This window comes from Cannabis sativa, chromosome 2 (genome assembly GCF_029168945.1).
Source record: "Cannabis sativa cultivar Pink pepper isolate KNU-18-1 chromosome 2, ASM2916894v1, whole genome shotgun sequence".
NCBI classification, from domain to species: Eukaryota; Viridiplantae; Streptophyta; class Magnoliopsida; order Rosales; family Cannabaceae; genus Cannabis; species Cannabis sativa.
Window position 1 is genome coordinate 89,815,815 of NC_083602.1, and position 137,891 is coordinate 89,953,705.

The 137,891-nt window shown below is 30.5% G+C and overlaps 15 protein-coding genes, 1 long non-coding RNA gene and 2 pseudogenes across 29 annotated transcripts; 11 read left to right on the forward strand and 7 right to left on the reverse strand.

The window, feature by feature from the left end:
* Positions 1-6,129: 6,129 nt before the first annotated feature.
* On the forward strand, positions 6,130-12,365 carry LOC115720893 (4-hydroxy-3-methylbut-2-en-1-yl diphosphate synthase (ferredoxin), chloroplastic). 3 transcript variants are annotated; one of them, XM_061108902.1, is made up of 21 exons: positions 6,130-6,289; positions 6,402-6,486; positions 6,860-7,089; positions 7,325-7,482; positions 7,790-7,896; positions 7,997-8,097; positions 8,181-8,257; positions 8,457-8,576; positions 8,663-8,893; positions 9,121-9,237; positions 9,336-9,410; positions 9,498-9,575; positions 9,695-9,754; positions 9,846-9,908; positions 10,012-10,156; positions 10,247-10,388; positions 11,240-11,317; positions 11,409-11,568; positions 11,654-11,752; positions 11,830-11,934; positions 12,034-12,365. In XM_061108902.1, the coding sequence occupies exons 3-21, from the start codon at positions 6,882-6,884 to the stop codon at positions 12,136-12,138; spliced, it is 2,229 nt and encodes a 742-aa protein (XP_060964885.1). In that variant the 5' UTR covers positions 6,130-6,289; positions 6,402-6,486; positions 6,860-6,881; the 3' UTR covers positions 12,139-12,365. The 3 variants fall into 3 exon arrangements, with proteins under 3 accessions (XP_060964885.1, XP_060964884.1, XP_060964886.1); XM_061108901.1 differs by having other exon boundaries at positions 6,130-6,217; XM_061108903.1 differs by having other exon boundaries at positions 6,252-6,289; positions 6,402-6,561.
* Positions 12,366-16,011: 3,646 nt separating this feature from the next.
* LOC115721129 (classical arabinogalactan protein 3) lies at positions 16,012-17,254 on the reverse strand. Its single transcript, XM_030650377.2, has one exon. The coding sequence runs from the start codon at positions 16,827-16,829 to the stop codon at positions 16,290-16,292; it is 540 nt and encodes a 179-aa protein (XP_030506237.2). The 5' UTR covers positions 16,830-17,254; the 3' UTR covers positions 16,012-16,289.
* An 891-nt stretch (positions 17,255-18,145) lies between these two features.
* Positions 18,146-22,302, reverse strand: LOC115718937 (protein disulfide isomerase-like 1-4). The gene is made up of 12 exons (XM_030647765.2): positions 21,603-22,302; positions 21,376-21,505; positions 20,440-20,605; positions 20,213-20,331; positions 20,026-20,106; positions 19,662-19,748; positions 19,469-19,543; positions 19,276-19,344; positions 19,104-19,184; positions 18,890-19,024; positions 18,702-18,758; positions 18,146-18,597 (listed from the first exon to the last, which is right to left on the reverse strand). The coding sequence occupies exons 1-12, from the start codon at positions 22,175-22,177 to the stop codon at positions 18,409-18,411; spliced, it is 1,764 nt and encodes a 587-aa protein (XP_030503625.2). The 5' UTR covers positions 22,178-22,302; the 3' UTR covers positions 18,146-18,408.
* An 8,426-nt stretch (positions 22,303-30,728) lies between these two features.
* LOC115719580 (ATPase 8, plasma membrane-type-like) lies at positions 30,729-36,196 on the forward strand. 2 transcript variants are annotated; one of them, XM_061108906.1, is made up of 14 exons: positions 30,732-30,920; positions 31,729-31,947; positions 32,048-32,185; positions 32,436-32,750; positions 32,834-33,157; positions 33,249-33,365; positions 33,448-33,570; positions 33,658-33,762; positions 33,851-34,160; positions 34,245-34,759; positions 34,837-35,007; positions 35,100-35,282; positions 35,378-35,547; positions 35,814-36,196. In XM_061108906.1, the coding sequence occupies exons 1-14, from the start codon at positions 30,876-30,878 to the stop codon at positions 35,908-35,910; spliced, it is 2,832 nt and encodes a 943-aa protein (XP_060964889.1). In that variant the 5' UTR covers positions 30,732-30,875; the 3' UTR covers positions 35,911-36,196. The 2 variants fall into 2 exon arrangements, with proteins under 2 accessions (XP_060964888.1, XP_060964889.1); XM_061108905.1 differs by having other exon boundaries at positions 30,729-30,920; positions 33,851-34,759.
* A 561-nt stretch (positions 36,197-36,757) lies between these two features.
* Positions 36,758-38,501, reverse strand: LOC115719581 (bromodomain-containing factor 2-like). 2 transcript variants are annotated; one of them, XM_061108908.1, is made up of 4 exons: positions 38,402-38,501; positions 37,556-37,633; positions 37,230-37,469; positions 36,758-37,092 (listed from the first exon to the last, which is right to left on the reverse strand). In XM_061108908.1, the coding sequence occupies exons 2-4, from the start codon at positions 37,616-37,618 to the stop codon at positions 36,949-36,951; spliced, it is 447 nt and encodes a 148-aa protein (XP_060964891.1). In that variant the 5' UTR covers positions 37,619-37,633; positions 38,402-38,501; the 3' UTR covers positions 36,758-36,948. The 2 variants fall into 2 exon arrangements, with proteins under 2 accessions (XP_060964891.1, XP_060964890.1); XM_061108907.1 differs by lacking the exon at positions 38,402-38,501 and adding an exon at positions 37,718-38,395.
* A 190-nt stretch (positions 38,502-38,691) lies between these two features.
* LOC133034057 (uncharacterized) lies at positions 38,692-41,346 on the reverse strand. 6 transcript variants are annotated; one of them, XR_009686017.1, is made up of 6 exons: positions 40,776-41,346; positions 40,631-40,671; positions 39,671-40,227; positions 39,231-39,390; positions 38,932-39,070; positions 38,733-38,826 (listed from the first exon to the last, which is right to left on the reverse strand). XR_009686017.1 is itself a non-coding variant. In XM_061109071.1 (3 exons), the coding sequence occupies exons 1-3, from the start codon at positions 39,455-39,457 to the stop codon at positions 38,707-38,709; spliced, it is 486 nt and encodes a 161-aa protein (XP_060965054.1). In that variant the 5' UTR covers positions 39,458-39,664; the 3' UTR covers positions 38,692-38,706. The 6 variants fall into 6 exon arrangements, 1 of the variants encoding a protein (XP_060965054.1); XR_009686019.1 differs by having other exon boundaries at positions 39,671-39,759; positions 40,776-41,257; XR_009686015.1 differs by having other exon boundaries at positions 40,631-41,343.
* Positions 41,347-42,264: 918 nt separating this feature from the next.
* LOC115719584 (uncharacterized) lies at positions 42,265-42,699 on the forward strand. Its single transcript, XM_030648682.2, has 2 exons — positions 42,265-42,408; positions 42,514-42,699. Exons 1-2 carry the CDS (start codon positions 42,265-42,267, stop codon positions 42,682-42,684), a joined length of 315 nt encoding a protein of 104 aa, XP_030504542.2. The 3' UTR covers positions 42,685-42,699.
* Positions 42,700-43,066: 367 nt separating this feature from the next.
* Positions 43,067-47,677, forward strand: LOC115719594 (ATPase 8, plasma membrane-type-like). Its single transcript, XM_061108909.1, has 13 exons — positions 43,067-43,482; positions 43,583-43,720; positions 43,990-44,304; positions 44,388-44,711; positions 44,803-44,919; positions 45,002-45,124; positions 45,212-45,316; positions 45,405-45,714; positions 45,799-46,313; positions 46,391-46,561; positions 46,654-46,836; positions 46,930-47,099; positions 47,296-47,677. Exons 1-13 carry the CDS (start codon positions 43,414-43,416, stop codon positions 47,390-47,392), a joined length of 2,637 nt encoding a protein of 878 aa, XP_060964892.1. The 5' UTR covers positions 43,067-43,413; the 3' UTR covers positions 47,393-47,677.
* A 1,065-nt stretch (positions 47,678-48,742) lies between these two features.
* Positions 48,743-51,474, forward strand: LOC115719583 (uncharacterized). Of its 2 annotated transcripts, none has more exons than XM_061108913.1 (4): positions 48,743-48,901; positions 49,007-49,126; positions 50,930-51,083; positions 51,234-51,474. In XM_061108913.1, the coding sequence occupies exons 1-3, from the start codon at positions 48,758-48,760 to the stop codon at positions 51,047-51,049; spliced, it is 384 nt and encodes a 127-aa protein (XP_060964896.1). In that variant the 5' UTR covers positions 48,743-48,757; the 3' UTR covers positions 51,050-51,083; positions 51,234-51,474. The 2 variants fall into 2 exon arrangements, with proteins under 2 accessions (XP_060964896.1, XP_060964897.1); XM_061108914.1 differs by having other exon boundaries at positions 50,933-51,083.
* LOC133033862 (uncharacterized) lies at positions 49,133-50,827 on the forward strand. Its single transcript, XR_009685919.1, has 2 exons — positions 49,133-49,925; positions 49,961-50,827. It is a non-coding gene; the product is annotated as an uncharacterized LOC133033862 (long non-coding RNA).
* On the forward strand, positions 51,243-58,212 carry LOC115719593 (ATPase 8, plasma membrane-type-like; annotated as a pseudogene).
* A 3,158-nt stretch (positions 58,213-61,370) lies between these two features.
* On the forward strand, positions 61,371-63,616 carry LOC115718417 (uncharacterized). Of its 3 annotated transcripts, none has more exons than XM_061108911.1 (4): positions 61,371-61,529; positions 61,635-61,754; positions 63,035-63,188; positions 63,344-63,616. In XM_061108911.1, exons 1-3 carry the CDS (start codon positions 61,386-61,388, stop codon positions 63,152-63,154), a joined length of 384 nt encoding a protein of 127 aa, XP_060964894.1. In that variant the 5' UTR covers positions 61,371-61,385; the 3' UTR covers positions 63,155-63,188; positions 63,344-63,616. The 3 variants fall into 3 exon arrangements, with proteins under 3 accessions (XP_060964894.1, XP_060964895.1, XP_060964893.1); XM_061108912.1 differs by having other exon boundaries at positions 63,038-63,188; XM_061108910.1 differs by lacking the exon at positions 63,344-63,616 and having other exon boundaries at positions 63,035-63,323.
* Positions 63,617-64,355: 739 nt separating this feature from the next.
* Positions 64,356-69,874, forward strand: LOC115719576 (ATPase 8, plasma membrane-type-like; annotated as a pseudogene).
* Positions 69,875-71,158: 1,284 nt separating this feature from the next.
* On the forward strand, positions 71,159-75,486 carry LOC115719591 (uncharacterized). Of its 2 annotated transcripts, none has more exons than XM_061108915.1 (3): positions 71,159-71,282; positions 71,388-71,507; positions 72,815-75,486. In XM_061108915.1, the coding sequence occupies exons 1-3, from the start codon at positions 71,262-71,264 to the stop codon at positions 72,932-72,934; spliced, it is 261 nt and encodes an 86-aa protein (XP_060964898.1). In that variant the 5' UTR covers positions 71,159-71,261; the 3' UTR covers positions 72,935-75,486. The 2 variants fall into 2 exon arrangements, with proteins under 2 accessions (XP_060964898.1, XP_060964899.1); XM_061108916.1 differs by having other exon boundaries at positions 72,818-75,486.
* On the reverse strand, positions 74,785-75,404 carry LOC115718787 (uncharacterized). Its single transcript, XM_030647613.2, has one exon. The coding sequence runs from the start codon at positions 75,402-75,404 to the stop codon at positions 74,955-74,957; it is 450 nt and encodes a 149-aa protein (XP_030503473.2). The 3' UTR covers positions 74,785-74,954.
* Positions 75,487-83,392: 7,906 nt separating the features above from the next.
* On the reverse strand, positions 83,393-85,594 carry LOC115718860 (aquaporin PIP2-2). Its single transcript, XM_030647669.2, has 4 exons — positions 84,994-85,594; positions 84,608-84,903; positions 84,376-84,516; positions 83,393-83,776 (listed from the first exon to the last, which is right to left on the reverse strand). The coding sequence occupies exons 1-4, from the start codon at positions 85,301-85,303 to the stop codon at positions 83,663-83,665; spliced, it is 861 nt and encodes a 286-aa protein (XP_030503529.1). The 5' UTR covers positions 85,304-85,594; the 3' UTR covers positions 83,393-83,662.
* Positions 85,595-111,994: 26,400 nt separating this feature from the next.
* On the reverse strand, positions 111,995-112,963 carry LOC115719339 (large ribosomal subunit protein uL11x). Its single transcript, XM_030648329.2, has one exon. The coding sequence runs from the start codon at positions 112,753-112,755 to the stop codon at positions 112,255-112,257; it is 501 nt and encodes a 166-aa protein (XP_030504189.1). The 5' UTR covers positions 112,756-112,963; the 3' UTR covers positions 111,995-112,254.
* A 21,491-nt stretch (positions 112,964-134,454) lies between these two features.
* On the forward strand, positions 134,455-135,425 carry LOC115719685 (protein S40-4). The gene has a single exon (XM_030648825.2). The coding sequence runs from the start codon at positions 134,575-134,577 to the stop codon at positions 135,103-135,105; it is 531 nt and encodes a 176-aa protein (XP_030504685.1). The 5' UTR covers positions 134,455-134,574; the 3' UTR covers positions 135,106-135,425.
* Positions 135,426-137,891: the final 2,466 nt, after the last annotated feature.

Here is a 137,891-nt window from a genome sequence, read left to right on the forward strand (position 1 = left end):
AAATTGTTTTATTTGTTGTTATGTGAATTTTCATAAAAATGCAAAAAAATAAAAATAAAATTTGATTTAAAATGTAAAAATGAAAGGAAAAAACCCTTATTATTACTTGAGTTTTTTTGGAAGAGGGAATATAGGGAATGATCTTCAGTTAGATTCCATTTTTGTTTGGCTTCATGTATTGTCTTGTGGTCTCTGTGTGCCTATGAGTTAGGCTTGTTTTGCAGTTTGGTCCTTCTTAAATCCATATATTGTTTGCGAACCCAAGATATTTACATTTTGGCCAAATTAAAGTACAAAATTAGAGTGGTTGTTGAGGTTAAACATTAAAATAATACCAAACTCTAATAATAGTTCTGAGTGAAATATAGGGTTAGTTGCACTTTTATCAACATTTTTTTAAAGCATTGCTATAAAGTACACTATGGGCTCGTTTGGAACGCCGTATTAGGTCGTATTGTATTGTATTGTATTATATTGAATTGTATTTTATGCAATATTTTTATGTAAAACTATATGTGGTATTAACTTTTATGGACACCTAAATATATAATATTTTAGTATAAATTAAAGTTTAATATAGTATTATATAAAAATATGATATATAATCCAATTCAATATAATACAATACAATACAATACGATCTAATACGGCGTTCCAAACGAGCCCTATATTGTTTATGTTTAACTAATTTAAATATAAATAAGATTTGATATTTAATTACAATAATAATAATATAGATATTAAATACTCTAATGCTCTTTTGCATTTCTTTTAATGTATCATTTCTTTAAAAGAAAATAATAATGGGTATTTGTAAAATCATAACAAAATTACTCTACTTTTTTTTTGGGGTAAAATCAGGGGTCAATATGCAAAACAAATTTAAGAAAGGCTATTAAACTATTTTTTTTAAATAAAATAAAATAAATTTATAAAATTTTCATTATAAAAAATTGTAAAAGAAAATATTTGGGGGCAAGGCCCCATAAACTACAATGTAGCTCCGTCTTTGCTTGGAATATTTTTTCTTTTAAAAACATGTCAAAATATTAAATTTAATACACGTTTCTTAAATATGATGATGTGAATTTTATCATATGTCACCAATAATGTAATGAAAAAATAAAATAAAAATTTGTATATTATGTAAAGATAGAAAAAACAATAGAAAATAATTACAAGTTCTATATAATAATTATTAAATTAAATTATATAAAATTTAATACTTAGTTACAATAATAATAATAATAATAATAATAATAATAATAATAATATATGTTCGGTAGTGATACTTTTAGCATTTTTTTCAAGAAAAAAAAAAGTTCTTTCAGGTGCATTGTCTAAAACTTAATTACACCAATAACTGTATAATATTTTAAGAATAATTTTAAGGGGATTTTTCAGTTATATACGGAAATAGTAAAATAATTATACAAATATTACCAGTCAAAATAATACATAATTATGAAGGTATCTATACCGAAATTTTGAAAAATAAAGTTCACTGAAATAAAATCAAAACATACTGTGTCTTTGTTTAAAGGTTTTTTTGCTGAATTCTTTTTTGCTTCAAGTTGACTTCTTTTTTTGTCATTTAGTTTCTTTTTTTTTTTCATGAAAATATATATATATTTATATATAAAAATATATATTCTCTTTCCTATTATTTTTTAAACAAAAGAAATATTAGTTACATTGCCAGTTATTTTAGCTAAAAAAATACTATTATAATTTATTTTTTGAGATCATCATTTTAATATATAGAAAATATTATCTTTGAAATCATTATTAGGTACTATTAGTACCAATACCATCATGAGGTAATTTTTTTGTAATACATACCGATATTTTATAAAAATTATTAAATTAAATATTTTAAGATCTAATATTTAATTATAATAACCTTATGATATCTCGTACGTAGTGGTTAGACATCACTAGTATTTCTTTTTTATATTAGGTTAACCGAATAGTAAATAGACTGTAAATTTAAATAAAAATTAATTTATTATACCAACCAACCAACTTCACAAGTTATTATAATTTTTTTATTATTATTTTCATATTTAAAAGTTACCATATATTGTTATTTAAAATACCTTCACTTTTTTTAGTAACTTTCGTTACTTTTAAATATGTGTGATAAAATTATAGAGTTATAATAAAGTATACTTAATATGAAAGTTAGTGGAGTTAGTTTTTTTAGTATAAGTGATTCTAATATTGATTAAAATATTATTTGATTTCTTTATAAGTTCTTTTAGTAATTTATTAAAATTATTTCAATAAGATAAAGTTATGTAGAATACTATTAGGTAGCTTTAAATATGAAATAACAAAATAATTTATAATTTATTAACATTTGGTTAATTTCATACTTTAATTACTTTATTGTTAACAAAATATAAAAGAAACTAAATGGTTGTTTTTTATTTTGATCAGTTTTTTTTGATTGAGCGAAAAAATATATGATTCTCATATATTAAAATGATCATCTTGAAAAGTAAGTCATGATGACGTCACTTTTGAGCTCAATTGAGTAACGATGTGCTATAAAAAAAAAGGAAGAGTGACGATTGGGTATACTTTTTTAGAAATTTATCAATTGCTCTTGAAAAAAAACTTATGTTGAATACAATTTAGTTACCTTTTTTCTAGACATTTACTGAGGTTGCTCTATAAAATAAATTTATGTAGAATATTATCTAGTAAATAATAAAATGCTTTTTAGTAACTCATAGAATTAGATGGTACATTAAATTTTATTTATGTGTAAAATTTGGTATGTTGAATTCACTATAAATTATTTTAAAAACTTTTGAAAATTATTTTATAATATTAAAATATGATTTAGTAACATTTAAATATAAAATAAATATTAACTTATTAAATTAGTTAGTATATTAAACTTTCTTTAGAAGAAAAAAAAAAAAAAGGATTTTTCAATATTAAAGAAAACTATGAATAATTGTATGTTTCATATTTAAAAAATAAAAAAGGAGAAAAAAAAAAACACAAAAAAAAAAAAAAAAAAGAAAAGAAAAGAAAGACCAAACAATCAGCCCATTTTGCATTGATGCGCTGCTTACTTTGGCACGTATACACGCGTTTTAAAAAAAATTAAAATACAACGGCATTATAGTTTAAATAAAAAAGGTAGTGGTATTTATGAGATTGATTTTAAAATTTCGTTCCCCCACGTAAATTTCTCTAATTTTAAGTATTACTGTAAGAGCATCTCTATTCATCTCTAATAGAGATGCTTTAAAGAATGTTTGATGATAGATATACTTTTAGCATTTTTTAATAATTACTTACAATTAGAGTGAAAAAGAATACCAAAAAAGAATATCTTTATATGATATCTTTTATATTTTCTCTTTCTTATTAGGAAATATACTCATTTAGTACTTTATTTTTTTTCTTAAAACACATTTGGTACCTCATGTTATCAATAATACTTATTTTGTACCTTATATTTTAAAATAATACATATTTGGTACCCCAAAGTAAAATTTAATCAATATAATTTTATTACTTTGACCAAACGGTTCTCAGTTATATGTAATTAAATAATTAAATTTGAATCGAAAATTTGTAAAATTGAAGACAGTTTAATTGTATTGATAAAATTTTATCAAAAAATTTTGAGTTTAAGGTACTAAATGTGTATGTTTTTAAAATATAGGATATTAAATAACTATTATTAAAAATACAGGGTATCAAACTTGTATTTAAATTAAACATAGGATACCAAATGTGTATACACCCTTCTTATTATTTTGTGAAAGAAAATATAATTATGCAATATATATTAAATAAATTTAATTATTTAATATATATGAAATAATAATAGAGAAATTTTACAATATACCCCTTAAAAGGATTCAAGCGATGCACTCTCTATTTGTTTCGGTATTTAGAATAATTTTTGTAACATCCCCGCTTCAAGCCTCCATTGGGTCCTTACACCCACGGAAATAATGGCTCTTATACACGAGTATGTCACTCTGGCTGCATCATGGACTGATGACTGACCCTACAGACCAACACGAGTGTTTCCAGCGTGCTTTGTCCTCACTCGCACGTTTCTGGAGAAAACTTCCCGGGGAGGTCACCCATCCTAAAATTACTTCAGGCCAAGCACGCTTAATCGTCGAGTTCTTTCGTGATGGGCTACCGAAAATCAAGATGCACCTTGTTGATATAGGTAGTACCAATCAATCTATTTAAGCTCTCTTCAACTGTGTAGTCCCATACCTACACACGGTCTCGAATCATCTCACTCGACCTTCCCTGTGCGATGTGGGATTGCACAACTTACCGGTATTTCCCCTTACGGATCACGAGACTGCGGCGTCACAATCACCCCCCCTTACGGGGTCCGACGTCCTCGTCGACCACACTTCCGGCTGGGTCAAGGCTCTGATACCATTTGTAACATCCCCGCTTCAAGCCTCCATTGGGTCCTTACACCCACGGAAATAATGGCTCTTATACACGAGTACGCCACTCTGGCTGCATCATGGACTGATGACTGACCCTACAGACCAACACGAGTGTTTCCAGCGTGCTTTGTCCTCACTCGCACGCTTCCTAGGAAAACTTCCCAGGAGGTCACCCATCCTAAAATTGCTCCAAGCCAAGCACGCTTAACTGTGGAGTTCTTTCGAGATGGGCTACCGAAAAACAAGATGCACCTTGTTGATATAGGTAGTACCAATCAATCTATTTAAGCCCTCTTCAACTGTGTAGTCCCATACCTACACAGTCTCAGAATCATCTCACTTGACCTTCCCCAGGCGATGTGGGATTGCACAGCTTACCCGGTATTTCCCCTTACGGATCACGAGACTAATTATTCTTACATACAATACAACATCATATCACAGTGTAATCTTAACGCATGCTATACTCACACACATAACACATAGTATCTTATCGCACATTGTCCTCACATACGATAATCTACTCCCACTCATGTTGATCAGACATGAAGTGTAACTTGCCCTGCCTTGTGCTGTTCTCACACTCGGCATCCAATAGGGCAATCCCTTATCACAAGTTGTACTCACCCATGATAGGATAACCTGCAAGTAAACCCATACAAGCCTAAAAATATATCCTCTTGCTATGCTCACACCAGCAGCAGAAAACCTATCCTATAAGTGCTATTCTCACACAAACAGTCAAAAGCCTTATCACTATCACACACTAATAACATTAGCATAAAACAACAATCTACCATAGAATAAAACATGTAAATACAAACCCATAATACAGTTGTATGTTTCAACATACACCCTGTGCACAGATGTCCACTCTTCTTACCTCAGTTGTTAAGAACACCTTCTTGCTACTCCAAGCACCTCAATAAATTTTCTTGTTGAGGACAAGATCCTCAAATCCCACTGTGTATTTCCAAACAGCTTTGAATCTTTTTAATTAATGCATCAAAATTAGTATTTTGTAAAATAAGGAAAAATATTGGGGCGTTACAATTTTTTAGTCTAATTTTTTATGGTCGTAGTTATTTTAAGATATCCTACAAAATTTTGAGAAATTCTAAAAAATTTAACACGCTGAAAATATAGTTCAAGTTCAAATAGTCTACTTCGTACGCGTATAAAATAAAAGAGTCTCGCATGCAACAGAATGTTTGAACTCTATTTTTGGTGTGTTATATTTTTTTAAATCTCTCAATATTTTGCAGGATAATTTAAATAAATACAATGTAAGAAAAAAATTAGGCTAAAAAATTCTCTCAGATGCGGAAATAGGTAAAGAGTGCATTGATGAACCCCTTTTAAAGGATGCATTGTATTTTGAGAGGAGCTTACCGTTGAAATATTTTAAATGTGATGTGGATGAGATTTAAAATAAAATATTGTAATTTTAAATGATGGGAAGTTTTTAATATCTTAAAAAATACTACCATTAGAGATGAAAAGAAAATTGTCAACAGCTTTCATTTAAGGGACTGAAAACAGAAATACTTGGAAATGTTTGGTTAAAAATATAAAATTGAAAAAAGAGAAGGACCAAATGAGAAAATAAAAAAAAACTGCCAACGAACAACGGCAGCATCAATTATTTAATTTTTTGGGTTTTTTTTGCATAAACTGAGTGTAAATAAAGGATAATAAATAATAATTAAAAAAAAGGATAATAAATAATAATAATAAAGATGCCAAATAAAATGTTTTTGTCCTTTTAAGTAAGTCTCACCCAAATCCCAATCCTAAAATATATTTCTTAAAATTATCAAATTTATTATTAATTTTTTTTGGTAAGGAATTATCAAATTTATTTATGAACACATGAAAATCCTTTCAAAATCATTTTTTTTTTAATCCATTCTCAAAAACTCTTTCTTTCTTTCTTTCTCTTTCTCTCTCTAGGATCATCACCACCAGTTTCCCTCTCCTCCAGAGGCTTCTGGGTCGCTTTTAAAGGGCTTTTTCAATCTGAATATTTGATTTTCAGGTAAACCCTTTTGTAAAAATTCCACCTTTCTACTGTTAATCCTTCAATTTTAGTGTCTCTTGGGTTGAATTTCAGGTATTTCTTGTTTTTACTATAATTAGCTCTGAAGGTGTATTTAGTTAATGGATTGAGGCTCTACTACTGTTTGGTTGCTGGGAAAATTGAGAAGAAAAAGTGGGAGGGGAAATGAAAATGATGATTGGTTTTGTATAATTTAACATAAAGTTAGCTTCTTTATATGATTTGTCATTACTGTTATGTAGTGTTATTAGTTACTAAAAACAATAACATGGATTTTCAATTTCAGCTTTTTAGTTTAATTTGCTAGATTTTCTTAGCTATCATATTGAGCTTGTGTTATGGAATTTTGAAGGTGAGCTTTTGAGTTTGTGGAAATGGCTTCTGGAGCTGTACCAGCATCAATTTCATATCTGAAAAGCAGAGACTCTGGCTTGAGCTTTGCTAAAAGTTCTGATTTTGTGAGGCTTTCTGATTTAAAGAGGGTTGGTTCATCTAGAACAAGAGTTTCAATTATCCGAAATTCGAATCCTGGTTCAGATATTGCTGAACTTCAGCCTGCATCAAAAGGAAGCCCTCTATTAGGTACTGATTTCTTTGATCTTTCAGTCTTTGTTGATTATTTAAACTCATGAGGCCTTAGAAGAACAACAGAACATTTGTGAGAAGAGGATATATCTGCATAAATCTAAGCTTAATAACTGACTTTTAAGTGTTTGTTATGTTGAAAATGGAAGTAATAAACAACTTCGAAATAAATTCGGTAGGTCTGTGTTTGTTGCTTCTTTTGTTTTTCTGATGAAAAATCGTTTGGATGTAGTTCCTAGACAGAAGTACTGTGAGTCCTTACACAAAACTGTTAGGAGGAAAACACGAACTGTGATGGTGGGAAATGTGGCTCTTGGCAGTGAGCATCCCATAAGAATTCAAACGATGACGACAAATGATACCAAGGATGTTGCTGGAACAGTTGAAGAGGTTTTATAATTTCTCTAATCGAAAAATATTACAATTATTCATTGGCTCAACTGCACAAGCATAAGTTTCATACTAATTAGAATTTATTAGTATGACATTTAGCTCACTTTTGAAGGGATAGTTAGTTCTTGTTAATCCATTTTTTTTTTTGGTTGTGGTGGTGAATTCTTCTGGAATTTCGGGTTAGTAGAAACATGAGTATAACGAATTTTAGAAGAGTTTAGCCTTCTTGTCAATAGTTCAAAGGTGGAAGTAATCACTTTTTATATAGAGGCGGTTTACATTACTGTATCTATTCAATTTATAGGTGATGAGAATAGCTGATAAGGGAGCTGATATTGTTCGGATAACAGTTCAGGGAAGAAAAGAAGCAGATGCTTGTTTCGAAATAAAAAATTCACTTGTGCAGAAGAAGTAAGTTATGTTTATTCTTTGCTTATTGGTTTTCGAAACTTTAAGGTACATATAATCTGAAGGATTGATTATGTTACCATCTCATTTGTTGTATGTGCAGTTATAATATACCTCTTGTGGCAGATATTCATTTTGCTCCCCCAGTTGCATTAAGAGTTGCTGAATGCTTCGATAAAATTCGTGTCAATCCTGGAAATTTCGGTAAAGGCTTTGTGATTCAGTTGATTTATTTGTGTAGTAAATAAAGGCATTTCTTCTGGATTCGTCTAAGCAGTTTGTTACAGCTGACAGACGGGCTCAGTTTGAGACGCTTGAGTACACAGACGACGACTATCAGAAAGAACTTGAGCATATTGAGCAGGTTAAATCCATTCATTATCGATTTGTGATCATTGTTTATGTAAATAAATCATTTTTCCATAAATTCATTGAAGCTTTCTTTTAGCATACATGTGATTGCCCCGATTGAACTTGTGATGTTCATTTCTCGGTTGTATGAGACATGGATATGTGTTGTTTCTATTTCTGAACAAAATCGGTTCTTTCTCACTTCACACCAGGTTTTTTCTCCATTGGTTGAGAAATGTAAGAAATATGGTAGAGCAATGCGTATCGGGACAAACCATGGGAGTCTTTCAGATCGTATCATGAGCTACTATGGAGATTCTCCAAGGGGAATGGTGAATATTTTTTTTTTCTTATTCTTGTTTTTCTTGTAGAATAAAATTTAATGGTGATACTTGGCTTGGCATTCACCATTGAACAGGTTGAATCTGCATTTGAGTTTGCAAGGATTTGCCGGAAGTTGGATTTCCATAATTTTGTGTTTTCGATGAAAGCAAGCAACCCAGTTGTCATGGTTCAGGCGTATCGTCTACTTGTTGCTGAAATGTATGTCCAGGGCTGGGACTATCCACTTCACTTGGGAGTTACTGAAGCGGGAGAAGGTGAGGATGGACGAATGAAATCTGCAATTGGCATCGGGACCCTTCTTCAGGTACCTTTCTATTTCTGATTCACGATCAACGGAGTTAGTACACAGATATTTCTGCACTTCAATATGTCATGAACTTTAAAGCCATCAGAATTCTTTGATTTCGGTCTGTTGTTTTCCTAAAAGCCATCACTATGTTTCGAACGCTTTTTACAATTTATAATTAAGCAAGATGCATGTCATGCATATCACCATAGCTGGTGTAATTGAATGTTGAAATGAATTTGCAGGATGGTTTGGGTGATACTATCAGGGTTTCACTCACTGAACCGCCCGAGGAGGAGATTGATCCCTGCAGAAGGTTGGCCAATTTGGGTACAAAAGCAGCTGATCTTCAGCAAGGAGTGGTAAGATCTTCAAATCCCTTCATTCAATTATAGACTTAACTTCAAAATAATATTTATTACACTAACTCAACTTACTCGATAATATCATTTCGCTTCAGGCTCCATTTGAAGAGAAACACAGGCATTATTTTGATTTTCAACGACGAACTGGTCAACTGCCTCTACAGAAGGAGGTCAGCCTTTAATATCGAGAGATTCGCATGGCATATTGCTCAAAGTTTAAAACTTTTTTAACAGAAATTGATGCTTCGGTTTTACAGGGCGATGAGGTTGACTATAGAGGTGCTCTGCACCGTGATGGTTCGGTTCTCATGTCAGTGTCTCTCAATAACTTAAAGGTAGCACACAAAAGCACAACATCCTTCCATTTCGATTTTCTTTCTTTTGTCCTCTTTTCCGGCACGGGAGAGACGATTCTAGAAACCCGAAAATATAACTGTTTCTGTCCCTTTTCCAGATGCCCGAGCTCCTATACAGATCACTAGCAGCAAAGCTTGTCGTCGGGATGCCATTTAAGGTCTATATATTTTCCATTTTATAACCGTGTGAAATCGTTATTTCGCAAAGCTGAATATCCATTTGATAAGTTTTCGTTTAATTGATTTTAGGATCTGGCAACAGTAGACTCCATCTTATTGAGACAACTTCCACCTATTGACGATGACAACGCTGTAAGAAATCTACCGAACTGTATTTTTTCGTATTAGACAAAGTCATATGATCTGTGTTCTAATTTTCTTCGCGTCTTAATATGTTTTTGTTTTAATCGATCAGCGATTAGCTCTCAAAAGATTGATAGACATAAGTATGGGGGTCATAACTCCTTTGTCGGAGCAGCTAACAAAGCCATTGCCAAATGCTATGGTTTTGGTAAATCTTAAGGAGTTATCATCTGGTGCACACAAGCTTTTGCCAGAAGGTAAAACTTTCGGATTATTTAGCTAGAGAAGAAAGATGTATATATATCCTAATTCTGACTAATAATACATATATACCGATTTTGTTCCAGGCACGCGTTTGGTTGTATCCTTGCGCGGTGATGAACCTTACGAAGAACTGGAGATTCTCAAAGGGGTTGATGATGTTGTTATGATTCTTCATGATCTTCCGTTCGATGAACATAAAATTAGCAGAGTCCACTCAGCAAGAAGGTAAGTAATTATAAGTTAGTGTGGCTTGTGAGTTTGAAACCACTGCTTTTCAAGGAAATTGGACTGTGTTATCATACAATTATTAACTTATTAGTACTTTTAGTTATGAAAAAAAAACTTAGGTTGCGTTCGGTCGGAAGAAATGAATACATCAGAATAGAATTAGTAATAAGAATGAGAATGAGAATAAAAGTAGGAATTTGAATCTAGTCCGGGTTTGGGCTATGGTAGTCCGCGGTTAGGGTCTACCTAATCCAGGTGTCTCAAAAAAATATATATTTTTTAAAAAGTATACCATGATTTTTATTGGTTTTCAAAAATACTACATTTCATTAATACAAGGCATAATAATTTTTCTTTTGAAAATATTTTACAAATACACAAAAACAACAAAAAATTATAAACATGCGGTTGTATAGATTGATTTTATTTACAGAAAATACAGTCTTTTGATGTATTTTCATGTTGTACTCTTGTTAATCTGTTATTGAGTTTTTGTTATTTGTATGTTATTTTTTGTTGTTGTTCTGATGTTATTTTTCTGTTACTTTTATATAGTTTTCTTATTGTTTTAGTGTTGTCTTTATAAAACACTGTAAAAATGTAAAAAAAAAAAATCTTTGAACGTAAAAATGTAAAAAAATTTACAAAAAATATATATTATGTAATTATCCATTTTTTTTCTCAAGGCCCATTCAATCTCAGGACCGACCGTAGAATGAAATTTAATATGCATAATAAAAATTTATAATTCTTTTTTCGTCTTGCATTAGAATGATCTTACTGGCACGAGATTATTTTATTTAATTTCTTATATTAACACACAATATGTTACTTTATATTGGCTGCAGATTATTTGAGTATCTATCAGATAATTCTCTTAACTTTCCTGTAATACACCACATTCAATTTCCAAATGGAATCCACAGGTATGAATTGAATTCTCTTAATTTGACTATGAAAGATTATGAGATATTCTATTCAGTCATGAAATTTGACATAAAAACCGTTTTCACGCAGGGATGACTTAGTCATCGGTGCAGGTAGCAACGCTGGTGCCCTTTTAGTAGATGGACTCGGGGACGGTATCCTCTTAGAAGCCCCAGATCAGGATTTCGATTTTCTCAGAAATACTTCTTTCAACCTACTTCAAGGTTGTAGAATGCGAAATACAAAGACGGTAAGAAGCTTTTTTATCATTTGAAAGGATTCGAAATATATTTCGGAAGAAAAAAAGGTCCAACTTTTCTAAAATGTCGTCGCAGGAGTATGTCTCGTGCCCATCCTGCGGTAGAACTTTGTTTGACCTTCAAGAAATTAGCGCAGAGATTCGAGAGAAGACATCACACCTGCCCGGTGTCTCAGTAAGTACTCGAGTCCTTCGTTTTTTTGAAATATTATTCCTTTGTATTTAACTCTTTTCGATCTTTTCGTATGATAGATTGCAATCATGGGTTGCATTGTTAATGGACCCGGAGAGATGGCTGATGCAGACTTCGGTTATGTCGGTGGTGCTCCCGGAAAGATTGACCTTTACGTTGGAAAGGTAAATATTTCTATCAGTTAAATTATGTTTTCGGTTATTTATATTTCGAAAGAATGTATGGTTGAAATCGATATGGAAATTTGGATTATGTTTTTTCAGACGGTAGTGCAGCGTGGAATCGCAATGGAACAAGCGACCGATGCATTGATTCAGCTAATAAAAGATCATGGCCGATGGGTTGAACCACCCTCGGACGAAGAATGAAGAGTGTATATGCATCGTCGTCGTCGGTAGATAGAAAATAAAAGGGCAGCAGACAAAGAAAGAACACAGTTGTCTGTTTTTTTTTTTAAGTATTGAAATGATGAAAAATGAGAGCACACTATGATTTTTACCAACCCAAAAATAAAAATTTGAAACACATAGTTTAATTAGTTTGTAAGATCTTCAAGAGCTTAATCAATAGAGTTTGACATTTTTATTTAATCAAATATGACATTCTTTGATCAGCTCTCTAAAACTCTCTTAGATCATACAAGTTGTTAATTTGGCATTTAGCATAATAAGATAATATTAATTCATACAATATTAATTTAATGCTATTTTTGAGGCTCTTAGCAACTCACAAAACAAGTCTTAAATCTAGGAAGAAAAAAACAAAGCATTACTCAAATTGGGTGGCTCAAAACAAATATAAGTTTGGTGAAAAACAAAATTGTATCTTTATTATTATTTTTTTCTTGAACAAATATCTTTATTATTATTATTATAAAATTGGTACTTCACATTCACAACAACATATTATTATTAAAATATGATTCTTGACACGAATTTTACCACAATTTGATTGTGTTTCTGAATTATTAAATTATGTTCATCTCTTTAAATGAGATAAGATAGCATGTTGACAAACTAAAACATAAAATTTTACACTACCTATCCCCATAATTATTATTAAATTATCGAGTTGTGGCCCAATTATTACTATTATCAAATGGTGTCTCTAAATATTAATAAATTTTTTAGAGCATTGTTATTGGGCACTAGCGGTGTCTAGCACCCTTAAGACGTATCGCCTTACGATTGGCTAGAGATACTCTTTAAAAGCTATTATATTAAACTATATGAGATCAGATACTAAATTACACCAATAACGATATTTTTGACACTATTGTGAGCATTTCTCATTTTCTTATTCACTTTGTACATGATAGAACAAACGGGTTTAAAACTTTGGGGATTTTTTAATTATATACGTAACATTATAATTATTAACATATATACCATTGCTAAATTAAATTATACCATTTTCGTTAGTGTTGCCCAATATATCAAACAAAATATCTAATTTTTTCTTTGTCACGTGCATCTTTAGTTTTGTTTTCTTTTTTTTTTTTTTAATATTTTCTCTGTGTGAGTGACCACTAACATTTGTTTTTATTTCCATTCAAAAAAAAAAAAACATTTGTTTCTATTATTAATTTTTTTAATATTTTTTTTCTACAATCTTTAAAAAAAATAACAACTACAGTATTATTTTAATTAAAAAAAATAATATTATTGTGACATATTCTTCAAGTTAATCATTTAAACATGTGGGAACCACACTTTATACACTATTACCAACTAAGATATTTGAAATTATAATTAACACTTTAATTTCTTTTATAAATTGTTTAAAAAATAAATAAACTAAGATACTAAAATTATTTTTTATTGTATTTATTTATCAAAAAAATTTAAGCTTTACATTTAAGATTTATTAGATGTTATTAAAATATAAATAAACTAGTTTATTTATCAACTTATATTTTAATATGATTATTTTAATATATGAAAAGCATATATGTTTTTTTTTTACTGTTATTAGATAAGTTATCGGAAATTAAAAACAATCTTTTAGTTTATTTTATATTTAGTTAATAAAAATTATGTAACTTTTTTACCTATTTGGGTTGGCTAACTTTCAAACTATAGTTTCATTTTTAAGTTATATAATGTTGTTGATCAAGATACATTTATGTTACTTCTTTTTTATAGCAACTTTTATGATACTTTCAAATATAATTAAGCTACAATAAAATATATAAAAAAAAATTACCAAATAGTTTAGTATTAAAAATATAAGTATAGTTTTGTCTTTTTCTTTTCGTAGTATAATCATTGCATGATATTTAAGATATCACTTGGTGTTTCAAAAAAAAAAAAAAGATACCACTTGGTTTTTCTTATAAGTTGTTTTTAAAAATTTATTAAAAATAACTCTATAAAATAAACTTATATAAAGTACATGCCATATAGTAACTTTTAGATATGAATTAACAAATAATTTTTAGTAATTTGTAAAATTAGTTGACTTTTATATTTTGTTTAATTTATATTCGTTATTTTCTTTTTCATTAACAAACTATAAAATAAACTATAAAGTTACTTTTGTTTCCGAATATTTTATGTTAAAGTTATTATATTAAATTTTGTTTACGTTAAAATTTGATTACTTTTTTCTTAAAAAAAAAAATAATAGAAAGAAACTAAAATGTTATTTTTTATTGCAATGAAGTACTTCAATTATTTAGAATACTATATAAACTTTTTTCAATATGAATAACATAATATAATTTAGTAACCTAGTAAAATTGATTGACACAATTAGTTTTATTGATTTTAAAATTTGAGTAATTAAAAAGAAAAAGAAACTAATAAATTATTTTTTATTTCAGTTATTTTTATTGGTGATGATGAGAAATATGTGTCTCGAATGTCAAAATGATTATCTTTAAAAGTATATTACAATAGTATAATTTTTAAGCTCAAATAATTATTGATGAAACCAAAAAACTTTATAAAGTTTGAAAAAATAAAATAAAATTAAAATTATAAGAAAGTGAGAGAGATATGTAAATGGTATTTCTGAAAGAAAAAAACAAAAAGCATATAAATGAAAAAGCAAGTTGTATTAGCAAAGAATTGAGTAAGAGATTTAAAGAAAAAATAAAATAGAAAAAGGGAGTCAGTGACTCTCGGTGGTTAGAAAAAAAAAAACAAAAAAGGAAAAGAATCTCAGTATACGCATACTAGATTATTAATTGAAAATTCGTTATATTGTGAGCATTTAAATATTAGAGCGTATTTTTATAAATAATTTAAAAAAAGTGTATGTTGGGGTAATTTTCTCTAAAACTTTTATATGATACTATTTGATGTATTTGGGAGTAATTGTTAATAATTAGAGTAAATAAAGTGTATTTTAAAATACATTATTGTGTTATTGTATATGATTTCTTGGTTTTATGTTTGGCAAATTACATAATTTTAATTATCTAAAAATACCATGAGGCCAATAGCCGCCCTTTAACCACCACTGATCGGCCACATAAAAGAATTCAACAATGGAAAATCCCTCCTCACGGCACCTTCGAATTCAAACTCGCAGGGTCATGTGGTGGTGGCTGCCATTTCCAAATCAGTTATTTCTTCATGTTTGAATTCCTATTCATTTTATTGAAACTAACTCGCTGATTGTAGCTAATAATGTGAACTTAATTCAAGATCAGCATAACAGATTCAATCATTTGATTCCTAATATGTCATGTTTCTCGGTATTATAATGCTGCGGCTCATGCTCTTGCTAGATTTGAACACTGATTTGGTTTGGATGGCTGGTCCTATACATGCTATTAATCTACAATAGCTGTTTTTCTTTAAAAAAAAATATTATCTAAAAATAGTAATATATTGTAAATTTATAATTACATTTTTCAATTCTTAAGACCCTTTAATTACCTCCAATAATTAATGTGCAATTACCTTGTTAAAAATGGCCTGAGTAAATCAAACCATTATAGTTTTATTTTTGTTGTATTATTATTATTATTATTATTATTAGAAGTCCAGGGAAAGAATTTAAATAACAATCAACATGAGAATTGCAGCATAGAAAATAAAAACGCATTAAATTCCAAAATTAATTTTTAAATAAAATAATATTCAATTGCTTTTTAACAATATGGTCAACCCAATTAAGAAAAAAAAATTGACTTCATTTAATTTCCACCTATAAATATATAATAATAAAAATAAATTCAAGTATAAACGACCTAAATTTTTTATAAAAAAAATACAAAGAAGATCCAAAAAAAAAAAAACAAATTTATTATTTAATAATACTAAAAATATTCTAGTATGAACAAGAATACATGGATCGATTACTAACTAGTATCTCAAGAATCATATGATGATTTAAGAATCTTAAAAGAAACTAAAAAAAAATATCAAGAATAATCGAGAATTGAATCAATCAATTCCAAAATATGATCAAATCAAAGAAAACATACAGAAGAAATAAGAGACGATAATGGCTGTAAATTTGAAAAAAAAAAAAAAAATATCAAGTAACCTCGAAAGAATGAATCTGTTCAGAGCATTTCTCTTCTCGCTGCGTAACCGTATTGAGATCGGCGAATGTTATCCTGACGTCTTTTGTAAACGAATCCTCCCAATCCAACCAAACAAACGGCTGCGATTACTCCAAACGCAACACCGACTTTCTTTCCACCGCTCATTCCATCTCCTGATGAATCGTTCGATTCGCCTGATTCTTCGTTCATGTCCTTATGGTTAATGTCGCTGACATCCGCTGCCGGAGACGGAGAAGGAGAAGGAGTTTGATCCGAAACCGGCGAAGATGGAGCAGGAACAGGAGACTGAGAGGGAGAATCTGCGGTGTCCGGTGAAGGAGCCGGTGGTGATGAAAAGTTAGGAGAATCGGCCGATGGAGCAGGAACAGGAGAAGGAGGAGAAGAAGAAGGCGATGTAGGCGAATCAGCGCCGCTTTCCGGAGGAGGAGTTGGTGAGATATCTGAGGCGGTGGAGAGAGTGAATCCGATGAAGAATGTGAGTAGAAGAAGATGAAGTATGATGGAGTTGAAGCTGCGGAATCTGTTGAGGTTCGCCATTGGAGTTGAAACTCGAGAATGTAGGGTTAGATCTGAAGAAGAAGAAGAAGAAGTTTGTTTGAATTGTGAGAAATGTTGTTTTTTTTTTTTTTGGATGAAAGATCTGAATCTGAGAATAGAGTTGAAAAAGGAGAGGATCTTGGGATTAGTGAAATGAACGGCCTAGATTGACGGCAAAGGAAAGTAAGGCGCGTGATTGTCACGCTACACAAAAAAAAGGGTGGAAAAGGAAGATTCCAGAAGTGGTATTTGTATCGGAAGCAAAATGGGAAATTGATAATTAATATTTAATTGAAAATTGACAGTTATTTTATATAGGAAATTTTTTAATTTGTTACTTAGTACTTACGTTAATTTTAATTTTATAATGTAACGTTTCCCTTATTTTTACATACAAAAATAGTAATGAAATAGAGTAAAAAATTCAAGTTATTGGTATCTTAAAAAAAAGTCAAGTTATTTGTTGTTTTTATTTTTGTTTTTAACATATAATAGTTGTTTTTATGTTTTTTTTTTTTGGTAAAAATGTTTTATGTTTGTTTTTTTTTTATAAATTTGAAGTGTCAGTAGAATATTGTTAAATATCAATTAAATTATTACTGTATTGATTTCGAAGTTTTACTTTTACGCATACGCAAGTATATACAATGATCATTTAGTTGGTATTTAACTGTTAATATTTAACTGGTATCTCAAATTTACAAAGAAAATTAAATTTAAAGAATTATTCTATTATATATAAAAATATTTAAATTTTTAGACTAAACTCGGTAAAATAAGAATTTCATTTAGAAGATTTTAGTTAAGAGAAATTGAGATTAGAAGGAATTTAAACCCAAATATTTAAAGAGTTTGAAATTATCTTAAAATAAACTTAAAAGTAAAAACTCACTTAATCATAAACTCACTTAAACACCGTATAGAATGAAAAGAGTGACAATAAATATTATTGATTAAATAATGTCAACCTAAATTAAGTCAGTCAATGATACAATTAGGATCACCCACCCCATTGCTGCTAGTGTAACATCCCCACTTTAAGCAGACCCTTACACGTACTACAAATCAACACGAGAGTGTTTACAGCGTACTTTATCTTCACATACGCTTCCTAAAAAAACTTAATTGTAGAGTTTTTTCATGAACTACCGAAATTGCACAACTTATCTGATATTTCTCCTTACAGATCACGATCCAAATCTCGAAACCCACCCAATTTTTTTAAAGTACATAATATAATATAATTTACATTAATCCTTAGCTTAATAGAATATATTAATTGACCATATATATAAAAACCTCAAAAGCAACCAAGAGGAAGAAAAAGAAGACTTTATTAAATCTTAAGAAGAAATCTCTCACATGATATAGAACTTGAAAGTTAGATGCGTTAATATACTTTTCTCTTCTCTGCTTCATTTTTTACTTTCTCAAAACCTGGATGAGGAAGGAGTGGTTTTTTTTTCTTTCCCCTTTTTCTTAATCAGTCTCTCTCTGCCAGTTATCTTCACCTATCAATAACTTACTTTTCTACCATAGAGTACAAGAAACTCAAATAAAAAACAAAAATTTAAACTTCTCACAACTCATCCTTGAGTTCCCCAGCTGCTGCTTCGGATTTTGGAGCCGCGGTTGTGCTGCTCTCTGGAATCTCAGTGCTCTCGGATTTTGTAGGTGTAGTTGGTTTCTGAAGCTTGAATGGGATCGATGCGTTTTTCTTTAGAAATTTATAGAATGCCACAACGGTGCGATCGGCGTCCACGGTGATCTGTCAATATCAAAATCAACAAGATAATAAGCATTATAGATCTTGTAAAGAGAATATGGATGCTGCGGAACTACATAATAAATGAATTATCGTTGGTTACTTACGGGATCAAAGCTCTTGTTTCCGGCAGGGAAGAAAAGAAGCGTTGGGAAACCATCAGCCTGAAAAAAATAAGGAAAAATACTCCATACAAAGTCAAAATTTTCGTTGATGTTTAGCTATACAAAATACAATCCATGAAGTACAAGGTCCATGCAAATTCAGTATTTGCCATGTCTTATTTCGGGATTACCTTTGCTCTAGGGTGCTCGTTTGTTGTTCCATCCATCTTCGCTATAACGATGGAGTCAATACTGCGTAGATGTTTTGCGAGCTTGTTGTATGTAGGCTCCAGAGATTGGCAATGGCCACACCAAGGTGCATAGATCTGAATTTTCAACCTAACATTAGCTGACCCTCTTACAAAGAGAAGAACATAACTTAATCAATTTTTTAATGTTTCTTACCTCAAGAAGGACATCCTTTGACTCGTCCAAAACAATCTCATCAAAATTATTTCCAACTACTATTTTCACATCACCGTCATTCTGTATCAATTAAGTCATAAAAGACAAAGGTTAAAGTATAAGAAACTTAGGAGGAAAAAAATGGACAGTAATGTGAGAATGAATAACTCACGGTTTCAGGAATTGGGTCTGACTTGTAGAAAGGTTTTAGCTTGTCTTCCAAGAAATCCTCGCCAAAAGCCTGAATTTTTTTTAACATTCAGTTCAGTTATTGTGCATCAACTAAGGTTATGAAGAGGACCGAGAAACACAGTATTTTTCCAGGAAATAAAACGAAATGAGAGAGACGGAGAAAGAGTTTCAACCTTAATATTTTCCAAGGTCACTTCTTTATCAAACACAAATTTTTTGGCATCATCATTTCCAGTATATGCAAGAACCTGCAAGGAAAAAGATGTAAATTGCAATGCATAGTTGAAATCACTAGAAGTTAACATTAAAAAGTGAAAATACATAAAATAGAGCAAAAAGTGGTGAATACAAAGGACAAAAGCTTACCGTCGGAGCATCCCCACTAACACCAAAATAGTCTGAAACTGGCTTTCCAACATCTTCATTATCCGTTTCAACGTAAACAAAGATAAGCTACAAGCAATGATAACAGAGAATTGGAATAAATAACTCACCGAAAGACATAAAATTTAAAAAATTTCTTTTTATCTGCATTTGACTGTTTGAAGTGACTCTCAGCTGCCAAAGCTTATTTGTATGCATTATGCCATAAATTTAGTTTGCCACATTTTTTCGAGGCAATATCATTACAAGCAACCAATTTTATTGAGCTCGCAAAATGAAGCTTTTGTTTTAAAAAAATTCAATATATAAAACAATGTTCATAGCTCTGAAAAGTAATGGGGCATACCTTTCCCTTGAAAGATTTTGATGCCTCTTGGAATATTGGGAGAACCTTCTCAGAATCCTTTGAAGAAGCGAACAGGAGCAGCTGAGGACACACAATTTCACACGTGAGTAAAGGCCAATGGAATAGCTTTTTCCATTAAAATACCAATATATTCATTTGTACAATTACATGTATACGACTCATTTACCTGTTTCTTGATTGTACTTTCAAAAATTGCAGGAGCATTTTCTCTAGTGAAAAGAGTAACCAAAGGAAGCTTATTGGCAAATACAAATTCAGCAATGGCAGACTTTTCAAACTTACCATCTGCAGAAATAAAAAGCAAAAATAAGAAACAGACAAGTAGTTGAAATTCACTTTCAAATTCCATTTGAAATAGAGCGGGATATAGAGAGAGAATATTTAGAAACTAACCGAAGTGACTCAATTTTTCAGCCTCCTTCTTAAGAAGGACCAAGGCAGGGCGTTTAGCTTCAGCATCAATGTGGAATAGCTTTGCGACATCAGCATTCACTGTTTGGTAAAAGCTCACATCATCTTCGAGTCTTGAAGCAGCAGCAAGCTCATCACTCTCTGATCCCTATTTAAAAAGTACAGTAAAACTCGTAATGAACAAATAAAAAATATACCCTTTAGCAATATTTCATAAGAAACGCAGAACAGTCTCCCTATTCCTAAATGAAAGATACTACTGGCACCAAGTTGTTCATCAAATTTTAGATACCAAATGACATGACAATTGACTTATTGGAATGTAATTGGTAACATACATTGAATTCTCCTATGTATATTTTACAATAAACCAATTAAAAACATGACAAACCAACTATCACATCATTTGGTATCCAAAATTCGATAAAAAAATTTGTGCATGTAGAATCACTAGTTTTACATTTTTACTAGCACTCTTTCTTCATTTTAACACATATATCTAGGAGAAACAAATTAATTAATGAATTGATCACTAAGTTAGCACAAATATTAGAAGAACATTGCTCCACAAAAGAGAATTCCCACCTATCCTATACAATAATAGGACTCCTAAAAGAAACAAAAAAAGAGTAATTATGTATGCACATAATTTACACACAAACTTGACACACACTCATATGGTAATTTCAACCAATCATCTTTATTTAAAAGAGGTCATACACTTGCCACATTAGCTAGCTGTGTATCATGTTTGAGTGTAATTTATGTGTATACATATTATTACTCAACAAAAAACAAATAATCTTACAGAGAAAACGATCTTAAGGTTGCGAATTTTGTTATAAAGTTAACAATTTCTACAATGTACATTGTGTAGATCTAAATAAACATAAATAGAAATTAAGAGCAAATGCATACCACCAAAGAGTTCAAATAACCCAAAACGACTTTCCCTTCAGAAGCCAATATGCGTTCGGCGTCTTCAGTCGTGGTGATGTTGTTAATACCAGGTCCAATCTTCTTCTTAATCCAAGTCACAATAGCCTCTCTGAATTTTCAAACAAAATCAAATTAAATAAAACGTCCTCTAAAACATGCAAATTCTCATTCAATTAAAAAGGAAAATGAGAAAAAATGAAACTTACTTAGTCCTTTGACCGGGATAAGGCTTGCGAACACCATCAACGAAGAAGAAAATCGTTGGAAAACCTTGAACATCATACTCCTGAGACAACTCATTCTCTTCAGTCGCATCAACTTTAGCCAAAACCACATCTTCTCCCTTAAGCTCAGTAGCAGCAGCAGCGTACTCAGGAGCTAAAGCCTGACAGTGACCACACCAAGGAGCGTAGAATTCAACCATAACAAACTTGTTATTCTCAATAACAGTAGTAAAGTTCCTCTCCTTCAAAACAACAACATCTTTCTCATCAACTTCAGGCTCCTTGTACGAATTCTCCTGATCGTGCTCCGACTCATCGAAATCGGAGAAATTCTCGAAGTCATCGTCTCCTTCACCTTCGAAATCTTCCTGATCTGGAAAGCTTCCGTGATCGTGATGTGCGGTGGCGTCGGTTTTTTCGTCGGATTCTTCAAGGAAGCTCAGATCTTCGTCGTCATCGTCGGAGATGTCTTTGGTGGTGGAATCTTTGCAGAGAACGGAGTTGGAGAAGAGGAAGAGAGCTGTGAATGCGAGAAGGATGAAGATTCGATTCGCCATTTTTGATTGTGGAGAGAGCTCGAAATTTGGATCGGAGAAGAATAAGATCCGTGGGAGTAGGGTTTATATATAGTCAAAGGAAGAAGAAAGCTGAGTCAATAATTTAAATTAATAAAAAAATCTAACATGTAAAGAAGTGCATATACTAACGCGCCTTTTTGGCCAATCACAAATCTTGTAACATGTAATAATTCCTTTTTTTTTAGTATTATTTATTTTTTGCAAAAATAAATGGATTTTTTTTAAAAAAAAAAATTCTTTCTCATGACAAAAAATCTCATGAGATTTTATACTAAATTCATTACAATTATATTTAAATTATTCTATTATTATTAGTATGACATTAGGGCATTTTTAATGTAAATGTTAAATTTAGTGTTAAATCAACACAAAAATAATAGAATTTTAATATTAAAGTTTTTTCTATTCTAATCACAATACTAAAAATTACACTAAAAATATATTTTTTATAATTATTTTATTATATTATAAATAAACACAAATAATATATCTAAAAAGTTTACTTATAAATATATTATTAAAATATTAAAATCTAATAAAAATATATTGTGTGTAGTCTATAGCGTCACACTAATATTAGTGAGACACTATAGACAATGGTATATACAATATAGGTTTTAGAGTGTGGTAGAATGAATTTGGTATGAAATCTTAACAAATTTAATATTTTAGTGATTCTATTGGAGTTGGCCTTATAAACTACACTAAACATTTTTCTATTAGTTTTTAATATTTGAAAAATATATTTATACTTAAACTTTTTGTATATTTATTATTTGTGTAACTTTTAGTGTTGTGATTAGAATGAAAAAAAATTTAGTGCCAAAATTTTATCATTTTCGTATTAAATATGTTAATGTTGATCTCATCTGTCTTTTTTTGTAATATCGAGTATGAGACAATATTTCATGTGTTGCTTGGTTGTGGTTTCTCTTGATCTTGTTGGAATTTCTTTGTGGCCAGTTCAAATTTTGGTATGAATGCAAGATTATGGCAGCTGGTTTTTTGGCTTATTAATTGGGAATCAACATGATGTTATCTTAGAAGTTGCTATGATAAGTTGGAGAATTTAGAAAGCCCGAAACGAGGTGTTTTGACAGAAAAAATCTTGTTAAGCCTCGGATGTGATTAAGTCGACTCATCTAGCTCTTGGCCAATGGAGGGTTGCTCATTCTCAATCGATGGGATCCTTTTTTTGCTACGAAAACACAACTGTTTATTCAATAAGAGAAAGTAACGTGGTGAGTACAAAGGGACTCACCTCCCAGAAGCTTATAAAGCCATTACAGTTGTGATCAAGACCCCATTTAGCAAGAAGGTAGGCCGATTGGTTAGCAGTGTGAGGCACCCAAAAGGGAGACACAGAAACAGAGTGAATGAGATTACATAGTTTTCCAAACAAGTAGGATAAGTTCCAGTGTGGAGGATTCCCAGCATCAATGGCTGCTACTAAAGATTGACAATCAGAAAGCAGAGTCGCCATCGTGAGTCCGAGTTGCTGCAGTACCATAACTCCCCAGTAAGCCGCCAAAAGCTCCCCATGGATAATGGAGGAGAACGAAACCTTTCGAGCGAACAAGGCCAGAATACCCCCATCTTCACTCCGAACCACCACTCCAATAGCACCACATTCAGGTTTGTTGGCAAAATCAACGTTCACTCGAATTCTGCCTGGTCTGGGGAGCATCCATCGAGGCGTCTGAGCGACATTGTCACCACCATCCTCCCTCTTCTTGGCTTCAACTGCGCACCAGTGACTTGTGAAATCCTTATTTGCTACTATTGTTACTAATGGCAGCAACCAATGGCGTAAACCAGTTAATTTTAAGGTTAAGGTGAATGTCGATGGCGCTATCTTTAAAGCTCACCAAAGGTTTGGGTTTGGGTGTGTGGCTCGTGATGCAAATGGGAGATTACTTAAGTTTAACTCTTAGATGCAAATATAAGTTTAATTGAGTGTTATATGTGTCACACATTTTTTTCTATCACCTACTAATTGTACCACTCTCCAAAAAGAGTAATCATTTTATGTCTTGTCTATTGACATGTTGGTAAAGTTCTCTAAAGTTTTTTAAGGTTGTCTTCAAGATCTTGTCTGTTGGTCATCATGGCATCGAGCAGTCACGTGGATTTCGATTTGAATGAGCAGTACGCTCAGATTAGTTTGGAGGATGAGGAAGCGGGTGTTCTGATTGGGGGAGATGATGAGGGTGATGAGACGACTTTTGACGATCGGTGGTGTTTGGTGGGGAAGTTTCTGACGGGTCGACCGGTGGACTTTGATGCAATGCGCCACTTAATGGCTTCTCTTTGGCAGCCAGGTAAGGGTGTTTTTATCAAGGAGTTGGGTACGAATCGTTATCTTTTTCAGTTTTTCCATGAGTTGGATGTCCAAACCGTTATAGATGGTAGCCCTTGGACGTTCAATCGAAGCCCTCTTGTTTTTCATCGTCTGAATAAGGGAGAAGACCCTAAGGAAGTGGCGCTTCACAAGCTTGATTTCTGGGTTCAGATTCATGACTTGAAATCTGGATACATGTTGGAAAAGGTGGTTCGGAGTGCGGGAGTTTACATAGGTACGTATGTTAAATCGGATCCTAAGAATTTTAATGGTCTTTGGAGAGAATACTTGCGTGTTCGTACTACGGTGGATATCGAAAAGCCATTAAAGAGGAGGATGAAGCTTTGCAAGGAGAATGGGGATTGGATTTGGGCGAATTTTAAATATGAACATCTTCCTACCTTTTGCTTTGTTTGTGGAATCATTGGGCATGCAGATCGATTTTGTCCTAAACGCTTTGATCAACCTATGGATCAATTGGTCAAACCGTATGGTGCGGCGCTACGGGCGGATCTGAAGAAGAAAAACTACCTCGTTGGTGCTAAGTGGCTTCGGAGTGGGGCCGAGGAGGGTGGTGCGGCGGCTGGCCGTGGTGGTGGGGGGCGTGTGACTGAAGATCTTCATGGAGTTAAGGCTATCCCAAAGATCATGGATGTTGATTGTATTGACCATATTGGTGATCATGATCCCATGACTTTAGGGAAGAGTAAAAAGAAAGAAATAATTAAGGAAAGTGGGAGGGAGATTATGCAATCGGCTATAGATGGAAATTCTGAATTTATGGAAAGTGATGATGATGCAAATATTGAGGAAGATTTGGTTGTGTTAATGGAAAGTAAGAGGAGGCGTACTGGCCGTGTGGGCCTTGAAGCTCACGTGGGGGGGGGGGGGTCGACTAAAGCTATTGGTGGGGATGTTGGTGTTAATGGGTCAAAAAACGATTCACAGGTGGGCCATGGTGTACAGGCCCACCCATCATCATGAGTATTATTTCCTGGAATTGCCATGGGCTTGGGAACCCGTGGGCTCAACAATTCTTGAAGGATCTTGTGGTCCAAAAGAAGCCCAGTTACTTGTTTTTGTGTGAAACTCTTGCTAAAAAAGATATTGTTGAAAGAATTCGTGTGGCGATTGGTTTTGAAGGAGCCTTGGCGGTGGATTGTCAAGGGAGAAGTGGGGGTGTTGCGTTGTTGTGGAGAGAAGAGGAGGATGTTCAGGTGCTAGAGTATGGGTTGTCCTATATTGATGTAGTTGTTTGTGGTAGTGACCAAGGGCATTGGCGGTTGACGGGAATATATGGTGAGCCGAATAGATCATTACGAAAAAGAACATGGGACCTTATAAGGGAGCTAAAAAACAAGTCAAGTTTGCCTTGGTGTATCATAGGCGACCTTAATAATGTTACTTCTCAAGAGGACAAAAAAGGTTGTCATCCTTATCCACGGTGGTTAGTTGATGGGTTCAATGATACATTGATGGATTGTGGTTTACATGATCTTGAGCTTTATGGTTATCCATACACTTGGGAGCGAAGTAGAGGTACTCTGGATTGGGTGGAGGTGCGCATTGATCGGGCGATGGTGACTCAATCATGGTTAGATTTTTTCCCTTTGGCTAAGCTTTTTAATTTAGAGGTGTCTACTTCGGATCACACTCCTTTACACTTAGTTTTGATTAATGAAGTGGTGGTTGCTAAGAGACATGTTTTTCGATTTGAAAATTCATGGTTGAAAGAACCTTTGTTTTTTGAGATTGTTAAAAGTTGTTGGGATAATGGTGAGCCGAGGGGTGTTATGGAGAAGATCAAGTGTTGTGGTGATGTTTTATGGCATTGGGGAAAAGATTATTCGGGGAATTTTCCTAAGAGGATAAAAGATTGTAAGCTTGAGGTTCAAAAGTGGAAGCGGGGCCGTGATGGGGTGTCGGTTGAGAACTACAAGAATGCTTCAGCTAACTTGAATAGTGTGTTGTTGCAACGTGAGATTTTTTGGAAGCAGCGAAGCAAGCAACTTTGGTTGCGTGAAGGGGATAGTAACTATAAGTATTTCCATGCCTCAGCTACTTCTAGAAGACGTCGAAACTCCATTCAAAAGCTTAAAGACTCAGATGGTGTTTGGGTGGATTGGAAAGGGCGTCTCCCTTCGGTCATGGTGGACTACTTCTCCACGTTGTTTACTGCCTCAACTGTCTCGGGCCACGAGGTGCTTCAGTGTGTACCTTCGGCGGTTACTAATGACCATAACAACCGGTTGTTAGAACCGATTTCTGATGAGGAGATTCGTCGAGCTCTCTTTCAAATGCATCCAGATAAATCTTCGGGTCCTGATGGCATGACGCCGGGTTTTTACCAAAAATGTTGGAGCACTGTAAGTAATGATATTATTACTCTTGTTAAGAATTTCTTTGTTGTTGGTTCTTTTCCAAGAGACTTAAATCATACTAATATTGTGCTTATTCCTAAGAAAAAACATCCGGAGTCTATGACTGATTTGCGCCCTATATCTCTTTGTAATGTGCTTTATAAAATTATTTCAAAAGTGTTAGCCAACCGATTTAAGGAAGTTTTGCCTGTGGTGATCTCAAGTCATCAAAGTGCTTTTCTTCCGGGTCGCTTGATTTCTGATAATATTATGGTTGCTTTTGAGATTATGCACTATTTGAAGAGGAAGAGAGTAGGAAAGGAGGGATTCATGGCTATTAAACTTGATATGAGTAAGGCATACGATCGAGTTGAGTGGAGTTTTATTGAGAACATGTTGCTTCGTATGGGTTTTGCTCAACATTGGGTTCAGTTGATCATGTTTTGTGTGACTACGGTTTCGTATAATGTTACTCATGGTGGCCATTCTATGGGGCCGATTATTCCGTCAAGAGGGTTGCGTCAGGGTGATCCATTGTCTCCTTACTTGTTTTTGATCTGTGCCGAGGGTCTTTCTTTGTTGTTGAAGCACTATGAGAGGCATCATTGGTTAACTGGTTGTCGTGTTGCTCGGGGTGCTCCTATGGTTTCTCACATGCTTTTTGCAGATGACAGCTATGTTTTTTGCAAGGCCAATGATAACGAAGCTCAAAGTGTGTTGCGACTTTTACACAGCTATGAGCTTGCTTCAGGTCAACAGGTAAATTTTGCTAAATCCTCTGTTTTCTTTAGCAAGAATGTTACCTCACCTGTGCGTGATCACTTGTGTGGTTTGATGCGTTTAAATGCCGCCTCTGATGATAGCTTCTATTTGGGTCTTCCTTGTATTATGGGGAGAAACAAAAATGCTATTCTTGGCTTCTTGAAGGAAAAAATGAAAAAGAAGATATTTGGTTGGGAGACTAAGTTTTTGTCTAAAGCTGGTAAAGAAGTGTTGATAAAGTCTGTGGCTCAAGCGCTTCCTAATTATGCAATGAGTGTTTTTCTCCTAACTCAAGAAATTTGCACAAGCCTTGAGGGGATGATGGCGAAGTTTTGGTGGAAATCCCAATCTAATTCAACTAGTAGAGGCGTGAGTTGGGCTAGTTGGAAGAAGCTTTCTCAACATAAACACTATGGTGGTCTTGGTTTTCGTGACCTTCGGGACTACAATCTCTCTTTTTTGGGAAAGCAAGGTTGGCGCCTGCTTACTATGGAGGACACTCTCGTGGCGAGAATCTATAAGGCTAGATATTACCCACAAGGTTCATTTCTTAATGCTGAATTGGGTTCTAATCCAAGCTTTATTTGGAGAAGTATTTGGGCCGCTCAAGAGCTTGTAAGGGCTGGTGCAAGAAGGGCTATTGCAAGTGGTTCTTCGGTTAGTATCTTACTTGATCCTTGGCTTCCAAATGATTCTAATCCTTATGTCTTGACAAGTAATCCTGGTTTAGTTGATCAAAATGTTTCGAGTCTGATGGTTGTTGGGGAAAGAACTTGGGATATTGATCTTCTTAATGATATGTTTGAGGAGAGAGATATTCAGTTGATTCGAAGCATCCAATTATCTACTTCTCGGACTATAGATGGGTGGTTTTGGAGCATGGAGTCCTCGAGCTTCTATTCAGTTAAAAGTGCTTACAAGTTCCTTCAATCTTCAAGTGGGAATTGGTTATTTTTGCAAGATGAGAATTGTTGGAAGCATCTATGGCAGCTGCCCATTCCTCCCAAAGTTCATCACTTTCTTTGGCGTGCTTGCTCTGGTTGTCTCCCAACTAAGGTACAACTTCACTCTAAACATGTAAATGTAGATCTCTTGTGTCCTTTTTGCAATATACATATGGAGACTATTGTACATGTGTTGTTGGATTGCCCATTCTCTCAATCTTATTGGGCTCTTTCGGCGGTGAACCAGTCGACTCCGGGTTCTAGCGCCGAATTTAGTAGCTGGTTTTTTGAGCTGCTAGCTGATGGCCGTGAGGAGGTTAGTGTAGAGGCTGCAATGGTGTGTTGGAGTATTTGGCATGCTCGCAACGAAGTGCAATGGAACCATAAGTCTCGATCTGCTTTGGAAGTAGTGAAGTCGGCAAAACATGTCCTTGGCCAATGGAAAATTACTAAATTTGAATCACTTAATGCTTTATTTGCTACGGGGGATATCTCACAAAGTAATTGTTGGCGTAAACCTGATGAGTATACGGTCAAGGTGAATGTCGATGGTGCGACTTTTGAAGCTCACCAAAAGTTTGGTTTTGGTTGTGTTGCTCGTGATCACCATGGTAAGCTTATTGAAGCTATTTCTGAGAGTCGTTGGGGTTGTGTTTCTGCAAAAATAGCTGAGGTCATTGGCATCAAGGAGGCGCTTAGTTGGATAAAGCGCAAGGGCTGGGATAGGGTGGTTGTTGAGTCTGACGCTTTAGTTGTTGTTCAAGCAATTAATAGCTCAGTGCATATGCCATCCCAGTTTGGTTTGTTGGTTGAGGACTGTCGTACTATTGTTGCTAGTTTGAATAATGTCCTTATTTCTTATGTTAATCGATCTGCAAATAGGACTGCCCATTGTGTTGCTAGGGGGTCTTATTTATTGTCAGGTTGTATTTTTAATGAGCTAAATGCTCCGCTTTCTTTGTGTGACATTGTTAAGGCTGATGCCTGTTAATTTTTAATGAAACTCCTTTATTCAAAAAAAAAAAAATTGTACCACTCTCCAAATCTATTTATGTTCTCTCTCTCTCTCTATTTCTTTAGAATACTTTTACGAAGAAATAAAAATTACATTAAAAATTAATAATGTTATCTTAGAAAAATATAATATATTATTCAAATAATTCATTAAAAATATAATCTATTTTTTTTCATTCAAAAAAAAAATAATGATTAATTTTTTATCAGTATGATTGAATAATTGTTTTAATTATTTATTACATCAAGTAAAGTACTATGACAATAACAGTTCTCGATATAGAGATATCACAACAAATGTTGGCTTATTTCATCATACGAGAATCACAACAGAGTTTTGAATAAATAACAGCATAAATACTTAATATTTTGAATTTGTAAGTATCATAAATTCAATAATATTTTTAGTGGTATAAGTACTAAATGTTTGTAAAACTATACTTTTCCTTTAGTTTTGTTAGTATATAGACTCTGTTATTGTTTTAAACATGACACATATAGCACTCAAATTCTAAATCGTTTGGTCGGGTTAGCTTGAATTTACATCTAACTTCTCAAATTTTTTAGAAATTTATATGGAAAATTAATAAATTTAAAATTTGATGCAATTTTTTTATTTAGTTATTATCAAATAAAATACATGATTAATTTCATACATATAATTTAAAAAAAATTTAAGAGCGAGTTGTTTACTAGTTTCACAAAATAAAAAGATGACAAAAGGTGAAAAAAAATATTTGATATTTAATATAATCTTTCAAAAGGATAAATACATTAATCAGTTTAAATTTTAATTTATATTATTTAAAATTTAATTATTTTAATTTATTAATTTATATTTATATTAGTTTTTTTAATTTATTAACTTTTAATAAGAAAATACTTTTGTAAATTTTTTTAACTATAATGTGACAATGGCACATATTTGACCGAAATCCGAAATTTAGCAAATTAATAATTTTTTCAAAATTCATTTATACTGATATTTATTTAAAATAAAGATTCGATTAAATCATAAAAGATATTTTGTATTGTTGTAAATGACTTAGAAAAACAAAAAGATACACAAAAAAAGATATTATAAGAAATTAATTAAAAATTTAAAACAATTAATAACCTATACATAAAGCAATTATATTTAAAAAATGATAGTGTCCTCCCATGATATAAATACAGATCAATTAAACCTAAATAGTAAATACAGAAATTAAATTAAACTTAAAGTGAGAATTTACGTGTGTTGAGTCCGTGCAATCATGGGTGCTTCGTTAGAAGAATTAAAAAACGAAAATATTGATCTGGTAAGACTTCATAAAATTCTTTATTATTCAATTTCATGACTCTTAAAATTATAATATATATTTGTGCTAATAATCATTGTTTATCACTGTTGTTACAATGATCAACTTTAATATTCTCTAATAATCATGAATTTGGTGGATAATATTACTTTTTGCCTCTCTCTTAACTAATAAAATTATTGTAAATGTTTCTTTTCTTTCGGTTGCATTGGGTTATTCTTTTTAAACAATTTGATGATGATTCACCAATGTCACTCTAATTTCTAATTTAGTGTAATTCAATTTGGAGAGAGAGAACACTTTGGGCTTAATTTTGCCATTTTTCTGATATTGTTCTTGGGTTTGTATTCTTGGTTTCGGGTTGAGTTTTGGTGTAGTGGTTAAAGCCGTGAGTTGAGTGAGTAAAACCAATATAGGAGAGATCTATATAAAAGTGGGTATCTATAAAAATTAATTGTTATAAAGAGGAGCGAATAGGGGTTTTGATTAGGGTTTTCTTGGGTTTGTTGGGCTGATATCTCTTTCTTAGTGGGCTGAATTTGCATGATTGAGAGTCTTGTTGGGCCGAACCATATTGACACTTGGTTGTTCGGCTCTTTATTGTTGGGCCTGTAAGAAAATTGCATGTGAGTTTATAAAAATACACGCAGAATAATAGAAAATTGAAAAATACCACTTTTTGCATTTTGTACTGATTTGAGTTGTGTTAGAAAACTGCAGATTTCTAACATAAGCATCTCTGTAAGTATTAATAATGGTGACAAATTTTATATATTTAATGTATTAATTTTGTGTGACTAAATTATAGGAACGACTTCCTATTGAGGAAGTGTTTGAGGTGCTGAAATCAACAAGAGAAGGTTTGAGCAGTGATGATGCAGAGAGGAGGGTCTCAATATTTGGGCCAAACAAGTTGGAAGAGAAAAAAGAAAGTAAATTGCTTAAGTTCTTGGGATTTATGTGGAATCCTCTCTCATGGGTTATGGAATCTGCTGCTATCATGGCCATTGTTTTGGCTAATGGAGGGGTAATACTTAGAAACAAACAAAAAACCTTCTCTTTTTTGTATCTTTCTCTCTTTCACTTTCTTAAATACATAACAAAGATTATTCTTTAACCATGCACAGGGCAAACCACCAGATTGGCAAGACTTTGTTGGTATAGTTGTTTTGCTTATCATCAACTCAACAATTAGTTTCATTGAAGAAAACAATGCAGGCAATGCTGCAGCTGCTCTCATGGCTGGTCTAGCCCCCAAGACAAAGGTATATATTATGCCCTCTTTGGCTTAGCTTATAACAACTCTTCTTTTTTAGCTTTTAGAATTAGAAAAGTCTTTAAAAAGTAGATATTTTTTTATGATATGCAAACACTTTTCATTAAAAAAGATAGTTATTATACTTTAGCTATAAGTGAAAGTAGAAACTTAGCCAAACAGAACTAATGTGGATTGAATATGGTATTGTTTCTCACAAAAAAGTTAATACTAATCTTTTTTTTTCATGAAAAATGAAGGTTTTGAGAGATGGAAGGTGGAGTGAGCAAGATGCTGCAATATTGGTGCCAGGAGATGTTATCAGTATCAAGTTGGGAGACATTGTCCCTGCTGATGCTCGTCTCTTACAAGGCGATCCCTTAAAGATTGATCAATCTGCGCTTACTGGCGAGTCTCTCCCTGTTACCAAGCATCCGGGCAGCCAGGTCTACTCTGGCTCCACCTGCAAGCAGGGTGAGATTGAAGCAGTTGTTATCGCTACTGGTGTACGCACATTCTTTGGGAAAGCTGCTCATTTAGTGGATAGTACTAATCAAGTTGGTCACTTTCAAAAGGTAAGAGTGTCTTTCTTTTCTCATGTCAAGTTAGTTTAAATCATTACTCACAAATTTTCACCATTGTTGAAATGTTTGATCAGGTTTTGACAGCTATTGGTAACTTCTGCATTTGCTCGATAGTAATAGGAAGTGTGATCGAGGCCATTGGGATGGCAATTCAACACAGATCATACAGAGATGGTGTTGACAATATTTTGGTTCTCCTCATTGGTGGTATCCCAATTGCTATGCCAACAGTATTGTCTGTAACCATGGCTATTGGATCTCACCGTCTTTCGCAGCAAGGCGCTATAACCAAGAGGATGACAGCAATTGAAGAGATGGCGGGAATGGATGTTCTTTGTAGTGATAAAACTGGAACTCTTACTCTCAACAAACTTACAGTTGATAAGTCTTTGATTGAGGTGAGTAACTATGCTCAAATTAAGTATTTATAGAAGAAAATAATTTGATAATTTGAGCCTTTATTATAATGAATGCATTGCATAATTCTAGGTGTTCAAGGACATAGATAAGGACACTGTTGTCTTGCTTGCGGCTAGAGCTTCTAGAGTTGAAAACCAAGATGCCATTGATGCTTCAATCGTTGGGATGTTAGGTGACCCCAAAGAGGTAAAATACTAAAGGCTTTTCCCTAAAACATAAAGAATTGAAGCAATGAACTCTTGTTTATTCTTGTTGGTGTGTGTTATAGGCAAGAGAAGGAATCACTGAGGTACATTTTCTACCTTTCAATCCTGTGGATAAGCGCACTGCAATCACTTACATTGACAACAATGGAAACTGGCATAGATGCAGCAAGGGTGCTCCCGAGCAAGTAAGCTAAAATCCTCCTCTTGTTCAACCATTTTATTATCTCTAAGCTTTGATGGAAACTAACTATGTCAATTCTGTTCTATGCAAGATTATTGATCTTTGTAATCTCACTGGCCAAGTAAAAGTAAAAGCACATGCAATCATTGACAAGTACGCTGAACGCGGTCTTCGTTCCTTGGCAGTTGCACGACAGGTAAATCAAGAACAAGTTACTTTATTGATTGACTCTTTTATCTCAATTGAAACATAATGATTGGATTGTTTATTATGTCAAATTATAGACTGTTCTAGAGAAAACAAAGGAGAGTGCTGGAGAACCATGGGAGTTTGTAGGTTTGATGCCTCTCTTTGACCCTCCAAGGCATGATAGCGCTGAGACTATTCGCCGAGCTCTTGAGCTTGGTGTCAATGTGAAGATGATCACTGGTGACCAACTTGCAATTGGAAAGGAGACTGGTCGTAGACTTGGTATGGGAACTAATATGTATCCTTCATCCTTTCTCCTTGGCCAGAATAGAGATGAATCCACTGCTGGCATTCCCATTGATGAGCTTATTGAGAATGCAGATGGATTTGCTGGTGTCTTCCCTGGTAATAATGATATTGTATTATTGATAATGAGGATTCATGGCATTTTCTATTCCCTAGTATTGACTTATTTGATATATTTTTCAGAACACAAGTATGAGATTGTTAAAAGGCTACAAGAAAGGAAACATATATGTGGTATGACTGGAGATGGTGTCAATGATGCTCCGGCACTTAAGAAGGCAGACATTGGTATAGCTGTTGCTGATGCAACTGATGCAGCTAGAAGTGCATCTGACATTGTTTTGACAGAGCCAGGATTGAGTGTCATCATCAGCGCCGTGTTGACAAGCCGAGCCATCTTCCAGAGGATGAAGAATTACACAATTTACGCGGTTTCTATTACAATTCGTATTGTGTTGGGATTCATGTTGGTAGCTCTCATTTGGAAGTTTGATTTCTCACCATTCATGGTTTTGATCATTGCCATCTTGAATGATGGGACAATCATGACCATTTCAAAGGACAGAGTCAAACCATCTCCTATGCCTGACTCATGGAAACTAAAGGAGATTTTCACTACTGGAATTGTTCTTGGAACCTACATGGCTCTCATGACTGTACTCTTCTTCTGGATTGCACATAGCACAGAATTTTTCTCTGTACGTAATACCCTATTAGTTCAATATTTTCACTAACAATTCAATTAGAATAAACTCTAAAATCCAACTATTTGCAGGAAAAGTTCCATTTAACTCCTCTTAAGACCTTGCCTGAACTTAACTCAGCTCTCTACCTTCAAGTAAGCATCATTAGTCAAGCACTCATCTTTGTGACCCGTTCAAGGAGTTGGTCTTTTGTTGAACGCCCCGGTTTCTTGCTTCTTGGAGCCTTCATGGCCGCGCAACTGGTTTGTAGTTTCTTTCTCTTCTTTTTTTCCCTTCTAGTTTACATAACAAGCCACCCACATCCTTTAATGAATTTTTTTACTTATACAAACAGGTGGCCACTCTAATTGCTGTGTATGCAAACTGGGGTTTTGCTAAAATCCAAGGAATTGGTTGGGGATGGGCTGGTGTGATCTGGCTTTTCAGCATTGTCACTTACTTCCCTCTTGATGTTCTCAAGTTCATGACTCGATATGCATTGAGTGGCAAAGCCTGGAATACCATGCTTCACAGCAAGGTTTTCTTTCTTTAACTCTCTCTATTGAAAAAATATGTATGTATCCACCAATATAATCACTTACTTTTTTTTTTTTTTTATGAAAACCAATTAAGATTGCTTTCACAACAAGGAGGGATTATGGAAGAGGCCAAAGGGAAGCTCAATGGGCATCGGCTCAACGAACAGTTGATGGTCTTCAACCTCCATTACCTCATTACAACAACGATAACCATGAACTGTCTGAGATTGCTGAACAAGCCAGAATACGTGCTGAAATTGCTAGGTAAAATCTCAAAAACATACACATATATCTGTTATTAGACACCAGTACTTCCCAATACTTTCTATAAATAGTGTCTCACGATTAATTAACAATATTCCCTAACCGTTATTTTCTTAAGTTTATGAGACTCAAAACTTAATTACATCAATAGATGTATGACACTGAGAAAGGTGTTAGGTACCAGTAGTACATTTTAACAATACTCGATTTTAGTTATTACCAAATTGTTCATAATGTTATATTAATATGGATTCTGATTTTTTTAGGTTGACGGAGAACCGTACGTTGAAGGATCGCGTTGAATCTGTAGTGATGCGCAAGGGGCTTGAGCTTGATGATATTCGGCTGAATTACACTTTGTAAAAAGTCATCATTCTTCAGAAAAAGTTTTTTTTTTCTTCATTATTAGGATTTTCATTTAGTTATTTATTTTTTTAGATCAAATTTTCACTTAGATTTTGTCATTTATTTTTAGTTATGCTTAATGATATAGGAAATTTTAGATATGCTTAGAGCGATATATGGAAAAGAACTAAGAGCTCTAATGTGTATATTGAGATATGCTTATGTTAATATTGCATGTGAAATGTACATATACTTAGTTTGATTTTTAATTTTATTTTATTAATGTATATTTTTAGTTATATAATTAGTTTTTTTTATGTGTGGATGTTATTCAATAAATAATATCATTTTTATTTAAAAATATTTAATTTAAATGTTATTTATGGAAAGATTATACAATAATATTTAAAATTTGTTATTAATTATAATTTTAGTTTAATCGTAAAATTTTACTTTTTATTTTTAATATCATTCACTATTTTAATTTTATTTTTTAAAAAAATAACATAAATATATATTTTTTAATTGCAAAAGTATCGACATCTTCTTTAAGAAACATAAATATATATATTTTTTTATTTTATTGTTTAAAAAGAAAGTAATAATAGAAATGTATTTTTTAGATGTGTAGATTGAGTAAAAAATAATAATAGAAAGATATTTTTTAGATATATATATATATATATATACTAGGTAGGAGTTACGTGCCGAGGCACGTAAATATTAGTTTTAGGTAAAGTTTAGTTTTTTTTTTTTTTATTTCTTCTTATTTAGATTGTATGTGAAGGTATGATCATACGAATGATTTGTTTTATCAAATTAATATTTGTGCTATTATAATTAATTGGTAAAATATAATTAGGTATATATAAATCATAATAAAATAATACTTATTATTTACTTTTAGAAAACTGGGTATATGAAATACTTGCATACACTACTCCATGTAAATCCATAAATAACAAGTCAAGAGAAAGAAAAAGAAGCTCGGCACCAAGAAAAGTCTCAACACTAAATAAAATAAAATTACTGTAAAAAAAAAAAGGTAACTTCTGCCTAATCTTCCATTGGTTCAACTGCTTGAATGGTGAACTGATTGTACTTTGAACTCATTGTTCGGATTGCATCTACGTACAACTGAATTCTCCATTTTTTGGCTGATAATTGCTTCGTAGTTTTTTGGACAAACAACTTATGTTTCTGTAAAAAAAAATGATTAGTTATAAGTTTTAATGTATTTCTATGTACGAAAATGTATAAATTTTACATATTTATTTTTTATAGTTATCTCGTCCGAATATGATCTTAATTTTACATATTCATTTTTTTATAGTTACCTCGTCTGAATATGATCCACTATACAATCCAGCTGTTGTCCAATACTTTGTAAAATTCTTCTTAACCCTTTTCAAAAGCTCTAAAATGTAGTCACCCTTATTGTTATACTTGTAGCAGTTGCCCCAAATAAACTGTACATCTTTGAATACATCCTCAGAGTTAGAATACTTAACACCACTTTCAAGATTGCTACATATTGTTCCGAAATCCATTAGTGTGTCTATCACATCAAAATAATCCTGGTCTCACAAAAAAGAAAAATTCAATTTCAGCTTGAATGAATCTTCAACTTCACTTTGAAATACAGGTGTGTTTATATACTTACAGGAATTCCAAAAGCAATTGGATTAACAGGGGAATTGAACGGTTCAGCAGCATCCATTTTCATTACCTTTTGAATCACCTACAACAAGCAACATAAAAAACAATAAAAAACCAATGACACAATACTAATCGAAAACTACATTATCCAACAATTTTAACTAACCATAAGACAAGTATCTAACTCTTCCTTATCATATCGATGATCTCCAACCGCGGTCTTAAGTTCCTTTAATGGACTCTGATTTAATATTGAAGTGAGGCAAAAATATAATAATTGGTTAGATCATGTTTTTTACTCATGAGATGCCGAAACATAGTTCTAATGTATGCCATAACAAAAGTAAATGAAAACATGTAGCCAGAAAGAAGTTAATAGCTTTCCTTTTTGAAAAAAAAAATAAAAATAGGAGAAAAGTGTGGCATTGTATTTCACTGATGGAATGAAACCATATTTTTATCAGTTTTGTTTAATAAACCAAAATTAAACCACAACCAATTATTATATTTTGCCTCACTTCAATTTGAAATTTTTACATTTTCAGACCATCACAGAGGATTGACAAGGCCACATTAATGCTAAAACTAAGGATTTCATTAGAAATCGTATCTCCCGTACCATGGAATCTTTGGCAGCACGTCCAATGTGGTGCCATTTGACCCTTTTTTACTTCAAGGAAATTATAAGCTTGAAAGTCTATTATTATCTTTTCCCTTGGGGAAAAGAAGAAGATAAAGGAAACATAGATAGGTTTTACAATTGTTGCTAAAGCCTCAAAACAAACAAGAATAAATCATGTGTAACACATACAATTGCCTGAAAAGTTTGGAATTTTACACAGCATAATACCTGGGAAGTTAAAAAGTAAGTTTTGCATGGAACTTAAATTTGATTCCTTGATGATCTCATGTGGCTTTGAGCCAAAATCTCCGAACAACTTAGGTGGCTCGATTTTCCATTGTCTTGCTCATGTAACTCCTCAACAACCGCATAAGAGCAATGTAGAGAAAAACACCGTATAATCGTACGTGCAGTATGTTTCTACATACTTGTACAATAGACAGTATGCCAAAATGCAAAATATATTCAGGCCCAACAATAAGTTATTCACACAAATCAAAAAGCTAAGCAATTGAACAACGCTGAAACTAATATTACCACACACGCAAAGTATGTTTACCTTTACTAAGAACTTCAAGATTAAGGTCCTTCTCGTGATAAAAAATTGGATTCTTAAAATGTTTAAATAATATGTGGCATACACCATTCCCCACCTGCAGACACAAGAAATTAAAAAACAACAAACTTATAGTGCCAGCTAGTAAGCTATCTGTCAACATTTTCCAAATACAAAATTCAACATAAACAAAAGAACTCACTTCAGGAAAGTTCTTGTTAGATAACAAAATGGGAAAGAAAATGTTTTCTTTCACTATTAGTTGGACTAAATTACTTCTGCCGGCTGCAGAACAAATTAAACTGCCAGACTGAAAACTGATAATGTGGAGCTGAGGAAATCTGCAACAATATAACCACACTACATAGCATCAGATAGAAAGATATGAATAGATTAATAGATAAAAGAAAAAGAGCAAGAGAGCGAGAGCAGACCACATATTGAGTATTTTAGCTAAAATGTCTTTAGGGAATTTGAAAAGTGCAAATATCAATTCTTTACCTTTGTTGAAGTAACTTTACTTTTTCAAAAAATGTAACAGCTTCAAACTCATTTGTGAAAGAACTTTCAGAAAATTGTCCAGCGAGTACTAAGTAGTTTCCATTTTTTTTAAAGACATTGTTGCTCCCTTCCAATTTGTTCAACCAACAATGAGATGCGCCTGAATGTAATATAAACAAAAAATGGATAAAATTTGGAGTAACGTCCTGGGAATTCTCATTCTTCATAATACTTACTCATTATATATAACAAAAAATTATTTCATCCAAAAATAGTATGATCATAGCTATTGAAAATGTAACAAATAATAATATATATATATATAATTACCTGTAGAGCTTAGGATCCAAGATCAAATCTTCCCATAAGTAACAAAAAATAATTCACTATTACAAAAGGATCATTATCTAGCAAAATGAAAGTATGAAATTACTTTATACCTTCTGGTTGATCCAAAGAGGATTTAATGAATGACACAATATTAGATTCTGAGGTAAACTTATTAGGCAATTTCGAAGCAGATGAGAACCTGAAAAAGACTGTCTTTTAGAAATTAATTAAAAAGCTAAATTGATTAAATTACTGAACTTTGGTTTGGATTCTGGTTTTTATTGTAATTTAGCATAATAATTTGATTATAAGAAGATGAAACACAAACGTGGGCACAAGAAAGGGAAGATGGAAGATAGTGCTAGTTCTTTGCTTGAAGCTACATTGAGTACACTTGGGAATTCGTCCAAGAAAGCTGGGAGCATAAAGATTAAGTCTTCAAAGTCTCTTGGACGAAGTATTAAACAGGCTAATAATGATGATGTTCCAACAATAAGAGAAGAGAGTCCATTAAAGGAACTGAAGACCCCAGTTTGAGATCATCGATATTTCAAACAAGCAATCCCGATATTGTAACTTGAATATAATCTCCGAAGCTTGAATTTTTCGCATCAGAAATCGAATCAACAGAGAAGATTAGCATAGTCATGAAGTCATTGGTCTCCACCTTCATACCAAGTCCAAACATTGTAAAACGATACACTTATTCATTCCCAAAATACATAATTTAAAAGAACAAAAAAAAAAAGTTATCGAACGAAACCTAATTCATAGCCATCACAACAATCCATTAAAAATTAAGTAAATAAAATACTATAATTCAAACGTACACAATCCTAGATCAGCTTCGTAATCAAACCAAATCAATAATAAATTAAAGACCAAAGTAGCAACCCCAGAAAATAAAATTTGGGGGAAATTAATTAAAAAGCTAAATTGATTAAAATAGATTCGTTCCTCAATGCAAAAAACAACACTGCTCTCTCTATCTCTCTCGTGATAGTGAGCAGGTAGGAATTTGAATTGATAAATTGAAAATTGAAAGGAATCAAAAGAGAAGAGTAATGTACCTTAAACGATCTTGTCCAATGTAAGCTTATATATCGATCTTCTGTGATGGATTCAAAAATTAATCTCAGAACAAAATTCTTCCCTTAAGAACTCTGAAAAGATTAATTTTTCCTCTAAGTTTCATCACGCAAATTGCGAACATACACAAACCCATTTGAGAGGACTCCTTTTCCTGCATGGTTAGCCATTGGTCTCCACCTTCATACCAAGTCCCAACACTGTAAAACGATAGACTTATTCATTCCCAAAATACATAATTTAAAAGAACAAAAAAAAAAACATCGAACGATGATACACTTATTCTTCAATCGTCGACTCCAACTGAGAGTGAGAAGACGATTAAACGAAAAGACCAGGATGAAGTTCTTGGGCGATGCATCTGGAGGCAGCAGAAGAAGAAAGATGATATGCAGACTATTCTTCAATCGTCGACTCCAATTGAGAGTGAGAAAACGATTCAACGAAAAGGAAAGGAAAGTTAACGGCGTTAAAAGGAAAGTTTAAAAAAATGGTGGACGATTCTTTTTGGGGTTAAATTTAACAGAATATTCTTTTATTTGTAAAGCATATTCTGTTAAACCAAGAATTGCCGTTAGATAGGCACTTTTAATATATAAAGATATATATGCAATAAGTTTAAATTTAAATTTATGTTATATAATTACATTTAATTTAATATGAGATAAAATATAAATGATATATGTGTAGTGATTTTATATTTTAATTGTAATATTTTTTTAAAAAATAACATTATTTTAACATAGTAAAAAAAAGTAAAAAAAAAATATATCCTGATACTTTTTGGACACTATAGAAGTAACTGTAAAAGTAACTTGGAACAATTAATAAAGATAATGATAAAAGGAACCTACTTATTTTAACATTATTAAAGTAACCTAAATAATTACATGCATAACAAATAGTAACCTAGTACTTTTAAATGCCATAAAAATTAACATATGCTAGAGACAACATCACAAAGTAACCCGATATATTTTTAATACCACTACCATTACACATGTAGTTTATTGGCAATATAAAAAAGTAACATAATATTTTTTAAACGCCACTACTATTACACATGGATATATAAAAAAGTAAAGCACGATTACAAGCTTGGATTTGAACACGGGATGTTCTATTTAAGAAAAGCAGACTGGTACGAGAAAAATACAGTACGAATTCGAGCACAACATAAAAATACCAGACTTACGGGCCATGCTGGCTTACTCTTTAAAAATAGTGGCAAAACATGATACCACCTTTATTTTTTTAAAGCAACACGACCTATCTTTTGAAAAATATGGGCTGACACACGAATTTAGAGTAAAGGAAATTACATTCTATACCCTTTTTATATTGTCCTCTTTTATTTTTACCCTTTTTTTTAAAGTCTATCATTTTTACCTATTTTTTTAAACATTGTACCAATTTTGCCCCTGTCACTTCAAGATACTCTCCATGTGACTCTCTTATGTCAAGGTATTTTGGGTACAATACATATAAAAAGAGGTATGTTTCAAATAAATATAAAATTAGAGACAAATTTAGTTAATTGATTAATAAAAGAGGCATTTTTTAACTTATAGCCCATTGGGTCTCATTATAAAAAACAGGCCCATTGAGCCTTATTATGAAGAAAGGCCCATTGGGCCAGAATCAGCTACAGGTACACCTATACACATACACCTACACCATCTTGTTTCCTCCTTCTCTCCCCGAAACGAAGAAGAACCAAGTTCTTCAGGAGCCGATCATGATTAGCGTTCTAGCTCAGGTAATCCATGCAACTTTCATTCAACATCTCATGTCATCCATCGGATTTCGTTTAGTTTCGCTTTTTCTCAATTTGATTTGATTCGTTTGTTTGTGTTTTTTGCAGGAGCGGTTGCTGGGGGCCGCACTCGGAAGCATATTCACTGGAATGGTAGTATTCGAGCAGCGAAGAAGCATTTATAAGTCCATTTCAGATACTCAGCCTCAATTAAACTCCCAATTTCAGGTAATTTCTTCTCTTTCTCTTTTTATTTATTCGTATTGTGTCGTAGTTTAGGTTTATGAAACCCTAGAATTCGATTGTATTAAGTTACTTACTTGTTTTGTTTCGTGTAATTTTATAAATTTCACTTAAATATTTCTTTTCTTTTTCTGATATTGTTCTTGGGTTTGTATTCTTGGTTTCGGGTTGAGTTTTGGTGTAGTGGTTAAAGCCGTGAGTTGAGTGAGTAAAACCAATATAGGAGAGATCTATATAAAAGTGGGTATCTATAAAAATTAATTGGTAAAAGGAGGAGCCGAATAGGGGTTTTGATTAGGGTTTTCTTGGGTTTGTTGGGCTGATATCTCTTTCTTAGTGGGCTGAATTTGCATGATTGAGAGTCTTGTTGGGCCGAACCATATTGACACTTGGTTGTTCGGCTCTTTATTGTTGGGCCTGTAAGAAAATTGCATGTGAGTTTATAAAATTACACGCAGAATAATAGAAAATTGAAAAATACCACTTTTTGCATTTTGTACTGATTTGAGTTGTGTTAGAAAACTGCAGATTTCTAACATAAGCATCTCTATAAGTATTAATAATGGTGACAAATTTTATATATTTAATGTATTAATTTTGTGTGACTAATTATAGGAACGACTTCCTATTGAGGAAGTGTTTGAGGTGCTGAAATCAACAAGAGAAGGTTTGAGCAGTGATGATGCAGAGAGGAGGGTCTCAATATTTGGGCCAAACAAGTTGGAAGAGAAGAAAGAAAGTAAATTGCTTAAGTTCTTGGGATTTATGTGGAATCCTCTCTCATGGGTTATGGAATCTGCTGCTATCATGGCCATTGTTTTAGCTAATGGAGGGGTAATACTTAGAAACAAACAAAAAACCTTCTCTTTTTTGTATCTTTCTCTCTTTCACTTTCTTAAATACATAACAAAGATTATTCTTTAACCATGCACAGGGCAAACCACCAGATTGGCAAGACTTTGTTGGTATAGTTGTTTTGCTTATCATCAACTCAACAATTAGTTTCATTGAAGAAAACAATGCAGGCAATGCTGCAGCTGCGCTCATGGCTGGTCTAGCCCCCAAGACAAAGGTATATATTATGCCCTCTTTGGCTTAGCTTATAAGAACTCTTCTTTTTTAGCTTTTAGAATTAGAAAAGTCTTTAAAAAGTCCTTATAGGATTGTAGTTTCTCCCAAAAGATATTTTTTTAATGATATCCAAACACTTTTCATTAAAAAACATAGTTATTATACTTTGTACAAGTAGAAACTTAGCCAAACAAGACTAATGTGGATTGAATATGGTATTGTTTCTCACAAAATAGTTATACTATTTTTTTTTTTCATGAAAAAATGAAGGTTTTAAGAGATGGAAGGTGGAGTGAGCAAGATGCTGCAATATTGGTGCCAGGAGATGTTATCAGTATCAAGTTGGGAGACATTGTCCCTGCTGATGGTCGTCTCTTACAAGGCGATCCCTTAAAGATTGATCAGTCTGCGCTCACGGGCGAGTCTCTCCCTGTTACCAAGCATCCCGGCAGCCAGGTCTACTCTGGCTCCACCTGCAAGCAGGGTGAGATTGAAGCAATTGTTATCGCTACAGGTGTGCGAACATTCTTTGGGAAAGCTGCTCATTTAGTGGACAGTACTAATCAAGTTGGTCACTTTCAAAAGGTAAGAGTGTCTTTCTTTTCTCATGTCAAGTTAGTTTAAATCATTACTCACAAATTTTCACCATTGTTGAAATGTTTGATCAGGTTTTGACAGCAATTGGTAACTTCTGCATCTGCTCGATAGTAATAGGAAGTGTGATCGAGGCCATTGGGATAGCAATTCAACACAGATCATACAGAGATGGTGTTGACAATATTTTGGTTCTCCTCATTGGTGGTATCCCAATTGCTATGCCAACAGTATTGTCTGTTACCATGGCTATTGGATCTCACCGTCTTTCGCAGCAAGGCGCTATAACCAAGAGGATGACAGCAATTGAAGAGATGGCGGGAATGGATGTTCTTTGTAGTGATAAAACTGGAACTCTTACTCTCAACAAACTTACAGTTGATAAGTCTTTGATTGAGGTGAGTAACTATGCTCAAATTAAGTATTTATAGAAGAAAATAATTTGATAATTTGAGCCTTTATTATAATGAATGCATTGCATAATTCTAGGTGTTCAAGGACATAGATAAGGACACTGTTGTCTTGCTTGCGGCTAGAGCTTCTAGAGTTGAAAACCAAGATGCCATTGATGCTTCAATCGTTGGGATGTTAGGTGACCCCAAAGAGGTAAAATACTAAAGGCTTTTCCCTAAAACATAAAGAATTGAAGCAATGAACTCTTGTTTATTCTTGTTGGTGTGTGTTATAGGCAAGAGAAGGAATCACTGAGGTACATTTTCTACCTTTCAATCCTGTGGATAAGCGCACTGCAATCACTTACATTGACAACAATGGAAACTGGCATAGATGCAGCAAGGGTGCTCCCGAGCAAGTAAGCTAAAATCCTCCTCTTGTTCAACCATTTTATTATCTATAAGCTTTGATGGAAACTAACTATGTCAATTCTGTTCTATGCAAGATTATTGATCTTTGTAATCTCACTGGCCAAGTAAAAGTAAAAGCACATGCAATCATTGACAAGTACGCTGAACGCGGTCTTCGTTCCTTGGCAGTTGCACGACAGGTAAATCAAGAACAAGTTACTTTATTGATTGACTCTTTTATCTCAATTGAAACATAATGATTGGATTGTTTATTATGTCAAATTATAGACTGTTCTAGAGAAAACAAAGGAGAGTGCTGGAGAACCATGGGAGTTTGTAGGTCTGATGCCTCTCTTTGACCCTCCAAGGCATGATAGCGCTGAGACTATTCGCCGAGCTCTTGAGCTTGGTGTCAATGTGAAGATGATCACTGGTGACCAACTTGCAATTGGAAAGGAGACTGGTCGTAGACTTGGTATGGGAACTAATATGTATCCTTCATCCTTTCTCCTTGGCCAGAATAGAGATGAATCCACTGCTGGCATTCCCATTGATGAGCTTATTGAGAATGCAGATGGTTTCGCTGGTGTCTTCCCTGGTAATAATCATATTGTATTATTGATAATGAGGATTCATGGCATTTTCTATTCACTAGTATTGACTTATTTGATATATTTTTCAGAACACAAGTATGAGATTGTTAAAAGGCTACAAGAAAGGAAACATATATGTGGTATGACTGGAGATGGTGTCAATGATGCTCCGGCACTTAAGAAGGCAGACATTGGTATAGTTGTTGCTGATGCAACTGATGCAGCTAGAAGTGCATCTGACATTGTTTTGACAGAGCCAGGATTGAGTGTCATCATCAGCGCCGTGTTGACAAGCCGAGCCATCTTCCAGAGGATGAAGAATTACACAATTTACGCAGTTTCTATTACAATCCGTATTGTGTTGGGATTCATGTTGGTAGCTCTCATTTGGAAGTTTGATTTCTCACCATTCATGGTTTTGATCATTGCCATCTTGAATGATGGGACAATCATGACCATTTCAAAGGACAGAGTCAAACCATCTCCTATGCCTGACTCATGGAAACTAAAAGAGATTTTCACTACTGGAATTGTTCTTGGAACCTACATGGCTCTCATGACTGTACTCTTCTTCTGGATTGCACATAGCACAGAATTTTTCTCTGTACGTAATACCCTATTAGTTCAATATTTTCACTAACAATTCAATTAGAATAAACTCTAAAATCCAACTATTTGCAGGAAAAGTTCCATTTAACTCCTCTTAAGACTTTGCCTGAACTTAACTCAGCTCTCTACCTTCAAGTAAGCATCATTAGTCAAGCACTCATCTTTGTGACCCGTTCAAGGAGTTGGTCTTTTGTTGAACGCCCTGGTTTCTTGCTTCTTGGAGCCTTCATGGCCGCGCAACTGGTTTGTAGTTTCTTTCTCTTCTTTTTTTCCCTTCTAGTTTACATAACAAGCCACCCACATCCTTTAATGAATTTTTCTACTTATACAAACAGGTGGCCACTCTAATTGCTGTGTATGCAAACTGGGGTTTTGCTAAAATCCAAGGAATTGGTTGGGGATGGGCTGGTGTGATCTGGCTTTTCAGCATTGTCACTTACTTCCCTCTTGATGTTCTCAAGTTTCTGACTCGATATGCATTGAGTGGCAAAGCCTGGAATACCATGCTTCACAGCAAGGTTTTCTTTCTTTAACTCTCTCTCTATTGAAAAAATATGTATGTATCCACCAATATAATCACTTGCTTTTTTTTTTTATGAAAACCAATTAAGATTGCTTTCACAACAAGGAGGGATTATGGAAGAGGCCAAAGGGAAGCTCAATGGGCATCGGCTCAACGAATAGTTGATGGTCTTCAACCTCCATTACCTCATTACAACAACGATAACCATGAACTGTCTGAGATTGCTGAACAAGCCAGAATACGTGCTGAAATTGCTAGGTAAAATCTCAAAAACATACACATATATCTGTTATTAGACACCAGTACTTCCCAATACCTTCTATAAATAGTGTCTCACGAAAATTAACAATATTCCCTAAACGTTATTTTCTTAAGTACATTTTAACAATACTCGATTTTAGTTATTACTAAATTGTTCATAATGTTATATTAATAAGGATTCTGATTTTTTTAGGTTGACGGAGAACCGTACGTTGAAGGATCGCGTTGAATCTGTAGTGATGCGCAAGGGGCTTGAGCTTGATGATATTCGGCTGAATTACACTTTGTAAAAAGTCATCATTCTTCAGAAAAAGTTTTTTTTTTCTTCATTATTAGGATTTTCATTTAGTTATTTATTTTTTTAGATCAAATTTTCACTTAGATTTTGTCATTTATTTTTAGTTATGCTTAATGATATAGGAAATTTTAGATATGCTTAGATAACATATGGAAAAGAACTAAGAGCTCTAATGTGTATATTGAGATATGCTTATGTTAATATTGCATGTGAAATGTACATATACTTAGTTTGATTTTTAATTTTATTTTATTAATGTATATTTTTAGTTATATAATTAGTTTTTTTATGTGTGGATGTTATTCAATAAATAATATCATTTTTATTTAAAAATATTTAATTTAAACGTTATTTATGGAAATATTATATAATAATATTTAAAATTTGTTATTAATTATAATTTTAGTTTAACCGTAAAATTTTACTTTTTATTTTTAATATTATTCACTATTTTAATTTTATTTTTTAAAAAAATACCATAAATATATATTTTTTAATTGTAAAAGTATCGACATCTTCTTTAAGAAACATAAATTTATATTTTTTTATTTTATTGTTTAAAAAGAAAGTAATAATAGAAATGTATTTTTTTAGATGTGTAGATTGAGTAAAAAATAATAATAGAAAGATATTTTTTAGATATATATGTATGCAATAAGTTTAAATTTAAATTTATGTTATATAATTACATTTAATTTAATATGAGATAAAATATAAATGATATATGTGTAGTGATTTTATATTTTAATTGTAATATTTTTTTAAAAAATAACATTTTTTATTATATAGTCACATTTAATATAACATGGATATATAAAAAAGTAAAGCACGATTACAAGCTCGGATTTGAACACGGGATGTTCTATTTAAGAAAAGCAGACTGGTACGAGAAAAATACAGTACGAATTCGAGCACAACATAAAAATACCGGACTTACGGGCCATGCTGGCTTACTCTTTAAAAATAGTGGCAAAACACGATACCACCTTTATTTTTTTAAAGCAACACGACCTATCTTTTGAAAAATATGGGCTGACACACGAATTTAGAGTAGAGGAAATTACACTCTATGCCCTTTTTATATTGTCCTCTTTTATTTTTACCCTATTTTTTAAAGTCTATCATTTTTACCTATTTTTTTAAACATTGTACCAATTTTGTCCCTGTCACTTCAAGATACTCTCCATGTGACTCTCTTATGTCAGGATATTTTGGGTACAATACATATAAAAAGAGGTATGTTTCAAATAAATATAAAATTAGAGACAAATTTAGTTAATTGATTAATAAAAGAGGCATTTTTTAACTTATAGCCCATTGGGTCTCATTATAAAAAACAGGCCCATTGAGCCTTATTATGAAGAAAGGCCCATTGGGCCAGAATCAGCTACAGGTACACCTATACACATACACCTACACCATCTTGTTTCCTCCTTCTCTCCCCGAAACGAAGAAGAACCAAGTTCTTCAGGAGCCGATCATGATTAGCGTTCTAGCTCAGGTAATCCATGCAACTTTCATTCAACATCTCATGTCATCCATCGGATTTCGTTTAGTTTCGCTTTTTCTCAATTTGATTTGATTCGTTTGTTTGTGTTTTTTGCAGGAGCGGTTGCTGGGGGCCGCACTCGGAAGCATATTTACTGGAATGGTAGTATTCGAGCAGCGAAGAAGCATTTATAAGTCCATTTCAGATACTCAGCCTCAATTAAACTCCCAATTTCAGGTAATTTCTTCTCTTTCTCTTTTTATTTATTCGTATTGTGTCGTAGTTTGGGTTTATGAAACCCTAGGACTCGATTGTATTAAGTTACTTACTTGTTTTGTTTCATGTAATTTTATAAATTTCATTTAAAGATGATTTGTTCTGATTTGGTAAAAGAATGTCTTGAACTTTGTCACGAATTGATAGAACTCGTGAGTTTTCGTTTATCAATGAAAGACCAAATGCTTTATTATTAACACATTTAAGTTAGTTTGAGTGTTCTGAGTGTCAAATGTTCAAATTATCTTGTCAAAAAAAAAAAAAACAGAATCCAGATTTGTTTGAATTGAAAGATAGAGTTCATTAGGTTGGCGAAGGCATCACTAAAAATTCAGTGTTCTTCATGGGCATGAAAGGTCGTTTTTAGGTGTCTTATGTTTGCAAACGAATTCGGTGATTGACCGGTAGTAGGTCCCAACTTGCTCAAATTAGTTGTGCATTGTGTAGTTCATCAAGGAGCACTTCTAACACCATACACCTTACCTCATCCTACTTTCCAAACTACACATTCTAACATAGAGGTTGTTACATAATTGAATGATGCCATGAGTTAGCATTTAAGATACAAAGGACATTGTTATGGTTGAATGGATATTGGTGCAACACTATCATGAAGGGCCATGGTGTGCTCCTTGTTTCCTTTTGGTGAAAGGCCTGTAGACCTAGGTACCTTGTAGGTCAGCAATAAAAGTAGGATTTTCACCAAATTCATGTGTACGTGTGTTGTGTGTGTACTCCTACATATGGCTTGATGTTGGTTGTTCATGGTGTTGAAGTTATGTTGAGAGTGGCTAGGTTCATGGTGTTGAAATGCTTCCTCAATATTGAAAGTGGAAGAGAAATGGGCACCTTCAGTATTATCCTCGTCATCACCTAGTACTTGGTCGTCATCACCTTCTTCCTCCATTGCTTGATCATCATCTTCAAGAGGAAATATTGATCTTTACTTCATATCCACACCCATTTTCAAAGGAGAAACCCATGTGGGTTAATAATAGGAGGTTGTAGGTGTCACTAAGCTTTGGTCTATTCCACCCCAAAATTCAACCCCAAAGGAACCCCAAGTTTTTGAATCTTTACTCCCTCCCAAAGGGTTGATATTTATAGACTAATAAGTTCAGCTGGATAAAATTAAAAGGCTAAGCAATAAGATTCTGAAAAACACATGAACTTAAAGACTCTCATTTCTCTTAGGATAAATAAGAAGTTGTTGGGGGCCTATTACTGCTGCAGTAAAGTTTTGATATTTTTATTAAATTTAATTGTTATTGACTATTTCTGATTTCAGTACTTGCCTCAAAGTACAGAAGTCTTAAACTTGAAATAGAAGAATTAGTTAATCGACTGATATTGTAGAATCAGTGATATTATATTTCTTTAAAGGCAGTGATGCTTTAAGCCCTCCCTGTGATGACTTTTGCTGTATTCATCAACGAGAGAAATCAAACTTTTTTGCTAGGCATGTGATTAAAAATGACATTTTTTTGTCCATACTTATGCTGTGGTATTGATTATAAAAGTGTGTTAATTTAGAGTTGTTTGGACCTTTGAATTTGAATGGCCTCAATGTTTTCCTATGCTATTTTATTATGTACTCTCTTTTAGGATCTTCTGTATGAAAAATTCCATGCACCGGAAATGATCAACTTTCCAGTTTTTGAATATTAAGCAATGCACAGAACCAAACAATTGTGCTATCCTATCACACATTGTAGATTCTGCTTTGTATAGGCTAACTCAACAGTTACAATCTGGTACTTGTAGCAGGTGAGAGAGCCCATATTTGGAAAGGAAGCTCGCTCGGAGCTTGCACGAATGTGGAACAAAGGTGTAGACCAGGCGTTTGGACCTGCAATCCAGTATCTTAGCTCCCACGGATGGTAGATTTTGTGCAATACCATTCCCAATCATATACAATGTATGTATGGACCCTCCTCATTCATACAATGTTACAACATTCCTAACTTTGAATCATTTTCATCTTGAGACAATGACCTTGATTTTCCAAGTCTTACTATACTAATAATAATAATATGGCCTTCTGTTCCCTTGTTTGTTCTTCTTGCAGGATTTGAATACCTAAATTAGTTACTAATAATGAGGGTCCCCCATGGTGAGATATGACCGTTTAACTTCCTTTGGGGGTAGTAGCCATTACTTCGGGGTGACATCCCCGAGACTTGCTATGAAGGGGGCGATAGTCGCCATCTGGGGATGGTACTCCCAAGATCCCTTCTACTTGATCTTCGCTATTTTTCTTTTCAAATATCACATAATTATAAAAAATAATAACTCATACATTTTTTTTTTTAATTTTTTCCTTTTTAAAACCCAATTATCACATAATTTAGAAAATATCTCTAAAATTACTTTTTTTTTTAAAAAAAAACCAAACTTTTTTTTATTAGCTATTTTTTTTTTTTCAAATATGGTGATTCATACATTTTTTTAACCCAAATATCACATAATTTAAAAATAATAACTCTAAAATTACTTTTTTTTTATAAGCAATTTTTTTTTTTTCAAATATCACATAATTTTAAAAATAATAACTCACAAATTTTTTTCTATCACCTACTAATTGTGACCACTGACCACTCTCCAAATCTATTTATGTTCTCTCTCTCTCTTTCTTTGGAATACTTTTATGAAGAAATAAAAATTACATTAAAAATTAATAATGTTATCTTAGAAAAATATAATATATTATTTAAATAATAATGCATTAAAAATTGGTAATGATCACAAATTAAAATAATGATTAATTTTTTATCAGTATGAATGAATAATTATTTTAATTATTTATTACATCAAGTAAAGTACTGTGACAAATATTTTGAATTTGTAAGTAGCATAAATTCAATAATATTTATAAGTGCCAAATATTTGTAAAATTATAATTTTTCTTTAGTTTTGTCGGTATATAGACTGTGTTATTGTCTTAAACATGATACATATAACACTAAAATTCTAAATCGTTTAGTCGGGTTAGCTTGAATTTACATCTGACTTCTCATATTTTTCAAAAATTTATATGGAAAATTAATAAATTTAAAATTTGATGCAATTTTATTATTTAGTTATTATCAAATAAAATACATAATTAATTTTATGTATAATTTAATTTTTTTAACCTCCACCGCAAAGCGTAAATTGTTTACTAGTTTCACAAAAAATAAAAAAGAAGACAAAAGGTGAACAAAAACAATTTGATATTTAATATAATCCTTTAAAAGGATAAATACAATAATCAGTTTAAATTTTAATTTATGTTATTTAAAAATTTATTTTTTTTAATTTTTTAATTTATATTAGTTTTTTAATTTATTAACTTTTAATAAGAAAATACTTTTGTAAATTTTTTTAACTATAATGTGACAATGGCACATATTTGACCGAAATCCGAAATTTAGCAAATTAATAATTTTTTCAAAATTCATTTATACTGATATTTATTTTAAATAAAGATTTGATTAAACCATAAAAGATATTTTGTATTGTTGTCGTTAATGACTTAAAAAAACAAAAAGATACACAAAAAAAGATATTATAAGAAATTATTTAAAAATTTAAAAAAAATTAATAACCTATACATTAAGCAATTATATTTAAAAAATGATAGTGTCCTCCCATGATATAAATACAGATCAATTAAACCTAAATAGTAAATACAGAAATTAAATTAAACTTAAACTGAGAATTTACGTGTGCAATCATGGGTGCTTCTGATATGTCGTTAGAAGAATTAAAAAACGAAAATATTGATCTGGTAAGACTTCATAAAATTCTTTATTATTCAATTTCATGACTCTTTAAATTATAATATATATTTGTGCTATGTTATAGAGTTTGTATTGAATTGTTGTTTATCACTGTTGTTACAATGATCAACTTTAATATTCTCTAATAATCATGAATTTGGTGGATAATATTACTTTTTGCCTCTCTCTTAACTAATAAAATTATTATAAATATTTCTTTCGGTTGCATTGGGTTATTCTTTTTAAACAATTTGGTGATGATTCACCAATGTCACTCTAATTTCTAATTTAGTGTAATTCAATTTGGAGAGAGAGAACAATTTGGGCTTAATTTTGTGATTTTTCTGATATTGTTCTTGGGTTTGTATTCTTGGTTTCGGGTTGAGTTTTGGTGTAGCGGTTAAAGCCGTGAGTTGAGTGAGTAAAACCAATATAGGAGAGATCTATATAAAAGTGGGTATCATAAAAATTAATTGTTATAAAGAGGAGCGAATAGGGGTTTTGATTAGGGTTTTCTTGGGTTTGTTGGGCTGATATCTCTTTCTTAGTGGGCTGAATTTGCATGATTGAGAGAGTCTTGTTGGGCCGAACCATATTGACACTTGGTTGTTCGGCTCTTTATTGTTGGGCCTGTAAGAAAATTGCATGTGAGTTTATAAAAATACACGCAGAATAATAGAAAATTGAAAAATACCACTTTTTGCATTTTGTACTGATTTGAGTTCTGTTAGAAAACTGCAGATTTCTAACATAAGCTTCTCTATAAGTATTAATAATGGTGACAAATTTCATATATTTAATGTATTAATTTTGTGTGACTAATTATAGGAACGACTTCCTATTGAGGAAGTGTTTGAGGTGCTGAAATCAACAAGAGAAGGTTTGAGCAGTGATGATGCAGAGAGGAGGGTCTCAATATTTGGGCCAAACAAGTTGGAAGAGAAAAAAGAAAGTAAATTGCTTAAGTTCTTGGGATTTATGTGGAATCCTCTCTCATGGGTTATGGAATCTGCTGCTATCATGGCCATTGTTTTGGCTAATGGAGGGGTAAAATACTTAGAAAAAAAACTAAAAAAAACTACTCTTTTTTTGTATCTTTTTTCTCAAATACATAACAAAGATTATTCTTTAACCATGCACAGGGTAAACCACCGGATTGGCAAGACTTTGTTGGTATAGTTGTTTTGCTTATCATCAACTCAACAATTAGTTTCATTGAAGAAAACAATGCAGGCAATGCTGCAGCTGCTCTCATGGCTGGTCTAGCCCCCAAGACAAAGGTATATATTATGCCCTTTTTGGCTTAGCTTATAACAACTCTTTTTTAGCTTTTAGAATTAGAAAAGTCTTTAAAAAGTAGATATTTTTTTATGATATGCAAACAATTTTCATTAAAAAAGATAGTTATTATACTTTAACTATAAGTGAAAGTAGAAATTTAGCCAAACAGAACTAATGTTGATTGAATATGGTATTGTTTCTCACAAAAAAGTTAATACTAATCTTTTTTTTTTTCATGAAAAAATGAAGGTTTTGAGAGATGGAAGGTGGAGTGAGCAAGATGCTGCAATATTGGTGCCAGGAGATGTTATCAGTATCAAGTTGGGAGACATTGTCCCTGCTGATGCTCGTCTCTTACAAGGCGATCCCTTAAAGATTGATCAATCTGCGCTTACTGGTGAGTCTCTCCCTGTTACCAAGCATCCGGGCAGCCAGGTCTACTCTGGCTCCACCTGCAAGCAGGGTGAGATTGAAGCAGTTGTTATCGCTACTGGTGTACGCACATTCTTTGGGAAAGCTGCTCATTTAGTGGATAGTACTAATCAAGTTGGTCACTTTCAAAAGGTAAGAGTGTCTTTCTTTTCTCATGTCAAGTTAGTTTAAATCATTACTCACAAATTTTCACCATTGTTGAAATGTTTGATCAGGTTTTGACAGCTATTGGTAACTTCTGCATTTGCTCGATAGTAATAGGAAGTGTGATCGAGGCCATTGGGATGGCAATTCAACACAGATCATACAGAGATGGTGTTGACAATATTTTGGTTCTCCTCATTGGTGGTATCCCAATTGCTATGCCAACAGTATTGTCTGTAACCATGGCTATTGGATCTCACCGTCTTTCGCAGCAAGGCGCTATAACCAAGAGGATGACAGCAATTGAAGAGATGGCGGGAATGGATGTTCTTTGTAGTGATAAAACTGGAACTCTTACTCTCAACAAACTTACAGTTGATAAGTCTTTGATTGAGGTGAGTAATTATGCTCAAATTAAGTATTTATAGAAGAAAATAATTTGATAATTTGAGCCTTTATTATAATGAATGCATTGCATAATTCTAGGTGTTCAAGGACATAGATAAGGACACTGTTGTCTTGCTTGCGGCTAGAGCTTCTAGAGTTGAAAACCAAGATGCCATTGATGCTTCAATCGTTGGGATGTTAGGTGACCCCAAAGAGGTAAAATACTAAAGGCTTTTCCCTAAAACATAAAGAATTGAAGCAATGAACTCTTGTTTATTCTTGTTGGTGTGTGTTATAGGCAAGAGAAGGAATCACTGAGGTACATTTTCTACCTTTCAATCCTGTGGATAAGCGCACTGCAATCACTTACATTGACAACAATGGAAACTGGCATAGATGCAGCAAGGGTGCTCCCGAGCAAGTAAGCTAAAATCCTCCTCTTGTTCAACCATTTTATTATCTCTAAGCTTTGATGGAAACTAACTATGTCAATTCTGTTCTATGCAAGATTATTGATCTTTGTAATCTCACTGGCCAAGTAAAAGTAAAAGCACATGCAATCATTGACAAGTACGCTGAACGCGGTCTTCGTTCCTTGGCAGTTGCACGACAGGTAAATCAAGAACAAGTTACTTTATTGATTGACTCTTTTATCTCAATTGAAACATAATGATTGGATTGTTTATTATGTCAAATTATAGACTGTTCTAGAGAAAACAAAGCAGAGTGCTGGAGAACCATGGGAGTTTGTAGGTCTGATGCCTCTCTTTGACCCTCCAAGGCATGATAGCGCTGAGACTATTCGCCGAGCTCTTGAGCTTGGTGTCAATGTGAAGATGATCACTGGTGACCAACTTGCAATTGGAAAGGAGACTGGTCGTAGACTTGGTATGGGAACTAATATGTATCCTTCATCCTTTCTCCTTGGCCAGAATAGAGATGAATCCACTGCTGGCATTCCCATTGATGAGCTTATTGAGAATGCAGATGGATTTGCTGGTGTCTTCCCTGGTAATAATGATATTGTATTATTGATAATGAGGATTCATGGCATTTTCTATTCCCTAGTATTGACTTATTTGATATATTTTTCAGAACACAAGTATGAGATTGTTAAAAGGCTACAAGAAAGGAAACATATATGTGGTATGACTGGAGATGGTGTCAATGATGCTCCGGCACTTAAGAAGGCAGACATTGGTATAGCTGTTGCTGATGCAACTGATGCGGTGAAGTGCATCTGACATTGTTTTGACAGAGCCAGGATTGAGTGTCATCATCAGCGCCGTGTTGACAAGCCGAGCCATCTTCCAGAGGATGAAGAATTACACAATTTACGCAGTTTCTATTACAATCCGTATTGTGTTGGGATTCATGTTGGTAGCTCTCATTTGGAAGTTTGATTTCTCACCATTCATGGTTTTGATCATTGCCATCTTGAATGATGGGACAATCATGACCATTTCAAAGGACAGAGTCAAACCATCTCCTATGCCTGACTCGTGGAAACTAAAAGAGATTTTCACTACTGGAATTGTTCTTGGAACCTACATGGCTCTCATGACTGTACTCTTCTTTTGGATTGCACATAGCACAGAATTTTTCTCTGTACGTAATACCCTATTAGTTCAATATTTTCACTAACAATTCAATTAGAATAAACTCTAAAATCCAACTATTTGCAGGAAAAGTTCCATTTAACTCCTCTTAAGATCTTGCCTGAACTTAACTCAGCTCTCTACCTTCAAGTAAGCATCATTAGTCAAGCACTCATCTTTGTGACCCGTTCAAGGAGTTGGTCTTTTGTTGAACGCCCCGGTTTCTTGCTTCTTGGAGCCTTCATGGCCGCGCAACTGGTTTGTAGTTTCTTTCTCTTCTTTTTTTCCCTTCTAGTTTACATAACAAGCCACCCACATCCTTTAATGAATTTTTCTACTTATACAAACAGGTGGCCACTCTAATTGCTGTGTATGCAAACTGGGGTTTTGCTAAAATCCAAGGAATTGGTTGGGGATGGGCTGGTGTGATCTGGCTTTTCAGCATTGTCACTTACTTCCCTCTTGATGTTCTCAAGTTCATGACTCGATATGCATTGAGTGGCAAAGCCTGGAATACCATGCTTCACAGCAAGGTTTTCTTTCTTTAACTCTCTCTCTATTGAAAAAATATGTATGTATCCACCAATATAATCACTTGCTTTTTTTTTTATGAAAACCAATTAAGATTGCTTTCACAACAAGGAGGGATTATGGAAGAGGCCAAAGGGAAGCTCAATGGGCATCGGCTCAACGAACAGTTGATGGTCTTCAACCTCCATTACCTCATTACAACAACGATAACCATGAACTATCTGAGATTGCTGAACAAGCCAGAATACGTGCTGAAATTGCTAGGTAAAATCTCAAAAACATACACATATATCTGTTATTAGACACCAGTACTTCCCAATACTTTCTATAAATAGTGTCTCACGATTAATTAACAATATTCCCTAAACGTTATTTTCTTAAGTTTATGAGACTCAAAACTTAATTACATCAATAGATGTATGACACTGAGAAAGGTGTTAGGTACCAGTAGTACATTTTAACAATTCTCGATTTTAGTTATTACCAAGTTGTTCATAATGTTATATTAATATGGATTCTGATTTTTTTAGGTTGACGGAGAACCGTACGTTGAAGGATCGCGTTGAATCTGTAGTGATGCGCAAGGGGCTTGAGCTTGATGATATTCGGCTGAATTACACTTTGTAAAAAGTCATCATTCTTCAGAAAAAGTTTTTTTTTTCTTCATTATTAGGATTTTCATTTAGTTATTTATTTTTTTAGATCAAATTTTCACTTAGATTTTGTCATTTATTTTTAGTTATGCTTAATGATATAGGAAATTTTAGATATGCTTAGAGCGATATATGAAAAAGAACTAAGAGCTCTAATGTGTATATTGAGATATGCTTATGTTAATATTGCATGTGAAATGTACATATATTTAGTTTGATTTTTAATTTTATTTTATTAATGTATATTTTTAGTTATATAATTAGTTTTTTTATGTGTGGATGTTATTCAATAAATAATATCATTTTTATTTAAAAATATTTAATTTAAACGTTATTTATGGAAAGATTATATAATAATATTTAAAATTTGTTATTAATTATAATTTTAGTTTAACCGTAAAATTTTACTTTTTATTTTTAATATCATTCACTATTTTAATTTTATTTTTTTAAAAAATAACATAAATATATATTTTTTAATTGCAAAAGTATCGACATCTTCTTTAAGAAACATAAATATATATATTTTTTATTTTATTGTTTAAAAAGAAAGTAATAATAAAAATGTATTTTTTTAGATGTGTAGATTGAGTAAAAAATAATAATAGAAAGATATTTTTTAGATATATATGTATGCAATAAGTTTAAATTTAAATTTATGTTATATAATTACATTTAATTTAATATGAGATAAAATATAAATGATATATGTGTAGTGATTTTATATTTTAATTGTAATATTTTTTTAAAAAATAACATTTTTTATTATATAGTCACATTTAATATAACATGGATATATAAAAAAGTAAAGCACAATTACAAGCTCGGATTTGAACACGGGATGTTCTATTTAAGAAAAGCAGACTGGTACGAGAAAAATACAGTACGAATTCGAGCACAAAATAAAAATACCGGACTTACGGGCCATGCTTACTCTTTAAAAATAGTGGCAAAACACGATACAACCTTTATTTTTTTAAGGGCTATTTACAAAAATATGGGAAAATAAAGATAAGTTTTGATATATATGGCATAAAAACTTAATTACACTAAATATGACATTTTTTTAAAAAACTTACAAATATGGGAAAAAGTCTTGAGGAATGCCATAAAAAACTTTAAATTTGTGTTTCTTTTTATTTATTTTTTCTTTTTTAAAAAAATAAAATACTAAAATAAATAAAAAATGATCTCAACTATAGATATTATTTTTTTTTACAGAGATTAAACTTGTTTTTTTTTTTATTTAAACTACTATTTTTTTTTCTTTGTTTTTTTGTTAAAAACTAATTATTTCATTAAAAGCAGCAGGAAAAAAAAAAAAACCAGTTTCATCAACATCATCCTGAAGAAAAAACAATATAAAAAATTATAATCTAAGATAATATAAACTTTAAAAATCAGTTTCATCAACATTGAAAGAAACTATTAATTTCATTAAAAGAATAAAAAAAATAGTTTCATTATGTTATTAGAATTTTTTTTTCAAGTTACTTTTTTATTATTTTTTGCTTCTAGGTTGGAAACTTACACTTATATTTTGTTATTAAATTATTGGTAGGCATTATGTGTTGTTTTGATTATATTTGTGATTAGTATTTTTTTTTTTTTTGTATATTTGTGTGTGTGTAGGTTTTTATTTGATTGTCTGATGAAACTGGTTTCAATTAATTTTATTATTAACATTTGTATTTTGTTATGATTTTTTATAACGTCAAAACTGGTTTCACAGGTTTTAACTATTTTGTAATGGGGTCGCTCAATTTTTATGATATTATTATATATTTTTTAGTTTGTATAAAACCAGTTTTATTATTGTATGATATTTGAACAACAATTTTTATTTTATTTTAATTAATCAGTTTCTGACACACATATTATTTTATTATTTTCATAACTGGTTTTTTTAAGTAACTAGTTTTTATAACTAATTTTTTTTTATTGTTGTTCATAATTGAGTTTTATTCAATTTTTTTATTAATTTATTTCAAGAAACTGGTTTTTATTTGTTTGTTTTTATTTTGGTTGTTTTACTAACTGGTTTCTCATATTCCACTGTTTTTTTTTTTGTTATTCTTTTATGGTTTTTATTGCACTTTTGTCTCTTTAATTTTCTTTGTTTCTTTTTTTTTTCTCTTTGATTTAAATTTATGATTCTCTTTGTTATATTTGTTGCATATTGTATGTTTAAATTAACTCTAATTTTTGAGCAAGCAAATAAAAAATTAAATGCCAAAATAAAGAATGAAGTTAAAAGTTTGATTATTAGGTATTGATATAAAATTTATATGTTCGAAACTGGTTTTTAAATTTAGTATCGTTAATTTGTAAAAGTTTAGTTATTAGGCATTGTGTATTTTTTATTATGTTATTGATGAAACTATTTTTTTTTTTTTGCCTCTTTTAATGAAATAATTCGTTTCTTTTAATATTGATGAAACTGGTTTTTAAAGTTAGTATCGTCTTTAGATTGTAATTTTTTTCATTATCTTATTGATGAAACTATTTTTTGTATTCTTTAAATGAAATTATTAGTTTCTTTCAATGTTGATGAAACTAGTTTTTAAAGTTTGGATTCTTTTTAGATTATGATTTTTTGTATTGTTTTTTTTTTCCAGGATGATGTTGATGAAACAGGTTTTTTTTTTCTGCTGTTTTTAATGGAATAATTAGTTTTTAACAAAAAAAAAACAAATAGTAGTTTAAATAAAAAAAACAAGTTTAATTTTTGTAAAAAAAATGAAATATAAAAATGTACACTTATTATATATATTAAGAGAAAAAAATTATGTTGAGAAAAAAAAATTAAAAAAAAAAAAGAGACACAAAGAGAAATTAGAAAAAAAAAATAGAGAGATAAGCGAAAGAAAGAAAAAAAAAAAGTAACAACTGACTTCAAAGTTGAAAAGAAAAAAGAGAGCCAAAATTAACTAAAAAATATATAAAAAAAAACAAAAAAAAACATTTTGAAGTTTCAATAAGTAAAAAAGAAAAAAAAAATTAATAAAAGTATAAAAGTAAAATGTTCTTGTCAAATTAAAAATGTAATGTTTGAAAAAAAATGTAGTATTTGGTGTAAATTTTTCAAATAAAAAGAAACACTAAAATGTAAGTGTAAAATAAATTAAAAAATAAATAAAACTAATTAAGCTAAAAACAAAAACATAAAACATGGGATTGGATAATAAGTTTATAAATATATGGCATATCAAATACCATAAAAAATCTTAAATGTGAAAAAATGCCATAGAAAAGTGGCAAATCTAAAAATACCATATTTTTCTAACTTTGTAATTTTCACTTTTTTTAAAGCAACACGACCTGTCTTTTGAAAAATATGGGCTGACACACGAATTTAGAGTACTAGGTTATACTAGCGAAACCCATAGCCCATTGGGTCTCATTATAAAAAAGAGGCCCATTGAGCCTTATTATGAAGAAAGGCCCATTGGGCCAGAATCAGCTACAGCTACACCTATACACATACACCTACACCATCTTGTTTCCTCCTTCTCTACCCGAAACGAAGAAGAACCAAGTTCTTCAGGAGCCGATCATGATTAGCGTTCTAGCTCAGGTAATCCATGCAACTTTCATTCAACATCTCATGTCATCCATCGGATTTCGTTTAGTTTCGCTTTTTCTTAATTTGATTTGATTCGTTTGTTTGTGTTTTTTGCAGGAGCGGTTGCTGGGGGCCGCACTCGGAAGCATATTCACTGGAATGGTAGTATTCGAGCAGCGAAGAAGCATTTATAAGTCCATTTCAGATACTCAGCCTCAATTAAACTCCCAATTTCAGGTAATTTCTTCTCTTTCTCTTTTTATTTATTCGTATTGTGTCGTAGTTTAGGTTTATGAAACCCTAGGACTCGATTGTATTAAGTTACTTACTTGTTTTGTTTCATGTAATTTTATAAATTTCATTTAAAGATGATTTGTTCTGATTTGGTAAAAGAATGTCTTGAACTTTGTCACGAATTGATAGAACTCGTGAGTTTTCGTTTATCAACGAAAGACCAAATGCTTTATTATTAACACATTTAAGTTAGTTTGAGTGTTCTGAGTGTCAAATGTTCAAATTATCTTGTCAAAAAAAAAAAACAAAATCCAGATTTGTTTGAATTGAAAGATAGAGTTCATTAGGTTGGCAAAGGCATCACTAAAAGTTCATTATTATCCTCGTCATCACCTAGTACTTGGTCATCATCACCTTCTTCCTCCATTGCTTGATCATCATCTTCAAGAGGAAATATTGATCTTTACTTCATATCCACACCCATTTTCAAAGGAGAAACCCATGTGAGTTAATAATAGGAGGTTGTAGGTGTCACTAAGCTTTGGTCTATTCCACCCCAAAATTCAACCCCAAAGGAACCCCAAGTTTTTGAATCTTTACTCCCTCCCAAAGGGTTGATATTTATAGACTAATAAGTTCAGCTGGATAAAATTAAAAGGCTAAGCAATAAGATTCTGAAAAACACATGAACTTAAAGACTCTCATTTCTCTTAGGATAAATAAGAAGTTGTTGGGGCCTATTACTGCTGCAGTAAAGTTTTGATATTTTTATTAAATTTAATTGTTATTGACTATTTCTGATTTCAGTACTTGCCTCAAAGTACAGAAGTCTTAAACTTGAAATAGAAGAATTAGTTAATCGACTGATATTGTAGAATCAGTGATATTATATTTCTTTAAAGGTAGTGATGCTTTAAGCCCTCCCTGTGATGACTTTTGCTGTATTCATCAACGAGAGAAATCAAACCTTTTTGCTAGGCATGTGATTAAAAATGACATTTTTTTGTCCATACTTATGCTGTGGTATTGATTATAAAAGTGTGTTAATTTAGAGTTGTTTGGACCTTTGAATTTGAATGGCCTCAATGTTTTCCTATGCTATTTTATTATGTACTCTCTTTTAGGATCTTCTGTATGAAAAATTCCATGCACCGGAAATGATCAACTTTCCAGTTTTTGAATATTAAGCAATGCACAGAACCAAACAATTGTGCTATCCTATCACACATTGTAGATTCTGCTTTGTATAGGCTAACTCAACAGTTACAATCTGGTACTTGTAGCAGGTGAGAGAGCCCATATTTGGAAAGGAAGCTCGCTCGGAGCTTGCACGAATGTGGAACAAAGGTGTAGACCAGGCGTTTGGACCTGCAATCCAGTATCTTAGCTCCCACGGATGGTAGATTTTGTGCAATACCATTCCCAATCATATACAATGTATGTATGGACCCTCCTCATTCATACAATGTTACAACATTCATAACTTTGAATCATTTGCATCTTGAGACAATGACCTTGATTTTCCAAGGTCTTACTATACTAATAATAATAATATGGCCTTCTATTCTTTCCCTTGTTTGTTCTTCTTGCAGGATTTGAATACCTAAATTAGTTACTAATGATGAGGGTCCCCCATGGTGAGATATGACCGTTTAACTTCCTTTGGGGATAGTAGCCATTACTTCGGTGTGACATCCCCGAGACTTGCTATGAAGGAGGCGATAGTCTCCATCTGGGGATGGTACTCCCAAGATCCCTTCTACTTGATCTTCGCAATTTTTCTTTTCAAATATCACATAATTATAAAAAATAATAACTCATACATTTTTTTTTTTAATTTTTTCCTTTTTAAAACCCAATTATCACATAATTTAGAAAATATCTCTAAAATTACTTTTTTTTTTAAAAAAAAACCAAACTTTTTTTTATTAGCTATTTTTTTTTTCAAATATGGTGATTCATACATTTTTTTATTATAACACTCAAATTCTAAATCGTTTAGTCGGGTTAGCTTGAATTTACATCTGACTTCTCATATTTTTCAAAAATTTATATGGAAAATTAATAAATTTAAAATTTGATGCAATTTTATTATTTAGTTATTATTAAATAAAATACATAATTAATTTTATGTATAATTTAATTTTTTTTAACCTCCACCGCAAAGCGTAAATTGTTTACTAGTTTCACAAAAAATAAAAAAGAAGACAAAAGGTGAACAAAAACAATTTGATATTTAATATAATCCTTTAAAAGGATAAATACAGTAATCAGTTTAAATTTTAATTTATGTTATTTATTTTTTTTTTTTTAATTTATATTAGTTTTTTAATTTATTAATTTTTAATAAGAAAATACTTTTATATTTTTTTTTTTTTTAACTATAATGTGACAATGGCACATATTTGACCGAAATCCGAAATTTAGCAAATGAATAATTTTTTTCAAAATTCATTTATACTGATATTTATTTTAAATAAAGATTCGATTAAATCATAAAAGATATTTTGTATTGTTGTAAATGACTTAGAAAAACAAAAAGATACTTTAAGAAATTAATTAAAAATTTAAAAAAATTAATAACCTATACATAAAGCAATTATATTTAAAAAATGATAGTGTCCTCCCATGATATAAATACAGATCAATTAAACCTAAATAGTAAATACAGAAATTAAATTAAACTTAAACTGAGAATTTACGTGTGTTGAGTCCGTGCAATCATGGGTGCTTCGTTAGAAGAATTAAAAAACGAAAATATTGATCTGGTAAGACTTCATAAAATTCTTTATTATTCAATTTCATGACTCTTAAAATTATAATATATATTTGTGCTAATAATCATTGTTTATCATTGTTGTTACAATGATCAACTTTAATATTCTCTAATAATCATCAATTTGGTGGATAATATTACTTTTTGCCTCTCTCTTAACTAATAAAATTATTGTAAATATTTCTTTTCTTTCGGTTGCATTGGGTTATTCTTTTTAAACAATTTGGTGATGATTCACCAATGTCACTCTAATTTCTAATTTAGTGTAATTCAATTTGGAGAGAGAGAACACTTTGGGCTTAATTTTGTGATTTTTCTGATATTGTTCTTGGGTTTGTATTCTTGGTTTCGGGTTGAGTTTTGGTGTAGTGGTTAAAGCCGTGAGTTGAGTGAGTAAAACCAATATAGGAGAGATCTATATAAAAGTGGGTATCTATAAAAATTAATTGTTATAAAGAGGAGCGAATAGGGGTTTTACTTAGGGTTTTCTTGGGTTTGTTGGGCTGATATCTCTTTCTTAGTGGGCTGAATTTGCTTGATTGAGAGAAGTCTTTGTGAGACTCTTGTTGGGCCGAACCATATTGAGACTTGGTTGTTCGGCTCTTTATTGTTGGGCCTGTAAGAAAATTGCATGTGAGTTTATAAAAATACACGCAGAATAATAGAAAATTGAAAAATACCACTTTTTGCATTTTGTACTGATTTGAGTTCTGTTAGAAAACTGCAGATTTCTAACATAAGCTTCTCTATAAGTATTAATAATGGTGACAAATTTCATATATTTAATGTATTAATTTTGTGTGACTAATTATAGGAACGACTTCCTATTGAGGAAGTGTTTGAGGTGCTGAAATCAACAAGAGAAGGTTTGAGCAGTGATGATGCAGAGAGGAGGGTCTCAATATTTGGGCCAAACAAGTTGGAAGAGAAGAAAGAAAGTAAATTGCTTAAGTTCTTGGGATTTATGTGGAATCCTCTCTCATGGGTTATGGAATCTGCTGCTATCATGGCCATTGTTTTGGCTAATGGAGGGGTAATACTTAGAAACAAACAAAAAACCTTCTCTTTTTTGTATCTTTCTCTCTTTCACTTTCTTAAATACATAACAAAGATTATTCTTTAACCATGCACAGGGCAAACCACCAGATTGGCAAGACTTTGTTGGTATAGTTGTTTTGCTTATCATCAACTCAACAATTAGTTTCATTGAAGAAAACAATGCAGGCAATGCTGCAGCTGCTCTCATGGCTGGTCTAGCCCCCAAGACAAAGGTATATATTATGCCCTCTTTGGCTTAGCTTATAACAACTCTTTTTTAGCTTTTAGAATTAGAAAAGTCTTTAAAAAGTAGATATTTTTTTATGATATGCAAACACTTTTCATTAAAAAAGATAGTTATTATACTTTAGCTATAAGTGAAAGTAGAAACTTAGCCAAACAGAACTAATGTTGATTGAATATGGTATTGTTTCTCACAAAAAAGTTAATACTAATCTTTTTTTTTCATGAAAAATGAAGGTTTTGAGAGATGGAAGGTGGAGTGAGCAAGATGCTGCAATATTGGTGCCAGGAGATGTTATCAGTATCAAGTTGGGAGACATTGTCCCTGCTGATGCTCGTCTCTTACAAGGCGATCCCTTAAAGATTGATCAATCTGCGCTTACTGGCGAGTCTCTCCCTGTTACCAAGCATCCGGGCAGCCAGGTCTACTCGGCTCCACTATGCAAGGTGGTGAGATTGAAGCAGTTGTTATCGCTACTGGTGTACGCACATTCTTTGGGAAAGCTGCTCATTTAGTGGATAGTACTAATCAAGTTGGTCACTTTCAAAAGGTAAGAGTGTCTTTCTTTTCTCATGTCTAGTTAGTTTAAATCATTACTCACAAATTTTCACCATTGTTGAAATGTTTGATCAGGTTTTGACAGCTATTGGTAACTTCTGCATTTGCTCGATAGTAATAGGAAGTGTGATCGAGGCCATTGGGATGGCAATTCAACACAGATCATACAGAGATGGTGTTGACAATATTTTGGTTCTCCTCATTGGTGGTATCCCAATTGCTATGCCAACAGTATTGTCTGTAACCATGGCTATTGGATCTCACCGTCTTTCGCAGCAAGGCGCTATAACCAAGAGGATGACAGCAATTGAAGAGATGGCGGGAATGGATGTTCTTTGTAGTGATAAAACTGGAACTCTTACTCTCAACAAACTTACAGTTGATAAGTCTTTGATTGAGGTGAGTAACTATGCTCAAATTAAGTATTTATAGAAGAAAATAATTTGATAATTTGAGCCTTTATTATAATGAATGCATTGCATAATTCTAGGTGTTCAAGGACATAGATAAGGACACTGTTGTCTTGCTTGCGGCTAGAGCTTCTAGAGTTGAAAACCAAGATGCCATTGATGCTTCAATCGTTGGGATGTTAGGTGACCCCAAAGAGGTAAAATACTAAAGGCTTTTCCCTAAAACATAAAGAATTGAAGCAATGAACTCTTGTTTATTCTTGTTGGTGTGTGTTATAGGCAAGAGAAGGAATCACTGAGGTACATTTTCTACCTTTCAATCCTGTGGATAAGCGCACTGCAATCACTTACATTGACAACAATGGAAACTGGCATAGATGCAGCAAGGGTGCTCCCGAGCAAGTAAGCTAAAATCCTCCTCTTGTTCAACCATTTTATTATCTCTAAGCTTTGATGGAAACTAACTATGTCAATTCTGTTCTATGCAAGATTATTGATCTTTGTAATCTCACTGGCCAAGTAAAAGTAAAAGCACATGCAATCATTGACAAGTACGCTGAACGCGGTCTTCGTTCCTTGGCAGTTGCACGACAGGTAAATCAAGAACAAGTTACTTTATTGATTGACTCTTTTATCTCAATTGAAACATAATGATTGGATTGTTTATTATGTCAAATTATAGACTGTTCTAGAGAAAACAAAGGAGAGTGCTGGAGAACCATGGGAGTTTGTAGGTCTGATGCCTCTCTTTGACCCTCCAAGGCATGATAGCGCTGAGACTATTCGCCGAGCTCTTGAGCTTGGTGTCAATGTGAAGATGATCACTGGTGACCAACTTGCAATTGGAAAGGAGACTGGTCGTAGACTTGGTATGGGAACTAATATGTATCCTTCATCCTTTCTCCTTGGCCAGAATAGAGATGAATCCACTGCTGGCATTCCCATTGATGAGCTTATTGAGAATGCAGATGGTTTTGCTGGTGTCTTCCCTGGTAATAATGATATTGTATTATTGATAATGACGATTCATGGCATTTTCTATTCACTAGTATTGACTTATTTGATATATTTTTCAGAACACAAGTATGAGATTGTTAAAAGGCTACAAGAAAGGAAACATATATGTGGTATGACTGGAGATGGTGTCAATGATGCTCCGGCACTTAAGAAGGCAGACATTGGTATAGCTGTTGCTGATGCAACTGATGCAGCTAGAAGTGCATCTGACATTGTTTTGACAGAGCCAGGATTGAGTGTCATCATCAGCGCCGTGTTGACAAGCCGAGCCATCTTCCAGAGGATGAAGAATTACACAATTTACGCAGTTTCTATTACAATCCGTATTGTGTTGGGATTCATGTTGGTAGCTCTCATTTGGAAGTTTGATTTCTCACCATTCATGGTTTTGATCATTGCCATCTTGAATGATGGGACAATCATGACCATTTCAAAGGACAGAGTCAAACCATCTCCTATGCCTGACTCGTGGAAACTAAAAGAGATTTTCACTACTGGAATTGTTCTTGGAACCTACATGGCTCTCATGACTGTACTCTTCTTCTGGATTGCACATAGCACAGAATTTTTCTCTGTACGTAATACCCTATTAGTTCAATATTTTCACTAACAATTCAATTAGAATAAACTCTAAAATCCAACTATTTGCAGGAAAAGTTCCATTTAACTCCTCTTAAGACCTTGCCTGAACTTAACTCAGCTCTCTACCTTCAAGTAAGCATCATTAGTCAAGCACTCATCTTTGTGACCCGTTCAAGGAGTTGGTCTTTTGTTGAACGCCCCGGTTTCTTGCTTCTTGGAGCCTTCATGGCCGCGCAACTGGTTTGTAGTTTCTTTCTCTTCTTTTTTTCCCTTCTAGTTTACATAACAAGCCACCCACATCCTTTAATGAATTTTTCTACTTATACAAACAGGTGGCCACTCTAATTGCTGTGTATGCAAACTGGGGTTTTGCTAAAATCCAAGGAATTGGTTGGGGATGGGCTGGTGTGATCTGGCTTTTCAGCATTGTCACTTACTTCCCTCTTGATGTTCTCAAGTTCATGACTCGATATGCATTGAGTGGCAAAGCCTGGAATACCATGCTTCACAGCAAGGTTTTCTTTCTTGAACTCTCTCTATTGAAAATATATATGTATCCACCAATATAATCACTTACTTTTTTTTAATGAACACCAATTAAGATTGCTTTCACAACAAGGAGGGATTATGGAAGAGGTCAAAGGGAAGCTCAATGGGCATCGGCTCAACGAATAGTTGATGGTCTTCAACCTCCATTACCTCATTACAACAACGATAACCATGAACTATCTGAGATTGCTGAACAAGCCAGAATACGTGCTGAAATTGCTAGGTAAAATCTCAAAAACATACACATATATCTGCTATCTATTTTTTTGACGAGCATTGTTATTAGACAATAGTACTTCCCAATACTTTCTATAAATAGTGTCTCACGATTAATTAACAATGTTCCTTGAACGTTATTTTATTAAGTTATATGAGACTCAAAACTTAATTACATCAATAGCTGTATGACACTGAGAAAGGTGTTAGGTACCAGTAGTACATTTTAACAATTCTCGATTTTAGCTATTACCAAATTGTTCATAATGTTACTTTGGTATATCAAACCTCATCTAAGGGTATTATGTGTGTGTATATATATATATATTTATATTAATATGGATTCTGATTTTTTTAGGTTGACGGAGAACCGTACGTTGAAGGATCGCGTTGAATCTGTAGTGATGCGCAAGGGGCTTGAGCTTGATGATATTCGGCTGAATTACACTTTGTAAAAAGTCATCATTCTTCAGAAAAAGTTTTTTTTTTCTTCATTATTAGGATTTTCATTTAGTTATTTATTTTTTTAGATCAAATTTTCACTTAGATTTTGTCATTTATTTTTAGTTATGCTTAATGATCACACATGTATAGGAAATTTTAGATATGCTGAGAGCGATATATGGAAAAGAACTAAGAGCTCTAATGTGTATATTGAGATATGCTTATATTAATATTGCATGTGAAATGTACATATACTTAGTTAGATTTTTAATTTTATTTTATTAATGTATATTTTTAGTTGCATAATTAGTTTTTTTATGTGTGGATGTTATTCAATAAATAATATTATTTTTTATTGAAAATATTTAATTTAAGAGTTATTTATAAAAAAAATATATAATAATATTCAAAATTTATTGTTAATTATAATTTTAGTTAAATTGTAATATTTTACTTTTCAATTTTTTTTAAGAAATATCATTTGCTATTTCAATTTTGTTTTTAAAAAATAATGGAAATATATGTATTTTTTTTTTTTTAATGATTGCAATAGGTAATGACATTACAATAGTGTTCTTTAAGAAATATAAAGATTTTTTTCTTTTTTATTGTTTAAGAAGAAAATAATAATTAAAATGTATTTTTTTAAATATATAAATTGAGTAAAAAATGATAAGAGAAAGATATTTTTGAGATATATATGCAATGAATTTAAGTTTGAATTACAATGTTAAAAAAATAGTTTATGTTATATAATTATATGTAGTTTAACATAAGATAAAAGATAAATGATATCTAGTGAGTTTATATTTACAAAAACAAAAATAACACTTCCTATTATATAACTACATTCATAGATCTATGGAAAAATAAGTATGACTATGAGCTCGTATATAAAAATGGTAGCATAACACGATACGACTTATATTTTTTTAAGGTTGAGCACGACCTGATATATATTTTAAAAAACATAAAAAAAAAAAAAATAGACCGAGCCAACACAAGACACACCAATTTACAACATTAGTTAATACTAGTGAAACCAAAAGCTCATTGGGCCTTATTAATTAGAGGAAATTACACTCTATACTTTTTTTATATTGTTCTCTTTTATTTTTACCCTCTTTTTTAAAGTCTATCATTTTTACTTTTTTTTTTTAACATTGTACCAATTTTGCCCCTGTCACTTCATGATACTCTCCATGTGACTCTCTTATGTCAGGGTATTTTGGGTACAATACATATAAAAAGAGATATGTTTCAAATAAATATAAAATTAGGGGTAAATTTGATTAATTGATTAATAAAGGAAGCATTTTTCAACTTATCCCTTATTATTAGGAAAATTTACAAAAGTACTGGAATTTTGGTTAATTTTTATAAAAATATTGTCACATGAATTTTTTTTCAAAAATACTGTATTTTTATAAAACACCAGTAAAATACAAAGCAGAACAACTCAAAACAACAGTAGAATACTAGTAAAATACCAGTGAAAATTTAACACAGTATACTGCAGTAAAAATTAGTATACATCTAAATTTTCATTATTATAATAAAAAGGCCCATTGGGCCAGAATCAGCTACAGGTACACCTATACACATACACCTACACCATCTTGTTTCCTCCTTCTCTCCCCGAAACGAAGAAGAACCAAGTTCTTCAGGAGCCGATCATGATTAGCGTTCTAGCTCAGGTAATCCATGCAACTTTCATTCAACATCTCATGTCATCCATCGGATTTCGTTTAGTTTCGCTTTTTCTCAATTTGATTTGATTCGTTTGTTTGTGTTTTTTGCAGGAGCGGTTGCTGGGGGCCGCACTCGGAAGCATATTCACTGGAATGGTAGTATTCGAGCAGCGAAGAAGCATTTATAAGTCCATTTCAGATACTCAGCCTCAATTAAACTCCCAATTTCAGGTAATTTCTTCTCTTTCTCTTTTTATTTATTCGTATTGTGTCGTAGTTTAGGTTTATGAAACCCTAGGACTCGATTGTATTAAGTTACTTACTTGTTTTGTTTCATGTAATTTTATAAATTTCATTTAAAGATGATTTGTTCTGATTTGGTAAAAGAATGTCTTGAACTTTGTCACGAATTGATAGAACTCGTGAGTTTTCGTTTATCAACTAAAGACCAAATGCTTTATTATTAACACATTTAAGTTAGTTTGAGTGTTCTGAGTGTCAAATGTTCAAATTATCTTGTCAAAAAAAAAAAAACAAAATCCAGATTTGTTTGAATTGAAAGATAGAGTTCATTAGGTTGGCAAAGGCATCACTAAAAGTTCAGTATTATCCTCGTCATCACCTAGTACTTGGTCGTCATCATCTTCTTCCTCCATTGCTTGATCATCATCTTCAAGAGGGAATATTTGATCTTTACTTCATATCCACACCCATTTTCAAAGGAGAAACCCATGTGGGTTAATAGTAGGAGGTTGTAGGTGTCACTAAGCTTTGGTCTATTCCACCCCAAAATTCAACCCCATAGGAACCCCAAGATTTTGAATCTTTACTCCCTCCCAAAGGGTTGATAATATATTTATAGACTAATAAGTTCAGCTGGATAAAATTAAAAGGCTAAGCAATAAGATTCTGAAAAACCTATAAACTTAAAGACTTTCTCATTTCTCTTAGCATAAATAAGAAGTTGTTGGGGGCCTATTACTGCTGCAGTAAAGTTTTGATATTTTATTAACTTTAATTTTTATTGGCTATTTTTGATTTCGTACTTGCCTCAAAGTACAGAAGTCTTAACTTAACATAGAAGAATTAGTTAATAAACTGATATTGTACAATCGTTTGATGTATGCTGAATCAGTGATATTATATTCCTTTGAAGGTAGTGATGCTTTAAGCCCTCCCTGTGATGATTTTTGCTGTATTCATCAACGAGAGAAATCGAACCTTTTTGCTAGGCATGTGTTAAAAAATGACATTTTTTTTGTCCATACTTATGCTGCAGTATTGATTATAAAAGTGTGTTAATTTAGAGTTGTTTGGACTTTTGAATTTGAATGGCCTCAATGTTTTCCTATGTTATTTTATTATGTGTTCTCTTTTAGGATCTTCTGTATGAAACATTCCTTGCACCGGAAATGATCAACTTCCCAGTTTTTGAATATTAAGCAATGCACAAAACCAAACAATTGTGCTATCCTATCACACATTGTAGATTCTGCTTTGTATAGGCTAAATCAACAGTTACAATCTGGTACTTGTAGCAGGTGAGAGAGCCCATATTTGGAAAAGAAGCTCGCTCGGAGCTTGCACGAATGTGGAACAAAGGTGTAGACCAGGCGTTTGGACCTGCAATCCAGTATCTTAGCTCCCACGGATGGTAGATTTTGTGCAATACCATTCCCAATCATATACAATGTATGTATGGACCCTCCTCATTCATACAATGTTACAACATTCATTACTTTGAATCATTTGCATCTTGAGACAATGACCTTGATTTTCCAAGGTCTTACTATACTAATAATAATAATATGGCCTTCTATTCTTTCCCTTGTTTGTTCTTCAAATCTTTTCTTTTTTTAATCAATTTGCTCTTAATACCAAACAATTATTTTGATTAAGATTTTCCATTAATAGCAAAAGAAATGTCATAAACCTTTGCTTTCTCTATTGCATGCTTGTGTTTATTTCCTTCCATTTTTCTTTGTTTCTGTCAGATAATAAATATAGTCGAATTTAAGATAATAAGATGACCACATCAATAAAAGCACTCGTATTAGGTGATGTCTAATAAATATGGGGACACTACTTTTTGTATACTTAGTCAAATTATGACTCAATTTATAAAAAAAAATGAATAATTTATCTGCTCAAAATAAAATTCAAACACTCAGCTATATGTGTGTTTATTTTATATATATATTTTTTTATATACACGTGTAATTGACCATTTTGAAATAATGTTTTTAGCATTTAAAATTGTTGAAAATTGGTTACAATAATACAATGTAATGTGGACTATTATATGAAAATATTAGGCCATAATTTCTCTAAATACTGAAAACAAAAATACTTTTATCCTTGAAAACAAAAGTTACACTTCTATTATTATTGCTCATATATATGTGTTAAATTATAAAGAAATAGACTCCAGAAGATGAAGTATTTTACTCTTTTTGTTTAGTTACATATGGAGAAAACTATTTAGAGCTGCAAAAAGTTATTTTATTAATGTCTCACCCATAATTTCCTCTTCTAAGAAGTATAGAAACGAGGCTATTTAATATTTTTGTCCATGAACTATGACTTATGTATTATTGTGCTTTTGGATTTTTAGGCGCGTTAAAAATAGTTCTTGAATTATTTACAGTGTTGTAAATTGATCATTTTCTTAAGTTTTTTCACACGTGGCAAATAAAATGATAGCATGGCTGCTTAGTCAATTGTTACGTGAGTACCATGTCAATACTACGTGTGTAAATAATTTGAAAAAATAATTTAATTTTTTTAATTTGATTTTACGTAATTTTTTTAATCATTAATTAATTTTTAGTTTAATAATTTTTTAAAAATGTATAATTTTTATTTTTTAATGTTAAATTATACACGTGGTGTTGATGTGATAATTGTCTAAACAACTGTGTCATCATTTTGTTTGACACATGTGATAAAATCTGATAGAATGACCAATTTAAAATACTGTAGGGGCTATTTGTAACATGCTGAAAAATTCACGAGACATAATAATACATGTCATTGTTTGAGAGAAAAAAGTTTTTATTTTGACATTGGGAGATGGGGGATTCGAACTTAGAATATCCTCTTTGTGAGAATGAGAAGAAGTATGAAACTAATAGGTTATGTCTCCGACCATGGAAACAAAAATTTTAAATAACTTAAATACTATTGAACGAACAAAGTCATGTCTTTGATTATTATAAATTAACAATTAACAATTCATCAATCCCATTTTAAGATTCTTTTTTCTCGTGGGACCAATATAATTTATAACTAAGCTAATTTCATTACAAACTAATCGTTTTACAACTAAACAAAACATAAATCTCTATATATTTGTTCTCTTCAGTCCTATTTCTACTGCCCTTTCTCTAATATGAAACTTCAGTGGCCACATTTCAATATTGCTTTAGTTTTATTGTGGTAAAATAATTATGGTTCTCTGCCTCAAACATATATATATATATATTTATATTACTAGATGGGAGGAATGTGAACTGTGAAGAATGAAATAATACTAATATTACTAGATTAACACTGAATCCATAGATACATTCCACATATCATAACTTGAACTAACAAAAAATAAAGAGTTTAAAAGTGATAGATAGACAAAGAAAAAACCATTAGGTAAAGACAGGTTTGTACTTTGAACACATATCATTAACAAGCATCATTAGGTAATTGAGTTTGGGTAGGCTTAGCACGACTCGTGTTATCTCTACGAGTAGCAACAACATAGTAGACACTCATAGCTAGTAACACAGCAAATGCTAAGCCAAACACAATCCCAACAATCCCACCAGCTCCTAAACTGCTCTGTCTGTCGTGTCGAGTCAACATTTTGTTTTCTTGAGCACCATTGGCTTCAATTTGAGCTGCCATAGGTAGCGGGGAGCAATTTGACTCGGTGCAGGGTTGTGTTTCTCTTTTGTTGGGATTGGTTTGTTGTTTGGTGGGGTGGAAGAAATCATATGCTGATGGTGAGAAGGCCATTGGGGATTCATTGGCTAGTCCATGTGGGGCTCTGCCTTGAGCATTGGCTATGGATAGTAGCATTAAGGTTAGAGAAGTGGAAAAGAGTAGGAGAGAAATTGTTGTTGTTGAAGTCATGTTTAGCTTTGATGGGTTGTTTAGATTTATCACTTTTGTGTGTGTAAAGAGTCTAAGTGGTTCTTTTGTGGGATATTGAGTTGAAGTTTTCGATGTTTTGGTATGGCTTTTATAGGGTCATGTAGGGAGTTTCTTGCTTGGTCTTTAATTTTGGTTATGAAAAAGAGGTCACAAAGTGAGGAGACAGAATGATGAAATGTGTGTGTACTCTCTCTCTCTTCTCTCCATGTGATTTTCCCAAATTACCCTTTACTATGTGAAATTAGAAGAGTATGCAATTGCTCGTGGCATGAACTAATGAAATTTATATGAAATAAACATTGATGTTAGGCAATTTAAAGTGTGTAATACTATACCGATGTGATACGTTGTACATGGTAAATAATTTTTTATACCTGATAATAAATTACACTAAACAGTATTTACTTGTTGTGATACTTGACACTTTAAGGTACCTTTTAGCATTTTTCGAAAAAAAAAGTAAGAGGGCATTGAATCAAACAAAATTGGGAAATTGTTGTAGTAAGACTTAAAAAACTCTAAACTCATTTAAGAGTGATGTCTTATTACTCTTTTATCAAATAAAAACATTAATTAATAATAATAATCAAGTGTATACAAATATCATTGCTTAGTAATTGAGTACCTTAATAAAAAAAATTAGACACTGAGTACAGAAGATTATAATGATTTGTTCATTAATTCATCTTTAATAGTTTCTTCACTACAAGTGTCTATAAGTAAACTCACAATGTCCATGCTTGTTGTATAGAAATAAATTATTTACAATTATTAACAATTTCTTTTATGATTAAATATACCAATTTTTCATCATACTATATATTAACAAATAATTTAAATGTGTCATAATAATTCTGAGTACACAAAGCTTTACCAACACGCGAGCATGTGTGTTCATTAAGCATCATATCATATAATATAAATTTATATATATATATAAAAATATAATATAATGGCAATGACCCTATTCTCAAGAATGACTTTATTAGAAGAAATAACACTATTTTTTAACAATAATGAATTTTTTTATGTGTGGTGTCTGAATTTCATTTTGAAAATGTTTCATAGCATAGGTCAAGGTCAATCTTTAAGCTTCATACAAATTGACATTTTAGAAGGGGCAAGTGCAAGTGTAAGAGTGCTTGTGTTTCTTTCATTGTTTTTAGTGGTAGAAAAAAGTAATGGGATGTTGGGTATGATGGTGTTTCTTAGCTTGGAGGGCCAGCAAAGGCTATAAATAACATAATGTAAGTGTATATACATTTACATGATGTGTGTAATTATAGTTTAGGTATATTTATATGATAAATATAAAAGTTGTTCAGTAGTGTCTAATACTACTACAAGATGTCATGCTGTTATTATTGTACTGTGTAATTAAGTATCAGGTTTTACTTATTTTACTTCAATAATTATTATATAAAATGGTTAAACATTGTCAGGGTTGACCTTGAAAAGTGGGTCATAAGAAAAAATAATTTTTCAACCTTTAATAATTTTCAAAATCAGTAAAGAAAATATATATTTTTAAAATGAAAAAAAAAAAATTTAGCCCCTAATTAGGTAGGCCTTAAATATAGGCCTAATTTATTTATGGTCAGGGCCGAGTTTGAACATAATAGTGTTGAACACCAATAATATTTAATAGCATTGCTCATATCTATATTGATAACTATAGAGGAATGTATAGAGGGATGTGTTTGTCTTTTCATAATTGGAGAGCTAGGGTGAAGACTCAAGGGCATGTTTTTGGCTAAAATACAATGCAATTGTAATTGCAATTATCTTACTTTCCCACTTTATCATTCTTTACAACTTATTAGTTATTACATCATATCATATGCCTTGCCGTGTACACTTTCCCAAATTAATTATAGGGTCATCAAGTTTGAGATTATTAATTAATTAAGGTAAGAATAACAAATTATGATGATGAATTTGTGTAATTCAATAGTTTATTTGCATTGTAACTATGAATGAATCCTTTTATGTTGAAGTCCTACTACTAATCCTTTTTTTTTCTTTTTCCCCTCAAATCATTGCATTTTACATAGTAATACACAATTTTAATAGTACATAGCATATCAAAGATCATTCCTAGTACATAAATTTCGAACACTTCCATCAAAAGTGACACATTTTCAATATAATTTTAAAGAAAAAAAAATCAAATCTCGTCACAATAAATAAAATATACATACAACATCATTCATATATAGTTTACCAAATTAGTCTCACCAAAAATACTATACACATAAATATGGTGGGTTTTAAATTCTACTCGAAACCCCGACCCCCGACTACGGCCCTGGGCTTGAGACACCAAAGCCTAAAACCCGAACCACCTACTACTAATCTTTTAATGAGCTAAGTAACTAAGACTAGCTTAGCTCCAACTCAATACTCTTAAATTATTAATTGATATATAATAGAATCACTCTACATTAAAAAAAATCTTTTGATGAGTTTGGTTGGTTTGAAAAGCAAATATAATATGCTATGAGAACATGACACGTGGATCTTTGAGTTTGTTTGTGTAATAAATTTTTGTATAAATTGGAGTTGTTTTGTAGTTTATTTCCTCATTTATTTCGATTATGTCTATTTATGTTTTGCACATGATCCTTAAGAGCAAAATATTCACATGGTTTTTCTTCCTCCAAAGCCCAAACTCACGAGACTTGTCCAATAATGCCAATTACCTTTATATATGTTTGAAATTTGATTTCTTCATAACTTTCCAAAATTCCAATATTTGGACCACTCCAATTAATAATAACAATATAATTTATTGATTGGGGTACTTGAAAATTCCACAATTAATTTGAGATAAACTTATTTTGAATATATTTTGATTAATATTAATTTTCATCTTTTCTTTTTTTGAAAAATAACATAATTTAGTTATATCTTTTTATAAAGTCAGTTCTAAGAATATATGGGCCTAAGCACATTTAAATTTTGAGACCCTCACTTTTAGAAATATATAAAAAAAAATATTGAAAAAATTGACATGGGACTCGAAACCGCACTATTGTGTAATGTGTCATACATCTCAACTAACTAAATTGTGAATATTTAGCCTAATAAAAAAATTTATCTTTTATTTTGAGTCTCCGAAAAGTGTGGGCCCTAAGTACGGGCCTAGCCCGTTTATGCCTAGGGCTGACGTCCTTTTAGTTCGCTGAAATTTAAATAATAAACTAGTTTAATTTTATTTTTTTGTAAAGGAGCTTAGCTTAATTAATACCATTAGAAAGAAAACTAATATTGGAAGGAACTATAGATTTTATTAGAGCTGCTAAATGGGTTGAGTTGGTCGGGTTGAGAGTCTTAGCGTGTAAACCTAATAACTTCGATATGTCGCAACTATGAGTCGTTCACATATATAAACAACAATATTGGCATTTTTGTTACCAGAAAATGTTTCATTTCAGTAACTGAAATGAAATAGAAAGCTCTATAATGATCTTAAGTGGCTAGTTTTGTGTATAACATATAGTTTCTGTACTTTTAATATTGTGTGATTTGTTTTATCTAACATATATGCATTTCAAAATATTTCCAATGTTCTGAAAAAAAAAATGAAAAACTTGGACAAAAAGTAATTTTAGTATATAAGCTGTTTTCTTGAGCTTCACTATGCTTAAAAATTGAAAATTTAAATGTTTTTCAGAGGTGTCACAAAAGAAATTTAACGAAAAAAAAGATGGCATAAAACTCGTTTTTGAAAACAAAATATATTCTTTCGAAAATTCTAGCGTGGGGGCATCATTTTTGTTCCTAATGGTAGGGACGTTTCTAGCGTTTAAATAAATTATAATTTAAATATTTTTATATGAATGTGTACATTATGGTTATAGAAGATATTCCACTTGTTTTAAAAAAAAATAGAATAATTTATAGTATCGAAATAAAGTTTAAACATTCAATTGTACTTGCACGTGTGCAAAAAAGAAATAAACATGTGTGAAATTGAATGTTTGAACTCTATTTTCGAGAGTATAAACTATTAATAAATTTTAAAAAAAATAAATAAATAGGGAACTTACAATAACTAGATCATCATATGAAAAAATATTAAATTATAATATCTTCAAATACTAAAAACATAAATAAATTGGTAACCTAGCTACTATAGTCTTGTACCATATTCTTTAGGATCTCACCCAAAAATTATGTAAATAATTTTTCTTAGAGTGAAAAAGAATTTGTGTTGGTAGAAGAGAAAATAAAGATGAAAAGAAGGAAGTAAAAATAGACAAAACCACAATAAATTAAAGAAAAAATTATTTTACCAAAATATACTTATCACCAAAGATATTAAATATTATTTCTAAATTTTATATTTTAATTATTATTTTTTTTTGTAAAAAAAAAAAGAGTAATGCATGCAAAAATATTAATATATAAAATAAATAAGAATACTAATTTAAGGCTAATTAAAAATGTCAAAATAAAGTTGTTTCCTCTTAATTTTAACTTAAAATACCAAACAAATGAAAGAAAATTATTTTCTTTCCTCTCATTGTATTTTGTACCAAACAAGTATAATAGAAAATACCCTTCACTTTTTCTGTCTCTTCTACTTTTATCTTTTCAAACTTTTGTGATGAGAAAGAGGTGAGAAATCGAATTTAAAAAAGAAAAAGAAAAAAAAAAGTGACTTGTGGAAATGTTTATTAATATTACATATAGCTCAATCATGATAATAAAATTAAGTTGGATTCAAAACATTTAACATTAAAGATTTCAATTTTTTTTAGAGAACAAAGAAATATTCACTAACAGGTAAATTGGACAAAGTCTATTACATCAAGATAATATGTCAGAAAATTCTAACCGCAACCTCAACTACGGATCCAATAAGTCATCAACGGTTAAGCATAAAGAAATTATGAAGTATATTAGGCTTCCAAATCAAATGAATATCTTAAAAAATACACCTATCAATGATTATTAGCCAATGATCTTCTAATAAAAATTGAAACATAACAACCTCATTATTCAATCTAGAATAAATTGAAATAATCAAACAACCAAACAAACAATCATAACATAAATCATGGGGCTAATAAAATTCTGAGAATCCCTCGTACTTGAACATAAACAAAGAGAGTCATAAATTTGAATACAAAACTTATACTCCATAACAACAATTCATAAACCATAAACATCAACTTCATCAACAAGCTCCAACAATACATAAATAGTAAAAACTCATAAATTTATTTTGATATGAAATGTTCCTAGCTTATACTATTATTTGTTTACAATAATATTTTCCAATATAAAAATGCATATAAGTATTTATGGATCCCATTAATTATTAATATTTTAAATTTATATATAGAATATATGTATTGTATCTAATTATGCTCAACTAATCTAATTTATACAAATGCAGATGAAATTTTGAACATTCTTAATTAATAACTATAGTAGTATTAAGAATCTTCTTAAACAAATTATAAATTAATTATTTTATAATCTCAAACTCAGGTACCATTTTATAATCACTTGTAGCAGCCTTGATTAGTTAATAAAGACAAGAAGTAATTAGTCCAAAGTCACCATTAAGGATATGACAAATTAAAAGACATTATTATTATATATAAGCTCCTATCTCATCCACAAAAAGAAAATTATATTAATTAATTAATAGAAAAAAAAATAGCTTTATTAGTTGAGTACAAATAATTAAGATTACATATGCTTTCCTTACAAAAAAAAAAATAATAAAGTAAAATAAATAAAAAAGATTATATATGCTTTTTTGTCGTTTTCTAATTTGATGCTCTATATTTATACTATATACCTCTTATCTCTACTCTAGCTACTTAATTAATTAATTAATTAATTATATTTAAACATTTATGGAGCTAAAAGTAAACTATTATCTGTATTTTATATATACTTTACTCAAATGAAATGATCATGAAAAATAATTAATATATAATACATAATATATAATATGGCACATTATATATATATTAATTGTCTCTATTTACCGACCATGGAAAAATAAATTGTATTGCTTCGTAGGCTTTCCTCTACGTATTATTATTATGATTACTATTGATTAATATTATTTCTCATAATTAATTATACTATATAGTGCATGATTTCATCATCACCATCATAATGTCTTGATTAAATCCTAGCCTTTAGATCACACTAACAAATAATAGTCCTTAGTTCTTTATTGAGCATATATATAATATTCTTGTTGTTAATTAATTAAGGAATAATTATATAAAGTATTATTATTTTTTTTTTTGTAAAATTTATATTTTTATGGTGTTTAATAAAATCAATACGAAAACAACAAAAAAAAATAAATAAAAGAAACATGAAAATAGCATTCAAACAACATCAAAGAAAAAAAATCAACAACAAATTAATAATAATACAACATAAAAAACATCCAGGGCCGACCCTGAAGTATAGTTAATAATAAAATAAATAATAATACTCATAATATCAAATATGTGCTGCAACTCAGTGGTAATTTTATTAATTTAATAACTAAGGTTTAGAGTTCAAAACACACTCACTTTTTTACTGACCCTAATTTTTATTTTTGCCACAGCCCCAAATTAGCATAGAGTTGACCTTGAATACATTAAAAGATTATATTTTGTGTAAATAAAATCATAAAAATTTTAAAAATATTTAAAATTCTATACAACCGTATTTTTGTAATTTTTTTATTTTTTTTTGTGAATTTATAAAATAATTCTATTAATTAATTGTGTTAAACCATATTATTATTATTATTAAAACTAAGCTACATCATATAACAGCTAACACCTCACCTAATATTGATCCCTAGAAAAATGACCCCTCTTATAAAAAATGGGAAAAGATAAGGTAATTTAATACTATAGCAAAAATAAGATAGACATCAATACCTACCTTTATTTTTTATTTAATATATAAAGAATAAAATATATATAAAAGGGGAATCCCAAGCACTATTGACCCAACATGTATTCTCTCTTTTTTTCTACTCTTTTTCTCTTTGTTGGCCCTTTAGCAACTACTAGACTTCAAAAAGGTGATAGATTTAGATAATAAGGGCATCATTTCAACTTCATAGAACCAACACCATTAAAGTGCCAACATATACATAAATATAAATATTAAGTTTACATAATATATGTACACTTTCATATAACACTACTAACAATAAAAAATTAGTTTAGTATTATTAGCTTAAGGATAACAATCATTGAGTTAATTAAAAAGGCACATAGTTTTGATAATCTGAATTTGTAATATTTGTAATGATATGTCTCACCAAAATATATATCGTCTAAAAGTTAATAGGATAAAATAATAGTTAATTTTTATTATTATTTTTTTATTTCTCTATTTTAGATTTTTAGATGATAAGGATCAAAGAATGATATATGCACACCAAACCTGTCAAAAGCTGTCTTGAGATTAATTTGTCCTTATATTATCTTTCTCCATTATGATCTCATCCAATAATTTCTATGGTCTAATAAACATACCACCAAGAGAAAAATTAAGTAAATATAAATAAGGACCAAGTGTGCTCAAGTTATAAGGTAGCTAAACCCTAATAAAGTAACCTTGTAATTACTATTCCTTTTGGGGTTAAAAGTAAGTGTAGTATGTTACATTGTCTCAATCAAAACCAAAAGACTTTGGCAAATGATGAAAATTATAGTTTAGCAACTATGTATAGTGATAGCATTATTCAATTCAACCTAATCAATGTGATTTTTATTCTTATTATTATTATTATACATTATCAACTTAAACCCCAAGCAAAATGAGCCATCATTAGATAGTGATTGACACTAAAATCCACAACTCTATTTTCCCCCTAATTTTATTTTACTTAATTAATTAATTATATAATTGTGGATAAACATTCATGCAGCACTAAAATGAGAAACTTATAAAAAAGAAAAAGAAGAGAGAGACAAGAATAATAATACACAAATTACAGCCACATAAATAAATACAAACAAAGCAATACAAAGAGTAATACAGATGATGATGATGATCAAAGAAAATGGGAATGGAAAATACAACCCTTTTGCCCCCAATTTTTTTTTTATCTACAATTCCCATTTTACCCTTGAATTTCTCTTTCCCTAAAATCCCATTACAAGGACAAAAGGGTCATTAGCACATTGACAGAAGAACCCCTCAAATTGTTATTTTTCTTTTTTGGAAACCAAACCAAATTAAGAAACTAATTAAGCATTGCTCCTGAAGGATCCAAGAGCTTTGATGGCTGCAGCTCTTAGAACAAATTGGTGGTAGAAAGCAGCAATTGCAGCACCAATAAATGGTCCAACCCAGAAAATCCACTGCAAAACAAATATTACCAAATATTTAATTACCATTAATAAAAATAAGTATATTGCTACTCAGGAAATTATTTCCTTGTGTTATATAACAATAACAATAACATTGTGATATTATTATTATTATTATTGTTAAGTGTACTAATATTACCCAACAGAGCCTTTATAAATTGCTAATCAATTGCATCTATCAAATTGGAGAAAATAGCACCATTGTTACTATTTATTAATTTAAAATATATAACACTCAATATTAAAATGCACACTTCACTTTTTTTCTGATGCTGCTTAACCCATTAAAGTAATTCATAATATTTTTCTTATTAACATTGTTATTAAATATTCTCACAATTAATTAGTAATATTTTTTAAAATTTATTTTTTTAAATTATAAAATTCAATAATTAATTACACCAGTATAACATCGAAAAAAAATGTTAGAAACCAATAATACATTTTACTAATTTTATTTTATCACATAGCAATATTTTTAATTTAATAATAAATAATATTAAAAAAGAAAAAAAATATTTAGGGTAATAATAATGATGATAATAATAATAATAATAATAGAGTTAGAGAGAGAGAAAGAAGATACATACGTGTTCATTCCAAGCTTTTTCACTGTTGTAAATAACAGCAGCACCAAAACTCCTTGCCGGATTAATTCCAGTTCCGGTGATCGGAATAGTAGCCAAATGAACCATAAACACAGCAAATCCAATTGGCAATGGTGCCAAAACCTATTAATCAATTCCAAAATCACATCTCATTATTAAAATCAATTATAATACTTAATTAACTATAACTTAATGATTATTCTATTATTCTTACAGGAACATGAGAATCTCTGGCATTTCTCTTGGGATCAGTAGCAGAGAAGACTGTGTAAACAAGAACAAAAGTACCAATAATCTCAGCACCCAAACCCACTCCTTTGCTGTAACCACCAGCCATGGTATTAGCTCCACCTCCATATCTGTTGTAATACGAGCTCTGAAAAGCTTTAACCAATCCAACTCCACAAATCGCACCCAAACACTGAGCCACCATATACAACACAGCTCTAATCAAAGACACTTTTCTCGCCAAGAACAGTCCGAATGTCACCGCCGGATTAATATGTCCACCTAAAATCAATCAAATCAAACATTACCTTAATTAGATTTACATCATCAGATCAGATAATTCATATATATGAATCCATTTTAATTATTTACCAGAGATTCCAGCGGTGCAGTAAACCAGGATGAAGATCATTCCACCAAAAGCCCAAGCGATTCCGAGAATTCCGACACCGCCGCACTCGTCGACGCCTTCGATGTTTGGATCGGTTTGGCTTTTGTAGCCGATGACTGTTAAGACAGTTATGTAGAGGAAGAGGAGTGTGGCGATGAATTCGGCGATTAGAGCTCTGTAGAAAGACCATTTGGTTAGTTCATCGGGGTCGAAGAAGGGAGTGGGAGGTGGGTCGTGGTAGTCCTTGGCCGGAAACTCGCCGGCTTCGGTTACTTCAACGTCTTTAGTCATATTGAAGAGAGAGTAGAGAAAGTGTTTGTGAAAATGTCTGAATGAGAAAGTTTGGTGTTGTTGTGAGGATGAGAGGTGTAGTAAAGGGGTATTTATGGGAAACAATATGGGGGTTTGTAGTACTAGAGTCTACTACTAATAATGGTTTAAGATTAGGTTTAATTTAATTAAACATGATCATTAATAATTTAGACAAATTCTTTTGTGGACAACCCTAATAAAAAGAGAATTATTAAAAGAGCATTGCTATTAGGCATCAGTGGTGACTAGCACCTTCTCGACATGTCGCGTTGTGATTGGCTAGCGATACTCCTTAAAAGTTATTATATTAAATTATATGGGACCCGATACTTAGTTGGACCAATAGCGATATTGGCACATAGGAAGGTGCTAGTCACTACTGGTGCTCTTTAGCATTTTTCTTATTAAAATGTATTATTAGTATTTAGCACTCTTTAGTGTCATATCGATATCAGTGTAATTAAGTGGTGAGTCCCGTATAAGAAAATAGATTAATTAAGAGAATATCAATAACTATTTGTAGGGTGTCACCTAGAGAAAGTGATGGAGACTACTGATGATAAAGGGCAGCCATGATGTCTAGCGTGTTTGTGAGTTGTAATATTGCTATTAGTGTAATTTAATACTAAGTTTTACATATTTTACTTTATTAAAGATAATAAAAAATTATTAATCAATTATATGATATAATACCTCATAATGATGTTGTACTTTGGTGCCGCATATGGTGCCGCATAGTAATACTCTAAAAAAAGATGAGCATTGTTATTAAATACATTGACTATATTAATGTGGTGGGTTATGAGTGATTAGTAGTTTTTTAATTATTTATTAAATATAAATGTATGGGACGTGATATTAAATTGCATCAATAATAATATCACTTATTGTGGTGTTTGACATTTTAATATGTTCCTTATTATTTCTCAATAAAAATAAATGTATTGATATATTTTATTAAGTTTTAAATGTTTAAAATAGCTTTGATCTTAAAACATCATAGTGATTTGAAACGTACATTTAAAAAAAAATTGAAAAATTTAAAATAATTTAATATATTGAAAGTAAGATTCAAACAGTATATAAACTAAACATTGTTTGAATTTTTATATTGTAAATTACTTTGAGTTTTCCAAAAAAAATCAAAATGTGCATATTTAAAATTAAAATTATAACTATTCGGATATCTCATATTTAAATAATTTGTGAGGCTTATATTTTACTTAATAACTTTCAAATCTTAACCACGTAATATAATTTTAGTAATTAAATAAAAAGATATGTATTGTGTTATTCAATATAAAAACATATTATATATTCTCATGTCAAAAACACAAAAAAGAATAATACATCGATACACTTATTTCTTTTTATAGAGTATTTATTATATGTGTTGGAATAAGAAGGAGTAGAATAAGACTTACTTGAAGATACAAATCTCTACATCATTAAAATTTAATTCACTAAATATTGGTTAAGTTCAATATAAGGGCCCGTTTTAAGGCTAATTATAGTTTTTTCTACAAACTAATACAAGTCTTTCAAGTGTACTTTGTTCTCAATTTTATTGTGGGATTCTTTCGTGATAAGCTACTAAAAAACAAGATGCATATTATTGATATAAGTAGTATCAATCAATCCATTTAAATTATCTTAAACTATGTAGTACCATATTTATACAATCTCAGAATCATCATACCTTACCTTCTTCTAAATAATATAAGATTGTACAACTTACTCAAAAAATTTCTTTCCGAATCAAAGAACTACTAACTATTACATTTAATATTCTCATTGTCATCAAATTTAAATCCTACATAAAACGCCCCATTATAGTGTACCATAGAAACATTACCCAATAATTTATTATTATAAACATTAACATAAATTGATAATATTTTTTATTTATAAAATTTATTTGTTTTTAGCCGTCCATATTAGCTTAGCTTGATTTGGGTTGCATGGGACCCACCTATAACGGCTATTGAAGAAAAAGAAAGAAAAGACTTTCTTTTATGTTTTTGTTTTCTTTTTTCTTTTAAGAGCCTAATAAACCAACACATTTTGATTTAGATTATAGTAGAGAAATCTAGAACAATCTATATGTGTGTGTAATAATAAGTTTTTTTTTGTAGCAAAATTAATTATAGTGTGTGGTTGAGAATTGCCATTAAAAAAATGACCACAAAATTAATTAATTTAATTGTAGGTAGGCAAAGCAACGGTCTAATAATCATGAATCATGATCCAATCCAATGGTGTATATTTATAGTAAGTTGTTAAACACAGTTCACTTTTCTTTACTCTTAAACCTTTTTTCTTTGAAAAAAACCCATAATAATAATAATATATTTATTAGGACCCCATTATTGCATTGCACTCCTTTTCTTTCTTTTATCTTTTTCATTTGGAAAAACCCTAATAATACTAATAATATTATTTACATCCGAAAAGATGGACACTATAGTAGTGCACTTATTGTATTATAGTATTTTTTTTATAATTTTATTTTTATTTTTTGTATAACATAAAATTTTAAATTAAGAGGTATTATAAATATGTAATTATCTTAACATATTAATTATATTTTTTTTTCAATGGTCTGGAAAGGACAAAAAGAACTTCTTATTCTGATCTCTAGTGGACCTCTCTGTAAAATTCGAACTCAAATGAAGTTTTGACATTATCGAGCATAGACTTTCAAACTTCCAGTATCAATGTATCACTACTTAAACTGTAGTATTTTTTTTCAGACGTATTTTAAGCATTCTAAATTATAACAAAAAAAAGATGTCCAAAAACATTTAGTAAATCCGTAAAAAATTTCATGTAAAAATATTGAACTTGTATTTTGTTCCGAAAGCATGCATGTACAAAGATAATTGTGCTCATAAAAAAGACAGTTTTAATGAGAAATTTTGTGTAGAAAGAAAGCTAATAATGATAACAAAACCCTAATAATGAATTAGTGTTAATTAATCCAACATCAATTTTGGGTTGGGTCCAAATCAATACAAGTATAATACATGTGCAGAGTGTGTGGGCACAATTTGTTGATGATAATCATTGACCTAAAAAGAAGAGAAGATTATAAGATTTCATTCACAAATATTTATTATTTGATTACTACGTTTATATATTCTTTATTTTTTAAAAATATAAATGAATTCAAAACAAAGAAATTCAATTAACTTAGAGTAGTATATATATCTATAGTCTATATATATAGCCATTATTATTATCTTATGTTATCTACAAAAGTACGTATAATTATTAACATTTAAATAGTAATCTCAATTCACAAGTAATAATTATAACAATAATAATAATAATAATTAATATGTAGGGATATATATATATATAAATATATATATAGTGTTGTCACAATTGTTATTAATCTGACAAAATTCTGCCAGAGATGAACTTATCTGTATTTCTCTTACCTAATCTCAAACTTTAGAATTTTTTTTTTAAACAAAAACATAAAATATATATAAATAAATAAATAAATATATGTGGTTGTTATCCATGGTAGTTGTCACAGCAATTATGAACCTTATTTTTTAAAATAAATTATTTATGGTTATTTTAAATTGTAATTTAATACTAATTAATAACATTATAACTATTATCATTTCCAAGTAGATATGATTCCATAATATGCTTATATTATATTAATTAATTATTATTATTGACAGCCATACATAACATGAATTTACACAAAATATATATAAAAAATAACACTGAAAAACTAATGGAATTAATATATATACAAGTTAACTATAGATGTATATCTAATACTTCAAAAAGTATCAAAATATTTTTATATTAAGTCTATATTATTTTAGTATCCATTATAGATATTTAAGATCACTTGTAAATTTTTAAAAATTTTTGAATAGTTTACAATATTAAAAATAAAATTTATAAATACTTTATTGCATGTGAGACTTTTTTTCTTATACACGTGATAAGTAATTGTTTGAACTTTATTTTTGGTACTATAAATTATTTAGAATTTTTCTAAAATTTATAAATAATCATAAATAGTTACAACAAATGTAATTATGAAAAAAAAAATAAACTAATTTTTTTTTAATACTGTCTTGGCAGCAATAATCTATCATGTTTGGGTCGATGAATGTTAGAAATAAAATAAATAGAAATTTTCAAACTTCATAGGGTGATGTTAGAATGTACATGTACAAGTCTATTATCATTCATAAAAAATAAAAAATAAATAAAAAAAAAATAATGCCAAAACAATTAAAAATTTACCAAATACACTATTTTATTTACTAGTGTGTGATCTAGGTTACAATCTTATATACTTTTCTATATATTTTACTCTAAATTTAAACATGAGATAAATGGCACAATATTATTTTTACTCTTGTCTATGAAAAATTATTAATTAAAGAAGCATATTTATTATATATAAATTGTTTGCTAATACTAATTATTAGGCATTATGTAATTAACTAAGTTATATATATAGATATTATAGCTAGGTTACCAATTATTAGGCCTTATAATTAATTAATTTAGAACTTTAATTAAGAAATCATGTAATTACACGGTGGCCATTTCCATATTTGGATTAGTTGAGCAATATATATATTTTGATATTCCCTCAATTAAAATATATATATATTGATATTCAATAATATATAATTTTTTTTATAAACAATAATATATAATTAGTGTACATATATATATGGACAGCTCAGTGATTGTATTTTAATTAGTGTCTGCATATATAATTATAAGAAGAAGTACTATTAATTATTATCTCTATCTATGGCTTAATTATTAGCAATTACAATTTAATTTAATTTAATCAAAATATAGCTAGATTAATTTATATGTGCCTAATTGGAAAAAGTGACAATCAATCAACAAAAGGAACAAAAATAAAAACAAAACATCTCATAATTTTAGAGAGAGACACACCAAGACAATTTAGACATATATATATATTGGAAGTGGTCCATACCATAAATAAATTTATATGTGATAAATATTAAATTCAGAAAATTCAAACATTAAAAATTTAAATAATAGGAAATTAATTTAAGGAGGCTCACAAACAAAACCTAGCTACCAAATTTTATTCAGATATATATGTTTGAAATTGAATATTGTAATAATGATTAAGGATTATTGGTATAGATGTCTTCAGATGAGTTTTTTGCCCAATTTATAAAATATATTTCATTAATTAATTTTAGGAGAATTTTCATTTTTATGGTTATTAAAGATTAGTTTGCAACAATATGATTTTTTTCTCAATAAGAAAATTTTCAATAAAAATTAAAAATATAGGGAAAAAAAATAGCATAAGATATGATTAGCTTCTTATAGTATCTGGTTAATTACCTTTACTTAATTTTTCAATTTTTTAAAGTTTTTATTCGATTTTCTTATAAAATAACATTTTTGAAAAAAAGAAACTTTATTTTTGCATAAAAAAAATATAAAAACACATAGAATTTGTAATTTTTTTCTAAATTTTAAGCTTACTTTCAAATTATAATGTTTTGGTAATTATATCATTTCTTGGGGAGAATTAACACCTGTACGTTTTTTTATTAATTTTGTTTTACTTTATTTATTTATTTTACTGTTTCCTCAGTAATATTAGAATTTGGGAATAAAATAAATGATATTCCATCTCAAAACCAATTGTGTAAAGACCGCCTATGAATAATACTTTGTATTATTAATTATTTAAGGTTTATGTATTAATAATTATGGAATGCATATTTTAGAAATATATTTTATATCATATATGTTCTTATGCTATTTTATGTTTAATTATTCAATTTCTGTGTTTGTGTTCGGAAGCGGTGGAAAGCGGCGTTGGGGCCTTTAGAGAATTGTATTATATGGTTTAGAATATTTTTCGGGATATCATTGCTAAGTTTTAGCGGAATTGGTATTTTCAGGGTGTGGTAAATGACTAATTTACCCTTGAGATGTTTAGTTATTTTTATTATTGGTTGGGGGGCAAGAAGGTCTTTTGGCAAAGGCTTCTTTTGTCTTATTTGGGTTTTATTAATGCTGAATATAAGTTAATAATTTTTAAAAGAAAATCTTATATTACTTAGGTTAGAAGGAATAGAAAGGAATTAGAGAAAAAGTGTTCATTCCTCTCTTCATTCTCTCTCTCTCTCTTTCGATTCTCTTGGGGAGCAGCTAGGGTTGTGTTAATTGCTCTTGATTCAAGGATAGTTAGTAGGAATCCTCAAGCTTTGATCCAAGGTAACTTTTCTTTTCTTAAATTTTCTTAGCTTAAGTTAGGTTCTATATGTGAATTTAGGTTTTATGTTGCTGTATGAACTAAGATGGTTTGATTTGGTTTTCTGGAGGTTGTTTGATGTTGGTTGAGTTAATTTGAACTGAATTTATGGGTTGAATTGAGGTTTGGGCAAAGTTTGAGTTTAAGAACTCAAACCTAGCTCTCTAATGGTAGATTGAAAATCTGTGTGAATTGCTGAGTTTTATTGATTGGGATTGATCTAGTATGATGTTTTCAGGTGTTCTGGAAGTTATTGTGAAGTTTGGGGTTGTTTTGAATTAAGGGGAAGAATTTTTGGGTTCCCAGCTCAGAACCGGAATTCCGGTTCCTGGGGCCCTGTTGCAACCGGTCGACCGGTTGGTCCCAGGAACCGGACTTCCGGTTGGGAACTGGCCTGCCGGTTGGGGCTTTTTCCCGAGCCCTAGTTTTTCCCGTTTTTAAGTAAATTAGAGTATTGGCATCCTTTTTATCAATAGGGTTAAGTTTAGTTTCTATTTTAAATCCCCGATAAGTGTTTTAGCGAGTCTCTCATCGGATTTTAAACATTATGGTTTAGGGCCCTGTAAAACGTCGAGCTGCACTTCCACTCAGGCTGACCGGCACACTTGAGCAAGGAACGAGGTAAGATAGCGTAAGAATATATATATATGAATGTTTATGCTTGTTTTGAATATTAATGTGGTTACAGTGTTACCAACACGAGTACCCAGGGTACGTCGTGTTCGTGGTACAACACTTAGTAATTCCTGGGAGTACAGTTAGGACTCTACCAACACAAGTACAGAGTTGGTACTTTAGTGCATTTGGTATAGTAGTCGTACTACCCTTAAGAACGTTCTTAACCATTTGGTGAGCTTCGTTGTTAAGCTCGGGGCGAACGATCATAAAGCTGGCAGCGTGCTACTTTTATATTTCTTGCATATCTTACTGAGTCTGTCGACTCATCAGTTTGCTACCTTGTGTAGGTAAAGGAAAAGCAAAGCTGGAGGAACAGTGAGGTGGAACTCGGCATGATTGTACATATCGCGGCAGTGCAACCTGGAGGGTTTCGGTTTATTAATATTTTGGAGTCTGTATTTTGAGGATGCTTGTCTGCTAAATTTTAAAAAAAAAATGTATATGTACATATTAGTAAAATACTTTTAACTAGTATTTTGATACTCGGGATCCCGATCCGTATAATTATTAAATATATTAATTATCAAAACTTAGACTTCGTAAATTATTATTATAAAATACGGGCGTTACAGTTTGGTATCAGAGCCACTGGGTTGTCCACTGAAGACCGTCAAGATATGTACAATCAAGGCCAGTGTCGAGTTCAACTCACGGTTCCGTAAGCTTTATTTCTTTTTGCAAACTGTTTTAAGATATGTTGAGTTATATATATGAGTAATTGAGATGCTTTAAATCTTAATTGCGGTCTTGAAAATATTTTGACCACTGTCTAACCTACGTGCCTTGTGGGTTCGCAGGCTAAGTCCTAAAGAATGGACGACCAGCGAAACGTTAGAAGGCAGGGTGAATTGGTTGAGACCGGAGGTGGTCGGGGTGGTAGAAATCCCCAAAACCCCCGTGGACGCGGTAGAGGCCGCGGTCGAGTCCCAAGAGGTGGACAGGAGAATCCACCTCAGGCCCCTGTTGATTGGGAGCAAAGGTTTGCTGAGATGCAAACTAGAATTGAGCAACAAGAAGAAGAGATTCGACGACTCAGGCAACGGGATGCTCCTGTTGAGCCTCCCCCGCAACCGCCTGTTGCGGCTCCTGCAGTTCCTGCAGCCCCTGCGGTGCCAGCTGAGCAAAATATTGCTGGTAACCGCATGGAGCCTTTATATGAGAGGTTCAGAAAGCAAGCGCCTCCAGTATTTCTGGGAGGCCCTGATGTGTTAAAGGCTGAGCAGTGGTTGACCGTTATTGAGAAAATATTGAATTTTATGGGAGTAGCTGGAAATGATAGGGTGGCATGTGCCACGTTCCAATTTCAAGAGGATGCCCTGATCTGGTGGGAAATGGTATCCCTCACCAGAGATGTAACTAGAATGACCTGGGAAGAGTTCCGAGAATTGTTTAATGCCAAGTATTACAACGAGGCGGTCCGTAGTGCAAAGCGGAAGGAATTTATTGAGTTGGTACAAGGTGAGAGTATGTCAGTGACCGAGTATACCACCAAGTTTGATCGCTTGGCTAAGCTAGCCTCCGGAATTGTACCAACAGACTTCAGCAAGAAAGAAAAGTATTTGGCTGGGCTGAATGCCAAAATCAGACATGACCTGGTTATTACAACAAATGATACCACAACCTATGCAGAAATGGTTGATAAGGCTCTTCGAGCTGAAGGAGCAGTTAAATTCTTACAAGAAACCCGAGAGTCTCCTGGTGTTGGTGGGATTACTACTCTCCCTATGTCGGGTCCTGAAAAAGAGAGTGGGGGTTCTACCCTTGAACAGAGGAAAAGAACTTTTCCATCTTCGGGAAGTTCAGGGCAAGGAAAAAGGTTTTGAGGAAACCAGAATAGAGGAGGACGTCAGACTTATTCTTATCCTGAGTGCCCGCGTTGCAAGAAGCATCATCCCGGGGTTTGTAACCGGAGAGCCTGTTTTCAGTGTGGTTCTGTGGGACATCTCAGGAAAGACTGTCCTCAGTTGAGGAAAGAGGAACCGAAGCCCGAGGTCAAACCTGTACCTGCACCTGCTCGTGTCTTTGCTATAACTCAGGCAGATGCTGCTGCCAGTCCTTCAGTAGTTACAGGTCAGCTTCTAATCAATGGTTTTGCTTATACTGTTTTATTTGATTCGGGTGCTACTCGGTCTTATGTGTCATCAAGACTTCTTGATCAGTTTGATAGACCTAGTGATATTTTCGAGACGGGGTTTGGAACCCTGTTGCCTAATGGAGAATTAATTATTTCAAGAAAGTGGATTAGGTCAGTAATAATTAGAATTGAAGATAGAGAATTGAGTGCTGATCTCGTGGAGTTACCATTGGCCGAATTTGATATTATACTTGGTATGGACTTTTTGTCCAAATACTCTGCTAGTATTGATTGTAAACGGAAAATGGTAACTTTTGAACCGGAAAATGAGGAACCTTTTGTTTTTGTTGGTTCGGTCCAAGGTTCTCGTGTTCCAAGAATCTCAGCGTTGAAAGCTAGGGATTTGTTACGAGATGGATGTGTTGGATTCCTGGCAGTGGTAGTAGATTCCAGTAAATCTGTGTTACTTGGACCTGAAGAAGTTAAAGTGGTTAAGGAATTCCTGGATGTGTTTCCAGAGGAATTGCCCGGATTACCACCTCAGCGGGAAATAGATTTTATTATTGATTTAATTCCTGGAGCAGAACCTGTTTCAAAGGCACCCTACCGAATGGCACCTGCTGAATTAAAAGAACTAAAGATACAACTCCAAGGGATGTTGGATCTAGGGTTTACTCGGCCTAGTGTGTCACCTTGGGGAGCCCCTGTGCTGTTCGTGAAGAAGAAAGATGGAACTCTTCGTATGTGTATTGATTATCGGGAGCTGAATAAGTTAACCATTAAGAATAAATATCCTCTGCCCAGAATTGACGATTTGTTTGACCAACTTCAGGGCAAGACTGTATTCTCTAAGATTGACTTGAGGTCTGGGTATCATCAATTGAGAATTCGAGAAGAGGATATCCCGAAGACAGCTTTCCGAACCAGGTATGGTCACTATGAATTCCTGGTTATGTCTTTTGGGTTAACAAATGCACCGGCAGCTTTTATGGATCTCATGAATAGGGTATTCAAGGATTTCCTCGATAATTTTGTAATTGTATTTATCGATGATATTCTTGTGTACTCTCGGTCAGAAGCAGAGCATGAGCAACATCTTCGAATGGTTCTGCAGCGGCTTAGAGATCATAAACTCTATGCAAAGTTCAAAAAGTGTGAGTTTTGGCTGTCACAAGTGTCTTTTCTGGGGCATATTGTTGGAAAAGATGGAATTATGGTTGATCCAGGAAAGATTGAAGCGGTGAAGAATTGGCCTAGACCTAAAACAGTCACGGAAATTCGAAGTTTTCTCGGTTTAGCGGGTTATTATCGGCGTTTTGTGGAAGGATTTTCCAAAATTGCGATGCCGCTATCCGAGCTAACTAGAAAAAATCAGCGATTTATATGGTCAGATATGTGTGAAAAGAGTTTTCAAGAGCTGAAGCAACGGTTGATTACAGCTCCTGTCCTGGCCTTGCCATCTGATCAAGAAAAGTTTGTGGTGTATTGTGACGCTTCAAGGCAGGGTTTAGGCTGTGTGTTAATGCAAACAGATAAAGTCATAGCTTATGCTTCTCGGCAATTGAAAGATTATGAGCAGCGTTACCCAACTCACGACCTAGAACTTGCAGCAGTGGTGTTCGCCTTGAAAATTTGGCGACATTACTTGTATGGTGAAAGGTGTGAGATTTATACTGACCACAAGAGTCTCAAGTATTTCTTCACTCAGAAGGATTTGAATATGAGACAGAGAAGGTGGTTAGAATTGGTAAAAGACTATGACTGTGAAATTTTGTATCATCCTGGAAAGGCAAATGTGGTGGCTGATGCTTTAAGCAGAAAAGGACCTGATCAGATATCTAATATGGTTATGATTTCCTCTCAGCTAGCCTCAGAAATGACTAGAGCAAACATTGAGTTGGTGACTGAGAGATTATTTAATCTGACAATTCAGTCAGATTTATTGGAAAGAATCAGAATGACCCAGTTAGAAGATTCTGAATTGGTAAAAATTCGAGAAGATGTCTTAGCAGGCAAAGCTAAGGACTTCTCCATTTCTGACAATGGGATGTTGTTGTTTAAAGCACGGGTGTGTGTCCCTGAGTTCAGTGAACTTAAAAAGGAAATTTTAGAAGAAGCTCATACTACCCCTTACTCATTACATCCAGGAACCACCAAAATGTATCAGGATTTGAAGCCCTATTTCTGGTGGTATGGGATGAAGAGGGATGTAGTGGACTATGTCACTAAATGCTTATCCTGTCAGCAAATCAAAGCTGAGCATCAACGACCGGCGGGGTTACTTCAGCCATTAACACTTCCAGAATGGAAGTGGGAAGACATTGCCATGGACTTTGTGGTTGGTTTGCCTAGAACCACAGGAATGTATGACTCAGTTTGGGTTGTGGTGGATCGTTTTACAAAGTCAGCACATTTCTTACCTGTTAAGGTAACCTATTCAGTGGATCAGTATGCTGATTTGTACGTGAAAGAAATTGTCCGTCTTCATGGAGTACCGAAGTCAATTGTTTCAGATAGGGATCCTAAATTTACCTCAAAGTTTTGGATGAGTTTGCAAAAGGCTATGGGAACTAATTTGAAATTCAGTACAGCCTTTCATCCTCAAACAGATGGGCAATCTGAACGAACCATCCAGATACTTGAAGATTTGTTACGAGCTTGTGTCATGGATTTTGGAGGGTCATGGAGTAAGTATTTGCCTCTGATTGAATTCTCCTATAATAATAGCTACCAAAGTACCATAGGAATAGCTCCCTATGAGCTGCTCTATGGAAGAAAGTGTCGTTCCCCAATTCATTGGGACGAAACAGGAGAACGGAAATATTTGGGCCCTGAATTAGTCTAGAAAACGAATGAAGCAATAGACAAGATCAAAGCTCGAATGCTTGCTTCTCAAAGCAGGCAGAAAAGTTATGCAGATCCTAAGCGACGGGATGTTACATTCCAACCTGGTGATCGTGTCTTTCTTCGAGTATCCCCGATGAAGGGAATTAGACGTTTTGGAAAGAAAGGTAAATTGAGCCCTAGGTTTATTGGACCTTTTGAAATTCTGGAAAAAGTTGGACAAGTTGCTTATAGGTTAGCCTTACCTCCAACATTATCAGCAGTGCATAATGTATTTCATATTTCTATGCTGAGGAAGTACGTGTCTGATCCAATGCACGTTTTGAGTTATGAAGCATTGGAATTACAACCTGACTTATTATATGATGAGCAACCAGTGCAAATTCTGGATAAGAAGGAAAAGGTCCTTCGAACTAAAACTATATCATTGATTAAGGTACTCTGGAGGAACAGTAAAGTGGAAGAAGCCACTTGGGAATTGGAATCTGATATGAGAGCCCAGCATCCTGAGTTATTCAGGTAGATTTCGGGGGCGAAATCCTTTTAACGGGGGGATAATTGTAAAGACCGCCTATGAATAATACTTTGTATTATTAATTATTTAAGGTTTATGTATTAATAATTATGGAATGCATATTTTAGAAATATATTTTATATCATATATGTTCTTATGCTATTTTATGTTTAATTATTCAATTTCTGTGTTTGTGTTCGGAAGCGGTGGAAAGCGGCGTTGGGGCCTTTAGAGAATTGTATTATATGGTTTAGAATATTTTTCGGGATATCATTGCTAAGTTTTAGCGGAATTGGTATTTTCGGGGTGTGGTAAATGACTAATTTACCCTTGAGATGTTTAGTTATTTTTATTATTGGTTGGGGGGCAAGAAGGTCTTTTGGCAAAGGCTTCTTTTGTCTTATTTGGGTTTTATTAATGCTGAATATAAGTTAATAATTTTTAAAAGAAAATCTTATATTACTTAGGTCAGAAGGAATAGAAAGGAATTAGAGAAAAAGTGTTCATTCCTCTCTTCATTCTCTCTCTCTCTCTTTCGATTCTCTTGGGGAGCAGCTAGGGTTGTGTTAATTGCTCTTGATTCAAGGATAGTTAGTAGGAATCCTCAAGCTTTGATCCAAGGTAACTTTTCTTTTCTTAAATTTTCTTAGCTTAAGTTAGGTTCTATATGTGAATTTAGGTTTTATGTTGCTGTATGAACTAAGATGGTTTGATTTGGTTTTCTGGAGGTTGTTTGATGTTGGTTGAGTTAATTTGAACTGAATTTATGGGTTGAATTGAGGTTTGGGCAAAGTTTGAGTTTAAGAACTCAAACCTAGCTCTCTAATGGTAGATTGAAAATCTGTGTGAATTGCTGAGTTTTATTGATTGGGATTGATCTAGTATGATGTTTTCAGGTGTTCTGGAAGTTATTGTGAAGTTTGGGGTTGTTTTGAATTAAGGGGAAGAATTTTTGGGTTCCCAGCTCAGAACCGGAATTCGGTTCTGGGGCCTGTTGCAACCGGTCGACCGGTTGGTCCCAGGAACCGGACTTCCGGTTGGGAACCGGCCTGCCGGTTGGGGCTTTTTCCCGAGCCCTAGTTTTTCCCGTTTTTAAGTAAATTAGAGTATTGGCATCCTTTTTATCAATAAGGTTAAGTTTAGTTTCTATTTTAAATCCCCGATAAGTGTTTTAGCGAGTCTCTCATCGGATTTTAAACATTATGGTTTAGGGCCCTGTAAAACGTCGAGCTGCACTTCCACTCAGGCTGACCGGCACACTTGAGCAAGGAACGAGGTAAGATAGCGTAAGAATATATATATATGAATGTTTATGCTTGTTTTGAATATTAATGTGGTTACAGTGTTACCAACACGAGTACCCAGGGTACGTCGTGTTCGTGGTACAACACTTAGTAATTCCTGGGAGTACAGTTAGGACTCTACCAACACAAGTACAGAGTTGGTACTTTAGTGCATTTGGTATAGTAGTCGTACTACCCTTAAGAACGTTCTTAACCATTTGGTGAGCTTCGTTGTTAAGCTCAGGGCAGCTTGATCATAAAGCTGGCAGCGTGCTACTTTTATATTTCTTGCATATCTTACTGAGTCTGTCGACTCATCAGTTTGCTACCTTGTGTAGGTAAAGGAAAAGCAAAGCTGGAGGAACAGTGAGGTGGAACTCGGCATGATTGTACATATCGCGGCAGTGCAACCTGGAGGGTTTCGGTTTATTAATATTTTGGAGTCTGTATTTTGAGGATGCTTGTCCGCTAAATTTTAAAAAAAAATGTATATGTACATATTAGTAAAATACTTTTAACTAGTATTTTGATACTCGGGATCCCGATCCGTATAATTATTAAATATATTAATTATCAAAATTTAGACTTCGTAAATTATTATTATAAAATACGGGCGTTACAAATTGGCAATGAGAGGAGTAGCTCATTCATTTTATATATGACAATTTATTTTCACACGTAAGCAATGTGGGACAAACTCTAATCACCCTCCTCACGTGATCCGTAAGGGAAAATACCGGGTAAGTTGTGCAATTCTACATCGCCTGGGGAAGGTCAAGTGTGTTGATTCTGAGGCTGTGTGAGTATGCGACTACACAGTTGAAGATGGCTTGAATGGATTAATTAGTACTATCTATATTAACAAGGTGCATCTTGTTTTTCGGTAGCCCATCACGAAAGAACTTCATAATTAAGCGTGCTTGACCTGGGGTAATTTCAGGATGGGTGACCTCCTGGGAAGTTTTTCCAGGAAGCGTGCGAGTGAGGACAAAGCACACTGGAAACATTCGTGTTGGTTTGTAGGGTCAGTCGTCAATCCAGGAAGCAGCCAGAGTAGCGTAGTCGTGTATAAAAGCCATTATTCTGAGAGTGTAAGGACCCAATAGAGGCTTGAAGTGGGAACGTTACAGTTGCAACTCTAAATCACCATCAAACCATGTAATAATTCCAACCATGTTCCAATCGCAACATAAATTGCAAGACCACCGACCACATAAAGCTTTCATTGATTTCCTAAACAATATTAAATCATTGCAACACAAATGGCAACTAATATTGTAAACCTAAATCACCATTAATTAAACTATACCATGCACAATTTCAGTCATGTTCAATTCTAACATAAATTGTAACCCTGAATAACCATTAAACCATATTACATTCTCAGATGTTCTTCGCAACTCAAATTGCAATATAAATCGTAACTTTCTTCCTCCTCTTAGTCATTCTCCCGAGCCAAAGGTCAGTAGCTTTAGCAATGATTATCGAAAACTTGTTGAAGCCAAAAAAGATGATTCCATACATGAAGCTTCATACCACTTTTTCTTCTTTTTTTATTTCTTATTGGAATCACAATCTTTGGTGACGATACGTGGCTTTCAATCCTAATTTTGTAAAATAAAAACTTATATCCATATTAATGCTACAAAAAATTACTTACTTTATTTGTGAAAAAAAAATAGCTTCAATTGTACAAATAAAAAATTCCCCTTTTTTTAGATTGTATCCCCTCCTATAATTAATTTAATTATGAAAAATTAAAAAAAGTAACTAATTACATATTTAAAACATAAAACTATTAAGTGGTCATAAACTTAGCCTATACTAGTTACACACTTCTTCTAATGAATAATAATGAAACTTTTTTTTAGAAGAGGAGGTTGAAAATTGACATTTTAACTTCAAATTTGAGCTAGCCACCCTAATTTGATTTTAATATATGTCACAACATTCGATTGTAGAACAACATTTATTAATCAAAGAAAGTAGAAAACAAATTTTGACATTGCTTTTTCTTTGAAATTGTGATGAAGAATGCACCACGTGTCAAAATTATTAAGGGCCACCAAAATAAAATAATAATGTTCATTTTCATCTCCACAACAATATGATTATAATTTTAATATTGTTATTAAGTAGTATTTAATTGATATCCATATTTTATGAATAATCAATTTTTTTTTATAATAATTATTAAGTTAAAATATATAAAATTTGATATTTATTTTCACTAATAATATATAACACCTCGTATTAATATTCAATTTTTACCATTATATTACTCTTTAACATTTTTTATTTATTTATATATTCTATATATATTCATTAAAGTTGTTTTTATTTTATTTTTATTTTGATAAAATAATTTAAGGTAAATCTATAATACATTCTTTAAAGAGGTATTTTGGTAGATTTTTTATCTATTTCGGCAGTCATGGGAGCATTCTAGTCTAATTTTTTTTGGTGTACGTTATAACTATTTAAAATCACATGTAAATTTTCAAAAAAATTCAAGTAATTTACATATTTTATTGCATACGCTACTATTTTTCTTATATGTGTGGTAAGTAACTGTTTAAATTTTATTTTTGGTAGTGTAAACTATTTAAAATTTTCAGAAAAATTTACAAATAGTCTTAAATAGTTATAACGCATGCGATCATCAGGGTCAACCCTGAGTAATAATGGGTCCAATAATTTGTTTTGTGTGTACTATCTCTAAAGTAAAATATGAGTATTATTAAGTATCTTTTCACAAAATTTTACAAAAATATCAATTTTTTTTCAATATAAAAAAGTATACTGTATATAAATTTTGAGTCCTGGATTTAGGTAGTCTTAAGTACGGGTCTAACTCACCTTAGTCTAAGATCAAGTCTGGCAATCATAAAACAAAATAGACTAAAAAATTCTCCTAAACGTCGAAACAGATAAAAAATCTCCAAAAGTGAATTTTGAGAGTTGTACAAGAGAAATTTGAAATGGTTTATATATAATAATTAGTGAGGATGATGATGAGGGTGACTGGTGCTTGGTCGGTGCCTCCTTATGAAGTTTTTAAATCAATGGTCTACCTCATGGCTTAATTATTTTATTTATTTGAAAGCAATTTCATCAAAATTAATTAATTAATTAATCAAAACACCAAAATGTTATATATATTTATATAAATATATATGTATATGATGATGAAACTGGATTGGCCAAATGTGGTACATTTTGACAATTATGTATATGGCTACACTTATGTGTATTGTGACAACAATATCATATCCAAAAGAATATAATTTATTGATTCTCTATCAAATGTTAAATCATATATTGTATATATACATACATACATGCAAGTTGAAATAAATAAGAAGAGGACATCTTAATTATTTTAACTAAGAATCATCACTTCAAGGTATCCTCTTAAGGTTAATTATATTAAGCCATTAATTATTTCAAATTAATCACTTCTCCAATTAACTAAAAATCTTATTTTTGTAAAAATTTAAAACAAAAAATCTTTTCATTTTTATTAGAGATATTTACACCACATATTAAAATTTTTAACTTTTTTTACTGTGGGGCAGAATATTTTTCAAAAATACTGTGTAAATTTTATATTGTGTATTGTTAAGTATTCACTGTTGTTTTACGGTTGTTTTTTAATTGTTTCACTGTTATTTTTAGTTGTCTATTTCGTGTTCTACTGTTGTTTTATAAAAACACAATATTTTTGAAAAAAAAATTCGTGTAGCAGTATTTTTGTAAAAAGTAACTAAAATTCCAATATTTTGGTAAGTTTCCCTTTTTTATTACACTGTTAGTTTTTGTTATTTATTTTAATTCCATGAAGCATTAATTTAAGAATATTCTCAACATTTTTTCTATTTATTTATATAAAAAATACTACCTCTACATACACTTGAATTTCACAGTATCACAACATTTTCAATGCATAATGTAAAATGATAGTTAGACACACTATGCAAATTAGAGTATAATTAATCTTTATTAGGGAAATCTTTAAAAAAAAAAGTGAGAATAAAAAGTAGAAGAAAAATATGGTTTGGAACCTGCTAATTTTTTTCTTCTGGAATTTGAAAAAAAAAAATTAAAGGGAAAAGTCTCACACAAGTGAAACGAATGTGGATGCCCAAGAAAGGAGAATATTGAGTATCCAACATATATTGTCTTATGCTAATGTTATGGTATTTAGTTTGTGTATCGGAAGTTAATGGGGTAACTCATGTATTAGTCAATTATGTTTTGATTAATAAAGTTAGTGTTATGTAGATTAGGGTTAGTCTCCCTTGTGCGAGTCATGTTCTTTGGCAGGACTTGCCTGATTTTTTGTAATTATTTCTGTTGGATGAAGAATCGTATTTCAAAAATGAGAAATGACTAAATTATATTTATAAAAAATATTATATTAATAATTAAAAAGATAATATAGTAATTTTACACTCTATAAATTTTCTTTCCTTCTTACACACCAAACAATTAAGAAAGAAATATATTTTGATTTGTTTCCTTCTAATTTTTTTCCTTCTTAATTGTTAGTGGATTAGAAGGAGACTTCTGTTGAGAAGGAGAAAAGAATACAAACTTTATGCAAAATAATACAACACAAATTCTTAGTGGATTATTTGTAACTTCCAATTCATGTTATTACTTATCACATAAAAATATTCTCTTGTAACAAATAATATTTACCATTTATTTAATCAATGAAACATTAATATAATTGATAAAAACTATCAACAATTGAGTTATAGCATCCCTAATTCAATAGTACAAAGTCATTTTTAAACTATAGAGAACTTACTTAAAGGATTCACAAACTTCTTCATAGAAAAAGTATTTTGCACATCAAGTTGTTTTAAGAGTTAAGAAAAAGAAAAATAATAGTTACACACAATGACATGTAAATATAAAATAGGCACAAAAATTATATTTTTTTTTAAGTTATGAAAGTCTCATCTTAATTAGGTGTGATTAATTGAAAAGGTTATACTCATTTTCAACTTACAAGTTTTTCATAAGACGAGATCATTAATTTATGTGTCCTTAGAGTTTATTTTTGTCAATTACTACCAAAAAACATAAGAGTTTATTTTGTAAAATACTTAATAAATTAAATATATCTTTCATTGTATATAAGATTATATAGGCATGACAGGATAAATATATCAACTCATAAGAATCTCTATTAGAATATAAAAGGTTTACATTCATTTGTTAATGAAAAAAAAAATAAGAAGTTTTACAAAAATAATAGATTTTTGTCAAAAATTTACAATTTTACAGTCACACAGAATATTTTATAAATATACTGCCTTTTTATAATACAATCATAAAATAACAAAATAGAATAATTAAAACAACAATGAAAACTTAACACAGTATACAGTATTAAAAAAAAAAAAAAAAATCTACTCCACAGTAAAAAAAAAGTAAAAATTAAAATTTTTAATATTTGGTGTAAAATTCCTAAAAAAGAATGGGCGCGTTTTCTTTTTGTTGGGGAGTTGCCCCTCGTTTTATTATTCTCGTCGTGTTATAACCTTACTCGTCGATAATGGTTCGTGATTTAACCTCATTCCTTCAGCTAAAAGCTAACTTATATTTCGATCTCTTAATCGAATTCTCCCAAAATTTTAGAGTCATAAAATTGTTCTTTTTTTTTTAATTTGGTGATTCATAATTTTGCATTGAGCCCTCAATTTCTATTATGAAGAGAAATCTTATTGGTAAAGTACAATGTGAGGTATGTTTATTTCTACACATATTGATTAATGACTACTACTGCAATTACATAACAAACGAATGTGATTAATTTGTATCCAATTTTTGTTTTCTTTGTAATAAATATTAAATAGGGTAACATTTCTTCAAAAAAAAAAAAAAATATAGGGTAACATTTATCAAATTGGCCAAGTTAACTTTTTTTATTTATTTTTGTGTGGCTGGCACAAACATGTGGACAGTTGGGTTCAGCTCACAAGAAGTGGATTGGATATGCTGGGCCAGTGGATTGGATGTACTGGGCCTTTCTTCGATTTAGCCCAACGATTCTATAAATATCTCTTAAAAAACAATGATCCATGAATGTTAGAGATTGTCACATCCATAATTTATGAAAATACAATATAATTAATTTACAGCATAAATATCTAAGTTTAATTTTTGATTATAAATAAATACTTAAGTTTAATTTTTAATGGTAATAATATATAAACTATATTTCTGAAATTTCCGTAAGTACTTAGCCGTTAAGTATCAAGTCAATGACCACATGACAGTTTCTGATTAGTTCAGGTCATTAAATTTTTATTTCTTATTTTTAATTTAAATATATGAATTAGAAAATGACATGTGGATAATAACTTGATACTTAACAGTTAGGTACCTAAGGAAGTTCTAAAAATATAACATAAGTATTATTACCGTAACAAATTAAATATAGGTATTTATCTGCAACCGATAATTAAACTTAGATATTTATATACAACCAATAATTAAATTTAAGTATTTACGCTATAAATTACTTGTTGCCCTCTATTTTGCCTAAAATAAGTGAACCAATATAAAGACGACACGTGGAGCTGGGAGGCTCAGCTCCTAAAGAAATCGACTAAGTCTTTGGCAACAGGAGTGTCGATGAGAAGATAACTCTCGGAGAAGATATGAGAAGGATCCATGTACTCCCGGAGGTCAGGGCCAGGCTAATGCACCTCCGGGAGGTACTGGACTCTATTTGAACAGCCACCTCGCGTTTAATGTCGTATGGGAGAAAACGTATTGGAACTGCCATAAGCAATATGACTGACGGCGTAATCCCTCTTTTGCAGCTATTACGCTGTGATTAATAAGGCTAGTGACGGCTACTTTATGAAGGATCACATCAATCAAGAGGGGATAAAGGATTATATCCACCTAACTCCTAAGATACCTACGGTATAGGTCATGTATTTCCTATTTTGTATCTGCTAGGAATATGTGCCCTTGTTGAACCTGCACAGAAAGACAAGCGATTCAGTTCTAGGGATCCCCCAGGAAAATACTATAAATACCCCCCAAACACACTGAGACAAGGGTCAAGAATTCTCGGCTCATAAGAATTAAAGAGAGCAAATAGGAGAAATATCTACTAAGAACATTCTCTGTAATAAATAATCTCATAAATAACAAAGACTCATGGACTCAGGCTCGTTAATGCCCCAACCACGTAAAAATCTCATGCATTAAACTTCCTACAGCTTTCGTATATTTATTGTTTAATCGGTTGCCGAAAATCTCGGTAAACATTACTCATATAATATTATAGACTATTTTATTCATTATCAGTTAGGTTTGAGATTTAGTCTTAGTTTTGAGATTGAGTTTTAATCTTCTATTTCAATTTTGTTCTCTAAAAATATGTACCAAAGTATTTTTCTTTTTCTACAAAAATATTTGTTATATTTATGACATTTTTTCTTTAAATTTTAAAAAAACAAATTGGAAAATTTATAATACCAACGACTATGTTTCTAATATTCTATTTTACAACACGTATTCAAAAACATTTAAATTTGTTTTCAAGACTATTTATAATCTTTTTAAAATTTATTCAAATAATGTCGTAATTACAACAAATACTATCATAATAAAAAAATACTCCGACTCCAACATATATTTTTATAGTTTTTAAGAACAAAAATTAAAAATTATATATTAAAATAAGAAGAAATTTATGGTACAAATACTTTATATTTTTTATTTCATACAATTATATACCACATCTATTTTTTCGATTTAAAAACTACATGTTAGTTTCCATCTATTTTTTTTTTTTTTCTAATAATGAGTTTTCATCCATTCTAGTTAATACCAATTTGTTAAAAACATGAACATTGTTACTGGGCATTTGTAGTGTTTAGCACCTCTAGACATGTCTCCTTGCAGTTAGCTAGTAATATTCTCTAAAAATTATTACATTAGCTATATAGGACTCGATATTTAGCTGGATCAATAACAATATTAATACATAGGAAGGTACTAGGTACCTTTAACATTTCTCTAAAAATATGAGCATTGTTATGGGACACCAAAATAAAATAAAATATTATATTTTTTAATGATATGTAGATTTTTAAATCTGTAAAGGATATTACTATTAAAGATGTATTAAGCCTCTTTTAACATTTCTCTAAAAATATTAATTGTATTTATTAAGATGCCACATGTCATATTTTTATTGATCCATCTCATAATAATTTAAATATTTCCTTTTTGCCCCAACTTTGATTGATTAATTTGACAAGTGACTACCCTATAATTCCTAGTTATATCATTTTCTTGAACTTTTTAGATATTACAATGTGACACTAAAATACCAACACATGTCAAACATTGGAGTATTCCAAGCCCATGGTTTTTGTCATCCTCACAACTCATACCCAATTGAAAATGAAATCCTCTTACATCATCATAACATTAATAATATCTACCATTTCTCATCTATTCTATCACCTTCCTTTTCTTTTTTCTTTTTTTTTTTAAAAAAAAAATGATGATCATAATTAGTAGTACAACCTTAATTTTCTCTTAAAAACATATCATAACAAACAAGAGAATATAAACATAAATTAGTAAAGTTTGTGTAGCACATTTCACTACCATTTTTTTAATATTAACACAATAAAGACCACTTACTCAACTCTTGGCTTCCTTGAATTAGAGATGGATATTTTATATTAGAAAAAGTTCTATATGTAATTATAGAAATGAAAAATATTTAATTGTTTATGCATGATTGGTTAATTAATAATTTAAATGAATATATTACATAAAAATTTAAGACATAATAAAACCATTATTTTTAATAGTCAAATAAATTAAGCTCTTTTGAGAATTATACAATGACAATAAATTAAGCTCTTTTGAGAATTATACAATGATGAGAGTTAAGCTATATATAACATCTTTTTATTAAAAGAAAAAAAATGTCATTTTTCAACTAACAAAATTAAGTTTACCAACATAATTTTATTAGTCTTAAACCCATGATAGGATTTTATTACTTGGATAAAATTATATTTATTGTGATCAATCGAAAAAAAAAACATAATTTCATTAGCCATAGTTCATAACTCACAAATGTTTTTAATATGGATATTCAATATAATATATATATATATAAGCAAATAAAAAAAAATCAAATAAAAATTCAACCTGAAAAATATATATTAAAAAAAAATTAAAATCTGTGGAAAAATGAAAATTAGTTTTACTTTCTTATTAAAATATATAGCAATGATCAATGTTCAGTAAATGCTATACATAAGAAAATTAAATTCAACAATCAACCAATTACAACAAGTAGCATATATAAATATTTATATAATAAGTTTAAAATACACATACATATTTAAAATTAAGCTATATATTACATAAGATAATACATGGCTAGCTCCATTTAATTAATTATTTTCTTCATACACACTTTCATTTAAAACATTGTGTACAAACTATAATAAATTAAAGCCCAAAAAAGTACTAATAATAACATTATTATTACAAGTTAATGACACTCATTTTCCAACTAATTAAAATTTGGAACAATATTTTCTACGTCTTATGATTTTTAATAATTCATATTGGCTAGCCAAATACGTCCTAACACTGCAATCTAAGTTACTAACTTATTATATTGAACATAATAATAAGTAGCATTAAGATCATCATAATTGTTATTATTCTCATCATCTTCGTCGAATTCCTCGTGTATATCTTCCACAATAGTCTCCAATTCGGGGCATTTCGAGTACTTCCATGTCGAAAAGTCAAGCAAGGCCGGGGCGACTTCCATCATCAAAGGCTTCATCACATAGTTTCCGGTAATCTCTTTTGACATTGTCATTATTGTTTTTCTTGAGAAAGAAAAATGAAAGTGAGAAGAAAAGTGAGAAAACCCTTGTGGTGTTTTGGAGAATAGGAATTAAGAGATGTAGAAAAAAAAAATGAGTTTTGATTGTTGAAAAGGGTTAAGGAAATATATATAGGTGGAAATGAGAAGAGAAAAGACAAAAAAGAAGGAAAGAAAGAAGAGAGTGTGTTATGAAAAAGGCCAAAATTTTAGTGTAATTTGAGGGCAAGAAGGGAATCTATGTTGAGATATTCTTCTAAGTTGGGTTTGTACGTGGATAGATTCAATACCGTAGGTTAGGTTACTCTACCAAGTTACCAAAAGATATATCTAACAAATCATAATCATTATTGTTCAAGATTTTTGTGCTACCTACCAATATATCATTTTGTTACCCTCAATCTCCATTCATTCATTCATTCAATACTATTCAACATACTCTAATGTAATAAATAGGAGCATAGGCACGAGTGACGATCGAGACACGACCCAAACTCGGGAGATATCAATGGGAAATTTTTCGCGATAGCCTAAAGCCTGACGGAGTAATACCACGTGGAAGTAGAAGGCTTACGAGTCGTGAACTTCTTCTCCTGAAGTTTGGACTGAGAAGAAGCAATGAGTATCAACTAACTCTGTGTTAGTAGTTACAGTAATACAGAAGATGCAAGTGTTATATGTACGTAGCTTTTTAAGTTTGTTTTCAAATCTCAGAACACTATTACAAAGTAACGTCTTATGAATCGTTACTGATTTTGTATAACAATTATTGAAATAAAATAGGATAAACTTGATAATGCTAAGTACCATGCGTACTTTTTTCATAATATATATCTTTATACTATGAGCGTAAATAATATGACTTATTTATTACACTTATAATAGGGTGGAAATCCCTTGACTACTCAAGGAATGAGGCGATGATATAGAGATGACATTTTTCACTCGAATGTTAAATCGAATAAGGATAAGAGTGGTATTAATTCTCGCCCAATCGCTTGTTTAATATTTTATTTTTATTTATATAGTTTGTAATTTTTGTTCGAATTTCCTACTTTCATTAAACAAACAAGAAAAGTAAATTGGTAGGTTTCTTCCGCGCTCAAGTGGCAAAACAAATTTTCAATAAAGCAAAATTGTATTCCTACACTCACTACTCTGACATCTACTTATTTTATGCCTTTATGGGCAATAAGAAAAAATATAGGTATATCTATATCTTTGTAATCACTGAGTTTTAACAATGTTTAGCATCATATTAGACCTGGTATTCCAGCCCATTTGCATAACCACCAAAAAAAAATAAGGTCATTTTATCACTGAAAAGGGATATGAATTTTGATTCTCAAGCTGTTACTCTGCCAAAATTCACAAAAAACCTCAGTCTAACCTTCTCCTAATCTTCCTTTTAAATCTCTATAAATATAATTACTTCATTTCTCTCGTAAAACTTTTATATAGATTCTAATCTAAATTATGTGATATTTCATTTTTTATTTATTTAAATTTTTTATACAAAAAAAAAAAAAAATTAGCTTCTACTATCAAAATTAGCAAGAATGAAAACAGAGAAAAGATTAAAATTATTAACTAGAATGGAACTTAAGATTTATATTAATACAACTGAACTGAGTGATTCTCTTTTCTGGTTTGGTTTTAGATATTTCAAGTGCAATTATTATTGTAATTAAGCTAAATGGAGGATTCTTAAGCACACATTGGATTTGAATTAATTATCATTTGTACCAAATTAAAATTGTTAAGTAAAATATTAAAATTTTGCATGGCCATGAAAGTAGTAAGGGATAGAAAAACAAAATGGATGCTTCAAATAGAAGAAAACACTATAAGCAGTTTAAAGAAAATTATTTCCTAGATACAAAAAAACAGTGTTAATTACAATACCAAAAATAAAATTCATTTATCATGGGTGTTCAAAAAACAGTTTAAAATTTTTCAAAAACTTACAAAAAATAGTATATTGTAAACATAAACACACCTACAAAAATAAATTTGAAAAAAAAAAATATTCGACATTTTTTTTCAACACTACGGTAAGACTCCTCCCAACAAATTCACATAACCCAAATAAATCAAACGGAATCAAACTCTTGATGAAATTTAGAGAAGTTGATGTTATTCAAAGAATGACAAATCGACAATTCACAAATTAAATTACAGTTGTGTATGCAGATATCGATGCAATGCACAAATTTGTAATAAGCATTGCTATTGGGCAACAGTGTCTAACACCTGTAAACATGTTATCTTACAATTAGCTAACGATACTCTCTAAAAGTTATTACGTTAAACTACATGAAACCCAATATTTAATTGGACTAATTGCAATAATAATACATGGAGGTGCTAAGCACCACCGGTGCCTTTTAACATTTCTCATACTCAATATTACCAAATAATAATATGAACATTCACTACTTGTTTATATTGGATTGGAGGAGGATTTTCATTTCAAAATCCAATAATAGCTACACTGAGAAACAAAAGTACTAATTTGAAATGACTCAATGTGCAGAACAGAGAAAAAAACCATAAACAGTAGAGACAATTCATGAGTAATACATATATGCAAACATTACATATCCAATCTCAACATGTTTTAACTTGTCATAATGTCCTTTGCAATGTCATTCTCAACACGAGAGTGTATCACTGAAACAAGAGACTTAATCAAAATAGCAATAAAAACATTACATATCCAATGTTGGAAAAGTACAATTGTAAGATAGGATTTTACCATATGATTACTGTTCCAAACAAACTTAATCAAAATAGCTATTATAGAATCTCAATTCAATTGAAAGAAACTCCTTGAATCTGAGATTGTTCAATTCAAATCTTATATTTCAAACTTCACAAAAGATTAACTCAAACCTAAAGCTTAACAAGAAATGAGAGCAAAACAGATTCAAAGAAATGTTTTTGAAACTCTAATTCAACATATGGAACAAAGGTCTCAATCTCAGACATTGGAACAAATAATTGAATCAATATTTGAAGCTAAACAAATCAAACCCATTAATCATTGAAACAATACACTGCAAATTTAAAGCCTTAAACAAAAAGAACAAAATGCATTATAACTGATTAAGAACATAAACCCATTAATTATCGTTGAGCTAATTGATATAAAAATAACTCGAAATTATCTAATTTACCTTCAAAAAAGTGATTAAAAATCATCTTTAAGGAGAAAAAGTTCTGAGAAACGAGCATAATTAATTTAAACAAAACCCAATGTATCTAAATCAAAAAAAAGGATTAACCCAAATAAGGTTTTTTTTAGCTTAAACAGAGAAAAAAAGAAACTCAGCTTAATCCTGTGGAATTTCAACATCTCCATCTGAAATCTCCTCCTGTAAATCCTTCGGGTCCTTTCCATCAACAGAGCAACCAACAGATACACACGTGCCGAGAATTTCCTTGACAGTACCAGCGAGTTCCTTAGCAATAGACCTAGGCCTCATGATTTTGGCGATCTCAATCACATCATCGAGAGAAATGTTACCGTTATGCTTGATGTTCTTAACCTTCTTCCTGTCACGTTCAGGCTCCTTTAGGGCTTTGATGACCAGAGCAGCCGCCGACGGTACAACCGAGACCTTAGCTTGACGATTCTGAACAGTCAGTTTGACTGTGACTCTTAGACCCTTCCAGTCCTTGGCTGTCTCCTTGGCTATGTCTTCTCCGATCTTCTTTGGGGACAGACCCAAAGGACCGATCTTGGGAGCGAGAGAACTTGCCGCACCAACCTCTCCTCCGGTGACTCTGACGTAAACGTCAACCACCTGAGAAGGATCGAACTTGGGCGGCATTTTTTACGAGAGAGAAAGAGAAAGAAAAAGCTCTGTAGATTGGTATGGAGGAAGGGAGCTAGGGTTTCGAAGAAGCAAAACTATGGGAACGAAAATGATAGTTTTATGGTAGGGTTTTGCAGGGTATGAGTTTGTCAAATTACTATTTTACCCCCGTTATGTTAGAGGGCTTTTAGACTGAGACGTGTGGCTTTTGGGAAATTAAATGTAAATGACGAAAATGTACGTGTTGTTAGAGATGTTAAGAAAGGAAATGTAGGGGTGTTGTTGGGCTGTAATGTTTTGGATTAAAGCGTCATTTTGTATTTGTGTGGCCCAATCTTTTGCTCGTTTTAGAATTTAAGGCCCAATAAAGAAGATTTGGGCGATCTCAAACAATCGTTTTCATTTTAGGGTTTTTTCTTGAAATTATTTCAAAAAAACACAAAAGAAAAAACAAAAAAAATAAAAAATCAGAAAAATAATTTTACCAATTTTAATTTTTTTTTACGTGAAATACGGTCTTTTGATGTATTTTTATGTTATACTCCTAATATTTTGTTGTTGATTTTTTGTAATTTGTATATTTTTTTAAGTTGTTTTCTTGTTACTTTAATGTGGTTTAAAAAGTTTAAAAATATTGAAAAAACAATTTAGGTCCCGTATAATAACTTTTTTAGAAAAATAAAAGAGAAATTTACATAAAATACTAACTTTTGCTATTTTCTTACAAAAATACTGTTAAGCGGTATTTTTTACTTTTTTACTGTGTTTTTTTATAAGTTTCATACTGTTAAGTTTTCACTGGTGTTCGTCTGGTGTTTTACTGGTGTTCTAATGGTGTTTTAAGTTGTTTTGCTTTGTGTTTTACTGGTATTTTATAAAAATACAGTATTTTTGAAAAGATTTCTGTGTGAGTATTTTTATAAAAATTAATCTAAATTACAGTATTTTTATAAATTTCCCAAAATAAAAACCATAGTATACAAACTCGTACAATGTGTCATTTCTACTATTTATTATGGAGTTTTCAAAACAATATTTAGAATTGTGGTAGAATTAAAATGTTACTGTAAGAGTTATATTTCAATAAGTATTATTAATAAGCCGTATACTATTAAAGACACAACTTAATAATGTAAAAAGTTTATGAAACTAAAATACTAATTATTCTACTTTCAAAAAAAAAAAAAATACTAATTATTCTTAGTCTTTTTGCTTTAAAAAAACAATTACCATTAAGTAGTATTAGCTTTTTGTAGGCCCTAAATAGTGTTATCATCTGAATTTCAAATGTAGAAGCTTACATAAATTGTTGGGTTGAATTTTGGATATGAAATTTACATTTTGAAGGTAACCACCTGCAAAAACTTGTAACCAGTTACCTCTTTGTGATTTTTTTCTCAAACTATCTTGTAACATTCTCCATCTTAATCGAAATTCCATCTTGTTCTCTTATTTTATAACTTTTTTTGCAAGTAACAATAATCATTCAATGTACAAAATATGTCCATAATTTCGATTGTTTTATGTTGTCGAATAATGAAAATAGACACCAATATGCCATTCAAGTAAAATAGACACACACATTCTTATTAATTTCTAGGAAGTGAGTCCCATGTGCTCACTAATTTGCTTTCTTTTGATAATTAAAGTTTCTTGAGGGTTTTTAGCCAAAAAAAAAAAAAAAAACTATATAATAAAAGCAGTAATATAGTATTTCATCAAGTTACAAATCTTTTCATTAACATCACATATATTATTTGGTTATTAGAAAAAAAAAAAAAAAAAAAAAAACCAAGCAAACAAATTGGAAACATTATAATATGACTATTTATGAAAGATTATAACAAGTGAAATCAATAATTAGTTAGTGACCAAACTAAAGTAAACTACAAAAATGAAACTAGAAGAATCAATATTTTTTAATACTTTCAAATATTGTATTATTAATTTCTTCTTGTTGAAAAATTTGTACATAGTTTTATTTTATTTAAATAATATGTATTAATTGATAAGAGCACATTTTGATAGGAAGCACAAAAAGTCAAACCCGAGAAGCATTATGATTATGTATTAATAATATCTAACATTATTATAAAGTGAGTCTTATAAATAAATGATGAATAATTTTTTATAATAATACTTAAATTAAAATATATAAAAATTAATATTTAATTATACAAATAAAAATATGAGCCCTCAATAACATTAAGAACCATGTTCCATTTCACTATATTATATACTTAGACTTTGGTTCAGTCCATATTTCAAGTTCCAAAAATTTTACTTTCAACAAAGCAACTTTTGAGTATATGATAATTTTGTGTTTGAACACAAATAATTTCATAGAATTTCAATATATTGTTTTTTTTCCCTTTTATAATTATAACTTCAATAAATTATTGTAAGACCCTAATGAGAGATTTTTATAATATGCCAACAATTTTTTTCTTCTGTTATAATGAAAATATTATAATTAATGTATTTGGGGATGTATTATTTCAATGTTATTAATGTAAACTAAGCACTATAGTAACTATAATCTATATCCATATGCATGTGGGTCAATACAATAACAAGATTTATATTTGTATTTTTTGGTGAAGTAGTTACAAGATATGTTATAGTATGTCAACCATATATAATTAAGAAAACAAACTACTTATAATAATGTTTGTTAACTAAGGATGTGTTTGGTAGGAAAGATGGGGAGAGTATATGATTAAAAAGATTGTGGAGAAAATAAATTATGAAATTACTATATTATCTATTATAAATATTTTTACTTTTTTAGTCATTTCACATAAAAAAATTGTTAATGAAATTTAATTGGGAGTAAATATTAATAAGAGATTCTCTATCTTCCTCCCATTCTTCTTTGAAAAAAAAAACATTTAGGAAAGATTTTCACTCCTTCCACTTCTTCTCTCCCTCCTCTAGTCCTTTCTATGAACAAATGTATTTATTTTTCTTTCTATCCCTCTCCATTTCATAATAAATCTTATCTACCAAACATACTCTAAGTCATTCGAAAAATTATTAGCTTTAAGCCCTTAATTGGGATGGAATGCGAATTCTTCTTTTCCTTTCAAGGAAAAAATTTAAGTTATTTCACATAATTTGAAAACTTATTCACTTGAACTCGTTAAACCTTTTAATAGAGTTGTTATATCGACAGGGCTAAGTTTTGACTAAGGTGAGTTAGGGTCCACCAGTTTAGGAGCCTAAAAGAAAAATTTTCTTTTTAAAAATATGCATACTTTTTAAAGGAATTTGCGGCGAAACTCTCTTAATATTTTAATTTTTATATAATTAACCCTTTATCTTTATTTTTGGTGGTAAAACCCCTTAAGTTTATTTTTATTTACAAATTTAAGGTGTCAATTAGATATTACCGTTAAATTATAATTGGATTACTACTGTATCGACTTTGAAGTTTTACTGTTACATATACACATGTGTATACAATGGTCATTCAGTTGATATTTAACAGTAATATTTAACTGGCGTGTCAAATTTACAAAGAAAAATAAATTTAAGGAAGGTTTTGTCACAAAAAATAAGGGGATTAAATGTATAAAAATTAAAATATAAGGAGATTGTACCATAAATTACTCTATTTTTTAATAGTTTTCAAAAATACCACTTATTTTCGTAATAAAAAGCTTAACAAATGTTTTTTTAAGGCGTACCAAATCTCAAGCTAAATGTTTGATTTTCTCATAAGACTTTTGAAATTGAACATTGTGAATATTTTACAATATCTATGTGGGTTATCATGGAAAATTTACAAAAATACTGAAATTTGGGTTAATTTTTACAAAAATACTGTCACACGGAAATCTTTTCAAAAATACTGTATTTTTATAAAACACCAGTAAAACACAAAGCAAAACAACTCAAAACAACAGTAGAACACCAGTAAAACACCAGTAGAACACCAGTGAAAACTTAAGACAGTATACTGCAGTATGAAACTTATAAAAAAACACAGTAAAAAAGTTAAAAATACCGTCTGACAGTATTTTTGTAAAAAAATAACAAAAGTTAATATATCATGTAAATTTCCCGTTATCTTTTCTTCTAGATTAGTATTTACTCTTTAAGCAATTATTAGTCAGGAGAGTACTATTTTCACTAACCCTTCAATGAAAATTATCATTATCACTCAAAAGAAAAATGTGGCGTGTACTATTGATGTTCTCATGTATTGACCAAATGTTAAAAGAAGAAAAAAAATATGTGGTTGATTCTGATTATAAGGGTATCATTATTTGTTTTATTCTTTTTTTTATATATATATATATATATATATTTATATAATTGAGAAGATGTTTCTATGTGGTATGTTGTTGTTGTATGATAAAATATCATAAATTTTTATTGAAAAGAAAGCATTGCTAGGTGGTACTTATAGTGTTTAGCACCACGATAAAGTATCATTTATAAATAGTTAGTAATTTTTATAATATTTATTAAAGTAAAATAAGTGAGATATGATATTAAATTATACTAATAGTGATATTACACCTCACAAGGGTGCTACTCCTAGATGAAATGGGCCTTAGAAAAAAAATTGAGCTCTTACTATAAAAATAAATAGTATTTTTAAAAATTATTAAAAAATATGTATATTTTTAAAAGATATTTTTTTTTATTTGAAGTCTTAAGATGAGTAAGTACACCTTAAGCGCTGGTCTAGTCCGCCTTAACCTAAAACCGACTTTGGCTAAGCACCACGAATACCTTTTAATATTTCTAACAAAAAAAAAAAATATCAACTAAAAATTGTGAGTGTCAATGTCATTGTCCATGAAAAGATGTAAGCTATATATACATAAATAAAAATAGGTATAGTAGAGTCCATTTAAAAGGGTCCACAACTAATTAAAAGAACTTTATTATAAGAGAACCCTACTCTATTATCTCATTTCCATTTTTAGATAAGGACTTGTTTGGTTTTGGTTTGAATAATTAGGGCTTTTGAAATGGTTAAGTCATTTTCACCAATATAACTGGCTTGCAAGTAAGGGTGTTGGGTTGGGGTCCAATCCAATCCAAATTTTCAAGGTTAAGACTATATACACAAATTTTGAACTAATGCCCTTCTCAATTATTGATATTCTTTAATGATTTTTTTTTATTTATTTATTTTGGGGAATATTGTTTTTTTATTTTTATTTTCAAAGATCTAATTTTGATGCCCATTTTAGTCTTGGATAATGTCTTAAAATCCAATACCCACTTACTACTATATTATCTCCATAAAAGCTGTATTTTTTCTTAGTTGGTATTTGGTACTTTGAGGATTTTTATGTTCGGTTGGTGGCATTTAATTCCTTGCTTATCCAAAAATTAAAAATAAAGAACAAAAATAGCATAAAATGTTATAGGTACAACATAGTTTTAATAGATAATTTTAATCTTAATTTTTTTAATATGATAGTATAGAAATTTAGTATAATTTATAATATAGAAACAAATTTAAGTAACTAATTTTATAAGTATATAAAATAAAATAGACAAGTATGATTTTTTGTTAAGGGAAACATAATGTTATTAGGAGAATTACTTTATATGTTGTTTTTTTAATTTTTTTTTTTAAATTTACGGTTTGGGTTTCTAAAGTGGTTGCAGCGCTAGTTGCAATATAAATTTTTATGTAGAATTCTGTAAAAATGCAAAAAAAAATTATTTTGAAGTGTAAAAATAAAAAAATTTCATGTTATTATTTATATTTTAGGATCTTATTTTGTTAATAACCCATATTATAATTTGATTCAACTTTATGAGGATATTTATTATAAGTTCTAAACTGGATAAGGGTGAGAGGATATTTATTCAAATATGGATATAGGTGTAACCTGCCATACCCATCATATTACCATATTAACACAATTTGGAAAATAATAATAATTATAATATTTATTAATATAATTTGGATAATAAAAATTATTTTGTATTTATTATATTATTCTAATTTATCAAAAAAAAATTTGACAATTAAAAATAATTTTTCTTTTTGTAAATGAATAATTATTAAATACCCAACATTAAATAATTTGACTTTTTTCTATTTAATTTATATCTTGCATTGAAGCATATTTTTTTTAATAATTTTTTACACAAAATTTACAAAACAAATAACTAAACGTATCATTTAAATAATAATTAGAGAGTAAATATGATAGAAAAAAATCTATCAAATCAAATTTTTTTATCCACATTAAATGTATATACAAGTAATCTATGAGGTGTCATGTAATAGGAATACTTCAGGAAAAATAGGAAGTAAACTTGTGAAATAATATATGATTAATTATGATTAATTTTCTCAAAATAAAATAATAATTATGATTAATTTTCTCAAAATGTATATACAAGTAACAATAATTTAATAAAAATATTTATGTAAAATATATTAATAATCAAATAAGTTTGATGTAATGAAAACAACCCTTATCAAGTTTTAGAGGTTTTAATTTTTATTTTTTATTTTAATTTTGTGGGTTGAATGGAATACCTAGTCCAATACAACTTTGATGTAATGAAAACAATTTTTATTTTATTTTATTTTTTTGAAAGCAATTTTTATCTTATTTTTGGTAAGAAATGTAAACCGATCGTACTTGTAGTACAATAGTACAAAATTAGTATGAAAAGGAAAAATAATTCTTTAGAATTTTCTACTCAAAATTATTATTATTATACTAATTTATCACTACATATTTAACTTAAAGGAAATAAAATAGTTTGTTGTTACTCAAAGGAATATACTTTTAAATTTAGTCGCATAGTGTAAGATACCAAGCATATTCTAATCAAATTTAAAGAAAAAAAGCAGATTCTCATACATAATAAAATGGAATATTGGCAACAAAATTATCTGAAATATACAAGTTTACAAGTTCTCACACTTAATTCTATAAATTGATTTTTTTTTTTAGACAAAACCCTCTAAACACACATTTTATTTTGGTATCTACTCTTCCGTACCCGAAATATTAGTGTCATGGTAGACGTGTCACAGTGTATCCTGATGTACATGTGATAAATTTTTAATAGTTTGCACATAATATTAATTATTTAAATATTATAAAAAATATTTAAAATTTTAAAAAATAAAATAAATTACAAATTTTCCTTTTTTTTTATTTTCTTCTTCTTCTTTCTCTCTAAAACCATGTTTCTTTCTCCTCCTCCTCCTCCTTCTTCCAAAGGACCCCTCCCACTCTCACAACGCTCCCTAAAACCTTAATTTAATTTTCTAAAAGTATAAATCCAAAACAAGAATCCCTCCCACTCTCATGATTCTCCCTCTCGTTTTCTTGATTAGTCCCCTCGTCCCGGAGCCAACATCGTCCAACAAGCTAAGCCCTAGAATCTCTCTCCCTCTCCTTCACTCACGATTCCCTTTCTCTCACTCACAGATTCTCAAATCTCGAGAACCCTAGATCTCGAGAACCTCAATCGACAGAGAACTCTCACAGACCCCCTCGTCCTCGATCTCACTCAAACCTACTCACACTCTCACTTTCTTTCACACTCTCTTTATCTTCTATTGTTTTTTTTTTCTATTTTTTAAATATGGATCATTATTTTTTTTAGATTGGTAGTTGTGATAGTGGTGATAGTTGTTGTGGTGGTGATAATGGTGGTGCGGTGGTGATAATAGTGGTGTGAGTGGTGGTTCGATGGTGACGATTGTGTTGGAATGTAGATAGTGGTGTCATAGTGTTTTTGCTAAGAAGAAGAAGAGTGAGAAGAAAGAAAAATAATAAAAGAATGGAAAAAGAAAAAAAAAATAATTGTTTAGTTATTTTTAATTTTTTTATATGATTTTTAAATAATTTTAATAATATTTTTGTAACGTCCCTGCTTCAAGTCTCTATTGGGCCCTTACACCCACGGAATAATGACTCTTATACACGAGTACGTCACTCTGGCTGTTTCATGGACTGATGACTGACCCTACAAACTAACACGAGTGTTTCCAACGTGCTTTGTCCTCACTCGCACGCTTCCTGGGAAAACTTCCCAAGAGGTCACCCATCCTAAAATTGCCCCAGGCCAAGCACGCTTAACTGTGGAGTTCATTCGTGATGGGCTACCGAAAAACAAGATATCTTCAACTATGTAGTTTCAACTATGTAGTTTCATACCTACACAGTCTCAGAATCATCACACTTGACCTTCTCCAGGCGATGTGGTATTGCACAGCTTACCCGGTGTTTTTCCTTAAAGATCACAGACTACTGACTGTCACAATTTTAAATTATTAAACTGATGTGGACCAACGAAAATTTGATATGGGTACACAAGTATACTTATTAGGCTATCAGCCATCCATCCATGTAACAAAAAAAAAAAGAATAACAAAATAGTAAATATTAAAACATTGTTAAGTGTCACAAATTGTATAATTCAAATAGTTTTGCAGCTTATATTTTTAATAAAATTTTATTTTATACTATTTTTTGCAAGAAAAAAATATATTTTATACTAATTTTTAAATTATAAAAGTACTTGATAATTACTATAATTTATGTATATAAATTTAAAGAAAAATAGTAAGAAGTAACATTTGGTTTTGGAGACAATTCTAGATAATATTTATTGGTTTTGCCTATGTATACAGTATAATTAATTAAAATAAATATTATTTAACAGAATTTTACATATCAAACATGAAAAATTAATTTATCTTTTTGTTCTCCACTTTTCTTTTAAAAAAGTTTTTTTTACTTTCTTTCTTCTTATACTAAAATCTAACTTCCAAACATAATCATACTGAATAGTATATTTTAGTAAAATATAAAGTATCAAATAAGTACATTCTATTATTAGTATTTATTTATTTAGGGAGTTATTATTATTATTATTATTATTATTATTATTATTATTATTATTATTATTATTATTATTATTATTATTTAAAAAAACATGGTGCCAGTCACTAACGCACTAAAATGAGCATAATCTTCCACTTTTAAGTGTTTTACTAATTACAATTAACAATAATTTTAATGTGAACCACCAACAAAACAAAAAATGATTTCATCTAAAGTGGTTTTTCTTTTAATTTAATTTAGTGGTATAATTAAAGATAAATATTATTAATATTTAGGCTATGGGCCGCATAACTACACATAAAATTATTAGTTATTTTTTATGTTTAAAGAGAGAAGAATGTTAAGAATAAAAATACAAAATTACATGATTGTGTTGTGGGTCATTCTTGTTTTTAGTTTCTAATGAAGTTTTTATTTCATCCACCGACTATTTAAATAATAATAAAAAAGTAGTAAATGACTTCAAACAAATGACTTTTGTAAAATTATATTAATAATTCACTTTTTAATGATAATTAATTAACAAAAAGTTTTCACAAGTGGGAGGATAGATGCTTAATTAGATTTGTTGAGAGTAATGATAAAAATGGTTGGCTGGATTTTAAAATCTGCTTTTGGATTTCTGAATCTTTAAAAGTATTTTTGTTGTTTGTTTGGATAATTAATAAATTTCGAGTTTTAGCTCTAAAAAGTTCTTGTAACATAAGTAAAAGAAGGTAAAAATATATGCAAAATTTCAGCCAAACAAAGCCTTAAATTATGCAAAATTTTCACAAATAATGATATGCATTTTTTTGAAAGGTAAAATTCAAACTTTATTAACCTTCGAAATCAGTCACCAAAACAGGTAACAAATCAGTTGGAACATTTTCCATACTGAACATACAATCAGGATATAATAGTGACGCTCTAGCAAACTCATGAGCGACTCTATTAGCTGACCGTTTAACAAAACAAAAATAAACATTACTGAGATTAGCCAACATGGCTTTACACTCCTGAATCACACAACCAAATTGAGAAGATAAAATAGTCGAGTTCCGCAGGGCTTGTACCACCAATAAACAATCCGTCTCGATCCAAATTGGGTTGTAACTTTGATCTTTGAGCCAACTTAATGCTTCCCTAAAGCTCAAAGCTTCAGCGACAGAAGGAGCAATATTGCCGATGTGTAGTTTAGTACGACCCTCAATAAGCAAACCGTTGTGATCACGCACCACCAAGGCACAACCAAACCGATTCTGTCTTTCAAAAATAGCTGCATCCACATTGATCTTGATACTATTTTCCTGAGGTTTTACCCAACGCTCCATTCCATCATAGTCTTGAAGAGTAGACCATAATGACTCAATTTGAGTTTTTTGAGCGTGTTTCCATTGATCAAGATAGCTTTTAGCGGAGACAATTATAGCTGAAATATTGAACGATTTCCCTTGCCAAACAACATCGTTTCTCGCTCCCCAAACTGCCCAACAAATAAGCAGTTGTACCAAACATTGTTTCTCGCCGCCAATTGTGTGAAATTGCTCACACACCGGTCCCAAGAACACGGTTCCTCGCCGCAATATCGGCGGTGCCTATGCCGACTCTTTCCCACACCATTTTAACCGACTGCGGTGAGAAGAACATGTGCAATTGTCTCGTCCATCTCCTCGCACAACGGGCAGCGAGTGTTGACAGGAACACGCTTAGAGGCAAGCTGAGAAAGGGTAGGGAGACAATTAGAACCGGCCCTCCACATCAGATTTTTTATTTTGGGAGGCAGTTTTAAGGACCATAATGCTTTCCAAAAATCCGAGGCTGCAATCTCAGTGCCTCCACCTCTCAGTTTCTGTTGAAGAACATATGCACTCTTGACCGAGTACATCCCATTAGCTTCCTCTGTCCAAAACAGCCTATCCGAATCCTGAAGGATGCCTAAAGGAATTTGCAAGATCAAATCATGGTCTCTCTCCTCAAATAAATCCTTCAGTAACTCAATGTCCCATGAACTCATGTCCATGGTCAATAAATTATTCACTTTTGCTTGATGGAGAGCTGGATGAGAGGAACTTACAAAAGGATTATGTTGATCAGGCAGCCATGGTTCGTTTAGTACATCAATAGAAGCTCCGTTTCCCACACTCCAACGAACTCCCGCACGAACTAGAGCTTGAGCTTCCCAAACACTTCGCCACACAAAGCTTGGATTGTTCCCTAAAGAGGCCGAGAGAAATGTTCCATTGGAGAAGTATCTTGCCTTAAAGATTCGCGACACTAAGGACTCGGGTCTTGTTAAAAAGCGCCAACCTTGTTTGCCCAACAAAGCCAAATTAAAATAATGATATGCATTTAATTCTAGTCATATATATTATTTTAAGTAAGAACATCACTTTTAATTAAACAATTAAGATTATTTTTAATATATTATGCAATTTTATTGATAGAAATTAGCTAAAATAATAATTAACAACTCAATCAGGACATCTTCTCCATTGGAAGCACAATCATGATTCAAATTAGAAAAACGAACCAACCAATTGGCCTCTTGATTCCTAAATCGTTTGACAAAAGAAATTAAAATTAAATCAGATGAAAAAAATTGTAGCATCACAATTAACCTTAAGAACACATATATTCAATTTCCTTTAATGCTCAGAAAACACAACAATATAAATTGTTATAGCAGGCTCATTCAACCTATTAACTTAAGTACTCAACTATTGTGAAAGGTACATAACTGCACCATTAACGACTCCTTTAACTGCTAAAAACTTGTTATTCTTAACTACTAACAGAATTTTTTGATGGTGAGAAATTGAAGAACAAAGACATTCAAAATAAAACATGTTACATAGTCAAGACTAATCGCACTAATCTAAACAAAAAAACATTCAAAATTAGGCTAATTAGGATTTTTCTCTCTCGAACTTTGACATGTACCAAAATTATGCTCCTTGAACTTTTAAGGTCGTTAAAAATACCCCCTAACTATTGAGATTGTTGGATTTAAGAACTTTTGTCCAATTTTAGTAAAAACAGTCTAACATGAATGAAAGTTCAGGGGGCATGATTTAGTACATATAAAAGTTCGAGCGACATGATTTGGTAGATATCAAAGTCTGGGGAACATGGTTTAGTACATAAACAATCACGGAAATAGTAAAATTGAATGAAATTAGACAAAAGTCCTTCAATCTAACAATTTCATAGTTCAAGAGGAATTTTTAACAGCCAAAAAAGTTCAGGGAGCATGATTTGATACATGTTAAAGTTTAGGGGGCAAAAATCATAATTAGCCTTAAAATTATGTCACAAAGATAAGACTAATCGTAATAGCAGAAACGAAATCGTATTACCGAAACCACAAATCCCGAGCAAACCACGCCTAAGTCCAAGAGGGGCCGACGAGCCTAGTCAGAGAAAAAATACAACCTCCGGTGGGTAAGAATTTAAGAACGAAAAACCCTAGTAGATTATATTATATTAATTTGCTATTAGTGTCTATTGAATAATTAAGATTAATTTGAATAAGTCACACTCATTATTGATTTGTTAATACTTAATTTACCTTTTTATTTTTTAAAAAAAATTATAATAAACCAGTTGGATTAGACTTATCTGGTTCTCCATTAGGCATACACTATCTATCTATCTAAAGTTGTATAGCCAATTAAATAATCCTAGTAGGATCATCATTATTGGACTTTATTAACTATTTTAATTACTAGTTTATATTAAATATCGTTAAAGCAATAGGGAATTATTATAAACATTTTTTTAAAAAATAAAAAATAAAAAATTTAATAAAGCATTTTATTCTTAAAAAGGAAATATGATTAGAAGTTAATCTAATCACAATGTTCACATTCTTCCAAGACAATTAATACTGTAGCATCCAATCAAATGGTTTTTTGTTATTGGATTATGTGTAATATAATACTTACTTTTTCCCATGGCTATAAAATTGCTACACAAAATTATTTACTCAACTTTTGTTACCAAAAAATGCTAAAAGTGATATGTGAGCACTGTAATAAAGTGTAATATTATTATCGGTGTAATTTATTATTAAAGATCTCAACAGACCTAATTTTAAACTAAGGCAGCCAACAAATTAAAGTTACTAATTAGATATTGTATTTTATAAAAGTTGCTAATTAGACAATTTATTTTAATAAATGATAAAATAGATCCTATATTTTCTAAAATGGTACAAATAGGACATTAAAATAATTTTTTGTTAAAATAAAATTTAATAATAATTCGATCTAAATGTGCTATGACAAAATTGACTACATTTTCTGTATCTGTTCATGTTAGGAATTGTCTACAAGCTAGTTATATTTTAAAAATTGTTAAAAATTGAGTTCATGATCCTATTTTTACAGTTTTAGAAAATACATGGTTTATTGTATCATTTAATAAAATAGATAGTTCAATCAATAAATTTTACAAAATACAAGGTCCAAAATAATAACCTTATAATAATATATTAGAATTATTTCACAAATATACAAAAACAAAAAAAAATTACAAAAATATAAATGTATATAATTTTAAATATTTTTACAATTTTTATAATTTTATTTACAAAATATACAGTCTATTGATATATTTTTATATTGTACTCTTATTAATTTGCTGTTAATTTTTTGTTATTCGTATGTTATTACTTTTTTATGTTATTTTTCGGTTACTTTTATGTAATTTTTTTATTCTTTTTGTTTTATTTATATAAAACAACGTAAAAATATATATAAAAAAACTTTAAATATAAAAATATAAATTTTTTACAAAAAAAAATATATCTTATATGTAATAACATTTGTTATTAGGCAAAAATAATGTCTAAATGACATTTAGGAGCTTTGAGTAACTACTTGAAAAACTTTTCAATTAAAGTTTTTTTTTTTTTTTTTTTATGAAATAGTTAGAGTAAAAATCATTTTTATTCATAAAAGTTTATCTTTAAATGTTCTTAATTTAATCCTAGTTACAAAATATTAACCTATCCAACTTTATAGCTTCAATGTTTGATATAAATATGTTCTTAATTAATTAAAATAATTATCGAGATTCACAAATTATTTCTTTCAATATTCTACGAAATTCAAGGCAAAAATATACTTTTTTCATAAATTTTGTAGTGAGTCCAAAATTAAAAATATTTTTGGATAGAAGTTTGATATAGATATTTGAGTCCAATTTTTTTTTTCTATAATTGTACAAAATTGTCTAATTTAATCATCATATATTTTTTTAAAACATAATTTGAAGTTTTATCATTAATTATTATTATTAAAATAGACTTGTACACTACTATAATTTTTCTATTATTATTAAAATAAAATTATCTCAATCCATAAGTTGGTCTTGGAAATTTTATTTTTGACAAATTGGTACTCTCATTTTGATTTTCTTAGCAACAATAATCCTCCATCCTTAGTACTAAAGTTTATGAAAAATATGTATATATATATATGGGTGACTATTTAATGGTTACATTTTTATTGTAACCGTATAGTTATATTTTTCTTTAACCTGTAATAGCAGGTTACTAATAGGTAGACTTTCTTTTTTTAGATTTAATTAATTATAATTAACTATTTTCTTAAAATAATTAATTAAATAGACATTCCTTTTTTAGAATTATTTAATTATAACTTACTATTTTCTTAAAATAATTAATTAAATATTTAGCAAGACCTCTTTTAGCAATTAATATTTATATTTAAATCCTTACTTGAATTATTTTAATAATTAAGCCATTTAATTATAATATTTATAATAAAATTTATTTTTTTACAAAAATTAAACTTCTTTTGACACAAATTAAAATTCTCTTCATATAATAAATTTTCAAATAATTAATTATTTTTAAATGATATTTAATTATTTTGTTACAATTATATGAACTAAGTATGAGGCCTCAAGCTAATCAATCGATAACAAGTGCAGTCATTTTTTTTCTAAAAAATCCTTTAACTTATTTCATATTTTACTTTTTAAATATTTAAATAAAAAAATTAAATAATTAAGTGTAATAATTTAAAATTAAGACTACAAGAATAATAAAATTTAAATTATGAAATTCTATGTGTATAATTTTAAATTATAAAAAGTTTTGCTATAAAATTTTAAATAATTTAAGTATAAAAAAATAAATTGCTAAAAGATCCTTATATAGTAATAAATTGCAAAAAATTAATTAATAATTATAATTAATTAAATTTTAAAATATAATTAATCTTAATTAAAGTTTTATAAGGAAATAAATGATTAAGTTACTTTCAGGTTACAAGTTATTTATTATTTATTTTTATTTAATTTCCAAATTAATCACAACCATTTAATAGTAATCTAATGGCTTAAAAAAATGTAACCATGATGGTTATAATAAAAATGTAACCATTGAAACCTCTTCCATATATATATATATATATAATTATAATTTCTTATGTTGTAAAAAAAACATAAAAAAGGGGACAATTGGATGACTTCAATGCAATTTTTGGAAGAATATTATTATGGCATAAACCAAAAATAATGTATGGAACAAGTTATTAGTGAAATGAAAAATATTATCTAAAAAGATGTGTCATTTTATTATTATTATTATTTTATTATTATTATTATATACAGCAAAGCCACAAGATTTATTCTCATGGGAGCCAGCCAATGGTATAAGAACCATAATATTGCCCAAATTCATAAACCCCAACAACAAAACAAAGTATTAATATCTTATCTCATAAAGTATTATTATTTTTATTTACAAATTTGAAGAGATAAGTAGAAAAATATTTTTTTTCTCTATTTATTAATTAAAAATATTTTTTTATTATTTTTTTTATTAAAATATACTTACCTTTTTAAGTGGATTGCTTAATATATGTTCAATCTTTATTTAAGTCTGGGTAAATACCATTTTGGACCTTCTGTTTTACAAAAGTTACCAATTAGACCCTGTGTTTTGTTAAATGACAAAATGGACCCTGTATTTTTTAAAATAGTACAAATAGGACCCTGAATTAATTTTTTGTCAAAATAAAGTTTAATTATAATCCGATCTAAAAGTTCTATGACAAAACTGTTTACATTTTTTGTATCTGTTCTTATTAAGTATTGTCTTCAAGTTGGTTGTATTAAAAAAAAAGTTGTCAAAAATTAAGCTCAGGGTCCTATTTTTACTATTTTAGAAAATACAGGGTCCATTTTGTCATTTAACAAAATACAGGGTCCAATCTGTAACTTTTGCAAAACACAGGGTCCAAAATAGTATTTACCCTTTAAGTCTAGCATATAATAAACATAACTTAAGGAGTCTAATAGGGACATCATCTACAAAAGTGAGTATATTTAAAAAAAAAATATATGAAAATTGAGGTAAAAATTGAAACAAATAAAGTAAAGTGGGTATACAATGTAATTTCCTCAAATTAAAGTGTAATTAAATTATACTGTTAAATATTAATTAGAATTGTCTCTGTATAGACGTGATTAGGGGCGGACCCATGTATAAGCGAGGTAGAGCAGTCGCTCCTCTAAAAAAATAGGAAAAAAATATATGTATTTTAATTAGTTACAATATATATTTGTAATAAAAGGTGATATTTACAAGCATAATATTAACTTTGGTCTAATGATTAAGCTACTTAGCATTTAAGTTAAGTTAGAAAATAAGGGTTCTAATCCTACTAAAAGCAGTTTTTTTTCTTTTTAACTTTTCTTTTGTACCCCTCACTCGCAAAAAAAAAAAAAATTTACACCCCCTCTTATTTTAAATCTTATGTCCGCTACTGTACATGATATTAAAATCTCAAAATTTGTCTACACAGTGACTACATAGTGATAGTTTAGTTGGCAATTATAAATAATTAACTCATTAATCATTAATTTATAATTATTCTGTCCAGGGTGGTGCCTCAAAAAATTAGGGCTCAAGACAACGTAAAATTGTAGTCTATTTTTTTTTTTAAAAAAAAGAAAAAAAAAAGACAAGAAAATGGACATTAAAAAAAAGTACTATGAGAAATAAATAAAAAAACCTAATTTTTAGAAAGTTTTAATTAATAATATTTGTTATCAGACAAAATATAAATATATATGTATAGGTTAATATATTTTAAAGATATAAATAATATATAACTTTTGTGTTCGTGATAATATGCTAAACTATGAATCTTGCAAATATTAATTATGTTGTGCATTATCTTAAAATTAATTTAAAATAAATTCTAGAGGTACATATTTTATGTTTTGGGTATCTAAATAGTGATAATGCCAATTTTTTTTAGAAATTTTTACATAATAAATTAAAAATTCAAAAAAATATATATAAAAATACATTAACACATGTAAATTTTATTTTGATGTTGTGACTTTTTTTATTTATAAAAATATAAATTTCAGTAAATTGTTCAATTTTTTTAGCTATTTTTTTTATTGTTTTATAATTTTTTTATAGTTTAATTTTTAGTTATTGTGATGTTAATTTATTGTTATTTTTTTTTTTTAGTTTTTGTTGAGAAAATTGTATTTTTATAATTTTAAAATTTTAAAATTATATTTTTATAGATAAAAATTTTAGGCGGTCAAATTATAAATAAAACATAAAAAAATTTCATTTTCTTATACAACGATCTAGCTAGTAAACAGTGACAAAGCCATAATTTTTATTTTGTGGAGGCTTATTTATCATAAAATATATTTATATTTATATTATAATTACTATTACTATATTTATTTAATTTTATGGGGGCTTTTTTACTATTTTAGTTCATAATTATTAAATTAAAAAATTTATATTTAATTTTTTAAAAGACAATATTTTTATGAGTGGGGCTATAGCCCCCACAATAATATAACTAGGTACGTCACTGCTAGTAAATGTATAGAGTACGTTGCAAACATGATAATTTATAGGCTAATTAGCAATTTTTTTTTACAAACTTTGACATATACTAATCATGCCCCCTGAACTTTTTTGGCCCCTGAAATATTAAGATGAATAGATTTAAGGACTTTTGTCTAATTTTAGTAAAAAAATTATAACATGGATGGAAATTCAGGGGGCATGATTTAGTACATATCAAAATTTTAGGGGCATGATTTGGTAGATATCAAAGTCTGGGGAGCATGGTTTAGTACGTAAACAATCACTGAAACAGTAAAATTGAATGAAATTTAGAATAATTTACAATATAGAAAGTAGTACTCAACCAATCTATTTCACACGTGCATAAAATAAAAGAGTTACGTGTATAACACACTCTTTCAATCCTAGTTTTGATATATTAATTTTTTTTAAATTTCTTAAAAAATTTCATAATATCTTAAATAATTATAATATATATAATTATAAAAAGAGCATTGCTATTAGGTACTAGTAGTGCCTAGCACCTTTGCGACATGTTGCGTTACGATTAGCTAGCGATACTCCCTAAAAGCTATTATATTAAATTATATGAGATCCGATACTTAGTTTGACAAATAGCAATATTGACACATAGAAAAGTGCCAGTACCTCTGGTGCTCTTTAGCATTTCTCTTATAAAAAAAAAAGAAAATAACAGTAGGTATTGTACAATTTTCCTAAAATAACAGTAATTCAATACAACCATTTTCTCAAAATTCATCCACAAACCATTTCCAATCCCCATTCACTTTTTATTATTTATTTATTTAATTATTATTTTTTCCACAAACACATAATTGCTTTAATCACAAACAGCACTCGTTTACAACGTGTCCCTACAAAAATCGAATTAATTTATAATAAGGTCAAAAAAGTAGAGAATATATCGCGAGAAATTAAAAAAAGAGATATTGATAAAATAAAGGTGTCGCATAAGAGAGGACAATTATATAAGAAGTTACAGCTGGCAAAGATAGTCGCGCTAGATCCGAGCTAGCGGGTCCCACTTCACGTGACTGCATACCCCCAATCTTCAATTATATGAAGCCACGTGTCCCATATGTGTGGACTGGGGACACGTGTCGAAAATCATCGATCGTCTAAATAGGACCACTTTGTCCTCTTTTCTAGAACCGAGGTCAGGTGAGTACCCCCTTAGCTTGGCTTGGCTTGGCTTGACTTGACTCACTTGGCTACATTACTCCTTCGAGTCGCGACAAATTACTTTTTTGTGACTGCCATTCCCCACAAATCCAATTCTGGTCAGAACCCTTCTTTTATCTTTTTATTTTAATTTCCCAAATTACCCCTCATCCTTCACTTTCCTTTTTTTGTCGTGTAGCTGGTCAAGAGTTTTCTACGTGGCGTTCTTTCAATGGTTTTGATCAAGATCCCACGGTTGTGGCGAAGCGGTCCTTTTTTTTGTACTGTGAATTTCTTTACTCTTTTTCAATGCATTTTCTTAATAATTATTTATAATCCAAGACTATTTAATAATTTTTATTTTTTTTAATGTAATTTTAATGGTTTTTAATGTAATTTTGAGTAATTCTATAATACAATATAATACATTATTTTTAATGCTAAAATAAATAAAATATATACCAAAATAATTATTTAAGGAAGTGTGTTAAAAAATTCAGTAGGACTAGTTAGATTTGTTTTTATTTACTTTTTCTACATAATTTTTGTTTGACATTACATAAATTTTAAAAATTTATGTTATAAAGTTTTGAGTAATGATGATGAAAGATACTAATTGATTAACTACATGTTATTATGAATTGTTTAAAGGCTTATTTATATTTTCTTTTGATTAAAAGTAGTGCCTCTTCGATTAGTGTATAAAGTTATACAAAAATATTATTTAATTTGTAATTGATAGCTGAAAAGAAAAACATTATTTAGAAAAGAAGTACTTTTGTTTCAGTAACAAAAAGATAAAGAAAAAGACGTTAGTTTGTCGATTTCATACTTGGAAAAAAAAAATTAAAAAACTATAGTTAATTTCGTTACTCTTACAATAAAACCTGAAAAATAATAATAAAAAAAAGATTTTATTATTATTTTTCAGACTCATGGTCCGACCATCAGACCTGGGAGTAATTTTTTTTTTTTTGCGATTTCAGAGAGAGTGGGATTTCGGGGTGCGACTTTTGGGCGGTCCGAGAGAGTGGGGCTGGGTCGGGGTGTTGGTGCGGGTGGTCGGAGGTGCCGGTGAGGGTCGGAGGTGGTGGTGAGGGTGGGCGGTTGGGATGTGAGATAGAGAGAGATGATGCCGAGAGAATTGTGAGGGGGATATTTTTGGGTTTTGAAAAAAAAAGATATAGTTTTTTTGGAGTTTAAATTTTTGGTTTAATAATAAATTTTTTTAATTTTTTAAGTATATAAAATCAAAATTCCCTTCGATAATAGATCATGTTATGTCATAACATAAAAAATTATGAATCGTGCTTTTTCGTATCGTATTTAAAGATTTTTCGCGTCATATCATATCAATTTGCAGTAGTCTATCGTGTCGTGCTCGAAACTGTAATTTTTTTTTGTTTAATCGTATTCATCCTTTTTAGATTCGTATAAATTTTGTGAAAAAATTCCACCTAGTAGAACCCTAATACTAGTTACAATAAAACCTATTGTTTACAATAAAAAAAAGAAAAAAAAAATTGTGTTTGCTAATGATTCATTTTTTTTCACCTCTATTTAACTGCCACGTGTCAACAATTTTAATTTTTTTTTTTTGTTGAAATGGACAACAATTTTTTAATATTTAATTTTTGGTGAATTATTTAATGTTTTGTTTAGTTATAGCTTTTGAGGACACGGTGTGTCTATGCATCGCGAGAATTTCCGCGAAGAAGCATAGAAATGCGGCTCCCGATATATTCATTTTTTAATACTTTTTTCAATAAAAATAAAGTATTTTTAGATAGTAATGATAATGTTTTTGTAAATAATTAGTGATAATTTATAATAATTATTAAATTAAAATTTAATATTTTATTTTATCTAATATTTTGTAATTATGTTAAATATTATTTTATTGGTAATAACATGTTACTAATTAATTGTACCTCTTTAATAAAATTTTAATGAGAATTTGATCTATATTTAATTATTGGTTCAAAAAGAGGAGCAATTGTGAGCCAAATGTTGTTTGTAATATAATGAGCGAAATGTGCCATTTTAAAAGAAGATATTAGAGAGACTCATATTTATATTGTGTGAAAATTAAATATTATATATTATATGTATAAATTACTTTTTACATTACCAATTAAATTTAGATGAAATCGATGTATCTTACAAATCTAACATTATGCTTAAATAGTAATATAATATTAAAAAATTTAACACTTTTTTTGTCTAATTTAATCAATATTAAAAATTATATTAAATTTAACACAAAAATAATTATTACATTAAAATTTACGCACAATAAATCTAACTTCTTAATTATAATTTTTTTTATTAATATCATTAATCATAAATTTCAATATATAAATTGTATAGTAGTTGATTTAAACTTTGAATTCAACCTATATAAAAATAAAAAAAATTAAAAAAAAAAATATTAGTAGTCCGTTTGGATGGATTAATCTTACTAAATCCACTAATTTCAGCGGGTTACTATTTTTTTTCTCTTAATTGAATGAATTGCACTTAAATTTTTATAACTCGATCATTATACTGAATTGAGTAAAATATAACATAAACCAACCAAATTCACACTTTTACTCTAATAAAAAATGTTGTAACACCTTTATTATTATAAATTATATTATAAAGATTGCCATCATTTTATTTAATTTCTTGTTATAGAAACTTGAAAAATGGATAACTCAAAAATCTGACGTGTCATGTGAATGAAATTAACAAAAGGGTTATTCTGTAATTTCATCCCAAAATGAAACTCAGAGAAAGATAGAAAGAGAGAGAGAGAAGCAGCCTTATCCATTTCGCACACCCAAAGCATCTTTTATAAAAGCCCATCAAAATCCTCATTTTACACAAACAACCCAAACCCAAACCCTTCTCTCTCCAAAAAAAAAAAAAAAAAAACTCTGTACAACTCGAGCTTCAAAAATGGCGACGAGTAAAAGCTACTTCTCAAGGCAGAACTACCGTTTTCTGTCCAGCGACCGTAACACCGCCGTGGTAACACCCACCGATTCATCCACATTCGAACTCGACGAGTCAGACATGTACAACTCCAGCCGATCCAAGTCTCCCGAGTTTCGAAAACCGCTCACAACTTCTCGTAAGAAGACTTCCTCGAAGCGATCGGGGACAGATCTCGGAGGCGATCGGACTGGCGGAACTCCTTCGTCTCTTCCGGTTAATATTCCTGACTGGTCTAAGATCCTTAGAGATGAGTACAGAGATAATCGGAGAGGCTCCGAGCGCGTGGATATCGACGACGACGACGATTATGATTTGGACGGCGATTGTGATGGCGATTCTAGGGTTCCGCCGCATGAGTTTTTGGCTAGGCAGATGGCGAGGACGAGAATCGCCTCCTTCTCGGTACACGAAGGGATTGGTAGGACTCTTAAGGGAAGAGATCTCAGTAGGGTTCGAAATGCAATTTTTGAAAAAACTGGGTTTGAAGATTAAAAAAAGATAAATTTGAAGAGTTAAAAATGAAAATTTTCAAAAATAACAGCGGGAATTTACGGAATATATTTTCTTTTTTTTTTTATTTAGGTAAAATTTTAATCCTCCAATATGGGTAGGCTTTAATTTTGTGATTTTTATTTTTATTTTTTTAATTTTGGAGGAGCATTTTTAATTTTCCACGATTTGTAATTTTCTCTAACTCGGAGTATTTTAGGATTGTATTTGGGTATAAATTCTATACTTCAATTTTGCATTATTATTATTATTATTATGTTTAATAATAATTAAAGGAATATTAGCATTAATATTTTTGTGAATTTTGTGTGTGGTTTGATTTCGATGTTCAAAGACTGTAAATTTGGTATATTTGAAAAAGAAAAATAAAAAATGGTTGAAGAAGGAAGAAGAAGAAGGTACAATGGTGGGGCCATTTTGGTAATTATATAATTGAGAGTAGGGTCATTGGTAAATGATTGGTGGGGTTTTTTTTTAATTTATTATAAACTAATTATTATTTATTTATTTAATTTAATTTGGGTGGGGTTGGTACGAAAAATGAAAAGCAGAGGTTAAGAATCAACGATGATGACCTCTTTTTATTTAGAAATAAAATAAAATTAAATTAATTCTATCATATCATATGATAAAACTGGTCACAATTATTTTTTTTTCTTTCCTTTTTTTGCATTATTTTTTTTTTAATTAATAATACTTGGTTTTGGATGTTTCTCCCAAATAAAAAATATTTTGTAATATGGAGAATTTTCTTTGCTAACAACTTCATTTAATAATTTCATTTTACATAAATATTTATATCAATTTTTCTTTATTTTTTATTCTTTGTTCTTATATTTTTAAAAAATACACATAAATTAAAATAAAATATATTTTAAATATTAAATAAATAAGAGTAATTGGTCCTAAAATTTTCTTCTTTTTTTTGGCAAAAATTCTTTCAGTTTTTTTTTTTTTTATAAATTTGAGGCGTTAGTTAATTATCACTGTTAAATACTAACGGGATGACTGTTGTGTATATCTGTGTATACGTAAAAGTATAATTTTAAAGTCAATACAGTAATAATTCAGTTAATAATAAAGAAATTTTGTCAAAAAAATAATAAAAAAATTAAGTGCGAAAAATTAAGACATAATAATTTCGTTACAAATAAGTCAAAAAAATAAATAAATTTTATTATATTTTTTTTACTTTTTAAAAAAATATATATTAAAAGAAAATTAAAATAATTATTCAAGATTAATTTAAATTGATTTTCTTAAAATTAAATATGTTTATTTCTACAAAATTGTTTTGGTTTACCATAAAAAGATATATGTAATTTTGAGAATTATTTTTTTATAATTATTAATTGGTGTTGGTGTGGAAAGTAGAGAAGTTAGATGACAAAGCAATTGTTGCTTATTGGACGAAAGCCACGAGGCAATAAAAGATAGTTCCAATGGGGATGCTTTCTTAAAAAACTAAAAACAATTAATTAAATAAATGTAATTTTAATTTTTTATAAAATACTTTAGTAGAGTTTCAATTAATTAATTTTAATTATTAATTAGATATAGGGGCATCGGATCTTGTAACCAATAGAATAGTATATATATATTATTAAGCTAGTTTGGCATAGAGTGGATAATTTGGTTTTGTGATTAATAAACTAAATGGAAAATTATCCAATTGATGGTGACAATTAAGAAATTGTTTTAGTCTATATAGCATATTATTACTATAGACAAATATATACAACTTCCATTTGTTATAATATAACATCTCACAATCAAAGTATCACATCAAATTAAAGTCTATTGAGTGATCAACCAACTCAATTATTGTTATTATTATTATTATTTATTATTGGTGTTGATGTTGTTGATTTAAAATTAGGGAGCTTATACTTCTATATTTATCAATAAATATGTATAAAAAATTGTGAGTCATTGGAAGGAAATTATATATATATTTGTTGCATTAATTAGTAAATAAATATTTTTAAAAAGATAAAAAAAAAATACACAATTTATGGTAAAGATAATTAATTTATCAAAATATGGACAACAATGTACAACGATTAGGGATGAACATTTCTTCTATGAATTGAGGCCCAAGGGACTTGCCCATGAGGAAATCATTCTCCGCCCCGACGAGGATCTGTTTAGTATTTTATTTAATATTTTTAATAATATTTCATAATTTATGTTTGCATTTCTTTAGTATATTAGTATCATTTTTATAAATTTTAAATTATTTTTTTGGATAATTATTAGTTTATTAAATAATAATTAATTAGTAATATTTTTAGATATTTTAATTTTTTTTTTTATAAATTTTAGTTTTTTATTAGGGAATTTCCCACTCCGTCTTTATTAGAATAGAAAGCAGAGAAAAGGAATTCTGTTTTATTGATTGTTGGAACTTAATGGTTACAAAATGAGAGAATGCCTTTTATATACAAGTTGATAAAACACAGCAGGACTAACTAACAAACCGACTGGAGTATACTAACAAACTAACTTAACCGACTTAAGGGTAATCTGGGAAAGTCTAATACACCCCCTCAAGTTGGAGTGTGGAGATTCTTTACACCCAACTTGGACATAATACTGTTGAATTGAGCAGGAAAAAGGGGCTTGGTCATGATGTCGGCTAAGTTGTTGCTGGAGGAGACATGGTTCATCTTCAGTGTGCCATTGGTGATCTTTTCACGTACAATGTGGCAGTCTATCTCTACGTGTTTAGTACGCTCATGATAGACGGGGTTTTCTGATATGTGGAT

What these genes read in the sequence shown, in the direction of transcription:
- LOC115720893 (XM_061108902.1), top strand. Translation starts at nt 6,882, where the DNA reads ATGGCTTCTGGAGCTGTACCAGCATCAATTTCATATCTGAAAAGCAGA. An exon ending in CTATTGACGATGACAACGCT is followed by an intron (nt 9,909 to 10,011) that starts GTAAGAAATCTA and finishes TTAATCGATCAG; the next exon opens with CGATTAGCTCTCAAAAGATT. An exon ending in TTGACCTTTACGTTGGAAAG is followed by an intron (nt 11,935 to 12,033) that starts GTAAATATTTCT and finishes ATGTTTTTTCAG; the next exon opens with ACGGTAGTGCAGCGTGGAAT.
- LOC115721129 (XM_030650377.2), bottom strand. Translation starts at nt 16,829, where the DNA reads ATGGCGAACCTCAACAGATTCCGCAGCTTCAACTCCATCATACTTCAT.
- LOC115718937 (XM_030647765.2), bottom strand. Translation starts at nt 22,177, where the DNA reads ATGGCGAATCGAATCTTCATCCTTCTCGCATTCACAGCTCTCTTCCTC. An exon ending in CAAAATCTTTCAAGGGAAAG is followed by an intron (nt 19,749 to 20,025) that starts GTATGCCCCATT and finishes CATTGCTTGTAG; the next exon opens with CTTATCTTTGTTTACGTTGA. An exon ending in ACGAGCACCCTAGAGCAAAG is followed by an intron (nt 18,759 to 18,889) that starts GTAATCCCGAAA and finishes TATTTTTTTCAG; the next exon opens with GCTGATGGTTTCCCAACGCT.
- LOC115719580 (XM_061108905.1), top strand. Translation starts at nt 30,876, where the DNA reads ATGGGTGCTTCGTTAGAAGAATTAAAAAACGAAAATATTGATCTG. An exon ending in GCAAGGGTGCTCCCGAGCAA is followed by an intron (nt 33,571 to 33,657) that starts GTAAGCTAAAAT and finishes GTTCTATGCAAG; the next exon opens with ATTATTGATCTTTGTAATCT. An exon ending in ATACCATGCTTCACAGCAAG is followed by an intron (nt 35,283 to 35,377) that starts GTTTTCTTTCTT and finishes AAACCAATTAAG; the next exon opens with ATTGCTTTCACAACAAGGAG.
- LOC115719581 (XM_061108907.1), bottom strand. An exon ending in CAATTGCTTTTGGAATTCCT is followed by an intron (nt 37,470 to 37,555) that starts GTAAGTATATAA and finishes TTGTGAGACCAG; the next exon opens with GATTATTTTGATGTGATAGA. An exon ending in GTGGATCATATTCAGACGAG is followed by an intron (nt 37,093 to 37,229) that starts GTAACTATAAAA and finishes TTTTTTTTACAG; the next exon opens with AAACATAAGTTGTTTGTCCA.
- LOC133034057 (XM_061109071.1), bottom strand. Translation starts at nt 39,457, where the DNA reads ATGAAGAATGAGAATTCCCAGGACGTTACTCCAAATTTTATCCATTTT. An exon ending in GTAAAGTTACTTCAACAAAG is followed by an intron (nt 39,071 to 39,230) that starts GTAAAGAATTGA and finishes ATATTGTTGCAG; the next exon opens with ATTTCCTCAGCTCCACATTA. An exon ending in CTAACAAGAACTTTCCTGAA is followed by an intron (nt 38,827 to 38,931) that starts GTGAGTTCTTTT and finishes TTGTGTCTGCAG; the next exon opens with GTGGGGAATGGTGTATGCCA.
- LOC115719584 (XM_030648682.2), top strand. Translation starts at nt 42,265, where the DNA reads ATGAAGAAAGGCCCATTGGGCCAGAATCAGCTACAGGTACACCTATAC. An exon ending in TGATTAGCGTTCTAGCTCAG is followed by an intron (nt 42,409 to 42,513) that starts GTAATCCATGCA and finishes TGTTTTTTGCAG; the next exon opens with GAGCGGTTGCTGGGGGCCGC.
- LOC115719594 (XM_061108909.1), top strand. Translation starts at nt 43,414, where the DNA reads ATGTGGAATCCTCTCTCATGGGTTATGGAATCTGCTGCTATCATGGCC. An exon ending in TGTTAGGTGACCCCAAAGAG is followed by an intron (nt 44,920 to 45,001) that starts GTAAAATACTAA and finishes TGTGTGTTATAG; the next exon opens with GCAAGAGAAGGAATCACTGA. An exon ending in CCTTGGCAGTTGCACGACAG is followed by an intron (nt 45,317 to 45,404) that starts GTAAATCAAGAA and finishes GTCAAATTATAG; the next exon opens with ACTGTTCTAGAGAAAACAAA.
- LOC115719583 (XM_061108913.1), top strand. Translation starts at nt 48,758, where the DNA reads ATGAAGAAAGGCCCATTGGGCCAGAATCAGCTACAGGTACACCTATAC. An exon ending in TGATTAGCGTTCTAGCTCAG is followed by an intron (nt 48,902 to 49,006) that starts GTAATCCATGCA and finishes TGTTTTTTGCAG; the next exon opens with GAGCGGTTGCTGGGGGCCGC. An exon ending in AATTAAACTCCCAATTTCAG is followed by an intron (nt 49,127 to 50,929) that starts GTAATTTCTTCT and finishes TGGTACTTGTAG; the next exon opens with CAGGTGAGAGAGCCCATATT.
- LOC115718417 (XM_061108911.1), top strand. Translation starts at nt 61,386, where the DNA reads ATGAAGAAAGGCCCATTGGGCCAGAATCAGCTACAGCTACACCTATAC. An exon ending in TGATTAGCGTTCTAGCTCAG is followed by an intron (nt 61,530 to 61,634) that starts GTAATCCATGCA and finishes TGTTTTTTGCAG; the next exon opens with GAGCGGTTGCTGGGGGCCGC. An exon ending in AATTAAACTCCCAATTTCAG is followed by an intron (nt 61,755 to 63,034) that starts GTAATTTCTTCT and finishes TGGTACTTGTAG; the next exon opens with CAGGTGAGAGAGCCCATATT.
- LOC115719591 (XM_061108915.1), top strand. Translation starts at nt 71,262, where the DNA reads ATGATTAGCGTTCTAGCTCAG. An exon ending in TGATTAGCGTTCTAGCTCAG is followed by an intron (nt 71,283 to 71,387) that starts GTAATCCATGCA and finishes TGTTTTTTGCAG; the next exon opens with GAGCGGTTGCTGGGGGCCGC. An exon ending in AATTAAACTCCCAATTTCAG is followed by an intron (nt 71,508 to 72,814) that starts GTAATTTCTTCT and finishes TGGTACTTGTAG; the next exon opens with CAGGTGAGAGAGCCCATATT.
- LOC115718787 (XM_030647613.2), bottom strand. Translation starts at nt 75,404, where the DNA reads ATGACTTCAACAACAACAATTTCTCTCCTACTCTTTTCCACTTCTCTA.
- LOC115718860 (XM_030647669.2), bottom strand. Translation starts at nt 85,303, where the DNA reads ATGACTAAAGACGTTGAAGTAACCGAAGCCGGCGAGTTTCCGGCCAAG. An exon ending in CTGCACCGCTGGAATCTCTG is followed by an intron (nt 84,904 to 84,993) that starts GTAAATAATTAA and finishes GATTGATTTTAG; the next exon opens with GTGGACATATTAATCCGGCG. An exon ending in CCAGAGATTCTCATGTTCCT is followed by an intron (nt 84,517 to 84,607) that starts GTAAGAATAATA and finishes ATTGATTAATAG; the next exon opens with GTTTTGGCACCATTGCCAAT.
- LOC115719339 (XM_030648329.2), bottom strand. Translation starts at nt 112,755, where the DNA reads ATGCCGCCCAAGTTCGATCCTTCTCAGGTGGTTGACGTTTACGTCAGA.
- LOC115719685 (XM_030648825.2), top strand. Translation starts at nt 134,575, where the DNA reads ATGGCGACGAGTAAAAGCTACTTCTCAAGGCAGAACTACCGTTTTCTG.